The following is a 144,179-nucleotide window of genomic DNA, read 5'->3' as shown; positions in this document are numbered from 1 at the left end:
CCTCTTTGAAGCTTTGTTGACATTTCCAAGCTGTGGAAAGTACCAGCCTCCGGAGTCCCTCCCCACCTGCACATACCCTTCTTGTAAGACTTACCACTCTCCACCATAACCCATTGACTTGCCTGTTTCTCGTGCCATCTTACAGACTGGAATGTTGCTGAGGCATTCACCTCTGATTCCGCAGCATTTAAGAAATTGAAATATAGTTGATGTACAATATTATGTTAGTTTCAGGCGTGCTACGTGAAGATCTGACATTTACATGTGCTCGCTCATCCTTTAGCACATTGAAGCTGCTGATAGATTTGGTTTTGCCTTATTCCATTCTGGTCTCCCTATTGCATGTGAACTGGTTCTAGACTTGTTTCAGGCTTCAGTTTTTTTTTTTAGAACTAGCTTGGTTTTTCTCCTGAATCACATTGGCGGGCATACATTGGACTAATTCATCTGTAAGTTCCTCTCAGACTCTGATGTTATAATCACATCTAGTGGGACTAGAAACTAGGAACCCCAGAGTCCTGTCCCAGCTCTGCCACTAAGCAGCTCGGACACGTCAGTTAGCCTTGAGCTTTGATTGTCTCTTTTGTAAAATGGAAGAATATTCTTCTACATGTTTTTGAAGATTAACCGAGTACTGAAAGTCTCAAATGCAAGGCAACCTCTTTAGGGTGTTATGCCACAGATTTCTACATTTTATACCATCTTGAAATAAAGAGGGACACGTGTCGCATGGCTGCCTGGTCTTGCTATTTTGAACCAGGAGAGGCCGTATCAAAAATTGTGGGTGAAGTCGTGAGGAAGTAATGCAGAGTCCTTAAATAACCAGAGCATTCAGAACATACGAAAAGACTCTCTTGGAGAAGTGGTCTAAGAATCCCTCTTTTGAACCTGGACAAGCTGACACGGAATTTTCCGGGGTGGAGCTGTGATGACTGGGATGTGTCTGCCTCATTGGGTCTCTGTGAGCTCTGTGCTGGATGAGTTCAGGGTGTTGCCCTGGAATATTCTGCTGACGTCCTCTTCTGAGGCCATTGATGATCACAGATGAAGATGTCTCTGTTGTGATTTAGAAATCCTGGAAGCCCCCAAAGAATGCTCCAAACATAGAGGCCCAGAAGCTGTCTTGTGTAACAGCTACAGAAATGAACAGAGGGGGCAGGAGACAAGAGCAGGGACGGAGCCTGTATGTGGATAAACCAGTCTGTTTGCATACAGGTGGCCAAGAGGCACATGAGAAGCTGCTCAACATCACTAATTATTAGAGAAATATACATCAAAACTACAATGAGGTATCACCTCACACCAGTTAGAATGGGCATCATCAGAACATCTACAAACAACAAATGCTGGAGACGGTGTGGAGAAAAGGGAACCCTCTTGCACTGTTGGTGGGAATGTAAACTGATACAGCCACTATGGAGAACAGTATGGAGAACAGTATGGAGAACAGCCTTAAAAAACTAAAAATTGAACTACCATATGACCAGCAATCCCATTACTGGGCATATACCCTGAGAAAACCATAATTCAAAAAGACACGTGAACTCCAATGTTCACTGCAGCACTATTTACAATAGCCAAGTCATGGAAGCAATATAAATGCCCATTGATAGATGAATGGATAAAGAAGATGTGTTATATATATACAATGGAGTATTACTCAGCCATAAAAAGGAATAAAATTGGGTTATTTGTAGAGATGGGGATGGACCTAGAGACTGTCATACAGCGTGAAGTAAGTCAGAAAGAGAAAAACAAATATCGTATATTAACACATATGTGTGGAACCTAGAAAAATGGTACAGATGAACAGGTTTGCAGGGCAGAAATTGAGACACCGATGTAGAGAACAAACGTATGGATGCCAAGGGGGAAAAGCGGCGGGGGGCGGTGGTGGTGGTGGGATGAACTGGGCGATTGGGATTGACATGTACACACTGAAGTGTATAAAATAGATAACTAATAAAAAAAAAAGGGCAATAAAAAAAAAACTGTTTGAAAAGACTTACTGAGCAACTGTTAAGTGTCAGGCTCTCTGTCAAGTTCTGGGAATGCAAAGGTGCATGAGAAATGGCTTGTGCTTGTAGTGGAGGAGCTGGGAGAACCGGTTTGGCATCAGCAGGGTCTGTAGCAGGGGAATGCCCCGAGGCAATGTGGTCCTTTCCTTAGTAGATGAACACCACTGAGCACTGCAGAGATCAGGGACCAGGCTGCCTGGTGTAGGGTGTACAGGAAGCCCGGCCTGGTCCCCGCTCCATGCAGCCCCTTCCCCATAAGTGCGTGACTGACAGGACATCTATCTGTTCTCCTGTCTCTACACCGTGGTGGCCTAGCTGCATCCCAGAGGCTCAGAAGCAGAACCACTTGTGTGGTTTGAGCTTCAAGCCCCCGAGAGAATGGTTGCTCACACATGTGGTCCTCTTTGATCGACACCAAAGACCTTCCCACTTACTACAAATAACTTCCCCTGAAGCCCATATCATTTGACCTTTCACTATTATAGATTCATTCCTTTAGATGATCAATGGAGGATCATTTGAAAAGTGAATAATTCTGCAAATACTAATAATAGCTAACACCTACTGATATTTCCTCCTTGAGACTCTGGTTTAAGTGCTTTACAACTATTAACTCATGTAATTCTCACAACAACCTGATGAGGTAGGTGTTTCTATTTTCCCCATTTTACGTATGAGGAAACGGAAGCACAGAGCTACTCAGTAACTTGTCCAAAGCCGGTCCCACGACTAGAAAGTGGTAGATATGAGTTTTGAATCCAGGTAGACTGGCTCCAAATTCATGCTATTAATACTGTGCTCTTTTAGAAAGAGCAACATTGAGCCTTATTAGCAATTACTTCTTTAAATGACATTAGCTTATATTTAATAAGTATTTATGGTGTTGCAGACACCACACTAAGTGATTTTTATTATTTATTGTTAATAAAACCCAATAGTGTAGGTACCGTTATTATTACCATTTATAGGTGAGGAAAATAAAGATGTAACTTGAGGTCACATAAGCAGGAAATATGGAGCCAGGACTTGAAATCAGGTGGTTGAATTCCAAAGCCCATGTGTCCAACAGGACACTAGACTGTGACGTACAGTTGGGTGGGAGCATGACATGGAACGCCCAGGAGGAAAGTTTCCTCAGGGAGAGAGCGGGCTCTGCAGCATTTCCGGGGAGAAGGGGATGTGGGACAGGATGGAAAACACTGCTTTCCCTCCTCGGTTGTACCTGAGGCTGACTCTGCCCTCTGTTCAGCTGAGAATTTGTGGGAATAATTTTGTCTACTAGAACCTTACTTAATAGACCAAATATTCTATCACTAAACTTTAAAATCAGGAAGGTTAAAGGTCTTCTATCCCAACATCCCACCTAATGCCATACGTAAGTTCCCTGATAGATGCCAACTCTCCCTCTGCTTGTACATCCTCATTCACAGAAGCTCACTGCTCCTCCAGACAACCATTCCTTTATGAATGATGTGAGGAAATAATGAAGAGCCCTTAAACAACCCAGAGCACTCAGAACATTCCAGAAGACCCTCTCAGAGAAGTGGTCTAAGAATCCCTCTTTTGAAACCTACCTCTCGTTGCCAAATTAGTGGGCTGAAAATCTGCAGCTCTGTAACTTCTATTTCTACCCCTTGGAGCTAGACAAATTGAACTCCTCTGTTCCTGAGCCCATCTCCTCTTCGTTTCATAACAGGTCCCTTCACTCTGTGGGCTCTTGACACCAACTTTCTTTCAGGCAATCAGAAAGATCTCGCTCTCTGCTGCCGCAGGTCCTTTGCTCATGCAAAGGACCAGCCTTTCCTCTGTCTGGAAGGCTTTCACCTCTCTTCCGATTCATTTTGTTGATTTAGACTCTTCCTTTCCCTTCAGCTCAGTCATTTTCTCAGGGAAGCCCTCCCTAGTTCCTCTGACTTGGTCAAATCTCCCAGTCATAGACTTTCAGAATATCACTGTCTGAGATGAGGTTCTTCAAAAGCAGAGCCTGAGGCAGGGATGTGTGTACTCATGATTTACTGAGAGCGGGAAGGAAGGAAGGAAGGGAGGGAGGGAGGGAGGGAGGGAGGGAAGGAAGCAAGACAGGGATGGAGAAGTTGCTGCATGTACTGGCTTCAGCCAGACCTGGAGGGGAGCTCTGGAGGGTAGACTGAACTGTAGAGTCTGTCCTACCTTTGGGAAGATGCTGGGGGCTGCTATACTCCCTACGCGTGTACTGGTCATGGGCTGTAGGGGTGGGTTAACTTCCAAGCACTTCCTGCAGATGTTGTTGGGCAATCCTCGTGAGAAGGTTGCACGTTGAGGCTTTAGATGAAGACTTTGGGGATGGACTCAGCAGCCCAACAAGTAAAAGGCATCTCAGAGGGCTGGGTGGGGCACCAGCCAGAACCTCGTCTTCGTAGAATTTGCCCAAGTAAAACTTTTACATTTACATGTGTGATGGCTTGATCAAAATCTGTCTCTTCCTTTGGAGCGTAATCTCTTTTTAGAGATTGCATCTTTGTTTGTTCATAAGGTTTCCGTGTGCCAAGCTCAGGGCTTGTAGGTAGATAGTATTCAGTAGGTCCTAGGTGAGTAAATAAATCGACCAACAAAGGAATGGATGAAGCCTGCTTCCTCTCTTGGATGATAACCATCTCTTTTACTTCCTTTTCTATTTATCAGCTTTTGGATGCTTTCGATTCGATTCTGTCCTACGGACTATCTTCCTTTCTGGCTTCCTTGAATTACACTTTCCATCCTAAGAATCCTACATCCTGGTGGTTAACAAGCGAGGGTTTATGGAGACAGTTCCTCGATTGCTTGTTCTCAAGAGTGGGGACCAGCCTGCCTTTGTAACAATGTATAATTGTCAAGAGCCTCAAGGAAAGAGAAGAACACAGCAGATACCATTTAGATCAAGATTCTCTTAATGTTGCTTTCTGGGTATCAGGGGAAACAGTGGTGACATAGTCTTGTTTTTATTCTCTTGGGAAGTTCCATAGCCAACTTCCCATTGATCTTTTGCTATATCTCACTACCTTGCCTTATAGTACTATTTAGATGAATGAAGATTTTTATGAATTCTTGCTAATTTGTCCATGGGCTTATTTAATTAGCCAGATCCCCCTTGTTGCCATATAGCTTGTTGAAGGGTCAGGCCCAGAAGCAATGTGATGAGAGAAGGCTAAGCTTTGGTGGTGGAGAAACTGTTTGGAGCCTGAAAGCTTTTAGAAAGTTGAAGGCACTGATCACTGGGCAAAGGGGCTTCTATCAGATGATAGGAAGTTCAAAGGCACGAGGAGTCTGGCTTAAATCTAGAACTGACTCTGTCTGTTGGACGAGGCATTAGAGTTCTAATGAGTCCTCTGCTTTGCAGAAGTGTGTGTGTGCGTTTCGGTTAGTCAGAAATATTGGCTGGGGTCTACTATCATCGAAACATTGTTCTAGGCCCTGGGAATATAACAGTGAATGAGATGACAAAGTCCCTGCCCTCAAGGAGAATGCCGGTGTGTGTGTGTGTGTGTGTGTGTGTGTGCGCGCGTGTGTGTGTGTGCGCGCGCGCGTGCACATATCCAACCCTGAGATTTGCAGCTCTCTAAGTCTGCACCCGAAACACGCATGCTCATCTGACTTTCCACAACCTCTCCTTCCACATGTCAGAGCAGCATGGTGTCTGGGACACAGCACGAGGCCAGGCGTGAAAAGAGCTGGTATCCGTCCTTGGGTCTGTATGGCCCAGCTGGGTCACCTTGGGAACTATACTTCACCTCCCCGAGCCTCAGCTTCTTCATTTATGAACAGAAGGCTTGGAACAAATGGCCTGCAGCTGTAGAATTCTATGGATACATTTACTGTGGGTCTAACTACGTGTTGGGTACCTTTGTGGTATCATTGGAGTTCATTTTCTCATTGAATTCTCTGCGGAGCTGGAATCCATTCCTATGATTTATAGATGAGGAAACTGAAGCCAGAGAAGTTGAGTTACTTGCCCAAAGTCACTCAGCAAATTAGTGTTAGAGCCAGGATTAGACCCAACTCCACATTCAGTGGTATTTAACGTCGGCACGGCTGACCCTGCTCCATTGCTCAGCCCTCACCTCATCCTTACATCTGCTTCTCACCCAACTCGTGCCTGCTGTCATCAGGGACTGCAAGGTGGGTGGTTTTGGTGGGGAACCAGGAGACAGAAATCCCATCAGGACTGGCTCCGACACTCCCACTGTCATCCTGTTTTCCATGCCTGTCTCTGCGGCTTATTCCACGCTTGTACCAGCGGATCAGAGCATCAGCGGGGAAGGGAGAGCCCCAGGTAGGGACATTGAGCACATGGGAACAGGATTTAGTGTCGTAAGCGAATCTGACACATGCTCAGTGATGTACACAATAGTTATATTCTATAGTAATGAAGAATAAATAGTAAATCATAACATAAATCTGATTAGCGTTAAATTTTAAAGGTCAAGCTAAGCACTGGTCATTTTAGAAAAAGACTTGGCCACAACAGGAAAGTCTTCACATTCAACTTTCCCCCCAGATTACTCTTGTCCCAGCTCTCACCTTTCCTGATTGTGTGTCCTTGGGCAGTGGTTCATTCAGCTCACTGACCTGCAGTTTCATGACCTATCAAAGGGGCACAATAATACTATTTCCTAGGGTTTTGGTAAAGATTAGATAATGTCTGTGGAAGCACTTTGTAAACGGCAAAGTGCCAAACAAATGTTAGTTATTGTGGTGGACGTTGTGCCATCCTAGTGGCTGGGAATATAAGAAAGAAGGTACAGGCCTGGCCTGTGAAATGCTGTCTTCTGGAAGCCCTGTGCCTGCATCCAAGCTGCCTTTGACTTGAGTGTTCCCGTTGCCTCAGGTTACGTATTTTCCTGTTTCTGTCACTTCCCTTGGTTAATGGTACCCAAAGAGCAGATTGAGTTGATTTAAGGGAATACCTTTCCTCCCGCGCAAAACTTCTATCTCCTAATGTAGATTTTCCTAACAGCAGCATTCGTTTGTCAGCGACCAAGGGCACAGCACCGAAGCACAAGCAGAGTAGATGCTGGTGTGGGCTGCTGACAGGGAGGAGAAGCCCCCAGGGTGGCCTGGCCCAGGAGATTAGGAGCAAGGGACCTTGCCGACCTTTGTCCAGATGTAAGGGGTGAGTGTTGCAGAGACTGGCCACTGGCCACTCATAGCAACCTTCCTTCTTCCATTATGCAGACAGCGCTCAGTCTGAGCTGAGCACGTGACTGCCAAGCTCTGTTAGATGTGGCTTTGCGAATAAGTTCTGTGATGTGAGCAGAAGTGATGCTGTGTGCAACTTCTGGGCTGTGCCCTTAAAGGGATGCAGTCTTTTTTTTAATTTTTATTTTATTGGAGTATAGTTGATTTACAATGTTGTGTTAGTTTCAGGTGTACAGCAGTGATTCAGTTATACATATATTCATTCTTTTTCATATTCTTTTCTCATATACGTTATCACAGAATATTGAGTAGAGTTCCCTGTGCTCTCCAGTAGGTCCTTGTTGGTTATCGATCTATATAGTAGTGTGTGTATGTTAATCCCAAACTCCTGATTTATCTCCTCCCCCCCACAGACGTTTCCCCTTGGGTAACCATAAGTTTGTTTTTGATATCTGTAAGTCTGTTTCTGTTTTGTAAATAAGTTCTTTTATAGCAGTCCTACTCCTGGGCATATATCCAGATAAAACCATAATTCGAAAAGATACGTGTGCCCCAATGTTCATTGCAGCACTATTTGCAATAGCCAGGACATGGAAGCAACTTAAATGTCCATTGACAGAGGAATAGATAAAGAAGATGTGGTCCATATATACAGTGGAATATTACTCAGCCATAAAAAATGATATGATGCCACTTGCAGCAACATGGATGGACCTAGAGATTATCATACTAAGTCAGTCAGACAAAGACAAATATCATACGATATTACTCATGTGTGGAATCTAATTAAAAAAGGACACAAAGGGACGAGGTCTTTACTCAGTCTCCTCCCCTTTCTGTAGGCTGGAATGTTGGCATCATGGCTGGAGCTGTAACAGTGAACTTGGACTATACAATGGAAACTGCCTGCTGAGAATGGCAGAACAACAAGATCAAAAGAGCCAGTGTTGCCAACACCATAGAGACATCGTGACTAGTAATGGATTGCTTACACTTGGCCCATCACATGAGGGAGAAATATATCCTATTTTGTTTAAGCCTCTGTTATTTTAGCATTTGTTATAGCGACTGTCTCTTAGGCAGTCCAGTGAGAAAGGGTATTTTGTGCCCTGGTAAGGACAGACATCTCCATGCATCATGGGAACCATTGGATGAGGTCGTTGTCATTTAGCGGAATGAGCTTGGGTGTTGATACTGAAAGGCTATTTTGGTGTTGCCGCATAATAATTGTTGGGGGGCTTCCCTGGTGGTGCAGTGGTTGAGAGTCCGCCTGCCGATGCAGGGGACGCGGGTTCGTGCCCCGGTCCAGGAGGATCCCACATGCCGTGGAGCGGCTGGGCCCGTGAGCCATGGCTGCTGAGGCTGCGTGTCCGGAGGCTATGCTCTGCAACGGGAAAGGCCACAACAGTGAGAGGCCCGCGTACCACAAAAAAAAAAGAAAAAAACTGTTGGGGACGTTATTAACCTCTCTGTGTCTGTTTCCTCATCTGTAAAATAATAATAATAATAGACATAATGGTACCAGCTTCTCACATTTTATTGAGCACATAGCTTGGTTCAGGTGCCACACGTTGTTTGGCTTAAGTGAAATAAGAGAGTCTTAAGTAAACAGAATACAAATGTTAGTTATTTTAAACTTTGTTATATGTCTATAAGCATTATTATTTAATTTTTCCCATGCTGATTTCTTGTTTCAACGGCTTATGGGCATTGACCATTTCTGAGACTTTGAATCCCCCAAAAGACCTAGTTCAAAATTGAGCACATAATAGATACTTAGTGAATATGTGTTGAACGCATAGCTTTTTGTTTTAATTATTTTTTTTGCAGTATAGTTGCTTTATGATGTGTTAGTTTCTACTGTACAGCAAAGTGAATCAGCTGTATGTATACATATATCCCCCCTGTTTTTGGATTTCCTTCCCATTTAGGTCACCACAGAGCACTGAGTAGTGTTCCCTGAGCTATACAGTAGGTTCTCATTAGTTATCTATTTTATACATAGTATCAATAGTGTATATACGGCATAGCTTATTTTTAAGTGGGATACTTCTATTCACAGTGACATTTTATCTTGATTAAAAAAATTTAATTGTTATATACATAACATAAAATTTACTATTTTAATCATTTTTAAGTGTACAATTCAGTGGCATTAAGTACATTCACATTGTATAACCATTGCTGCTATCTATTTCCAGAATTTTTCCATCATTCTAAATAGAAACTTCGTACCCACTAAACAATAACTCCTCATTTCTCCCCTCCTCCAAGTCCCTGGTGAACTACTCTACTTTCTGTCGCTATGATATTGCCTATTCTAGGTACCCCATATAAGTGGGATCATACAGCATTTGTCCATTTGTGTCTGGTTTATTTCACTCAGCATAAGTTATCTCAAAGTTCATCCTGTTATAGCACATGTCAGAATTTCATTCCTTTTTAAAGCTGAGTAATATTCTATTGCCTGTATATGTCACATTTTGCTTATCCAATCTTACATTGACGGACACTTGGGTTGTTTCCACCATTTGGCTGTTGTGAATAATACTGCTGTGAACATGGGTATGCAAGTCTTAATTTGATGTTAAAGCAGCAACTTGGGCCTCACATCTGGAATGGACACCCGTGTTTCTGTGGGGCAGTGCAGCAGTGGGACGCAGCTCCAGTGTTTCTGTCGGAGGCGTGCTTGGGATATCGGAAGGGTCTTGTGTATGCCTAGTCACGACATCTAGTCCCTGGCACAGCTATGAGAATGTCCACAGTTTGTGGCCATCTCCTTACTTGGCACGGAAGGCCTCTAAGGGACAGGGAGAACACAGGGAGGGTGACATCGGCGTGGATGGGCACAACATGTGTTTGTGCAGGTGGATCTCTTCCTGTCCATTCCTGGATATGACGTGTCCAACCTGCTCTGGGCCGACTGGCTGAAGGTGTGCATCGATTTGCTGAAGAATCAGAGGTTGGTGTCTCGGAGCTAGAGGTCAGGCTTCCATATCCTGGGACTGTAAGTGCTGTATGTGTTTGGCTGATAAGCCTTTGGTTGTTGGCCGTCTGTTGTACAAGTAGAAGCTGATGCCTCTGAAGGCATGTTACGGCAGAAGAATGCGCGGGGAATGTGGCCATTACCCCCACTCCTGAGAAATGCAATCAGGAGGATTCTTACTTAGGTCATGTAGCTCCGAAGACACAGCTCCCCAGGCCTGCAGGTTTTATACCACCTGCCAATGAATTCTCCGATCTGTGTCAACAGAGAACGCACTGCACGGCCCTGAAGCCTCTCACATTGATCCTGCCGTCTGTGAGATCAGATTCCAGGATGATGGGCTTTTGAACGTCTTTGAGTCTCAAACGAAGTCAGATGAGGACAGTACAGGCAGGTGTTCTCATATGACCTTGGTTTTGGGATCTGTCCCTTTGGGTTTCAATCATTCGGTAAAAATTCAGATCCTTTCATGCGCTGTGGTTGTAAACGGTTTGTGTTTACTGCTTACTAGACGGTGTAAAAGACCTTCATCAGATGCACTAAGAAAAATAAGGATGTTGGGCTGTTAGGAAACAAAGGACTTAAATTTCATTTTTTGGTTAACTGTAGCAATAAAAGAGTTTATGGAACACTATAGCTCCAAACCCAGTGCCTGGGCTGCAGTGCCCTCATTTTTGTTGCTTGCTGGGTTTCTAAAAATTTAACTAGTTCCCTCTCTTTCTCTCTCTCCCTTTTAAAAATTAAACTATAGTTGATGTACATTATTATATAAGTTACAGGGGTACAATATGGTGATTCGCAAATTTTAAAGGTTCTACTCCATTTATAGTTATTATAAAATATTGGCTATATTCCCCACATTATACAATATATCCTTGTAGCTTTCTTTTTGTGGTACGCGGGCCTCTCACTGTTGTGGCCTCTCCCGTTGCGGAGCACAGGCTCCGGACGCGCAGGCTCAGCGGCCACGGCTCACGGGCCCAGCCGCTCCGCGGCATGTGGGATCCTCCCGGACTGGGGCACAAACCCGCATCCCCTGCATTGGCAGGCGGACTCTCAATGACTGTGCCAGCAGGGAAGCCCCTTGTAGCTTATTTTATACCTAACAGTTTGTGCCCCTTAATCCCTTACTCCTACGTTGCCCACCCCCCCGCCTCTCTCATGTTTCTCTCTCTCTTTTCTAATTGCAAAAGAAATATCTGCATATTGCCTTAGCCTAGGAAACAAGAGCTTGAATGAAAGTGCTATTGCATCACTGGGAGGTACAATGCCAAGGTGGCCAGAGTGAGGGAATTGGAATTGCAGAGGCTGGGAGGAATGGGAGGCAGATATGAGGTGGGGTGTTACTTCACGTAGACACAGAAGGTGGCTGCTGCTTCACGGATGCATCTAGCCAGTTTCTCAGCCCCATGTGTTGGCTCTGGACGAGATGTGCAGAAATGCCATACCCTGGAGCAGTGTCTCGGGGGGTGAGTGAGGAATAAATGTATTTGTTGGCTGCCTCCCATCTCCTGTGTTTCCATACGGTGAAGTTCACCTGCAGGACATTATTTCCCCCGCACTCCCAGGTTGCCCACCCCCCCCCCCGCCCGACCCCTTAGCGGCTGCAGAGAAGTCAGACCCCAGGGTGTGGTACTTCATCTGAAGCAGTGGGAGGAGCCAGAGATGCTGGCCATTTACTTCACCTGGTGGAACCAGTGTGTTACAAGGGCAGCAGGTGAGTGGGGCAAGCATCAGAGGTCTAGGAGAGAGCTGAAGCTAGAGAATCCAAGGCAGCCCCTAAGATGTGTCGATACAGACATGGCAAACATTGAAGCAATACTAAAGAGTGTTAATAAGTTTCCCTTCCATTGCAGACCTTCAAGTCACTGTCTGTAGTTTGCCACAATATCCCACGTGTACCAAACTCTCATGTATGTTGATAAGATTGTATTTTGATGCTCGTAGCAAACCCCCCACATATGTGGCTTAAACAAGATGGAGGTTTATTTATAAAAGTCAGAGGAAGCCGGGAAGGCAAGGGGAAGGCAGACCAATGGCAGCTTCCTGGTTATCATTCTGTTCCATTGTGTGTAGCATGGCTTCTATCCTCAAAGTTGCTTTATGTTTTCAAAATAGTTACTGGAGCTCCTCCAGCCAGTTCCAGGCCAAAAGGAAAAAGAAAGAACAAAAAGGTGTGCTCTCCTAGCTGAGTGAACCGCATTTAAGGAGCTTTCTCAGAGGCCTAGCCTAATAACGTCCACTTATGTCTCATTGGCCATCCCTAACTGCAAAGGAGCTGGGAAATAAGGCCTCTTGGCAGGTACCCTGCAGCCCGGAATAAAATCAGGGTTCATTTAGTAAGAATAAAGGAAAGAATGAGTACTGGGTAGACAGCTAACAGCTTCATTTTACACAAATCCAACACCTTGCTTGTAAACATTTAATGCATCTTGGGTATTGCTCCAAAGTAATGCATGTAAACTCACTTCATTAATTTGAATACCTGCATTGCATTCTGTTGTGTCGAAATACTCAAATTGACTTAACGTGTCCTCTGTGGGTAGATATTTAAATTATTTCCAATATTTTGGCTATTATAAACTGTGCTGCAGTTAACATCCTTCTACATATGTATTTACTCATTAGTTGAGTATATGTCTCCAGGATAAATTTACAAATGAGGAATGGCTGGGTTAAAAGGGTAACCGTATTTTACATTTTTCCATATATTGTCGAATAGCTTTCCAAGGTGTTGGCATTAATTTATATTCTACCCAACAGTATATGAGTGCCTATTGCCTTTCAGATAAGCACTGTGAAAATAATACAGATAACACTGTGTATTATTAACCTTTATGACTTCCTCCAACTTGACAGGTAAAAATGGTATCCCATCAATTTGAGTTTTACTCATTGTGACATTTACTTTTTAATTGATCTTGGATGTTGTCAATTTTACCTATTTCCTTGTCCTAAAGCAGTTTAGGTCGATGGGTATTCATGTTACTCTTAAGATTCAGAAGGAAAGATTAAAATGTTCAATTTGCAGTCCATTCTAGTGGATTAAAAATTTGTTATACATGTTAAAAAAATAACAGTTTTATTGATATATAATTCACATAGCATAAAATTCACCCTTTTAAAGTGTACAATTCAATGGTTTTTAGTATAGTCACAGAGTCGTGACTCTATTATCTAGTATCAGAATATTTTCTTCATCCCCAGAAGAAACCCTGGACCCATTAACAGTCAGCCCCATTCCTTACCTCTCACAGTCACTCATCTACTTTCTGTTTCTGTAGATTTGCCCATTTATCTATTCTGGACATTTCATGTAAGCGGAATCATACGGCAAGTGGGCTTTTGTGACTGGATACTTTCACCCGGCATAATGTTTTCAAAGTTCATCCATGATGGAGTACGGATCAGTGCTTCATGCTTTATTTTATTTTGGTAAAATATACATAACACAATATTTATCATTTTAATCACTTGTAAGTGTACAATTAAGTGGCATTAAATAATGCATAGTGTTGGTTACCCATCACCACTCTCTATACCCCAAACTTTTTCATCATCCTCAGGGTCAATTCTGTAACCATTAAACAGTAACTCCCCTTTCTACCTCCCCCAGTCACTGGTAACGTGTCTCTGTCTCTGTGAATGGCTTATTTTGGGTACCCCATACAAATGGAATCATGCAGTAGTTGTCCTTCTGTGTCTAGTTTATTTCACTAGACCATGATTTTTCAAGGTTCATCCATTTTGAGGCATATATCAAAATTCTGTTCCTTTCTGTGGCTGACTAATCCCTTGTGTGTATATAACATATTTTGTTTCTCCATGAATCTGTTGCTAGACAGATTGTTTCTACCTTTTGGCTATTGTGAATAATGCTGTTAAGGACGTTGGTTTATAGACGTCTCTTTGAGTTCCTGCTTTCAACCCTTTGGGATATAGACCTAGGAGTGGAGTTGCTAGGTCATAAGGTAGCTCTATGCTTTACTTTCTTAGAAACCACAAACTTTTGCACAGCGGCCACACCATTTTATATTCTCCTCAGCAATGCATGAAGTTTCTAACTTCTCACGTTCTCACCAACACTTGTTATTTTCCATTAAAAAAAAATTTATAGCCATCCTAGTAGGCGCAGGTGTGAAGTGAGGTGTGCATTTTCCTAATGAGTTAATGATGTTGAGTATTTTTTCATGTTCTTATTGATCGCTTGTATATCTTCTTTGGAGAAGTGTGTATTCGGATCTGTTGCACATTTTTAAATTGGGTTATTTGTCTTTTAATTGTTGAGTTGTAAGAGTTCTTTATCTTTCTGGATAGAAGTCACTTGCAAAATGTATACAAAAATGTATGATTTGCAAATATTTTCTCCCATCCTGTGGTTTTTTTCCACTTTCTTGATGGTGTCCTTGACGCACAAAAATTTTAAATTTTGATGAAGTCCATGTTATTTAGTTTTTCTTTTGTTGCTTGTGGTTTTGGTATCATATTTAAGAAACCATTGCTTAATCCAAGATCAGTAAAATTTATTCTCATGTTTTATTCTAAAAGATTAGAGTTTTAGCTCTTATATTAAATCTCTAATTCATTTTGAGTTAATTTTTATATATGATGTGAGGTTGGGGTGAAACATTTTAAAAATCATCTTTATAAAACAAGAAGTTCTTCATTACATTTAAATGGTGTACATCCTCCCTTAGCTTTAGCTCATTTTCCTTCAGTAGAGAGTTCTTCATTCATTCACGTAGTCAACTAATATTTATTGAGCAACTGCTTTGTGCCAGGCTCCAGTATAGAAGAATGCAAAGGGGAATAAGAACTAGTCTCTATTTTCAGTGAGCTAACAGTGGAAAAGGGACACAGACAAGGCAACCAACAATTATTGGATGCTGTGGCAATAGGAGGGGCACTTAATTCATCTTGAGAAGGTCGGGGGAATGTTTCTCTGGAGAAATTATGATTGACTTGAGCATTGAAGAATGAGGTCAAGCTTGTCAGAGGGAGAAGTGCAGGGGGAGAGAGATGACGTTCCAGGTAGAGTGAAAGCACATGTAAAGAAAGCCATGGAGCCCATGAGGAACTGTGGTACGTGTGTAGACAGGAACGTGAGGTTGTTATTATGTGAAGTACCATATGAGGGGTCTGTATTACAATTCTGGCAGCAAAACACAAAGGTGAGTAGACGTTGTTCCTGGAGGCCTTTGTTATTATCCAGATAAGAAGTTATGAGAGGCTCAACTCTCATGATAAGAGGCAGTGGAAATGAAGCAAGAGGTAGATTCAAGGAATATTTCAGAATATTGAACTGATGAGAGTTGATGATGGATGAGATATGCCAGTGAAAAGGAAGAGAGGCTGAGCATTATAGCTCTGGGAAACTGGGGAGACAGGGGTGCAGTTAATTCACTGAATTTAGTTAGGGACCTAAGTATGGATTGTAAACATCTGCCACATTTTAAGTAAACTTGGGCCAGGTCCAAAGCTTTCAGAAGGCTTCAAAGATGCTTAAGTGTTCTACTCTTCCTTCAAAGCCCAATTCACTTTCTTCAATTTGAGCTCTCGAATAAGGAGTTTCTTATACCATTGCTAACACGTTACTGGATCAGGCTCATGTTCCTTTCCCTCCCTCCCTCCCTCCCTCTTCCCCTAATTCCCTTCCTTTTCCAGTACTCTTTTGCAAGTTTGTATCGAGCTAGCCTATTGCAGGCAGGGGAAAGAAAGAACCCAGGACTTTCCAGCACTGCTTTTTTGCTCCCTCTGCATGTTGGGGAGCGCATCAGATCCCAGTGGGTACAAAGGAATTTGCTTTCCTGATGGTTCCCTTGGTAAGAGCACTGCATGGAACAAGCAGACGCCTCATAAGGAGGAAAAGCTGTTGTTGGAATAGGAAATGTGGATAATTGGCGTGCTTCCTTCATCTGCCAATGCTGCCCTGAAAACGAGCCTCCACGGAGCACAGCTTTTCCGCAGTGCAGCTGTGGCTCCCAGCACGCAGAGTCTGTTCTTTGGGAATTAGAAACACATTGATCGGAGCTGTAAAAGCTGATGGCTAAAAACAGTCCAATTGCATATGTCATCTGAGAGTTCAGTCGATGGGGCCGTCAGGGTGGTGAGCGAGCCAGCTTTTTGCTGCTGCTTTTGCTTTGCTCTGAACCCACTTTTCAATGGCAAGATTATGGGCACCTGCGCTTCATCCTCAGGCCTGAGAAACCCAGGGGAGCGGGAAGTCAGTGCAGGTTGGTCTCCTTTGCTAGGGTGCAAGCTGTTGGAAGTCAGGGGAGTGGAATTTAATTTTGTATTTCCCGTAGCACCTAGCAGTATTCTTCCAGGAGAAAAGGTAGGTCACGTCATTCCCCCAAGTGCCTTCTGGGAAGGCTGCAGCTTGGCTACATCCTTTGACCCTCTCTTTCCCGGCTCACCCTCAGGTGAGCTTGCGGGACTTGGAGCAGGCCTTTGGGCCACCACTTTTCCGGGATCTCTAGAGACAGCGGACAAAGGACTGCCTTCTCCCTGGTATCTGGGGAGGGCTGAGGGACTAGTTGAAGAGGGGAGAACCTGCTTCGCCTTGGGGTCTGGGACAGACACTGACATTTTATAGCTGCCCAGGAGTGTCAAGTTGGAGAACTCCTGCCTACAGGAGTTCTCTCACCTGGAGGTCCTGATGACCCCGTTGGGAACACCCCCTCCACGAGCCTCAGGTGAGTGGTACTGATTGGCCGGCTTGTTTACCGAAGGCCCACCTTCAGCCCTTACTTGGTTTGCTCGTGTACCAGAGCCCACAACGGCCTGACTCGTCTGCTTGCAGGGCTGGGGTCGGGGTGTGGGATGCAAAATCAGGAACAGGCCGAGAAAGAACCACAGCCACTGGATACAAAAGCCAAGGTGGCTCTGTCCAAAGCGAAGCTCTTTCCACAGACAAGGTAAGAAAGAACTTTAACCAAAAAGAATCATGAAAATTCTTAAGGAGATAAAATTAGACCTTTAAAAAGGCTTTCTGGAACTAAAGGACTCTGGTTTTTGAAGACATTTAATTCAATAGGTGTATTTCGAGCTCTTATTACTGTCTTACAAACCTTATGCCGAGTGCTACGAGGAATACCGTGATGACCGAGATTATCCCTTTGCTCAGGGAGTTTACAGTCTATTGAAGAAAAAGTTATATGTAAGTAGACATGGTGCAAAGGAGGGTGACGTGAGAGCTTATATGAAGTAGGAATGAAGTGTTTTTGCACATAGAAGGAGCCGTTAGTTCTAAATGTCAGATGAGAGAAGCTTCGCGGAGGAAGCACTTTTCCAGCTGGGCGGTGGGAGATGGAAGGGTCTCAGCCTGGGGGAAGGGCGGGCAGGCAGCTCAGTGAATGCAGGGCTCTGGGAGCACCGAGGCCGAGGGGTGTCATGGAGATGAGGTTGGAAGATGGTGAGGAGTCCCATCAGAGGGTCTTGGACGCCATATTAAGAAATTTGAGGGCCATGGTGGTGGACGAACCAAGCAAGACTTGGGCCACCCCTGAGGGGTTTCGCAGGGGTAGAAACAGCGTGAAGGACCCGGACTTGGGCTCAGGCCGCACTCAGGGTTCAAGGCCTGTTGTCGCCCTCTCAGCTGGTGGCCCTTCTGTCCTGGCATTGCTGATGTAAAAAGAGACATGTCCTGAGAACTAAGAATCGTATATATAAAGTGTGTTTGGTACATCGTGGCCTCTCGGTGTAGGTCTGCTGCCTTAATAAACAACCCAGGGAGAGGCTTGGGTAGGATAGAGCCAGGTTATAGTCGGCGTATTTGAGGCTGAAAGTAGCTTGTCTGAGTTGCCTGAGCCAGTCAGAATTCCAGTCCAGATCTGAGCCCAGAGCTCACATTCTGCCCCTTGAATAGCACTGCTCCGTGCAGACAGATGGCCGGCGCAGAGGGGTTTATAACCCGTGTGTGTTGCTGTCTTCGAGGAGTTTACCATCTGGCCTCTTTTAACACGGGAAGTTGGCCCTCGAAGCAGAAGCTGCCTCAGGGCTGTGGTGATGGGGGGGGGGGGGCTTTCCTGGAGGCAGCCGACCTCCCCGTGGACTTGGTCGAAGAGAGGGAGTTCCAGGGTGGTGGGGGCGCTGAGGTGCTGCCCGGAACCTGCTTTAGGAAGGAGGGACTTACTCCTTCAGCTGTTGCACGTGCTACAGGAAGATGGCCCTCAGCTGTCACCCTCTGGGGATTGCTTCAGCTGAAGAGAACTGCCTCACTCACTCAGGGTCCCATCTCCTTCCAGAGGAAGTCCCTGCGCAGTGACTGACCAAGGCCGGGTGATAGACCTGTCCTCTTCCCCAACCTGGGGCAACTTGGAAGGTTAGCTCAGCCCCCGAGCTCTCTGTAGGGTCACTTGGGGCTGACGTCCTCCTTGGGGCTGCATCACAGCTCAGCCTCTCCCTCTCCTGCTTCTCCTTTCCTGGTCCTTCCACAGGTGCTGACCCTAGAGCATCCCTAGCAGACATCTGCCTGCTAATCCTTGTCTCCGCTGGCTTCTTGGAGAACCCCATCTGTGACATCTGGGTTCAGATGATAACTTGTAGCTTTGGGCTGTAGCTGAGTCTACATGATTCAGACGTTCCCTGGGTGCTGTGTGGTGAGAGGGCAGAGATCAACGTAGAAGGTTGATGGGTCCCAAGAGCCCACCGGTGTGTGCTCTTCTAGGACCTGGGGCCTGTCCCTGACCCCCACCTTCTATCTACCCCCTTAAAGTTCTTGTCTGGGATGGACATATTCCTTAATGCCTGGTGGGACAGAGCTGAGTGTGTGTGGGTGGTAGACAGTGGCTGGTGGGGATGCTCAGGGGCATGGGAGGAGCGTCCAGTGGGGGAGGTACCATCTTCTAAATGCCTTTGCAGCTGCTCTGTCGCATGGAGAGAGGAGCAGAGCGTGGAGAGGATAGTTAGCAGGGACTGGCTGAGAATGGGGTTCCGTGTTGAGTGGGAGGGGAAATTCAAGCCTGGGGAGGACACCTAAGTGGTCTCAGTCTTTCTAACCTGTGCCCACTTTTTGATGGATGTAAAAAAATACCTGCTCGAAAAGATCACTAATATGCAGAATAGAGAACCCAACATCTGCAAATCTCCAACCAGGAGAGTTCCATTGGGATTGATTTTCTGTCGTTCGAATGATGAAAGAAGCTTTATGCATACAAAATTCTAAGTTGTAAAACTGAGACTCCGCCTCGGAAGCGCTGTCTTAGTAGAGCACAGCAGCCTGAGGTTGTGTCGATATGAAGCCGGAACGTCTGATGGGCTGGGGCCGTGGGTGCCCCATTGACGCTGAGCAGCTCCTGGAACTCAGGGACCCCAGGAACCCTCTTGCACACTAGTGACAGGAGGGCACATGCCTGACAAAATATCTCCAGGCTGCCTGTCTTGCCTGTGGCTGTACGTACACACACACACACACACACTTTCCAGTGAGTTTTCTGAGTGGCTCTCTGCTCCTTCTCTGGCCAAGTTCTCACGGCCAAGTGTTGGCCAGTTGGAAAGTCAAGACCCAGCAGGGGACTGGCTCCCATATACCATCCTCTGACAATTCTTCTTCAGATGCCAAGACCCTTGTATCGAAAGGGTCTGGCCTGGTTCCATGAATGCACAGGGGCTTGTTTCCCCGTCTCCTCTCATTTTCAGGGCAGTGAAGGAGCTGGTGTACATTCTCTAATAAGGAGGTCACAGGCTCAGAGCTAAGTTGGAGAAAGCTTTGGCTTTTGTACCTCTGGCGAGTCCTAGCAGCAGCGATAGAAAGGGCAGACTGGGGGCAGAGAGGCCGGTTCGGATGCTCTTGTCATCCATCCGACCGGCCAGTGGTCATGAAGAGCTGAGCTGGAAGGGTGGCAATGAGACTGGGAGAGAGGATCATTGAGACGAGCCGGGGGCAGAGTGGGGGGAGCTCACAGCAGCTCCAACAGAGAGAAGTCCGGTTTCAGCCCCGAGGGAATGGTGGCTGATAAAGCTGTGAAAAGAAACTAGGAAGTTAGTTCTCACAAACCCGATGAGACAGTCTTCAAACATAGATGTGGTTTCAAATTCTAGCTCTGTTACTACTAGCTGTGTGCAGACCATTGCATAGACAAGTCTGGTTTGTTGTCGGTTTTTAATTTGTAAAATCTAGGATGACAATGACCACTTCATAGAGTCTTTTGTTGCAAAGAATACATGGAGTGAGAAAATATCACGAAGGCTTTACAGTAGGCCAGCACACATCACACTCCGATGGTAGTGACTGGATAGAGTCTGATTAGCACAGCTTATGAGGCTGTAGCAGGGAGGTCATCCTGTAGAGGAGAGAGGACAGTTCTAGCTGAGCTGGTTGGGGAAGGGATAGACCCATGGAGGACTCGAGAATTTACACTGGTGTTTCTTGAGGCCTTTGATATTAAAGGGGTTCGACTTTCCCAAGCACAGAAATGAATTGATTTAGAAAACAGTCTCTTATTTTTCAGAGTAGATACAAATGACAAGCATGAATACTGTTGATTATCTCTTTCATACTTTCGTAAGGTTGAAATTATTTTCTTTTACTTTCATTATAAGAAAAGCTGAGATTTTTTTAAACATATTTATTGGAGTATAATTGCTTTACAGTGGTGTGTTAGTTTCTGCTTTATAACAAAGTGAATCCGTTATACGTATACATATGTCCCCATATTTCTTCCCTCTTGCATCTCCCTCCCTCCCACCCTCCCTATCCCACCCCTCTAGGTGGTCACAAAGCACCGAGCTGATCTCCGTGTGCCATGCGGCTGCTTCCCACTAGCTATCTATTTTACATTTGCTAGTGTATATATGTTCATGCCACTCTCTCGCTTTGTCCCAGCTTACCCTTCCCCCATCCCCGTGTCCTCTAGTTTTTCTAGTAGGTCTCTGTAAAGACAGAGACCTACTTGCCCCGTCTTGCCCCTAGATTCTTCATGACCATTTTCTTTTTTTTTTAGATTCCATATATATGTGTTAGCATACGGTATTTGTTTTTCTCGTTCTGACTTACTTCACTCTGTAAGACAGTCTCTAGGTCCATCCACCTCACTACAAATACCTCAGTTTCGTTCCTTTTTATGGCTGAGTAATATTCCATTGTATATATGTGCCACGTCTTCTTCATCCATTCATCTATTGATGGACACTTAGGTTGCTTCCACATCCTGGCTATTGTAAATAGAGCTGCAATGAACATTTTGGTACATGACTCTTTTTGAATTGCGGTTTTCTCAGGATATATGCCCAGTAGTGGGATTGCTGGGTCGTATAGTTCTATTTTTAGTTTTTTAAGGAACCTCCATACTGTTCTCCATAGTGGCTGTATCAATTTACATTCCTACCAACAGTGGAAGAGGGTTCCCTTTTCTCCACACCCTCTCCAGCATTTATTGTTTGTAGATTTTTTGATGATGGCCATTCTGACTGCTTTGAGATGATATCTCATTGTAGTTTTGCTTTGCATTTCTCTAATGATTAGTGATGTTGAGCATTCTTTCATGTGTCTGTTGGCAATCTGTATATCTTCTTTGGAGAAATGTCTAGGTCTTCTGCCCATTTTTGGATTGGGTTGTTTGTGTTTTTAATATTGAGCTGCATGAGCTGCTTGTAAATTTTGGGGATTAATCCTTTGTCAGTTGCTTCATTTGCAAATATTTTCTCCCATTCTGAGGGTTGTATTTTTGTCTTGTTTATGGTTTCCTTTGCTGTGCAAAAGCTTTTAAGTTTCATTAGGTCCCATTTGTTTAATTTTGTTTTTATTTCCATTTCTCTAGGAGGTGGGTCTAAAAGGATCTTGCTGTGATTTATGTCATAGAGTGTTCTGCCTATGTTTTCCTCTAAGAGTTTGATAGTGTCTGGCCTTACATTTAGGTCTTTGATCCATTTTGAGTATATTTTTGTGTATGGTGTTAGGGAGGGTTCTAATTTCATTCTTTTACATGTAGCTGTCCAGTTTTCCCAGCACCACTTATTGAAGAGGTTGTCTTTTCTCCATTGTATATTCCTGCCTCCTTTATCAGAGATAAGGTGGCCATATGTGCGTGGGTTTGTCTCTGGATTTTCTATCCTGTTCCATTGATCTATATTTCTTTTTGTATGCCAGTACCATACTGTCTTGATTACTGTAGCTTTGTAGTATAGTCTGAAGTCAGGGAGCCTGATTCCTCCGGCTCTGTTTTTCTTTCTCAAGATTGCTTTGGCTATTCGGGGTCTTTTGTGTTTCCATACAAATTGTGAAATTTTTGTTCTAGTTCTGTGAAAAATGCCAGTGGTAGTTTGATAGGGATTGCATTGAATCTGTAGATTGCTTTGGGTAGTAGAGTCATTTTCACAATGTTGATTCTTCCAATCCAAGAACATGGTATATCTCTCCATCTCTTTGTATCATCTTTAATTTCTTTCATCAGTGTCTTATAATGTTCTGCATACAGGTCTTTTGTCTCCTTAGGTAGATTTATTCCTAGATATTTTATTCTTTTTGTTGCAGTACATGGGAGTGTTTTCTTAATTTCACTTTCAGATTTTTTATCATTAGTATATAGGAATGCAAGAGATTTCTGTGCATTAATTTTGTATCCTGCTACTTTACCAAATTCATTGATTAGTTGTAGTAGTTTTCTGGTAGCACCTTTAGGATTCTCTATTTATAGTATCATGTCATCTGCAAACAGTGACAGCTTTACTTCTTCTTTTCCAATTTGGATTCCTTTTATTTCTTTTTCTTCTCTGATTGCTGTGGCTAAAACTTCCAAAACTATGTTGAATAATGGTGGTGAGAGTGGGCAACCTTGTCTTGTTCCTGATCTTAGTGGAAATGGTTTCAGTTTTTCACCATTGAGGACGATGTTGGCTGTGGGTTTATCATATATGGCCTTTATTAGGTTGAGGAAAGTTCCCTCTGTGCTTACTTTCTGGAGGGTTTTTATCATAAATGGGTGTTGAATTTTGTCGAAAGCTTTCTCTGCATCTATTGAGATGATCATATGGTTTTTCTCCTTCAGTTTGTTGATATGGTGTATCATGCTGATTGATTTGCATATATTGAAGAATCCTTGCATTCCTGGGATAGACCCCACTTGATCATAGTGTATGATCCTTTAATGTGTTGGATTCTGTTTGCTAGTATTTTGTTGAGGATTTTTGCATCTATGTTCATCAGTGATATTGGCCTGTAGTTTTCTTTCTTTGTGACATCTTTGTCTGGTTCTGGTATCAGGGTGATGGTGGCCTCGTAGAATGAGTTTGGGAGTGTTCCTCCCTCTGTTATATTTTGGAAGAGTTTGAGAAGGATAGGTGTTAGCTTTTCTCTAAATGTTTGATAGAATTCTCCTGTGAAGCCATCTGGTCCTGGGCTTTTGTTTGCTGGAAGATTTTTAATCACAGTTTCAATTTCAGTGCTTGTGATTGGTCTGTTCATATTTTCCATTTCTTCCTGGTTCAGTCTCAGAAGTTTTGCATTTCTAAGAATTTGCCCATTTCTTCCAGGTTGTCCATTTTATTGGCATATAGTTGCTTGTAGTAATCTCTCATGATCCTTTGTATTTCTGCAGTGTCAGTTGTTACTTCTCCTTTTCATTTCTAATTCTATTGATCTGAGTTTCTCCCTTTTTTTCTTGATAAGTCTGGCTATGGTTTATCAATTTTGTTTATCTTCTCAAAGAACCAGCTTTTAGTTTTATTGATCTTTGCTATCATTTCCTTCATTTCTTTTTCATTTATTTCTGATCTGATCTTTATTATTTCTTTCCTTCTAACTTCGGGGTCTTTTTGCAGCTGAGATTTTTATTTAGCTATTTATTGATTTATAATTGACGTATAACTTTAGTTTCAGGTGTACAGTATCATGATTTGATGTTTATATGTATTGTGAAATGATCACCACAATATGTCTAGTTAACATTCATCACCATTAATAGGTACAATTTTTGTTTTTCTTCTGAGAACTTTTAAGATTTGTTCTTTGCAACTTTCAAATGTACTATAAGATAGTATTCTTAACTATAGTCACCATGCTGGACATAATATTCCCCATGACTTATTTACGTTACAACTGGAAATTTGTGCTTTTTGACCCTGTTCATTCATTTTGTCCACCTCCACCCCCACCTCTGGTAACCAAGAATCTGGTCTGTTTCTATGAGGCTTTTGTTTTTGTCTTTAAGATTCCACATATAAGTGAGAGCATAAGGTATTTGTCTTTGTCTGGCTTATTTCACTGAGCATAATGCCCTCAAGGTCCATCCATGATGGTTGCAAATAGTGAGATTTCATTCTTTTTTTACGGCTGAATAATATTCCACTGTATATATACGTGTATGTATATAGATACCACATCTCTTTATCCATTCATCTGTTGGCAGACAGTTTATTTCCATGTCTTGGCTATCGTAAACAATGCTGCACTTAACATAGGGATGCATATATCTTTGAATTAGTGTTTTTGTTTTCTTTGAATAAATACCCAGATGTGGAATTGGTAGTTTTATTTTTAATTTTTTGAGAAACCTCCATATTTTTTTCCATAGTGGCTGCACCAATTTACATTCCCCACAATACTTCCCAAGGATTTCCTTTTCTCTACATCCTTGTCGACACTTGTTATTTCTTATCTTTTCGGTAATAGCCATTCTAACAAGTGTGAGGTGATATATCACTGTGGTTTTGATTTGCTTTTCCCTGGTGATTAGTGATATAGAGCATCTTTTCATATACCTGTTGACCATCTGTATGTCATCTTTGGAAAAATGTTGAGATCCTATGCCCATGTTTTAATCAGATTTTTTTTTTGCTATTGTGTTGAATTGATATATCTATATATTTTGCATATTAGCCCCTTATCAGATATATGATTTGCAAATATTTTTTCTTATCCAGTAGGTTGCCTTTCACTTTGTTGATGGTCTCTTTTGCTGTGCAGAAGCTTTTTAATTGTATGTAGTCCCACTTGTTTATTTTTGCTTTAGGTTTAATTTTTGCCTTTGCTTTTGGTGCCAAAATCAAAAGACCATTGCCAAGACTGATGTCAAGGAGATTACCACCTATGTTTTCTCCCAAGAGTTTTATGATTTCAGGTCTTACATTCAAGTCTTTAATCCATTTTGAGTTAATTTTTGTGGATGGTGTAAGATAGTGGTCCAGTTTCATGCATTTGCATGTGGCTGTCCAGTTTTCCAAACATCATTTATTGAAGAAACTGCTCTTTCCTCATTGTATATTCTTGGCTTCTTTGTCTCAAATTAATTGACCGTATATGCATGGGTTTATTTCTAGGCTCTCTATTCTGTTGCATTTATCTGTGTTGCTGATTTTATGCCATAAAATGCTATGTTGATTACTATAGCTTTATAATATACTTTGAAATCATGGGGTGTGATGCCTCCAGCTTTGTTTTTCTTTCTCAACATTGCTTTGGCTATTTGGGGTCTTTTGTGGTTCCATACAAATTTGGGGATTCTTTATTTCTGTGAAAAATGCCATAAGAATTTTGATAGAGATTGCATTGAACCTTTAGATCGCTTTGGATACTGTGGACATTTTAACATTAATTCTTCCAATCCATAAACACAGAATATCTTTCCATTTATTTGCATCTTCTTCAGTTTCTTTCATCAATGTCTTAGAGTTTTCAGTGTACAACTCTTTCACCTCCTTGCTTAAATTTATTCCTAGGAATTTTGTTCTTTTTCATGTAATTGTAAATGAGATTGTTTTCTTAATTTCTCTTTCTGAGAGTGTATAGAAGTGCAACCAATTTTTGTATATTGATTTTTGTACCTTGCAACTTTACTGAATTAATTTATTCTAACATTTTTTTGGTGGAATCTTTAGGGTTTTCCATATATAATATGTCATCTGCAAACAGTGATAATTTTACTTATTCCTTTCCAGTTTGGGTGCCTTTTATTCCTTTTCCTTGCCTAATTGCTATGGCTGGGACTTCCAATACTATGTTGATTAAAAGTGGCAAGAAGTGGGCATTCTTGCCTTGTTCCTGATCTTAGAGGAAAGGCTTTCAGCTTTTCACCATTGAGTATGATGTTAGCTGTGGGCCTCTCATATATAGCCTTGTATTATATTATGGTGAGGTACATTCTTGCTATGTCCACTTTGTTAAGAGTTTTACCAAAATGGATGTTGAATTTTGTCATAAGCTTTTTCTGTATCTATTGTGATGATCATATGATTTTTATCCTTTATTTTGTTAATGTGGTGTATCACAATGATTGATTTGTGGATGTTGAATCATCCTTGCATCCCTGGAATAAATCCCACTTGCTCATGGCATATGATCCTTTAAATGTATCATTGAATTCTGTTTGCTAATATTTTGTTGAGGATTTTTGTGCCTATGTTCATCAGAGATATTGGCCTATAAATTTCTTTTCTTCTGGTGTCCTTGTCTGGTTTTGGTATCAGGGTAATCCTGGCCTCTTAAAATGAATTTGGAAGTGTTCCCTCATCTCCTATTTTTTGGAAGACTTTGAGAAGGATTGGTATTAATGCTTCTTTGAATGTTTGATAGAATTCCCCTGTGAAGCTATCTGACCCTGGGCTTCTGTTTGTTGAAGTTTTTCATTACTGATTCAATCTTATTACTAATAATCAGTCTATTCAAGTTTTCTAATTTGACATGATTCAGCCTTGGTAGGTTGTATATTTCTAGGAATTTATCCATTTCTTCTAGGATGTCAAATTTGTTGGAGTGTAATTTTCATGGTTGGCATATAAATTTCATCTTTTATGATCCTTTGTATTTCTGTGGTATCAGTGGTTTCCTCCTTCACTTCTGATTTTGAGGCCTCTTTCTTGGTGAGTGTAGCTAAACCTTTGTCAACTTTATCTTTTCCTATATGTAAGGTTGAAATTATTTTTTGCTACCATTTTAATAGTAGCTGAGATTTTTTAATGGGGATTAAATGATAATAAAAATTTACTGTTTACTTAACAAGAAAAGTTCAACCGTGTTATTAAGGATCCAAGCTCTTTCCAGCTTTCTGCTCCCCTGTTCTTGTTGAGTTTTTGTTCTTATGCTTGTTCCCTCATGATCGCAATATGGTTGCCATAGCAAATAACATCACATCTACACCCAAGACAGAACAAAAGTGCATGTTGCAGCACCATTGAGTTCTCTGCTATGTATCTTTTTTTATCAGGAAAGCAAAAAGTTTTCCAGAAGATTCAGCAGAGTTTCACTGGCCAGAATTAGATCACATGGCCACCTCCAAGGATTAAAAAAGCCCAAGAAAGCAAAAATTTGGCAAGGAGGAACAAGATTGCCTGATAATCATTCCCTACCCTAGTGGGAGATTTTTTAATTTTTTATTTATTTTTTTTGTGTTACACGGGCCTCTCACTGTTGTGGCCTCTCCCGTTGCGGAGCACAGGCTCCGGACGCGCAGGCCCAGTGGCCATGGCTCATGGGCCCAGCCGCTCCGCGGCATGTGGGATCTTCCCGGACCGGGGCACGAACCCGTGTCCCCTGAATCGGCAGGCGGACTCTCAACCACTGCGCCACCAGGGAAGCCCGGGAGATTTTTTAAGCAGCTGAGTTTTTGGAATAAGGTTTTTGGCAACTTAGAATTCTGGTTTATCCAGTGATTTATTATTTAACTGTAGATCAGTAGATATGTTCATGGGTAAGTAGGTAGTCTCTCTGTTTTCTAGGGGATAAGAGAAATGAAAGACCATTTTAGAAGAAGAGATGTTTTTGCCTTTTTGGTATCCTAGGGCCTGCAGAAGCCTAATTCCTTTTCTTTTCATTCCTTTTTTTCTCTTTTTAAATTTCAGTAAATAAATAGTAGCGCTCTCTATAGAATGATTAAAAATGACTGGTGGACTTTAAATTTAAATTGCTTTTTGTTGTTGCTTTTTAAATTTATCTGTGAGTGCAGCAGTGGGCTCAATTGCTCAGGAAGCTGAAACAACAGGAAGGTGGACAAAGAAGCCAATTCCACCTCGTGCAGGAAGGGGCTTGTGCAGTAGTGATTAGCAGCTGCCCCTTTACTGCCCTTGGACTCGGTGGCAAAGCCTAGGCTCCTCCTTATAAAGAAAAACTGTCTTGACCCTTCATGGAAGATAGCTTAAGCATTCACAGATATTTATAGTAGTTTAGTCACCAAATTCCTTGTTATAGAATCGATTTAAAAATTGTGCATTTGATGTGATATTCAGGGACCTCAGACTCAGTGATAAAACAAGTTATTATGGTAACTTGAAACACCTTTGTATTAAACCTCAAATTAGTGAAATTAATGACAAAGTAGTTATTTTTTTGAAGGGAGGCAAATTTTAAATATCTCACTTAAAAAATCTTCTGAAGATGGATCGTGGCAATGGATGTACAATGATGTGAATATACATAATGGCACTAAATTGTATACTTAAAATGGTAAACTTATGTATATTTTGCCACAATAAAAGAAAATTCTGAACGTAGTCTTGTTGAGGAACCTACTCTAATGAATAGGTAGAATAATTTGTAAAGAGAAGAGCAAATAATTGCATATCAGTGGATGTTCTCCCTTTACGCTCAGTACGTATCTTGATCGCAAAGCGTTCTCTTGCACTGTGGACCTGTACACCCAATGGCGTTCTCTCCATTTGGCCTGTCTCACCAAACACCTCCGATCTCAAACTGAATTCAGTGTCTTCAGTTTACCTGTGCACACCTGTTCCTCCTCCCACCTTCCCTGTCTTAGTTAAGGGGCCTAAGAAGCACCCAACTGCTCCAGCCTGAAACCTGGGTGTCGTTCTTGAATCCACATTTTCCCTCAACCTCCACACCCAATCAGACACCACTTCGAGTTAATTCTGTCTCCTCAGTGTTGCTGTAATCTGTCCATTTCTTTTCACCTCCACAGTTGCCACTCTAAGGTAAATAAGGAATCAGGAACTCTTCTCTCCAGATGAGCTCCCAGCATCCATTCTGCCATCCGCTTATCTTAATGTCTGAAAAACGTTCAAGGTGTTAAGAAACACTTAAAAAAATCATTTTATTGTGGTAAGACCACTTAACATAAGATCTGCTCTCTTAATAGATTTTAAGTGTAAAATAGAGTATCATTATCTACAGATAGAATGTACAGCAGATCTCTAGAACGTCTTGCTTTACTGAAACTTCATACCTGTTGATTAGAAATCATTTTCTTAACCAATAGATGATCTGTTGGTTTTCTTGGAAACATCATCAAATTGCTTAGCAAACTTTACAAAGGCACTCAGCCATAGTTTTTGCCAAATGGAAATGAGTGACATCTAAACTTCTAAAACTATCTAAAACTTCTTACTCTTCCACAAAATATTCACCCTCCCCCCCCATTTAGCATAGTAATATTAACACTGTAAGACAAAAAAAAGGGGGGGAGTGATATCTTCAGGGCAAGTTGTGGAAGATGGCTCTCTTACACTAGTCTGTGAGTTGCCCAAGTGGGCAAGGTGATTTCAGTTTTACTAATTCACTTATCAGTCTTATTGGACATATATGTGTACCAGGCACTGTTGGGGCAGAGACATGGGACAAATTCCCCACCCATGAGGAGCGCACAGCCTAGTAGTCGAGACAGATTTGAAAACCAGATGATTTATGCAATGCAGTGCTAAGAGTCAAGCAAGGTGGTCTGGAATTATTGAGGAGGGACATTCCATGGAACCCGGGAAAGCTTCCTAGAGCTGGAAAGTAAAGAAGATCTGGACTTGAGATCCAGTGCTGCCTCCAAATCCAGCCCTTTTTCCATTTCAGCTAAGAATGTAATCGATGTGGCAGGCACGGGATTTAAAAAATCTCGTTATTTTCATTTGCATTTCCCTGGCTGTCCGTCAGGTTGAGCATCTTTTTATGTTTATTGACAGCGTATATTCTCCCTTCTGCGTATTGTCTATTTTTGCCATTTGTGGAAAATCCTAATGTTGAAAATAAACTCAGAGGCAGATAGGGGGCTTGTCTGACGCTGATTGTAGGACTGATTTCTTAAGTCCTACACACATCTCCTGACAAAAAATAAGGATCAGGATGTTTTCCTAACCACCCCCCCCACCCCCCGCTTCCTGCCAATATCTGTCTTCTCTCTGATAACTGAGCTTCCTCTTCTAGCCTGGTGGTCTCTGAGGAAGGTCGGCTGGACATGACGGAATCTGTAAGTGCAGACACTGTCATCATCTTTAACTGCGTAGTTTTATTCTTCTGTTAAGACGAGGGGAGAAAGTCTACACAGATGGACAGAGGGAGTTATGTGTAGGTTTGCAAATGTGAGCACTGTCTGATAAAACGGAAGTTTCTGAGCGTGCAAATCTTAGAGAATGAGGTCCAATTTCATATCTGGTTTGAGAGATATATCTATAGACAAACTACTACATGGATCTGAGAATGACTCTCATTCATGTAACAGAAAATGCCTGAGACATCAGTGTTTCATCCCAACTAATCCTGATGACTCAACCTCCAATGTTGTCTTGCCTGATGGCAGCCAGAAGGGCTCTCCACCTGCGCCCTGTGTTCTAATCTCTTGGTGGCCAGAGGAGAGAGCCGCTGAGATGTAGGGGAAGGGATATCCAGGACTTGGAGCCAGAGGCACCTGGCTGGGAGTCTTGGCTCTGCTCTCTATCAGCTGTGTTTTGTTAAACAATTCTCTCCACCCCTCTGGGCCTTGGTTTTCTCGTATGCAGAATGGGGAGAGCGCTTTGTAGTTCCCAGAGTTGTTTTAAGGATCAAATAACATGATTGCTATACGCACATTAGGTATGCATGTATTCTTTTTCACTCTTCTGTCTTCTCTTTGCCACAAGCCAAGGGCCTTGGCTGTAGTCGGTGCTTGACACATGTGTAGTGCTTGATTCCATACAGCAGTGGTTCTCAAAGTATGGTCCCCTGGCCAGCAGCATCTGCATCACTTGGGAACACGTTAGAAATGCAGAAACCTTGACCTACTCAATCAGAAACTGCTGTGGGACTCAGCAGCGTTTGACATCCAGGTGATTCTAATGCTCGTTCAAGTTTAAGAACCACTGCAAGTCTCCTTCCTGCTGTGGTAAATATAGAATGAGATTTGGTGAGAGGGGAAAAAAAGTGTTTAATGATATAAAAGCTATTTAAAGTCCCAGAAGGTGACTTTCATCTAATGTGAGGTTTTCCTTAAAATAGTGAATACAGTGTTTCAAGAAGGAGAACTGTTTCCTGCTACCCTTTGGAGAAAAGCAACCACCTTTAGCTTAATGCAGGGTTTGAGATAAGCTATCTGGACGTGGCTATCCACCGGCTTAGAGCAGATACCTTCTTACCCTCTTTTCTGTTCTTTTTCTATAAATATTAATGACAGAACTTATAAACTAATGGATGCTACACTAACTACTGAGCTCTGGGAGATCTGACATGATGCTGTTTTTGCCATGCTATTATTTCTGATTAAATATATTTTAATTTAAAGGCACAGCCACTTGCCTATGTTCATAACCAGAGATTAAACGTAATAGCGGGGCCCATTAACACACTTCTGGGTATCAGTGAAAATCTTGACGCTCTACATGGATCAGGAAGCTAGCTCCTACAGCTAAGAGTGTCATCACTCCGGCAAGCCTTTGTCAAGCTTGTTTCTAGTACGCCTTAACTGTATCTTTTATTATAAAGTTTCTGTGATTAATAGACACTAATGAATAGTTGTACCTAGTGTATATAACGAGTGTTCCGTATTATTAAATATTCCTAAGCTTCTTAGGAGAAACGCATCAATACTCACCAGTAAACCTTCTGATGATCATTATAAGCTTTGATTTTTAACTGTCTGCCCTTTGCTTTTCATAAGGAACTCATTTAAATGATTTAAAGTACAACTGATTCTCTATGCAGATACATTCCTTTGGGCAGGACCTGATACTTAATAGCCAAAGAATTTCATTTCAGTGAATGTAAACAAACATGAATTGAGTAATCATGAACAATAAAGAAAATAATTTAGGTGATACACACAAACTTTATTTTACACTTGATGAAGCATAGTTTTCTTTTGGAGAATTGCAAAATGGGGGAGAAGGTAGGAAGCTTTTATTGGATAAAGAATAAAGAACAAGGAAAAGAGAAATTGAACATATCTAATTGGCTGGAGCCGCAGAGTCAACTTTGGGGTGAGAAGGTCTAGGTTGGCTTGGTGTTTGGGGGTTGATTGGCTGACTGTATATATTGAGTTTCTGGTTAGGCGGAGCAGGGACTAGAAAGTTATCTACGTTTTGGTTTGCTGAACGGGTACCCTTGGCAAGAAAAGAGTCCATCTTGGGCCTAGGAGTTTATTAATGAAGGAAGAAGTAAACATTGCTAAGAAAGGTGAAAGTGTTAAGTGTAATCGTACCTGCTATATGTTGAGAGTCTACCAGGTGCCTCTCCTAACCTCCTAACCTCTTCTAACCTCTCCTGACTGAAGTTACCTATTTTGATTCTTACAAAAACACTATGAGGCAGATATTATTGTTCCCATTTTACAGACACCAAAACTATCCTTAGAGGGTCCCAAAATGGACATGAGATGTTTGGTGTTGGCATATCCTATGAATATGGGGATGACTCAAAACGAAGTGTCGCTGGTTTCATAAAACTGCATCTGAGAAAGTGATGTGCCTGCTTTTGAGGCCTTCTTGTGCTTCTCTGTTTGAATTAACATCCTCAGTTAAGTTGACCTGCTTGTCAAACTGCACTGGTGCGTTGTGTGTGTCTAAGCTTGCCCCTGGTGTGGGGAGCCTGATAAGGAGCCAGGCTACGATTAGGTGAGATGGAGAGCTGGGGACTCCCGGGGCACAGGGCATTGGGCAATGTACTGAACACACAGGTAGCGTGAAAACTCCTGAGGGCCTGAAGCAGGGCAGCAAATAGGTTTCGAGTACTTCCTTTACAATTTACTCAGGTAGTCTTTGGAAGTCAACACAAATACAGGTAAATTTATAGAGTAAACCAGTAAAAACTTAAACATATAGTCTTCTAGGATCTATTCTGGTTAGTAATACTCTTTTGTGAAGGAAGAAATGGACATGATTATTAGAAAAAAATGGAAAGGTAATTCAATGCACAAAAATTCTAATAAAAGAAAGCCAAATTGCAAAGTAAGGAAATATTCTTAGTGCACAAGAGAAATTAAAAAAAAGTTAAGAATTCCTCACATTACTTGTTGTATCCTGACAAAACCAGCTGGATGTAGTTAACACCAAACTTTTATTTGAAGCACAAATATGTTTCATTCTTTAGTGCTTTCTCGTGTTGAGATTATTTCCCAAATTCTTGCTTGGTTTCAGTGGATTGATGAGTAACGACAGACTTAAGTGATACTTGTTTATCCTTTTGAATGTTGTATGGATTTGTAGGTTTCTAACCTCTCCTAACTTTTATTTGGCTCAATTATCCAATTTAAAACTGCTTTTCAAATGCCACGTCTAGTTCTTAGGTGATGGGGTCCACCACCCCTTAGCTCCACAATGATGCTACATTTGAGCATCTTCTTGGCCTTTATCACCTTCAGAAACAGCTACCTGATTTCTAGGTATTTGCTCTAGCGGTCAGAGCGATTGTTAAAACATGCCTAGAACATGAGAAGATTAGATGACTTTGTGGCTTCTCACTTTTGCCTCCACTTTTACTGAATTAGGGACGTGATACTTAATCAGATTCTTTTCTTTCAAATATGTGCAGTAAGTGGCAGGAATGTGATACATATAGTCTTAAACTAAAGCCCTCTTCCACTGCTTTCCCTGAAGCAAATATCGTCATGAATTCCACTGAATGTTCAGTATTGTTCTTGATAATTTCCTGAATGAGTTTGCTTGGGACAAGGATGCAGACAAGGAAAGACTTGTACCTCAACGTTGTAGTCATCTTCCACTGATTTTGTCTCTGCCTCCACACCCTCTCTCCAAAATTCTTTTCAAAGATGGATAATGCTCTTCACCACAGTAAGCAAACAGCCTTATCAATCACTAGCTGACCAAATCTCTGGCCCTCCCTTTCTGTGGTAATTCTACTAATAGTTTACCTAAATGAGACTTGGGATTGAGAGAATACCAAGGCAATTCTATGGAACACTAAGGTAAAGTATTCAAAAGAACATCATGATATACATCTAAATCTTTTAGGCCTTCTATGTGCGGTTTCTGGGTTAATCCTAGAGATCAGGTTCAAACACAACCCATACCAAGTTCATTTGTAAAATGCCTCTTACTCCAAAATACCAAGCAAGATAGCACTTAAGAACTAAACGTTTATTAATAATATTTAGTATTTTTTAAGGTTCAAAAATCAACATCTTATTGAAATACCGAACTAAAAGTTATGAAACTTAAATATACTTAACACTTAGGATTTTAAGTACCTTATTCAGAACTTTTGATAGTCTCTGTTATAGTTACATCAACTGAGTAGCATTCAGGAACTTACGGAAATGGGCTCATTCAACCCACACTGTTACCTTGTATTTCATCGTATTTTCTGCCTTTTCATGGCTGATCAGTATGACAGTCTGGAATAATGCTGGTCAATATATGAAATGAAAAAGCACAGCATTTAGAGTCATAGCTGGGACTCTGATACAAATATTCGTAGCTTTTTGGCTACATGACCTTGGGCAAGTCATTTACCTGCAGGAAATCGTTCACAGGGACCTTGTAAGACTCTAATGAGACGAGAAAGTTCTTTGTGTAAAGCAAATGTCTCGTATCCTACTATATTAAAAATCACATTTTAGTGTAGAGACGGAGCTCTGTAAGTGTGGCCTTCGATTTTCCCAGTGAGAGAGACTCAATGACTACCACTAAAGAACATCATATGACCTATGGCATAATTAACCTTTATAAAGAGGCCTTTAGTGGGATCTTACTATATATTTTTTAATGTGTTTGAGACACAGGAATTAAAATTTCCCCTAGTTCTTCCAGTTAGTAAAGGCTAACATGTACGAAGCAGTTCCTATGTGCCAGGTACTGTACTAAGCACTTCAGGTAAATAAGCTCATCTCCTTCTCCGATGAGGTCAGCGCTGTGGTTCTACCCATTTTACAGATGAGGAAACCAGGGACACAGATTAGAGAAGAATTCCTCCATCAATCATGACCACAGCCAAAACTTCACCCATATTCACTGCATTCTATATACGCTGATATTTTCTCCTACTCCCATATGTCAGGCCCCTGTAGAGGCTATGACAGAATCCTAAGTCCTTTCTGGTACTTTGGGGGTAAAAAGGACATGCTGGACATAGATAATTGACACACCTGGGATCATCGAACACGGCCTGATGGATCCTTACACTGTCCTGGCAGAATACGCCACGTCCACAGCTGCCTATGAAGTTGGAGAGAAGAGCCTACACCGCTTTGCAGAGCCTGGGGGGGGGGGGGGGGGGCTGCGAGTGCACAGATTGAGCCCAGGGAGCTGCTCACCACGACTCTTGGAATAGCTGTTGTACGAAAAGGGCACGCAGAATATTTTCCAGATCTCCCAACCACACGGTCTTCACCCTAGCTTTGGCTTCAGCCACTGAAACACGTGGTTTGGACACAAATCTGGAGTCAATAATCTTTCTAGCACCCTGTGCTTCTCCCGCCTGCTCCGAAGTAGTCTGTCCTGTGTTCTGTTCCCTTAGGATTTGCTAGGAGATGAATCACGTGAGTTGATAAATCCGTTAACACCTAGAGGCGATAACTGGGCATTGCTTACGTGGGGGTCTTCGATACCTCAGCCCTCAACAGGAGTGGCTCACTTGGGAATTTAAAAGCGCTGTGGCAGCTCCGTGGGAAGCTGTTCTGGAGAAGGTCCGTTTATTGTACTTCACAGGCTGCCTGCTGATGCGTGGAGCCAGCCGAGGCCAGCACCGAGGATGGCTTCAAAGGCTGCAGGTTCTAGTGGCAGCAAGTTTATTCAGCTGCACTTTGGACCTAAGCAGCAGAGGCCAGAGCAACATAGTAATTTCTTTGGGTCACAATGGTCAGAAAACTGTAACTGAAAAGTGCCCACGCAGGAGAGACTTACTTCATCTTTAAGTTTTCCTTAAAAACAGGAGCAGACTCAAAACCCGGGATAAGGCACTAATACAATTAACGAAGGCAGTAAAGCAGAGCGATGAATCTTACTCTGCAAAATGATTCCAAAGGCCTAAGATGAAAGAGACGAAGAGAAAACTTAATGGTGCAGCGTAAGACCTTCTGCCAGGTGGGTTCTTTGAGCACTGCGCCCCCCCCCCCCATTTCTATTATTAATTTCTCAGCAGATCTTTCTTTCACCACCATCACCAGCCAAAAATTCCACATAACTCAAGACAGTAATTTACTCATAAAGGAAACACACCTGCAACTTTATTAATAACCAACGTTTTTTTTTATTAGAGCAGATACAGTTGTGAAAACTGTACATTATACATTTTGGTTTCAAGGATTATAAATAACGGAACTCGCAGGTAGGGAGTTCTTTTTCACAGCAAGAAACTTTAAATAAACAAAGTCATGTTTTATTAAGTACATTGGCAGACTTCATGTGCTGTCCAAAATGTAGAGTAGAGTACAGTATAACAACCCATTAGAAAGAGCCTTTCATGTAAAATACAGCTGTGCACATTTTAGAAAAATACCAACAATTTGAGCTTTGTTTTTAAAAAAGCTTATAAATCATACATACATTTATAAATGGAACCAACATGCTCACTTTATAAACATATCCTTTATTATCTGTTACCCATTATTTTCCAAAGCATTACACATTTGAAATAAACACTTAAGATTAAATATTTTATTTAATTTTTTTAAAAAATCAGCTTTCCCAGCATCAAGAGGGATGGGGTGAGGAAGGAGCAGTGAGAATATTGAGACTGACACAGGAACTGAAACGTTTCTTGGGGAAAAACGTATACTTCCTAAATTTAAAAGTCAAAGCAAAATGTAAAAAATAAATAAATATACAAGTTGTAATTTTCATTTGCTCTCTTTCTGCTTTCTTCTTTATTCCATATTGGTCACACCCAGGATTCTCAACATATTGTACTTCTGCAAAAAACACCACTGCGTTACTGCCCTGCAGGTGACAAAGCATTCAGTCCACACCTGTGCTAATACGGGAATTGTCTCTTCTGCGTCGGAACAGTAGCAGATAAGGTAAAAAGAATCTGATTAAACCATGCAGATGGTGAAAATGTTTAGGAAGAGCTCCCTCTCCTCAGTAACGTCTTACCAAGATTGGACAGATAACTTACCTCCCCTGATTTTCTTTTTAAATAAGTATTTTTATAAAGACCACGTAGTTTCTCTAAATAAGCATGCTTCTGAGTAATAAAGAATAAATTATAAAACAGCAAAAAAATCAGATTATGTCAGAATAACAAAGGACTGCAAAAGACAGATACTTAAAAATTGTCTAAGCCTTTAAAATGTGAAATACAATTACAAAAGGACTTTGAAAAACATGAAAGGCGTAAAATTGAGAAGCACTGATTTTAACAAAGCTTTATGCTCTACCTGAACGTATTCAACAAAAATTTAAGTTTGGGGAGAAAAAAAAAAAAGAGCAGTTATTAATAGCATCTTGCTTAACTTTCATGGGAATTAACATAGCTACTGACAAGATTTTATTTGGTTGGCAAAGTACGTCAGCAATGAAACTGAATCCTTTAAACACCGATTACTGCAATCCATGCAACATTTTGACTCTACTTCTTAGAATTCTCTCGTGTTTCAGCTTTTAAAATTTAGCACCTCCTAAGTGCGTAAATAATTCATCTCAGTAGTGTTAAAAATGTTTAAAGTTAAATTATTTTTAGGTAGGTGTAATGCCTTTCAAATTGCTAACTTTTAAATAGCCTTTTACAGGTTTAGGAAGACTAAACGACACGAAGAATGATGTATTGCTATCAAAATAAACACATTTTCTCTAGCATTCTGTTGTTTCTTTTCCTTGAGATGCGACACATGTGCGCTTCAGCCAGCCGGGACCGCATGTTGAAGATGACTATACATCGGATTTAAATAAACAGCAGAAATGAACATAATCGTGCACAAGCCAACGAAACCTTCTCTCCCGGGACGTTCCAGGAGATGAGAAAGCAGCAGGTCATGGCATAAGACTGGTGAGTGATGCGGCTACCTACTTCTTCTAATGAGACAGGAGTGAATGCTGGAACCACGGCCACAGCAACACAATCCTCCGACCGCATTCCTCGGGCAGTCGTTTGTTTCCCCAGCTCCCTACTAGAATCGTCAGATGGTAAAATAGTAAGGCAGCTGTTGACTTCCATCAAAAAAAAAAAAAAAAATGCAGCTCCATACATTTCCAGTTTAGTCACACTCTGCTAGGACAGATGGAGTAGCCAATGCCAGGAACTTCGCCGGATGGGGCTGCTTCAGCAGATTTTAAAAAAGAATGATTATTAAGTTTTGCTCTCCAACATGGCTGCTTGCTTCAGCTCCCAGAGGACCCCAAAGCATTCCCAGGGGGACCGAACGGGTCCCCCGGCTGAATTTCCCCAGTTTCATCTCTCTCTCTCTCTCTCTGGTGATCCCATCCTAATTCCAAGCCTCCTTCCCTGTGTCTGAGTCTGACTGCGGTGTGCCATTTAAAGGGCTGATGACACCACCGCAGAGAACTGTGGGCTAACACCACTAGTTGTCATGACTTCACTGAAGGGTCAAAACAGTTACATCATTGAGTAACTATGTTGAATCGCATTCAGGCACAGCCACAATTAAAGTGAAGGACAATACGTAGTTGTTAAAAAAAAAAAAATTTGAATATGGGGAAAAAATGTTATATATTGTGATTTTATAGAGAAATGAAGGCTGTTCTTACCTTTTCCTAATTCCAATCAAGTTAGAAAGTGGACAAAAAGAATGGCCAACCCGATATTCAACAGCATGACGAGGACAATCATGATTGAATTAGGGCCCTGGAGACGAAATAGAACAAAACAAGTGTCACTTTTCCATGTTAACGGCAGTAGATAAATTAGCTCACAAAACCAATTACCAAAAATATTTAAAAAGACCCAACACAGTTGCAGTAAATAAGGTATGAAGAATGACAGCAGTTCCAAAAGGTATAAACTAAAAATAGCTAGGCTGTATTTAAATGGAGCCGTCTCTCAACTTTCACTTAAAGATGAATCCAGTCTTGATTAAAGCTAAAAAACGACTTAAAAAGTAATCGACTTCACCTCGAAACACTGGGCAACAGTCTGGGTGAGACACAGCTCACCGTAAAGGGTTTAAAAACTGATGGGAATTAGATACGCATTTTTGTTAAGGTGTATGTAAGTCGTCGGATAAAGAAGAATCATTTCCTCATAAAGGCAGTCAGAAGGGGAGAGTGAAATCCGCAGACAATGAGGCTGCTCTGGAAACGTTTAGGAAAAACTCAAAATGAGGTTCTTTGACTCTTGCTTTTCCTGGGTTTCTTTTTGGATACTATCCCTTCCTTAAGGTAAAAGCTGCAAGTGGGAAATTGAGCCCTCTCAGAAGTTACTGTGCAGCTCTAATTTTTAATTCCTCTGCTTAAAGCCACAACGTTTCAGAAATCAGGTTGCATTTTAACAAATCAGAGTCCTATTTTGCCAAATACTGCTATAAATAAATACCACATAGCCCAAGGTACCCAAAATTTACTTTTTTTTTTAAAAAAAAAAACAAAGAAACCTTATATGACCCATCTTTTTAGATTTGCCTGTGCTTGGCCATCTTTATTACAAAGATGCGATCTTGGTATTTACTATTAAAATAGTGTCTAATTCTTAAGTAGCATTAAAAGTGTTCTAAAAAGTGTTCTAAAACTTGCCATATAAGAGAGGTTGGGTAGGTAGTTTTATTCTCATTCTACAGATGAGGAAACAGTTGTACTATATTTGACTATCCAATGAGACTACAGTGAAACTGGGTCAGAGTCCTCAAATGTCGTATTGATGTGATTTTTTTTGTGGGGAGGGGTGGGTAAGTGAGCGTGGGAGACCGGAACTGCCACTGGTCCAGTGCTTATCTCGCAGGACCTAGGGCTTGAGTCTCATATCCTTCAAGGACATCTCCTTTCTGGATGAGGTCACAGCCTCCTTGGTAGAGGTCAGAGTACCCTGTTCTTTACCCTAACGCTTCACACTTTACTGTCGTTTCTTGTTAACTGTCATCTTTCCCCCTAGACTGAGTTCCACAGGGGCACTGCCTTGTTTACCACTCTATGCCCACACATAAGGGCTGCCCAGTTCATCCAGGCAACCAATATTTAATGAAAACCAATCTTTTGGTACTTTTCCAAGTGCTGTGGAGGTGGTGGTTGAACTGATATATTCACTGTATTAAATGAGGAACAGGGTGATTAATAAAATCAGGGTGAGAGAGAGGAGGAATAAAAATGGGTGCCCTTGATGTAGGGACTGTTAGGAAGAAGAAAAAGCCTAGTTCCTAAACCCCAAGTAAATGGGAGGAAAACAAACACTTAATTCTTCACGGTGACTATTAGTTCCATTTTACAAAGCTCCGAGAGGGTAAATGTCTTGCCCAAGGTTACTCAGGCCAGTCTGAACAAATTAGAACTGGGATTAAACTTTAGTCTGTTCACTTCAGAGCTACACGTTCTTTTTATCTATTAAACCCACAGGCCTTAGTTTAAAAATAATTTCCCATCAACTTCTCTAAAATGGCATTTTCATCTACATCCTATGATACTGTAGTATCAGAAAAACATCAAATCTTGATAATGACCAATGGTTCTTTTAGTAGAGTTGTGTTCTCAACCTATGTAACTCCTCAATCATGGTTAACTTAGAACATATCAATAATGTAGGAAACTCTTATAACTCAGAAAATAATTGAGATGATCGTTCAACATCATTACTCAGCATGGAGATTAAAGAAATGCTGTTACTACACAAACTGATTAGATCTTGCCATGAATGTGTTAAGAATTTTGGGATCGTCTCAACTCTTTTGGGTTAGTGGATTTCTTTTCATAATTCCTAAAGACAGTGATATGAAAGAAGATGAGGAAAAGTAACAGGGTCAGAGCAATACAATGTGGAGTTCAGTGACTTACACGGACGCTAGGAAAGCGGAATAATAGAGTACCTTCAGTAAAGCTACTTTCAAAGACTTAAGGTGTGCCTGGACCTTTAACTCCCATTTCATAAATCCTTATAAGGGTCTATGAATTTCTAACCTTTTTGAATTGGTTAGTATTTTGGGCTTGTGTGTGTATATATATTTATATACCTAACACTATTGAACATGTATTTCTCGTATATGTTCTAATATACAAATATATGTATATTTCTCCTACTAGTATAGCTCCATTATATAAAGCTATTTTTAAAGATGACTCAGTGAAGATGAGGGTAAACCAGCAATAAAAGACTCAAACAGCAACCAGGTAAAAAATAAGTTCTGGGATGCTATGTTTAATAGGCAGATACCAAGACGTCAGTGACCTCTGTGCTCTTCAGATACCTGGGCTGGGTACAGGGTGGAAAGCTTTAAGGTGAAGTCTCATAAATATGACTGTGGTGGCCAGTTGTAGCTTAAAATAGCAAAATGAAAAAAAAAAATCAGTCTTGATTTTCAAGACGGACTGGGACAGGTGTAATAAAAGAAGCTGTGGCAGGGCAAAGTGCGAGTCTTGTTTGGAAGAAACTTTCAGGCAGTTAGAAAATAAAGTGCAGGAAGTCAAAATATGGAAAGACGTTCTAACTCAAAATTTTTTTCTTCAAGATACTATCGCTCATTTAAAATTGTGAAGAATTTTCTGAAGAGTTAGTATAGTTTATGTTAAACCTCAAACTTCTCCAAAAACATGGAAAAAGCCAAGTTTAGTTATATGTATTTATGGAATGTGTGTGTGTGTTTCAAACCTGATCTAACAGGGATAGGGATGCCTTAGGTTTTACGACAATTCAGAAGAAAGGTCGGGTAAATCTCAGACTCTGAGGCTGATCGGTGTAATTGCTAAGAGAAAAGTGCAGGTAGTTTTCAGGAGTTGAGATTCCTAAAGAGAAGACTCCTCACTAGTCTATTTGACGATAAGGTTCTAAAGATACCTCTACTGCCTCCTAGCCAAGCTGCCACACTGCAAAAATCCTACAAAAAATTCTGGCATCCCATAGCATTGAGTCCATAGGAGTCACAGACTGAAGGGACGGTGCAGAGTGAGCCTTGCCAGGGCTTCCCTTCCCCTAAGTGTCAGCCTGTGTCCCAGAAGAGTCTCTGGATTTCTAGGAGATCAATATCTAGGGTGATCCAGAGGGTGGGTCAAAACCTACTGGAATATTTATGAACTATTTATGCTCCAACTAGTGTTAAGGCGAACTCAGTAACAGTCAACGCTCTTTGAATACTTACTTTGTGCTAGGCACTGTGCTGAGAACTTTATAAAGTATCAACTCATTTAATCTTTACCACAACCCTTGATACAGGTACAGATGAAAAAATCAAGTCACGGAGCAGTCAAGAAACTTGCCTAAGGTCATCGAGCTGGTAAGTAACACAGCTAGGATGTGAACCTGTGAAGTCTGGCGCCAGAGGCCCTACCGCTAGCCACTAGCCTACCCTGTCTCAGTAAGCTGGCTAAAATTGTGCAGATGGTTTGGTCAGCCACCCTACACGTGGCGATGCTGACTCAAGGTGGATCTCTCACAAAGATGGATTCAGTCTGCTTCCCCTCAGATGTCTGCTTTAGTGTGAACTCTGCCATGAATTTCCACGTTGTTATTTGTAAACTTCTAACTTACACAGTGTCTTTTTACCTCGAAATTGTATGCAGTGCTCTTTTGTTTTAAAGGCCATTCACGGCCTAACTTTAGGATGATTTTGTCACTTCCTAACTCTCTGTGAAGAAAACAGTTATAAGGGGTGCGAGAGGCAGCTTTATGTTATTAAGGAAGAGAAGGTTAATTGTGAAAGTCTCCGCACGAAGGTGCCAACTCAGTCCTGCCTTCCAGCTCCCGGCAGAGGTGCAGAGCTGCTGGCCTCCCTTCTCTCTTGGGGTGTTTAGGGGAACCCTAGAGACCGGCCTGCAGAGCTGCACGATGCTTGGCCAACTCCCAGAATCTGACTGTTTTGCACATTCGTTAAGACAGATGCTGTTTCTAAACAAGAAGGCTGTGAATTTACCAAATATACCTATTAGTAACGTTTTACAGAAAGACTACTAGGTAACTCATCTAATATGAGGAACACTGGGGCACACGCTTCCCCTTGGGGAGTTCTGGAAATCAACTGAACCCCACTACTGGGTACCCGAAGGTATAAACGATAATAGCCTTGCATTGCCTGAATCTCCCCTTTGTAAATCAGGCAAACCAATACTAATACGTAGGTGAGGCCTTACTAACCTATGGCTATAAATGCTGAAAGCCAAATAAGAAGTGAGTTATCACATTTAACAAATTCAGTAGTGATGATATTAGCACAGACAGTTATAATATCAGGATACTGACATACCAGTGTTAAAATATTTTAAAAGATGAATGCTCACTGAACAGTCTCAAAGTTATTGTTTTGAAAACCATTTATCTATATGGAGGTTGACTCTCAGAAAGTTAACCTGATTTATTCATATTTAGATAATTAAAATGGTGAGAATTTTAAAAAGGTGGGAACCTGTGTTGATAGATATTAGCAAAATAAACCTAAGAAATTTCAAATATAAGTTAATTAAAAAATGAATTTCAATGTCTAACCCTATGAGTAGATAGAACAGTAAGAATTTTTTCTTAAAGGTAAGAAACTGATGGATGTATTGTTGGCCAAAATATTAATCCACACCTTTATGCAAATGTTTCTGAAATTACTAGTAAATACTGGGTCAGCTATGGCTTCCTCCCTAAATTACAATCTTTTCCAAAGGCATATGACTAGGTCAACAGATCAGTCAGCTTTTTATCAAAAATTACTTAGCTTCAGATTTTATAAATGCTACAGAATTTGATAAAATACTAATTCCTTTTATCATTAACAAATCTCATGGAATGAGGATGAAATAACAAAAACCTTAAATGCTCCAGACTCATAATAAAACTAGCATCTACCAGAAAACTGAAATTTTAGGAGAACTGACACTCGGAGGAGTTAGAAGACCAAAGTGATTTTCTTAAACAGTTGAAAAATTTCACTTCTCATATGGGAAAGAAAAAGTTCTAGCTGCAAAGCCTGGCCATTCAATAAAATCCACACTATTTATGAGAATAATTCATAATAGCTAGAAAAGATGTTCTTTTGTCTAAAGATGCTGACCATTGTGGGTGCAGAGTCAAAAGGCAGGTTAAGGACTTAGCAAATGGCAGTGGAGCCCTCCTCCTGGTTAGAGCACAGGCGCAGGGGGCAGGTGGGCCGTGATTCCTTCCCAGCCCTCAGAATTAGCTATTGTTATGGACTGCATATTTGGATCTATCCCCTGCCCCCAAATTCATCCACTGAAGCCCTAACCCCCAATGTGATGGTATTTGGAGGTGGAACCTTTGGGAGAGAATCAGCTCATGAGGGTGGAGCCCTCAGGACGGGATTAGTGCCCTTCCAAGAAGAGACGCCAGAGAGCTTGTTTCCTCTCAGTCCCGTGAGGACACAGGGAGAAAGACGGCCTGTGTTCTATCGACCAGGAAGTAAGTAAGTGGCTTCTCACCAGACACTGAATCTGCTGGTGCCTTGATCTTGGGACTCCTGAGCCTTCAGAACTGTGAGAAATAAATGTTTGCTGTTTAGACCACCCAGTCTAGGGTAGTTTTGTTATAGCAGCCAGAGCTAGTAAGACAGCTACCATGTAGTCCTTTTTTTTTTTGGTGGTGCCTCACAGCTTGTGGGATCTTAGTTCCCTGACCAGGGATCGAACCCTGGCCCTCAGCAATGAAAGTGAAACAGGACAGAAGGGGGCAGGGCACAACCTTTAAAAAAATGATATAGCCATAGTACATGACAAAGACTGGTTAGAACCAACTAGGTCCAAGATGGCAGAAGATCTGACTTCCAGAAGACCTTAAGCCTCATTGCATGCTCATTGTAATGTATCACCTTATGCTAAATGACACATCCACCAGCGCCACGTTCCGACAGTTCCGAGGCCAACCATAAAAGGTCAAAAAGTGGGCGGTGACCCAATTCCTGGAAATCCCCGGCCCTTCCCCCAAAGTTGGAATAATCCACTCATTAGCCTATGAAATTACCAGCCCATAAAAATGAACCACCCCATATTTCGAAGCCTCTTGCCTTCCAAGATGGCCCACACTCTGTCTGTGGAGTGTGTTTTTCTCTAAATAAATCTACCACTTTGTCTCCGAATTCTTTCACAACGAAGAAAGAACCTTAAATCCACCGGGAACAAAAGTGCAGAGTCCTAACCACTGGACCGCCAGGGAATTCAACAGCTACCATGAAGCTCACCAAGAAGTGCTGGTAAAGGCTTGTAAAAGTGGAGCTGCAACAAGCTAGTCACGTCAGCCTACCTGCATGAAGCCTGAGGGTTGGCCGAGTGAGCACAGAGGAATTTCTGCCCGAGAGCCCACTGTGGCTCAAGCTACCAGTGCTAGGCTCTACTCTACACAGCCCGGTGCTCCCAGGGACTTTTGCTAAGCGTAGGTGCAAATCGTCATCATCAAGGCGCAGATGCCCCACGCTGCCACCCGAAAGAACCAAAAGGAGCAGAAGTGAGAGAAAAACACGTCTCGCACGACTTACCGAATTGGCTTCTTTTTCCAAAGCAGGGCACGAATCGTTGCTTGCTGGGTTCTTTGGTATAGCAAGTTCAGACTTCTTAGCTTTTGGCTCAGCTTTGCTTTCTTTGGCAACTGGTTTTGTCACAGATTTAGGGGGACTCCACCTGTTGGGCGATGGCTTGTGCACCAGCGCCGAGGAAGACTGGCTTGGCCCTTCCTCTTCTTCCACGTCCTCCGGGGGGTACTGGGGGGCGTTCAGTTTCACGTAGTAGCCGTGATACTGAGAGTGCAGCTCCCCGTTACTGGGGTTAGGGACGTGGTGACGGCCAGAGTACCTGGAGTGGGGCACAGCCGCTCCCACCTCCTTCGTGGGAGCCTTGGAGGTCAAGGGCTTATTGACGGTGGCCGTCACCTGCTCCTCGGCTGCACTCCTTTTGTCTTGGTTGAGTCTGGCCCCTGAGCTGGGATTCTGCTTCTTCACGGGCTTTGGGGAGGGAGAGCCGCCTTGTTTGGGACTTGCCTCGGGAGACGCTGGGGGTGTCGTGCCTTTGCGATAAAAGTGAGGAGATTCCTTTGGTGTAGGTGGCTTTTCCGGGACCTTTTCTTCTGGATTTTCTTTAGCATCTACACCTTCCTGAAATCTCTGTTTGACATAATCTGGACCTGGGGAGAAAGGGGACAACACGAGGGAAGGTGATAAAAAATAATAAGGCATAAAGGCTTGTTCCTCATGGCTACTCATATAGTATTTTGCTAAATCAGCTTAGCCTTTTCTCTTTTCGTTTTAAACATATTTATGAGGCTTTGACTAAGCATAAGGACGTTTCATTCCCTGGGAGAAAAGATTATTTACTGATTAAAAGTTTTTAAGTTAATATATACCATTATGTACACTATTGTGATAGCCACAAAAGTTAAACAGTCCTGCTTTTTGCTGCTGGTAGAATACAGAGGCAGAATTCATATGGATAGAGCACTCGAGACAGCACCATAATTAATCTGAACGTTCCAATTTACATGGTGTAACTAAAATACAGAGTATACACTCATATACAGAAATAAACTGACTCGTATGTTTAATATGTAATATATTAGAACACTTAAATATATTAGTGTTTAATAAAGTATCTACACTGTCGGTGGAGAACATGCAGATAACATAGTTTTAATGACCCTTCATCAAAGGAGCATTTAAACTGCCTAGTTAGGAACAACTTCTGAGCTTTAGGTTACACTTTATAAGATGACTTACTCGGAGTCCCTTCACAGCCTGGGTTTGCATCAGCAGCGTTTCTGCAGGCATCAAAGTCAAGACAAGGCAGTTGTCTTTGGCTCTGTAGTCTCAGGATTTTTTTTTTCTTTTTCTGAGTACTTTAGAATTGTGTAACAATCATATGTTATTTTCATAAATAGAAGAAAATTTCACTTAAAAAAAGGGACCCTGGTGCCATTGTTATTTTATGGGTAGATTTTGGGGGGAGTGGGGATGTAAGGAGAATGTGCATCACAAGATGGTACTGGCAGTGAGCGCTTATTTAAGGAGGCCAGTGGTCCAGAGAAGGGCCTTTCTGGGGCCCTCAGAGACATGCTCCAAGGCAGTGCCCTTCTTTCTAGGCACTTTGCCCCTCAGCCCCTCCCCAGTAACCGGGTCCTGTGCATCCTTTGGCCACCACTTCACCCATCAGCCATTTTTCATCACAGCAAGTCAAGGTCACACAGTCCAGCTGGCCCTCTTCTCTGCAAAGGGGCAGGAGCTGACAATGTCATCTCTGGAGTACCCAAGGAAGAAATCACCCACCAACTTGCTTACAGGAGCTGACCAGCTCTTGTCAACTCCAGAGCACTGCATCTGTTCGCTTCCCTTCCTGTCTCTACTCCCACCTCTCAGCCCAGAGGGGCTGAAGAACAATTATCCTTAAAATTGTTAAAAGTACATACTGCCTCCACCAACAGATGAATGGATAAAGAAGAGGTTTTATATACACACACGCGGAATACTACTCAGACATAAAAGAGAACGCAAGTTTCCCATGTGCAGCAACGTGGACGGACTTGGAGGGCATTATGCTAAGTGAAATAAGTCAGAGAAAAACAAATACTGTATGGTGTCACTTATGGAATCTAAAAGATAAAACCAACTAGGAAATATAACAGAAAAGCAGCAGACTCACAGATATACAGAGAACAAACTAGTGGGTACCAGTGGGGAGGGAGGGAGGGGCACTATAAGGTGGGGGAATAGAAGAACTACTGGGTGTAGGATAGGCTCAAGGATGTATTGTACAACAAGGAGGGTATAGCCAATATCTTGTAATAACTGTAAATAGAAAATAACCTTTAAAAATTGTGTAAAAATAGGGCTTCCCTGGTGGCACAGTGGTTGAGAGTCCGCCTGCCGATGCAGGGGACGCGGGTTCGTGCCCCAGTCTGGAAAGATCCCATGTGCCGCGAAGCGGCTGGGCCCGTGAGCCATGGCCGCTGAGCCTGCGCGTCCGGAGCCTGTGCTCCGCCACGGGAGAGGCCACAGCAGTGAGAGGCTCGCGTACCGCAAAAAAAAAAAAAAAAAAAAAGAAAATTGTGTGAAAATAAAAAATTTCAAAAAGGTAAATAAAAAAATTACATACTACCGACTTGTAATTGCTCCTCCTAATTGCTCCTCCCATGTTGTGAGACTGCCGTTTATTATACAAGGCACTTTCCAAAATGTAAAGCCTCACCGAAATCTTAGGAAGCAGGCGATATTCCGATTTTACTGATATGGAAACAGCTGTAGCAGCTGAAAAACTCAAAGTCACACAGCTCCTGTGTATCCTTAGAATATAATGCAACATGGAATACACTAAGCCCAGAAATGAGAATCCCCAAGGACCCACATTTATAGCTTGTACTCAGGGCCAAAAGCATAAGAGCATTATCTCATATTCCACCCTCCAGAAGACAAAGCCAAACAGGGTTCAAATTTCCCAAACAGGTCAACACCGCCAACAACTGAGATTTCCTTTTCTAAACTTGGTTAAGTACCCCCTTTAAAAAAATCGGCAATTTTCTTTTACATCCTCCATTAAAAACGGCAGTATGATTTCTTGGCAGAGATGTATCTCACTTGAGTGAAGAAAAAGAGGCAACTGCAATTATTCAAAAGGTGCTGTCTTTGTTTCTGGATTCTTCCTTGGTGTTGTGACTGGGACATACCACCAAGAGGAAGAAGCATCGGCAGCACCAGAAAGCGACATTCTTCATCGACAGGCTTGCCCCTACTTTCAAAAACCCATGAAGAACATTTATACTGGCCTTTCATGGAGAAGCCCCTCCTCTGCACCTCTGCAGTGTACTGTTTACATTTTTTCCTCCCACCCCTCTACCCCAGATTTCATCAGAACTTGGTTTCATTTGTGCTTCTCTGTTATCCAATTGTAGAGCATTACTGAAATACCCATCTAGGCATGGTAGGAAGTGTTCCGTGCAAAGGTAATTAACAGTCAAGGCTCTTGGAGCCAATCATTTTTCATTTAAGCCGCCTAACTCTGAAACACAAATTACGAAGTACTTTTAATGTCTTCAGTCTAAGGGGTCAGTGCAAAAGTTAATTTTGCAAATCCTTCTCTCTTGAGATTAAGTCATATTAAAAGCTAATGTTTAAATACACACAACAGAAAAGAACGGGAAAAAATAATCTCTGGCAAACATGACTAGTTATGCACTCTTGATGTTGGAAGGAGACAGTCACTGAACCACGAGAAATAAAGCTGTCACAAAGCCTATGTGCTCCATTTTGAAAAGGTGAGACCCTAACAGTGACGCTTACAAGTTCAGGATTTATCTGGGTAACCACTGGTCTCACCTGCGTTTACTGCAGAAAGCAGACGAGAAGCTGAAATGGGAGCTGCTCTGACAGATCCCAGCAAGCACCAGCTGCCAGCAAGGGATGAGACTCTGCTGAAACGCTAACAGCGGCAAGAGATCGTTTATTTGGGAGGAAACTCAGGCAATTCAGTAAGAGCGGGTCCAAGAAAAATAATTTTTTAAAAAGTGATATGCTTTAGTTATCTGGAAAAAGAACAAAGACTTACAAATACCTGAAGACAAAGCACAGTTTCAAACGCTCTTTGTAAAGAGTAAGTAGAACTCTGCCTACCTCTTAATTTATGCTATCATTAATAGGCCAAGCAGAGAATGATTTGGCCACTGGAGGATTTTGTAGTAACCGACTTACGAAGCTTTATTTTGGATTCCATTGAATGTATTTATTATGTTTATGAACTCTCAAATACCGGTCTAACCACTCCTTTAGATCTTTAGAAATCTCATGCATTGCTCCTTTGCACAGTTTTCCTGTCTTAAATGTCTTAGGAAAGGCATTTCTTGTGCCCTATCTCCTAAGACATGGTTTTCAGGCGTATTCAATTCAGTTTTATTTACAGGGCTTCTGATGATATTCAAAACCTGTTGAGCTCAAAGAATTTACCAGCACCACCTTTCAGATGAAAAAATCCCCCCCAGCTTTATTATGCGTTAAAAATTGGCTGGATAAGGGAATAAAGGCACTCCAAAGCAGTCAGTCCACATTTGCTGCCCATCAGAGGTACCTGGGGTGCGATTCCCAGAGAATTTAATAAGTATGAATCGAAGCCTAGAAATCTTGATGTTTAACAAATGCTCCAGGTAACTCTCATGTACCCAGTATTGGCATTTAAAAGCATGGCAAATTTGGGATTGACATGTAAACACTGCTATATTTAAAACAGAAAACCAGGGACTTCCCTGGTGGCACAGTGGTCAAGAATCCACCTGCCAATGCAGGGGACATGGGTTCAATCCCTGGTCCAGGAAGATCCCACATGATGCAGAGCAACTAAGCCCGTGCGCTCTACTACTGAGCCTTCGCTCTAGAGCCCACACGCCACAACTACTGAAGCCCGTGTGCTCCAGGACCCGAGTGCTGCAACTACTGAGCTCGCGTGCTGCAACTACTGAAGCCTGCATGCCTAGAGCCTGTGCTCCGCAACAAGAGAAGCCACTGCAATGAGATGCCTGTGCACCGCAACAAAGAGTAGCCCCCGCTCACCACAACGAGAGAAAGCCTGCGCACAGCAACGAAGACCCAACGCAGCCAAAGATAAATAATAAAAAAAAAAAAAATTAAAATAAATAAAATAGATAACCAACAAGAACCTACTGTATAGCACAAGGAACTCCCCTCAGTATTCTGTAATAACCTAAATGGGTAAAGAATCTGAAAAAGAATAGATCCGTGTATATGTATAACTGAATCACTCTGCTGTACACCTGAAACTAACATTGTTAATCAACTATACTCCAATATAAAATAAAAATTTAAATAAATGAAAAAAAAGCACCTGGGCGAGACCTTGAAATAAAGACTTCTGACTCAAAAAAAAAATTAATTAAAAAAAAAAATTAAAGTGTGGCAAAAAGTATGTTGACTAGAGGTAGACCCAACTCCAGCCTCCCTTACCTGCATCCAGCTGGAAGTGGTTCCAGCATGGCGTAGTCAGCTGGGGACTGGCCAGCTACCTGAGGATACACACTTAGATTTTACAGAGTAAGATTAAGTGCTTTTAAAACAAGATATTTAGTATAACGCAGAGGGCAAAAGTTTTTCCTGGACAAGTTTCTTGGAAGGCACACGGTGTGACTACTACTTGTCTGTGTAGTAACGTGCGTCAGTGTTGCAATGCCAAGCAGCATAAAGTTGATGAGATGCAGCAGTTCATTAAAAAGACTAGTCAGAATATCACCAAGGAGGGAAATTATGAGAAGTGTTGATAGCTGTCGCAGTCAGCATTTTTGTCTGTTTTTACAGACAGTATTTCTAAATCCTAAGGGATTTTTTTTCTCCCCTGGGGATTTAGTATTGGGACGATGTCAGAGACGGGTCACCTGCTCACTGACATGCCGCACAACACGAAACAACAACACTGAGCACGTGTCATGCCCACACACAGAAAGGTTACACGTCACAGCTGGCATGAACGGCGGATGGAAACAGCAGGGCGTTCAGCTAGTTCTTCATAGGTGAGCCTCAGGGAAACGGCTGTGGGCAGAGGAAGCACCACGGAGACTCCTCCAAACAAATGTCTACCAGGGCAGTGCTGATGCCAAATGCTTTGTAGCAACATCAGAAGTCATTAAATAGATAGCAGGATTTTTCTGCGGAGACTGCCAATCAGTAAAAGAAGACCAGACTGAAAGATTTTTTAAAAAATTGTATAACCGATAGCAGGATCCCTTTTATATTCCATGTGGAAAGAATGCTACATTCCCACAGGACTTTAGAGTCCCATCGGTAACAATACCACAACTTCTGAGAACACAGCCACAGCCCTGTTGTCCGCAAGCCGTGGGACACCCAGCCCAGGGCCCCTTGCACATGGTGGGCTTTCAATACACACGTGTGTGGAAGGGGATACACTGGAATGCCTAAGTGGTAAGAATAACCAGCAAACCCATGAATTATTAATTTCACGTCAACTAGTGGATTATTCAGTTTTCCTTTTTCTATGAAAAAAATTTATTCAGAATTTTGGGTCTGGAAAGTGAGTTTAGAAGGCATCTATTCCAGGATGCTTCTTTCTTCTTAACCAAAAGTATTACATATTAATGATAGGCACGGACAATTCTTAAGACTTCCAATCCATACCAGAGCTTAGTTATCACTGTCTCAAAATAATCTAGACTAAAAGACTTCACTTTAAGTAATCAACACGCTGTGTGTGTGTGTGTGTGTGTGTGTGTTACACCCTGTTTGTCTCCCTGCCCCTCACAAATTCATATGTTGAAGCCCTAACCCCCAATGTGATGTTATTGGAGGTGTGGCCTTTGGGAGATAGCTTAGATTAGTTCACGAGGGTGAGACTCTCACGATGGGCTTAATGCTCTTATGAAAAGAGGAAGAGACACCAGAGTTCTCTCTCTCCAGGTGCATGCACTGGGGAAAGGCCATCTGTGAGCCAGGAAGGTGGGCATCACCAGGACCCAGCCATGCTGGCACCCTGATCTTGGACTTCCAGCCTCCAGAACCACGAAAAATAAATGTCTATTGTGTAAGCCACCCCGTCCATGGTACTTTGTTTTAGCAGCCCAAGCTGACTAATACACACACTTAAACACAGAAAGACAAAGCTCGTTGAGGGTGCTGCCTAGGCCACCTGGCAAGAGGGCCCTACGTAATACATTTGCCACATTCTCTTTTTTAACCCATGACCAGTGACCCCCACAACGGACAAACATCACTGGAAATTAAAAACAAAATGAGCATCTTGATGGAAAGGAAATTGAAACAGTGGGGAAATGAGCCATACATAGAGTTTCCCAATCATTCTCCACCATGTCCAACTCCCCACTACCTGCTCAGTGATCCTCCAAAGTCTCACCTCAGCTTTCCGGGCTTAAAAACCTGATTTCATCCGCACTTTGAAGTAGAGCCATCCCTTGGGGCAGACTCACATCACCAAAGCTCACAAGACTGATGGTTGACACCAGAAGACCAATTCATCAGTTCACAATGAGCAAGGTAAATGTCACGGAGGCCTGAGACCTGCACTGATTACCACCAGTGCGTGCTCTCCCTGTTGGCAGACCTCCACGAGAAGCTCAACGAAAATCAGAAGGTTAGTGGTGGATGTGGAATCAAGACGGAGGCATGAGATGAATCAAGTAGCTAATGGCATCATGCTGAGCTAACCTGATGCACCCATTTCTTCACTCGGATGATCTCGCCAGGAAGGCCACACACAGCTGGCAACGGCTCCCCGCATCCCTCCCTATCGCAGAAACGTCCTTGCCAATGCAACTGCGGTACTCCAAGGTTTTGGGCCATGGGTTTGCTCTCCTCTAGACAGCATCTGGATGGGCACTGCCTAGTTTCGCCTCTGTGACTCTTTCTTCTATGCTACTTTGGGGGGTGACCGAGTCTTTAGAGGTTTCAATACACTCAATCAGGTTACAAGGAAATCTTGCTATGCTACAGCCGTGCTGTCACTTACGATCACTTTATACACTTCTGTGCAGTCTCATGGGCTCACTTTAACTCCCGGAGGGCAACCTCATTTCTAAGTTCCTGGGGGACAACTCACTGTGTCACTCATACTCATGGCAATTTAGGTTTCTGGGTACTATGCGATCATGTACATACACATTCATACACATCCATTGGTACGCTTTGTCTTATGTTACGACTTGGCCCTTTGAGTGATAAAGCCATTCTACATGGCTATGTTTTTTCTGTAGTTTTAAACTAAACTATAGAATAATACAGTTTTGAACTAAAAGTAGAAGACTGAACTAAGATGGGAAATATCTGAAAATACCGCCAGCTCCTGAAAAGAGGTAACTTACTATGAAAGTGTTCGAAATATAAGCTATGACAGACATCCTTCTTTCCCCAGGGTTAACAACTTCTATATAAGACACATCCATTCCAAACAAAGGGAACATTTGTATCTGTGATATGTAAATGAAACAAGCAGCCTGACTCAGAGAAAGTACTTGAAAGCCCTTTCAGAAATGTCTATCTGATCTGATCACCCTGTAAATGCAGAGTGGAAAGCATGAGTTATGCTCCCGTGAGAAGATCAATAATACTCAGTACAGAAAAGGCTTTCTATACAGTTGTCGAAGGAAGTGTTGGCTGCGGGTCAAAGGGGATTGCAGCCGCTGCCCTTAGCTCCTGTCTCAAACAGACCCCTTGTCATCTCGTGCCGCTGTGATATATTCATTACTGACAGCTTGCTTATATGAAGCTGTTTTAGCTAAGAAAGGGTGGAATTACATTTTCCCACAATATGTTTTCCCCCCTCAAATGCTTTCACATCATAAAAAGCTTTTAAAACCATTTAGCCTGGAAAACTGAGATGACCTCCCGTATCATTTACCTCTTGTTAACACCTAATAGCAAGCTACAGCGACCCTATTCCCCAACAGAATTAACAACAGAATCAAGAAATGACCATCTGCAGACAACAGCAAGTTTGTTTGCTTCCAAAGCAGCTCGAGCCCAGGGCTGCTATGTGAACCTGCACCGTCTCCTGACTGCTGAGCTGCTCCCAAAAGCTTCACTGCTGGGAAGGAAAAAGATGATCCCTCCGGGTGGCTGAATCGCCTCCCCAGCTCTCACACCCTAGGACACGTAGCTGCTAACGTGTGTGAGTTTCCAGAAGAGTGTTTATTCCTACTGCAAAAAATGGAAAATTTCCTTTTCCTAATAAAATACACATACGTATTCAATGATTTAAATCCCACCCAGAGGTTTAGAAAGGATGCACACAAAAGAAGAGGCCCATTATCACTGGTCCCCTCCCTTGGAGCTGAACTAGTACAGAAGTCGCTCTGTGGTAACTCAATCAACTCAGCAACCGGACTGGGCCCCTCCCTAAGCTCTCCTCCTAAAAACTGAGTCTTGTTAATGGCCTTTTACTGTCTTCATTCTTTGCAGAAAAAAAAAAAAAAAAAAAAATCCTGTCATTTCCTTTTCATTCTCCCATCCTTTATTATAGCCCCGTTCCTAGCTTTTAGAATACATGGACACTTGGTCTTCTATTCACTGTGACTTACCTTGTTCATGTAGTCACACTAATGCCCTGTGGGTTCCAATATTATGTCACCTTCACTGGAACCAAACAGGTATTGGACACGTGTGTTGTGCAGGGTGCTACTTATCCAGCTTGATTAACAGAAACCAATGTGAAAAAACTTTACCAAGACAATATAAATTTTGAAACTTAGAACATTTCTTTTAGTCTCTCTTGCCCAGAAATCTATTGATCCTACAAATCAACAGGAAGATGCTGTTTCTAAAACAATGGAGAAACATATATAAAAAGGTGGCGACTGCCATTTTGTTAACACCAGTATATTAAAGGGATGGAAGCAGTCTACTAGGAGACCACTAAGAAGTGAGGTAACTATTGAAACCCACTGTAAATATTTGTTTACTGCTATTCTATAACATCTGAGCCAGATGATCTGGAACGATTTTCTCCTCTTAATCTGTGCAGATTCATCTGTCTTTAAGTGGTATATTTCTTTACGTCCTAACCAAATTCCTTTGAGGTGTATTAAAAAAAAAAAAAGTCGCAGTACTTACTGGCTCTTCTCTTATTGCTAACGTGATGGTTCCCCGTGCTTCTGATTTTGAGGTACCTGTTTTAGCACCTGAGATGGTCCCCAACACACTAACACAATTTCTTAACCACTTCTCTTTTAGATTCCTATCTTGTTTACTGCTATCAGCTCAAAGTCTGTTGCTGGAGGGTGGGCAGAGGCACCGGGGAAGAAGCCAGATCTCCAGCGCTAACACTCGGGCTCCAGGCACGTGTTACTCTAAGCTCCCACTTGTTTTGTAGTATTGCTGAAATTCATGGGGCACAGACCTTTGGATTAAAAGGAAAAGAAGGGAAAAAGGAAACCAGAGGCAATGCTCCTACCCCTCCCATCACAGGTCACCTGTCCTACCTGGCTGGTAGAAGTCAGGTGACAGCTCTCTGGCCACAGCTCTCGCGATGTCACACTCCTGGCGGGCGGCCAGAGCAGCCTGGTCGGCGGCGTCAGCTTTGGCTCTTGCGTGCGCGGTCCTACAGGAGCACAAAGGGCGCGTCAGCAGGGGCGGCACCTAGTTAATTACACAGGACGGGCAAACGGTCTACGGGGCAGGCAGGGCCTGGAAAGAAATGCTAACCGTGATCCTCGCCCCACATCTGCAACAGAAAGTTGTGAGACATCATACTGTTGTGAGACATCAATGAAAATCAAGCGGATGAAATCACCTGTGAATTGCCTCCATCTTTCTTTCAAGGTTAATGGAAGTATAACCAGTTGTATGAAAGTATAACAAGTTCTGCGCAGCTTAAGGCATAAGCCTGGTGTTCAAGACTTAGAGGATGAAATCCCCCGTTGACTTTGGTTGGCGTTCCCCCTCCCCGCCCCCCGACCATGGAGAGTAGAATTAGAGCATGTGAATTAATACAGGGCTCATGGATTTAATGTCTATGGTAGAATCGATACAAGGATTTGATTAAGAAAGATCTGCCCAGTGGTGTGCTGGCAAAGTAGCTCTCTGGGGGAAAAAACAGTAAAACTGATTTGTAGCACTGACTGATTTCCATGGTGTCCACGCTCCCAACGTGGCCAAGTCACACTAGCAGCGCAACTCTGCTGAACGTGTAGTTGGGAACAGACGCACACCACGGGCTCCCCGCAGCCTGCAGGAGCAGGCCCAGTGGTCTGCGGGAAGAATGTGCTCAGGAGGCTTCCAAGGAGTCCATTTAGTTGTTCTTTAAGCATGTCTCTTGTGTGAAACCGAAAGCAGGCGGAGAGGTGGAGCGGGAAAGAGGAAAGGGATCTCTTTCTGTCTTCCACCTTCTCCCCGGCCCGTCCTCACCCACTGAAACCGCTTATCTTTCTAGAGGACAAGGGCTAGGGAGAGGGCAGCAGGGATAAGAATGGGGCTCCTTATGGCAAGGCAGGGGGACTGATGTCTGCCTGCCCAGGAAGAGGACATTTGGAGGCTGAGACTTTGGGTCATCCTCTTCCAAAGGAGGAGATCTTATCCAAGCTAGTATTTAGACAATTTTCATGGGCACCTGCTTCTTATAATTTTGTGAACTATTTTCTTTTATTAGCGCTAGGCAGGGCTATAGATAACTAGTGGTAAAAGCTTAAGGGGAGTCTAAAAGAGGTGTGCCTGCAGGCCTTTCAGAGACAGCAGGAGAGGAAGTTGGGAAATGGCATCATGCCCTAGCTGGTCTTAGGAGAGAAAACCCAGGTGGCACCTGGAGGAGGCCAGCAGACGGGATTCCTGGAACTAGACTGCAGGCAGAAAAGACGGGGAAAAAGGGGTCTGACCTGAGACTGTGGGGCTAACTGGGGGAGATCCTATTTCACTCCTACTTAGGACCCAGCTGAGCCTGGAGGACTGATGTACTAGAATATAAGTGTAAGGGAGATTTTTTATTTTGGGCATTTTTAAATTTTTAATTCTCTACTATACTCCCAAGGCACAGAACAATGCCTGGCACATAGTATTTACTGAGGGCCCACTTTATAAATAAAGGAATGTCCTTCGGAACCTTAAAAATAAATGGATTGACAAAACCACAGAGACAGTAAAAAGACCAGTGATTGCCAAGGGTTCAAGGTGAAAGTGGGTGAGGGCTGAACAGGTAGATCTAAAGGGATATTTAGGGGAGTGAAACTATGCTGAATAATCCTCTACTGGGGGATACATGACATCATGCTTTTGTCAAAACCCACTGAACTGTACAACACAAAGAGTGAACCCTACTGTCAAGTATGGACTTTATAGTTAATACTAACGTTCCACGTTGGTTCATCAGTTGTACCAAATGTACCCACTAATGCAAGATGTTAATAACAAGGATTAATGGGTGTGGGCAAAGGATGTATATGGAAACTGTACCTTCTCCTCAATCTTTCTGTAAACTTAAAACCGTTCTAAAAAAATAAAGTCTATTAATTAAAAATGAATGAATCAAATTCTGATCATCAAAATGGTCACTTCCGAATCTTGGAGGATGTTGAGGATGTTTTAGATGATCTCTGTCTACAGGGTGGGGAGTACAGAGGCAAAATCAAGGGGATAAGGGCTTCCCTGGTGGCGCAGTGGTTGAGAGTCCGCCTGCCGATGCAGGGGACACGGGTTCGTGCCCCGGTCCGGGAGGATCCCACATGCCGCGGAGCGGCTGGGCCCGTGAGCCATGGCCGCTGAGCCTGCGCGTCTGGAGCCTGTGCTCCGCAGCGGGAGACGCCACAGCAGTGAGAGGCCCGCGTACCGCAAAAAAAAAAAAAAAAAACAAAAAAAAAATCAAGGGGATAAGAACATATTCCTAAAAAACCCGGCTGTGGTAACCCCTGCAAGGGAGCCATCACTGATGACGCTTTAGTCCCACGTGTTGTGCTGAGACTCGGAGGATGCCCTCTCTTATGTCCTTTCAGTTTCTCAGAATCTCAGCTCTTTTTTTTCCCAGAATTATTTTCCATTTTATCTGCTATTCTTAGCTAGAGCCTAATTATGTCTAGGTACCATAATTAATGAAGCCACAAGAGTACAGTTATCCTACCCTATAATAAAACCTGATAGCCCTTCGATGATAAACTTACAAAACTCAAGCACCATTTATTCCGAAACAATCACAACCCACCACCACGGAGTGGAATAAAATGGTGGTAGTATTTCCACCACTTTGACAATGCGCTAAACTGGAGAACAGACAAATGTAGATGAACCTTTCTGCAAATATATTTTGGAAGCACAGCATCAGTGAAGCCTTAACCCTTTACTTTTTTACTTGTTCTTTCCTGTAAGACCAGACGAGGAGGGGGGACTTTTCCATCTAGCACCCCTCCCCATGTCAGTGCTCCCGCATGGCTGGCACGATGGTCAAAACCACATTCAAGCCTGAAACTAGGTATCTGCTCAGGAGATTTTGGTAGCCCTGGACCTGATAACAAGAAATAGAAGAGAACAGGAAGCCATCTGAGTTTACTGTCATCAAAAGTGTTGTGCGGGGCTTCCCTGGTGGCGCAGTGGTTGGGAGTGCGCCTGCCGATGCAGGGGACACGGGTTTGTGCCCCGGTCCGGGAAGATCCCACATGCTGCGGAACGGCTGGGCCCGTGAGCCGTGGCCGCTGAGCCTGTGTGTCCGGAGCCTGTGCTCCGCAACGGGAGAGGCCACAACAGTGAGAGGCCCGCGTACAGCAAAAATAAATAAATAAATAAATAAAAGTGTTGTGCGGCCAGCCCATTAAAACTTGCCCAGGGAAAAATCTGGGCTTGACCCAGGTCCACGTTATTCATGTGCTCCAATCCCAGGCTCAGTTCTGGAGCAACACACGACCCCGTTACTCACCCAACGGGTAAGACGTGCCATTGTTCATGGCTTAGGGGGAGGGAAGTTTGGGCTAGTCATTCTGGGGAGACCGGTGGAAAAAACTCCAAGTGGATGCCTGGCTGCTACATGTAGCTGGTCACATGGAAAACATACGCGCCAACAAGGAGCATGCCTGCGTGCCCAAGAAGGCTTTCATTTGTTCCAAAGACTGCTGACATCCATAAATCTTCAGACCCTCAGGAATCTCCAAATACCATTATCATTTCTATACTTTCTCACATAAAAGGCAGCAAAAAGTAAGTGAAAAGCAACATCTTTCAGTTAGGCATCAGTGGTAGACTTTCTTTTAGGGTCCTATTACAAATAAACCAAAATTTTGTAGAGAGTTACTATTTTGGGGTAAAGAGATACAGAGAGGCCTGGGCAACTGGCTAAGCTGGTACAGCAGGTAGGTGACCCCCTCCTGGACATCAGCCCTGCAAAGGTCACTCGGCAACAGCTGAAACAGTAAATGTGGAATTTCTTTTTTTTTTTTAATTAATTAATTAATTTATTTTTGGCTGCGTTGGGTCTTCGTTGCTGTGCGTGGGCTTTCTCTAGTTGCAGCAAGCGGGGGCTACTCTTTGTTGAGGTGCGTGGGCAGTGACTTCTCTTATTGCAGAGCACGGGCTCTAGGTGCGTGGGCTTCAGTAGTTGTGGCACGCGGGTTCAGTAGTTATGGCTCGTGGGCTCTAGAGCACGGGCTCTGTACTTGTGGCACACGGGCTTAGTTGCTCCGCGGCATGTGGGATCTTCCCAGACCAGGGCTCGAACCCGTGTCCCCTGCATTGGCAGGCAGATTCTTAACCACTGCACCACCAGGGAAGCCCAATGTGGAATTTCTGAATGGCAGGCATCACCTGTACTTAAGAACTTAACTACAACTTGTTTCTTTCCAATCAGTAATTTGATGAGAATCTGAGTTTCTTTTTTCTTTAGTGACTAAAATGGTGTTTCACGAACTCTCAAGTCGCCTTACTCAGAACAAAATGGTCTGGCTTTCCCAGTTTTTCTTAAACATAACAGTGCTTTTAAAAAAAAGAAGCATATAAACAATACACTGCACACGCCCAGCACATAGGCCTACTACTAATAAGGTAGATGCAAGTCCCTTAGACGTCTGTCCCAACTTCTTTCAATCTTTTATATACCTGTTCACTGACGTAGCTGATAAGGATTTTCATCTAGAATGGACAAGGATTTTGCCAAAGGTAAAACTGTATACAACACTTATACTTTTCTATTTCTACTTCTTACATATTTTCTTCCCAACAAAAAACTGCTTCAAAAAATACGCTGATTTTTGATGTCTTCTAAAATGTGTTACTTACTAAGTCAAAGTTAAGCTTCCTGACCTGACTCTGAAAATTTGATGGCAGAGGCTGTCATCTAGTTGGTTCAGGAGCTGTACATGTGATTTGCTTGGATACCCATATATGTAAAGAAAATTCTTAGCAACATTTAAAAACGAGCAATTGGACTTCCCGGGTGGTGCAGTGGTTAAGAATCCGCCTGCCAATGCAGGGGACATGGGTTTGAGCCCTGGTCCGGGAAGATCCCACATGCCGTGGAGCAACTAAGCCCATGTGCCACAACTATTGAGCCTGCGCTCTAGAACCCACGAGTCAAAACTACTGAGCCCGAGAACCACAACTACTGAGCCCGAGAACCACAACTACTGAGCCCGAGAACCACAACTACTGAGCCCGCGAGCCACAATTACAGAGCCTGCGTGCCACAACTACTGAAGCCCACGCACCTAGAGCCTGTGCTCCGCAACAAGAGAAGCCACAGAAATGAGAAGCCCGCGCACCACAACAAAGAGTAGCCCCCGCTCGCCGCAACTAGAGGAAGCCTGCACGCAGCAATGAAGACCCAATGCAGGCAAAAAAAAAAAAAAAGAGAGCAATTGTACGTAAGACTCCAAACATCAGTGAACGGCAACCCCATTCGTCCAGTTGCTCAAGCCCAGATCCTGTGAGTCATCCTGGTTGCCTCCCTTGCTCTCACACACCACATCCACGGTCAGCAAGGCAGCCGGCAGGACCTTCAAAATACACACCCGACCCCGCGTGTCTCCTTCTCATCACCGCTCCTGCCCAGGTCACATCTCACCGGGTTCCTGCAAAGGCTGAACTGATCTCCCTGCTTCTGTCCTTGCAGCCTGCCATTCTATTTCCGTTCTGGTTTTCTTGAAATTGCCTGACACTAACCAAAATCCTTTCCTGGGTTACGGCATCATGTGCAAGAAAATGCCCCAAAATGACCTTAGTTAGCCTTCCTTTTGGACTGTGACATTATTCACTTATGAGAGACCTAGACTGGCAAAAACCAATCATCTTGTGTATACAGTGGGAGCCCTTTTAAAGAAGAAATCAGTCTGTTAAGCAAGGAATACTCTCGACATGAACAAGAACTAGGTGTCTCCACAGCTCTCAGCTAAAAAGCAAAGGCATAATGTCTGAGTTCCTGTACCGGAAAGAAACTGGTCTCTCAGTATCGATCTGCTTGCTTCTCTGGTCAGACCAACCCCACGAGACTCAGCATACACTCCTCCTGCTAAGGCACAAACGGCCCCCTTAGCTGCTTCTCCGGACTTCTAACTGTCCATCTCTCACACACATACCTATTCATTGGCACAGCTGAAGATGATTTTAATCTGCAATGGACAGTGATTCAGCTAAAGCTCAGTAAATGTGGTTTAGGAAGACTACTTCTTGTGGGTCCAATCTTTACGTTTATTAGTTCTTGAATGTTAATTTTCTTCCTACGTTGCTTTTTTGTTTTGTAAAAGACAGGACCTGGAATAATAACTTCAAGACTGTGTTCTTAGGTCCTGGTTAAAAACAAGTTACAGCTTCAGCAAATGGTTGTCTTTTTTTGCCAGGGTGGTCCATTGCTTCCTTTTCTAAAAGCATTATCAAGTTATTTAGATATAAAATGTAAATTTAGGGGCATGGTATCCCCACTGAAATCTGGTATTTGACCTTTCAAGGGCCCAAACTCTTGCAGAGGTATGGCGACACAGGCTTTGAAAGTGTGGGTAGCCAGAGACCAGGCTGAGGCCAGTCTAGTCACAGATGATTCTTGTCTATGAGATCAGAAGTTAAACCACATTACTTTAACAATCTTAGAGATGCCTTCTTAGAATCATAATTCATACCATGCCCTTGGCCTTTTTTCAAGGGGAGATAGGAGGATGAACCATGATATCCAAGATAGGATATGAACCAAGATTCATGTGAAGAATGTGAAATGCTGTCCATTATGTGTATCACTGTCATGTTCATAAAGATCTGGGCAATACATTCCTCAAAGTTTAGTGTCAGGAAAAATCTGGTCTATGATGATATACTGGCGTGCTTCCTTGCACAATGAGAACTACAATGAGAACTACGTTATCTATTGTTTCTCTTTTTGTTACAGCTACCGGGATACCTGGAGTATAATTATCCTCAATCGTATGTGCATGGTTATCTTCTCTAAAGACATGGCTTTAACATTCCCTGGTCAGAGATGCTACTATGTATGTGACTTATAATGCCCTGAAAATCCTTTTTGGAAACTGGCAGGATATTGAAAAAAATTACTTGTTATACTAAGTTTTCTGAACTTCAGCCCTCATAGTGTGTGAACGCTTAGGGACATACGTGATAACTTGGGGACATCAGAGCCTACTATGCAGCTTCCTTTACAGAATTTTTTTCTATATTCAGAACATTTTCAAGCTTGGAAAATAAGTCCTCATTCTTAAGTACTTTACAGCCTTTATTCCCTAACATTTTATCAAACTTAATAAGCTTAAAGGCTATATTCTCTGGATAGGCCGGGTCAAAGGCACATTTCTAATCCTCGGCTGGAATATGCCAAATAATTGGCTATCTTCTACTTTATCCTGAGTTTTATAAAACTTATCTAAAATTTACCTTGCCATATAATTTACGTATTTAGAAAAACCTGATGTAAAAACAAATTTAAGGGATGTTTTATTCTTGAAATAATTTTTAGAGAAAAGTCCTTTTAATGAGGGTTATTCTACAGGTCAAAAACATTACCACTAAATAAGACTAAAATTTCATTTTATGGGAGAAAATATTTGCTGATCATATATCTGATAATGGGTTAGTATTCAGATTATATAAAGAACTCTTACAACTTAATAAGAAGAACAACAACAATTAAAAAATAGGCAAAGGGGGCTTCCCGGGTGGCGCAGTGGTTGAGAGTCCGCCTGCTGATGCTGGGGACACGGGTTCGTGCCTGGGTCCAGGAAGATCCCACATGCCGTGGAGTGGCTGGGCCCGTAAGCCATGGCCGCTGGGCCTGCGCGTCCAGAGCCTGTGCTCCACAACGGGAGAGGCCACAACAGTGAGAGGCCCGTGTACCGCAAAAAAAAAAAAAAAAGGCAAAGAACCTGAATAGACATTTCTACAAAGGAGATATAAATGGCCAATAAGCACATGAAAAGGTGTTCAACATCACTAACCATAAGGGAAATACAAATCAAAACCATAATGAGATGCTACCTCACACCCACTAGGATGGCTACCATGAAAAAAAGCACCCAGAGAAGCAGCCGCATAGCACAGGGAGATCAGCTCAGCGCTTTGTGACCACCTAGAAGGGTGGGATAGGGAGGGTGGGAGGGAGACGCAAGAGGGAGGAGATATGGGGATATATGTATAGCTGATTCACTTTGTTGTACAGCAGAAGCTAACACACCATTGTAAAGAAATTATGCTCAAATAAAGATGTTAGAAAAAAAAGAAACCACCCAGAAAGTAATAAGTGTTGGCAAGGATGTGGACAACTTGTAAACCTTGTGCACTGCTGGTGGGGATGCAAAATGGTACAGCTGCTGTAGGAAACAGTATGGTGATCCCCGCAAAATTAAAAACAGAATTACCATATGATCCACCAATTCAACCCCTAGGTATATACCCCCTAAAATTGAAAGCAGGGTCTCAGAGAGATATCTGTACCATCATGTTCATAGTGGCATTATTCACAATAGCCCCAAAGCAGAAACAACCCAAGCATCCATCAATGAAAGAATGGATAAACAAAATGTGGCATAAACATACATGGAATGTTATTGAGCCTTGAAAAGGAAGGAAATTCTGATGCGTGCTACATCATAGACGAACCTTATGCTAAGTGAAGTAAGCCTGTCACAAAAGGACAAACATTGTATGATTCCATTCATAGGAGGAACCTAGAACAGTCAAATTCCTAGAGTCAGAAAGTAGAAGGGTGGTTGTCAGAGGCTGGGAGGAGGGAGAACAGAGAGTTGTTATTTAATGGATATAGAGTTTTAGTTCTGCAAGATGAAAAAGTTCTGGAGACTGGCTGCACAACTATGTGAATGCACTTAACACGATGGAACTGTACACTTAAAAATGGTTTAGGATGGCAAATTTTGTTATGTCTATTTTACAATTAAAAATTAAAAAAAAAATCACCCATGAACAAGTATTTCTAGAACATTCTGTGTGTCCAGAGGAAGTGAGGAGAAAAGACCAAAGGTTGGGCTCTCAGACGAGAAATTGCTTCACTAATCCCAGCCAGGGTAAGCTAAGTCTAGTGAGGGGAATGGCGGTAAGAAAAGGAAGAGCCGAAGGACACGTTAAGGAAAAAAGTGTCAGAACTTTGAAACACGAGGGCAGCCTCCACATCTGTTTTTCCAGCTCTTAACATAAAGCCTGGCCCAGAGGCTGTCCTCAACAAATATTGGTGGAATAAATACATAGGTAAGAAGGAGAGAAACATAAAAGCTAACCCCAAGGTTGCTAACTTGGTGTCCAGGTGAATGGCTTTACTACAGAGAGAAATTGTACAGGTGGGAAGGAGAGACAGTTTGAAGGTGATGACAAGCTCAGTTTTAGACAAGTAGGATTTTACACGACACAAGCATTGCGATTTGGAAATACAGGGCTGCAGTGCGAAGTTAAGGGTCAAGGTTAGCAACAGGAATGTGGGCACCGTGATCACAGACGATGAGCTCACAGAAGATCGATGAGCCCATCAAATACATAAGTTCTTGGATACATTGTTCTTGGATAAATCCTGTGCTCCTCTTAGGAGTTAAGTGGGCCAGATCTGAATTTGTCTCTTCTCTAGGGGAGCTGCACTGATCGGCTGATTTTGGGGCAGTTAGAATTAACAAGTGCAGTTAAGAGTCTGAGAGAGGGATCGTTTGTCAATCCTGTGATGTGCTGGAGAAAGTGAGGGCTGAGAAGAGGCTGCTGAATTTGATGAGAACCTCCGGGAGGGCAGTTCTAACAAGAAGGCCACTGTAGAAGCCAGACTGAAGGGGGTCAGTGAGGAAGGAACAGAGGAAATACAGGAAGCAGGTGTGGGCCACATGCTGGTGATTTCTGACCCAGAAAGGAAGGAGGAAATTTGGACAGTAACTGGGAGGATTAGCTGGGCCAAGGGAAAAAGACACTTTACTTGTATCGGTGAGAGCTGATCCTGTTGGAAGGTGGGAAGAAAGATGCTCAGAGAACAGAAGAAAATGAAGGAGCTTTGAGAAGGGAACCACCATTGGAGTCGGGTCCTAGATGAAGCAAAAGAAAGGAAACAGGAAAAAAACATAAGGACAGTGATGGGTTGATCCAATGTTTTAAAATTATTTAAAGGATTCTAAGCTTGAAAGAGACAGAGAGTACTTTGGGCTTTGGAAACCAGACAGACCTGGGTTTACACCCCAGTTTATCACATCCTGGCTGGGTCACTTTTGCCTCAGTTTCCTTACCTGTAAAATGGGGATGGTATTACCTTGTATAGATGCTCTGGATCAGAAGTGATTTATATGAAGTACTGAGTACTAATGAGAGAGTATTTAGTTGACAAATGGCCATTATTAGTCCTTGGCTGAAATTTAGGGCTGGTAGGGAAAATCTGGATGCTTAAAGAGGTGAGGATTTGGAATCAGCACTGCACAAAAGTTCTGAGGGATGGAAGAAAGGGAAACTGGAATTGCTGAACAGCACTGGGAAGACCTGATCTCAGGCCAACATGATTCAGCATCTTCCTCTGGCAGGGGTCTCTTTTCTGAGAGAAGCAAAGAAGGAAGAAGGGGCCATTGATGCAGGGTAGAGATCTGAGCAAGGAGGATGGAAATGTACCCATCACAGAGCTTTGGGTAGGAGGAAGGGCACATAGCCAGTGATAGACGCTGGACCAGATGAAATACAAAGGGTTAAGTTAGGATCCAGTGAACAATGTGAAGTGAATCTGATGACTGTAAAGTCATATAAACGCAGACTATCATTACAGTTATTACAGTTTTAGGTGCTTTTTAATTGCTTGAAATATGGCTTCTTTCCTATGGCAAATTTCACAGAAATGGCCTATTCTGACTAAATCTGGCTTACTACTAAAGGGTGTATCTTTAGTTCAAGTTATCAGCCAGCAGCCTTTTGGTAACAAAAGGCAGGTCAAATTATTTCAAAATGGATGCATATACGATAAAACGAAATGAGATGTAATCATGGCTACATTTCTTTTTAGTGCTGTAACAGAAACATCTGGATGTGCCTAAAAAGAACTTTACAACCTTCGGGATCTGGGTTGTGACGAGAATTGACGAGAATTGTCAGGTCAAGGCTGTTTTTATTTCCATGTCAGTGCTGTTATGCTTTCTGTCCTTTACCAATGGTCACTGTGGTGAAAGATTAAAGTATGACTAAGAGCAATATAAGACTACCTCGTGGTCGAAACACATGATGGCAACCAGCAGTGATCAGCTGAGGGACTGATGGACTCCAGTGACTGGGTCACGGACAGACCTAACTTCCGCCTTACTGCAGCAAATGCCCAGTGGATGTGCACTTGGTGGTGCTCAAACAATCCCATTTCATAAATGCTTAAACATTAAAACAAAGAAGCAGACATCCTTCATGCCTTTAAAATGACATAAACCACGGAGAACTCCTAGTTGAAACAGTCTCTTAGGCAGTAAAATATCCATTTTGTAAATTACCTAAAATGGCTCTCCTAAGATCCCAAATCCACCAGTTACCACTTCGCTTTCATCTGTCTAGACCTGCCAAGACAGTGAACAACAAAGGCATCCATTCCTCTCCTGGGCATGCGATGCTGAATGGTATGAACGTGAACTTGCTTGGGACTGGCTTCCGCAAAGCCATTCTGCATCTGAAGCTTTATCATATTCAACATACGTTGAGTTGTTGGGTTTATAACAGGACTGCTTTGCGAGGAAAACCAAGATAGTAGGGGTACAGTTATTCTCTCAGCAAACCAGTTTTATTCACTTCATGTTTCCTTGTAGGAACTGTAATTCAGTGACTCCACTCATTTCACACCTGGTCCGTGACAATGACTCGTTCCATAGTTCAATTAAGAAGTCCTTGACTGCTTTCACTTTAAATCTTTAGTCTTTTGCTGCAACAGATATTGGGGACACCGATATAACGAGCACAAAGGATTTGCTCTGATTTACGTTAACCTTCTGGATTTGAGGAAGGGACTCTTGAAAGTTCTGCTTTACCAGACAAATTAAAAAGCACAATTAGAGCTAGACAAGCCTCAGAGAGTCTACGAGGCCCCTCCCCTGGGGTCAGAGAAGTACTATCCCTTCTGTAGGGATTTAAGACTCAGAGAAACCAAGGAACATATTCAGTCACACAGCAATTCAGTGGGATGAACGGGCAGAAGCCAGGTCTCCTAACCTTTAGGGCAAAGCTGGCTAACGATGCTGTCTACCGTCTGCAGATTTTGTTTTAGCAAATGTTCTGTGATTTATTTCATCTTCTAGTTATAAACTTTTCTTTCTGCTATAAATATTCCTTCATAACCATAGTTCTGTCTTCTTATATTCATGCTTTCACCTTATTGAGTCTGCTGCCCTCCTTATTTCTCTATTCAGTTATCTTTAATATTAATAGACTTTTAACTTCCACTGAAAAATGCAAATGTTGGGCTTTCTTTTCCTACATATTTTTAAAACCAGTTTTGGCTGACTTTCAAATGAAATACAGCTTAGAAAACATCTTACTAAAGACTATAGGGAAGATGTGGTTTTCATCAAGGTTATTCTTTCGCGGGAACATTTTAGGTGGTGTTAAAAATACTGCAGATTCATCTAAATCATAGTTGCCTTCCCCAAATCACCAAATTAGTAATTAACGCCTCCAAGTTTAAAAGGAAATATCAGAAGATCATCCAGTTCTTCCTGAATTCTTAAAAAGTTGTCTTCTTCTTCCTCATGAGAATCTTAAAAAATGTCTTGTGATTTTTATCTGTTTTTAAGCATTTGCTGTGTTAAACTGAGAACAGAAAATGTTCACCCCATACTCAATGTGTAAGATAATAGCTTACCCAAGGACGCTGAGAAAAATGGAGGCTGAGACAAATATATAAGCCAGGATGACTGGTTTTCTGTTTAGTACGTTTAAATAACACTTGGTACAATTTGGGGGGGGGTAAAGGCAGTTTTGAAGATGAACACACGTATGTTGAGATAAAAATGTGTGCTTCTCCTTCGTTAGAGATGGTGCTGGAAATGCAAGGCAGAATTCAAATAAAATAAGTAAAAGAATCATGTTAAATTCCTGCTCAAATAATAGGAGTCTTCTCTTTCAGTTCTGATAGACTGCCAATGACCTGCTTCAATACTATTATACATCCTTATGGCACCTATAATATTCCAATACTTGGAATATTCTTGACCAGGAGTCTGTTGCTGGCTTGAGTTTCTATTCTAGAAACACTCTGATGAACTTTTAACCTTTATTTTTTTTCAGAGTGGAATTAATTGCCTCGGGGGCCTGGGATGCAATGCCACGCCCGTCGCTGGGATGGATAAACTCCTGCTGCAGCCACTGGGGAATGTGGGGTGTGCCTTCCTGGACTCCATTCCTTAGTGACAAATGCATTGACCCAAATGGAACTACCCCTTACCAGTCTGAGATTCAGACCAACTCCAAAGAATGTCAAGAAGAATTCCAGGCACAGAGGGAATGCTGCACATCCCAAGAACAAGGCAGAAATTCAGGCTCTGATTGGCGCTTAGGAAGGGGTTTCCTTTGAGGCCCAAGAATTCAAAATCTATTGACTACCATCTTGTAATGGGGAAAGCAGACTGAACTCTGGAGGGACAGGAAGAGTTACCTGCCGAACCCCAAAGTCTGCCCACCGCCTGGTTGAAAGTTGCCCAGTGTTAGCATTAAGGGCCAGGGCCTTCCCTGCTGCTTTGCTGGTCTCTGACAGCTGCTCTAAAGGTCTCCAGGTTTACCTTGCAGCATGGGCTATACTTCCCAAGTTAGATTACCTGCATGTGCTAAGTTTCAGGCAATGGCAGGAGTACTGGAGGTAGTTCTTTTTTCCCTTTCAATAGAATCACAGTATCTACTGGAATGACAACAGACTTGATAACAAAAGGATGTGCCCTTGTCGTATGGCGGCTTGGGAGTAGCAATGTTAAAAATCCACTTGTACTGAAGGCAGAGAACCTCAGAGCCATGAGAAGCTCTGGAGGATTCTGGTGGAAACGTGTAACATATATTTATAATTGGACCAATTATATACATAATTATAGATATATAATTGCACTATTATAATTGCAGTCCCAAAGGGACTGCAATGGACACAGTGGAGGATGATACTTCCCATTCTTCACTCTGCTCTGGAATGAATGAGATGGGGCACAGAAAGCCCTCTTTATAGCTTCATATAGAGTCCCTTTGGGTTGACCAGTTACCCTGAAAACGTACAGGCCATCAAAGAGAGGAGAAGCCTATGAGAGCCAATCATCAAGTCCAGAACAAGCCCATTCTGAAGAGGCCTCCATTCCTTTTGGAGGATGTGGGAACCCCTCCGCCCTGCAGACAGGGCTTCTCCCAAGGAAGAACTGGAATGCCCTGGAAAATGGCATTTGTTCCACAGAGTGGGAGGTTAAGGAGCCTCTTTCCACGCAAGACAAGGAAGTTGGAAGCTGGTGTGTGGCTTGCTGCTCCACATCTCTGCTGTTAGGAGCTTTTACTGATATTATTAACGTCCTGCTGTCCCTTGTCTTTCTACTGACATGTCCCTGCGGGTTTCAGATCACTTGTGAATTTGTGTTCTCTAAAATAACCACCCCTGGCCTGTCTCCTTTCACTGCTGTCCAAATTGTCATTTCATGATCAACTCCTAATGTCTGCTACCTCAAAAAAAACCTCAATGTACTTAGTGATTGACAAACGTCCAGAAATGCTTTCAAATTATTTGCTACTCCGGGCAGCACACATAAGTCTACTTAATTCTAAGTCCCATGGTCATTTTTCTTCCCCTACTTACTATATTTATATTGCCCACATCACCATCCTGCTCTGACCTCTCTGTAATTCTGGGGGTGAAATTCAAGCTTTTTTTCCCTTAAATTTCTCTCTGGCAGATGATCACTGTTGGCATCAGTTAATTGTAAATACGGAACTTCTCCGCAATGTTTTTCTGAGACATCACAGCCACAGCCACTCAAATGACTAAGCCTGCATGGAAAAGTGAAATTAAAAAGGTTCTCACGCTGGTCTGAGAGAGGCCTCTGTCACACCCTGAGCTCTGAGACACTATAGTAAATCACTGTAAGTAACACATTTTAATATGATAAATAACTTCTTGCAATTTAATTGTTAAACTACCTTTTCCAGGAATCCACATCAGAAAAGAAGAAGTAAAACTGTCACTGTTTGCAGATGACATGATACTATACATAGAGAATCCTAACGATGCTACCAGGAAACAACTAGAGCTAATCAATGAATTTGGTAAAGTAGCAGGATACAAAATTAATGCACAGAAATCTCTTGCATCCCCATACATTAATGATAAAAATTCTGCAAGAGAAATTAAGGAAACACTCCAATTTACCATTGCAACAAAAAGAATAAAATATCTAGGAATAAACCTACCTAAGGAGACAAAAGACCTGTATGTAGAAAACTATAAGACACTGAGGAAAGAAATTAAAGATGATACAAAGAGATGGAGAGATATATCATGTTCTTGGATTGGAAGAATCAACATTGTGAAAATGACTCTACTACCCAAAGCAATCTACAGACGTAATGCAATCCCTATCAAACTACCAATGGCATTTTTCACAGAACTAGAACAAAAAACTGCACAATTTGTATGGAAACACAAAAGACCCTGAATAGCTAAAGCAATCTTGAGAAAGAAAAACAGAGCCGGAGGAATCAGGCTCCCTGACTTCAGACTACACTACAAAGCTACAGTAATCAAGACAATATGGTACTGGCATACAAAAAGAAATTTGGCTCAATGGAACAGGACAGAAAGCCCAGCAATAAAACCACGCACATATGGTCACCTTAGCTTTGATAAAGGAGGCAAGAACATACAATGGAGAAAAGACAGTCTCTTCAATAAGTGGTGCTGGGAAAACTGGACAGCTACATGTAAAAGAATGAAATTAGAACACTTACTAATACCATACACAAAAATATACTCAAAATGGATTAAAGACCTAAATGTAAGGCCAGACACTATCAAACTCTTAAAGGAAAACGCAGGCAGAACACTCTTTGACATAAATCACAGCAAGATCCTTTTTGACCCACCTCCTACAGAAATGGAAATAAAAACAAAAATAAACAAATGGGACCTAATGAAACTTAAAAGCTTTTGCACAGCAAAGGAAACCATAAACAAGACAAAGAGACAACCCTCAGAATGGGAGAAAATATTTGCAAACGAATCAACGGACAAAGGATTAATCTCCAAAATATACAAGCAGCTCATGCAGCTCAATATCCAAAAAAACCCCAGACAACCCAATCCAAAAATGGGCAGAAGACCTAAACAGACATTTCTTTAAAGAAGATATACAGATTGCCAACAAACACATGAAAGGATGCTCAACACCACTAATCATTAGAGAAATGCAAATCAAAACTGCAATGAGGTATCACCTCACACCGGTCAGAATAGCCATCATCAAAAAATCTAGAATGAATAAATGCTGGAGAGGGTATGGAGAAAAGGGAACCCTTTTGCACTGTTGGTGGGAATGTAAATTGATACAACCACTATGGAGAACAGTATGGAGGTTCATTAAAAGACTAAAAATAGAACTACCATACAACTCAGCAATATATATCCTGAGAAAACCATAATTCAAAAAGAGACATGTACCACAATGTTTATTACAGCACTATTTACAATAACCAGGACATGGGAGCAACCTAAGTGTCCATCAGCAGATGAATGGGTAAAGAAGATGTGGTACATACATACAATGGAATATTAGTCAGCCATAAAAAGAAATGAAATTGAGTTATTTGTAGTGAGATGGATGGACCTAGAGTCTGTCATACAGAGTGAAGTAAGTCAGAAAGAAAAAAACAAATATTGTATGCTAACACATATATATGGAATCTAAAAAAAAAGGTTCTGATGAACATAGGGGTAGGACAGGATAAAGATGCAGACGTAGAGAATGGACTTGAGGACACGGGGAGGGGGAAGGGTAAGCTGGAACAAAGTGAGAGAGTGGCATGGACATATATACACTACCAAATGTAAAATAGATAGCTAGTGGAAAGCAGCCGCATAGCACAGGGAGATCAGCTGGACGCTTTGTGACCACCTAGAGGGGTGGGATAGGGAGGGTGGGAGGGAGACGCAAGAGGGAGGAGATATGGGGGTATATGTATACGTATAGCTGACTCACTTTGTTATACAGCAGGTACTAACACACCATTGTAAAGCAATTATACTCCAACAAAGATGTTAAAAAAATAAATAAAATAAAATACCTTTTCCATGGCGCCAGCATGATTTCAGAAACCAGCTCATAGACCTTGGTTCTCAAAGTCTGAAATTTAAATGCTATCAGATGACGAATCCCTCACATCATTAAAATTTTCCAAAGCAGCACTAAATGTCTGCTTGGTAGGTTTAATATGACAGTGAATTTTGGGGAAGAATACATTAATATACATAAATACATAATATACACACATTTTAGTATGTGTATATTACATGTGATTTGAAATATATATCTGCACCAACAAACGTTAACCACTGTTGAGTGTGTTTTTTTTGCTTGTTCTCATTTGGGGCCAATACTTAACTATCCTATAATAAAATTTTTTTTTTGGCTTTGTTGAATCCCAGGGAACATGACAGCTGGAATCAAGAAAATCTAAAAATCAACGAACCAAGCAAAAAATTTCAGGAATGAATACTTTAACTGAAATGGTAGCTAAAACTCTTGTACCGACTACTGTCACTGTTCTGGCAACTAGTAAAGTCAGGGCTGTTCATATTTTTAAATGATAATTTCATCATGTGCAGCGCCAGGCTCAAATAAGGCTTTGTTATAGGGTTATTATGTAATTCAATTCATGGGTTCAAAATGTCTCCTATGCCTGGAAAGCCTAATTGCAATGGTACTGTCCTTGACTTCTGACGAGAAATCACTGAAGGGGAATTCAGGGACCAGATTTAATTTTAAAATAATAATAATATAGCACATTTGAAGTAGCCTTCTAAGTGGCTGAGCGTTTTAACCCGTCTTCTCTTTTGCACTCTGGGCATTTACGCTGACCTGAAATTTAAGTTATGAAGTAGGATCCCAGGGTGTCCTATCCGCCGTTGTTATCTGAGCCTGTACAGTCCATCTCAAAAGCCCGTTTTCCCATCCCTTAGCCATCTCTTGGCAAACAGCCCTGCTCCCTGCCATTTGCCACTTGTGCTGGGCTATTTTAATTCTGGACAAGCTGCGGTAGTAGGCTATATTTAAATTGGCCTGCTCTGTGAAGAAACACGGCAAATTCACATGGCATCTCTTCCCTTTTTGACATAATCCAATTGTGCTTTGGCTTTGCACAAGCTGCGTGAGCTTCTGTGTCATACATGCTGGCTTAGCTCCCATTCCCGGCCTCCCGGGTGTTTACCACCCAAAAGGTGCAGTGGGGGAGGGCTTCTGGCAGGGAGGAGACATGGCAGGGACCCAGGGAGCAGTCACCAAAAACTCTAACTGAGACACACGAACAACAATGAAAGGAAAAGGAAAGATGCCCCCAGCTCCTCTGGCTGCGTGTGACTGGAATATCTGCAGAGTAATTTCTCAAAGGCCGATCTGCAGATATGAATTTTTGTAAAACAAAATGCATCTACTGAGACAGCGTTAAGAGAAACGGCACGCCCATAAAAAGCCAGCTTTCTCAGGTTTCTGAGCTTTTAGATAAAGTGGACATTCTTAGAAACACCTGGATTCTAACCGGTCCCTCTGACTGGCCTCACCTCCGTCCCCTGCCATTGGTTTATACCCTTCTGTGCCAGACAGAAGGCGTACGTCCTTACTGGAGTCATGCTCGTGCTTCAGAGAAGACGAATAGGCCGGAAATATCCCCTTAAAATCATTAAAAGTTAAATAAAATGTAAAATACGGTTTTCTAGAGAACTGCACCTGAAGTCTTGTAAACTTTCAGAGTTCAAAGCTAGCCGAAAGCCAAAATCTATTATGAAGAATCTGAAGACAGTTAACTTTCAAGGGAATATTTTACAAGTCCAAGACTTTTGCCTTGAGACCTTAACGTACCAATGCTGTACGGACATACTCCTTTTGCTGGCAGTGGAGTTAAAATCCAGACTAATTATAAGATCCTCTTCATCTAGCCGATCCAGGGAGCTGAAGTACAGAAACCAGGATTTCTGCCTGTTTACTTTTGTGATATTTTCTTTGACTACTTGGGCCATTAGACTTCACCTGCGGTCAGCCAGGATTCTGCTTGATTTTTTGCTGAATAAACTTGACTACCCAAGCAGGTGGTAAATAACAGACTTCTGTTTTCTGGAGTGAGCAAGAAACCGTCTGAGAAATGTCATGTTAAAAAAGCATTCACCCACATAGACTTATGAATTAATACAAAACCATTTTTAAATGTCCCTAACAAAGGAGGGGCCCTAGTAGACTATTTGGTTACACGTAGTCAGGGCTACAAGCTTTCAAATTTATCTACATAGTAGCAAAACAGAGATGAAGAAAATGGATCAAAACAGAGACGCCTGTTTTTACTAGAAGGCACACAAGTGTTACTATCATTGTGCTCTGAATATCATGGAAACACAACTCAAAATAAATCCCATATTACCCTTACTGCTCTAAGCTTTAGGAGAGCTAATTCCCAATTTCGACAGATAGAATGCCATTTTCTTTCCCAAAGGCATTCCCCCAGGCTCCCTGGTATTCTTTCAGGTAATAAAATAAACTAAGGTCTTCTTAGTGTTTTTTTCTTTTCCTAAAATATTGTCCAAGCTCATTCTTAAAGGCAACATGACAATGAAAAAAAATGTGAGGGACTCTTCCACCACAACTACACACAACTATTTAGAATAAATCATGCAGTTATGAGACTGGATCAAGGACCTGCTATGGAAACGCTGCCAACGGGAGTATAATTTTGGCTACATCACAACAGAGAACGGGAGTATAATGTCCCTAAAGGACCCTCGAATCCTTTAAGGTCGCTGCTCCAACAGTCATTAGGACTTTCCTCCCATAACCAGCATCCCCTGCCCTGAGAACAGAGGGAAGGAAAGGTCTTGATAAGACATCTTCTTAGGTCAGGATCAAGGTAGGAGAGACCAATTCTGGCCTTAAAAAATTAGTTTACATGATTATTAGCACTTTTGAAGACCTATTTTTAATAACTTCCTAATTATTAGTTCAACTTTTATTATATTATGTGCTTCTCTGTGATAATTACCAACTAAAAGACACACATATAGATCACACATACTCCAAGATTACAATACCAGTACATTATTTCTAGGAACGACAGAGTAGAGGGGAAGTTAAAGGAAATTCTATCACATTTCTTAAGGAACCTGGGAGAGGAACGACCATTAAGCAGACAAATAAAACCACAGGTGGTAGGAGCTGAAAATAAAGGGGCACAGGCCAACGTCTGGGTTTCGGAGGACAAGGACGGGTGAATAAATGGGACAGGTCCCAGAAGTTTATACCGGCAGTGGGCATGCTTCACACAGCGTGAACAACAGGCTAAAAAACTGAGGCTGGGAAGGTGTGAGCAGGGTGGTGACCTGTGAACTCTGCCCTCTGTGGCCTGGAGGTCAGCCCCTGCCTTTGGTCATTACACAATATGACAGGACAACAAAGGAGAGGTGCAGGTTCCTCTTAGTCAATTCAATGACTTGTAATCCACAGAGTGTCACCACTGGGAAAATCCAAATATCTGGGATATATTTATTGCATTAAGCCAGCAAGTACTGATGATGATGATAATTACTGTTGACATTTACTGAGTGATTTTTTTATACGCCAGGTTCAACTTGCATTATCTGTTCTAAAAACTTTATGTGCAATAGGTCCTGCAACCTACCCTGGGTTACCAGCTGGTGAATGGTGGGAGCTAATCTGAACTGAAGGCAAGAACTGTGCACACACCCCTCGTCCCAATCCTAGCCAGGCTGTAGACTTTCCGTATGGTGGTCTTTTCATTCTCTCCATGAACACCTGGTTTTTCTCATCATCTGAATTACTAAAAGATGAACATTCTCTTCCAGATATGACTAAATTAACATATACATTTCTCTTTTGCATGAGTTGATCGTTGTATATAATAATCTTTTAGCGATAAACAATTCTCGGTTTAAACAAAAGTATAATCAACACTGTCAAGCAACAAGTTGCTTATGAGCTGCACTAGCTTTCTCTGTGATTTTGCTCCAAGATAAGGGATTTTTTTTCCTATCAACATCTCCCTCAGACCTTGGTAAGACGCTGAGGTGTTGCTGTCTTTCACTGGGGTTTCAGTGGGTGACACACCCCAAACCCTCGTGGTGGTGGCATATGAAGCCCTCTGCCTGCTGGGCCACCCTGAGGCCACCATGCCATCCATCCTGGTCTCTGTTGTCTCCCTTCATCTGGAGGCTCTGACTGTTCCTTCCCTACTACTGCCCTTGATGTGTCCTTAGGTGTCACAGCATTTTTGACTTTTGTTGGCCTTGAAAGCCCGATACCTCAATCCACGGCATATTGTTACAACTACAGCATAAAAGTAATCCTTGGATTAGATTAGCATAATGGAAACTGCACGGTCTCCCTGGACTTGCTCTATAAATGTAGACACATTATTTAGGATTCACAGACTTCGAAAGTGCCAAACTAAAAATATCTCTTACATCATACTGGAACGCACTCAAAGTTGAGTTTCTTGCTGTTTGTCTAATCCCTTCCTATAGTGGTTACAAGCATGAGGTTTAGAATCAGACTGCGTGGATGTGAATTAGCTCTTAGCACTCGCCGGCCTGTAACTCAGGGCAAGTGACCTAGCCTTGTGACACCTTTGTTTCTTCATATGTTAATTGGGAATCGTGGTAGAACCAACCTTGCAGAGCTATTATGAGGATTACAGATGATACATGTAAAGCCCTAAAAACAGATGATACAGATACAGCTGGGCATAGAATACTCAACATCATTATAGACACTATCTATCCATTTAGTTAACTGAATAACTTAAACAGATATTAGGTTTCTAAATAAGCAACATCTTCAAATGGTTCAATAAAATATAAAAAACAGCAAGGAAAGTCTCCCTCTTCCCTTGTTCCTTACTCACTCTGGTACTAACCCAGCACAGCTAGGAAAGTCTCCCTCTTCCCTTGTTCCTTACTCACTCTGGTACTAACCCAGCACAGCTAACCAGTGTTGCCGCTTTTTATAAAGATTTTTTCAGGGTTTCTTTAAGGAATACAAGTTCCTGTTTTCTCCACAACAGGAAGCAATATATACGACATTTCTGTACCTTCATGAAATGCAGCCAGAAAACCACGACCAAACCAAGCATTAGGTATCATACTGTGCCAAGTTACTGCACCCCTGACCTTCGAGAGGGACGACAGTGAGTGTAGCTACCCAGGGGAAGCAGGGGTGCTGGGGGGTTCCAGTCAGAAGACCTGTATCTGTGTCCTGGTCCCAGCATTTGCAAGCGGTGCAGACCTGCGCAGCTAGTATACTTAAAAGTCCTGGAGGCACAGAATTGGTTGTCAACGCGTGTGCTGTGGGACTATGAGATATGAAAACTTGAAGACTCACACAGACACACACACACAGCATTACCACCAGTTAGAAGCTACCGAAGCCCATAAGGCCACTCTTTCCACTCTAGAAACACCAGCGGGTGAACGTGGAGAATGTGACATCTCTACTCCTGACCCGGTAACCTGGCTGGCCAGGTGATGTTCCTTGTCTAGGGTCACAAAGGTCTACATTTCCTTGAGGAACAAAGAGCTGGCATGGCCTGCGCTCTGTGCCTTAGATCTGCCTTGTCCAACTTTTTCAGTGTGGATCCGGTTTCTGTGAGAGCTGTTCTAAAATTGCGTCAACAATAGTTTTTACCTGACACTAGGCTTAAGGTCTGGAGATGAACGAGAGGTAAACTGAGAAGGAGAAGAGATGACCCCGAAGACGCTAGTGGTTTTCACGTCCTTAGAAGCAGCTAAACGTGTTCGGTCCTCTGAAAGCATGGCTGACGGGCCCAAGCCCTGAGATCCGGGTTCTATGCTGATTCCTTGCTACTTATGACCAGAGGCCTCTCACCTCCCTGTGATATTTTAGCTTCCTCATCAATAAAACGAAGGGGTTAGAATGAGAATTCTAATTCATTCTCATAACAAAATGTTACATATTTTCCCCACCCATATGAAATCAGATAAGTGTGCCTATGATCTGGTTTGCAACGGCCCATTTCCACCTCCTCGGCTTCCCCCTGCTTCCTACGGACAGCCCTTCCATAAAACCTGAGAACTCCAAGGTCTGAAGCTACAGCCTGAAGACCCCGGGGAAAGTAAGAGTTCTAAAGTTCCTTTCAACTTGAATATTCAATAACTGTGGTAGCTACACGTTTATTTCTAGGGAAATTTGCTTATTATATATAAGTAAAATCTAGGCCTCTCTTTATTGGTTTTTAAATTTTTTTTTAGAGTGATAATAGTCTTCCTACTAAATTATTTTTCTTTGGTAAATAAAGTTAGAGGTATCAGATTAAATAAGACTGGCGAATGTACCTTCTAACTAAAACTTTCCTATGATAATGTGCCCTAAACAATGGCCTGCATACAGCAATCATGTGGACAGTGAGAAATGAAGTTGTATGTCTTTGACAACAACGCAGATCCGAAACCCTAGCAACAGATGTTTATACCTATGATCATAAAGCCTAAACGTCCTCAAGGATTCATGGCTGATTATTTTTGTAAGTGAACCTCTAATGCTAGCCACAGTCTTCAAACATCCTGTAATCTTCTAACTAAACCTGGAATTATTAATCGTGATATCAACATACGTTGCAAAATCTGGAAACTAAGAAAGACCTCAGAGATCATTCAGTTCTAACTAATTTGTGCAGACCGGGCAGCTCAGGCCTAGAGCAGTTAAGCTGACATCACACTCACATGCACGCACGCGCACACGCACACACGCGCACACACACACACACACACACTCTCTCTCAGGTCCACAACAGAGATGTCTGCGTTATATGACCCCAGCCTCCCCAGGGCCAGCACCCATGGTGACAGCATGGCAGGAGGCATGAGAACAGCACCATACAGGAAGCAAAGTACTAATATTCCTAATGAGCTGGGCAGAAGGTATCACTCCACCGGCCATTAGCTGCAGAAACTTGGGGGACGTGCCATCGTCCTGGGACTCAGGACGCATTGTGGGCCGGGACGGCTCTTTTAAATGCGATTGCCAAGAACTGGGCTACTCTTCAGCAAAGCAGAATGTTAGATGCTGCCTAAATATTTTTTTTTTAGTTAATTATACTATTACTGCATTCACTTTTCTTACTAGTGATGAAATGGATGGGAGGAAGGAGAGGGAGGGAAGCAACAGCCCAGAGAAAGGCGGGCGGACAGGGAAAGCGAGGAGAGGAAGAGAGAGATGGCGGTGCCCTGACTGCTGTGGGTTCAACACAGCAAAGGGCGACGAAGCAGCAAATATTCCAGAGTTATGCTTTACGCTGACAAACTACCTCAAGTCCCCGAGAGAAACAAGAAAATTAAAATTTTAATATTTATAGACTACCATATTGTGTGGGTTGATGCATACACACAACACACAAATAATGATAATAAACGTACAGTACTGCCCTGCAACCACTAAACATCCATATTCCAGGAACTTTAGGAAACACTTTATGAACAAAATGATTGTGCTGGACTCTCCCTACAATCCTTCACGGTTACTATTCTATTATGTACAAGGAATCGTGCTCCGATAGGTGGTGGTCTATTCAAAGTAGACAGAAAACAGCAGAATCAGAACTGAACCCAGGTATGTTTAATGAAAAAGCCCGTCTTCTTTCCTCGAGAAAATAATTAAAATGTTGTGTGTGGGGGGGGGGGGAAATGCCAGTGTGTGATAACTGTTTGCTTATTATACTGGTTTTTGTATTTAAGTCACACATAATCCTGATAAAATGAACTTTCAGTAAGTTGATCATTCAGATAAAGATTCTTGTCAATTCTGCGAGCTACAGACAAAACTAAAACGGGAAATTAAACAGCATCCCTAAACCAACTCTCCTTCCCATTGTCCTCCCAGGATCAGAATGTTACCAGTGGTCACTTGGGCGTGTAAGGCTTGCCTTAATATAGTAGGAGCAGAACCCCTACTGATCCTTCAGTGAGCCAATCTGGTCAAGAGAGCCGAAAATACTAAGTGGACAGATGTGTTTATCCAATTATTTCAGGCGAACAGACCCAGCCTTAGTACCCAACACGCTGACATAGCCCCATTCTTCTTTGGAAGCAAGTGTTCACGGACGAACATTCTGTTTTTATGAGACTTTGTAGAAGGTGCTCAGTGTTCTTCTGATTACCGGAATGCAAGTGTCTAGGCCCGGCTCCCCACACCAGATCCACTCCTATGTGTCCTGCGTGGTTAGTAGGACCTACCCCAACTCTGACCTAACTCAGCCCACAATTATCCCCTCATATTCCTACTTCGATGCTCTTAGGCCATGGGAAGTCTTCCTAAACACTGTTGGATTTCGCGCTCCTACACCCTGTCCTTTTCTTTTTTTTTTTTGTGGTACGGGGCCTCTCACTGTTGTGGCCTCTCCCGTTGCGGAGCACAGGCTCCGGACGCGCAGGCTCAGCGGCCATGGCTCACGGGCCCAGCCGCTCCGCGGCATGTGGGATCTTCCCGGACCGGGGCACGAACCCGCGTCCCCTGCATCGGCAGGCGGACTCTCAACCACTGTGCCACCAGGGAAGCCCTGTCCTTTTCTTATAACCCCTGATGCTGCCACTGCCAGCCTCAGCCTTCCCAGGGGTGCCCGGCAATAGCCATCTTTGACCTCGTGACGGACTGGAAGACGGGGAGAGGCGACACAGAGATGACCAAGCTAGCTCTTAGAAACCCTCCGAAACACGCCTGTGAAGCTGTCTAACCCGAGCGGAGGTGAGGACACTTTCCCGAAGTTCCACAATTACCCCTTACGGAAGGCTCACTATGCGTCAGGTGTTAACACAAGATCCATCTCACACGTTAGCTCATTTAATCCTTTTGATGTCCCTCTGGGAGAGCTCCACAATGAATCCTATTTCTACTGATGAAGAAACCAGGGCTGAGAGAAGTTAACTAACTCGCCCAAGGCGGAGTCAAGACTTTGCCTGGTTCCAAAGCACGTGTTCTTCCCACATTGCAGGACCTTATATTACAGCGTGGATAAGACCGGTCCTTCTTACTAGGCTGGAATCTTCCTCCAAGTTTTGCCTGTCAAAGACCCAAACTATTATTAGGGAGGATGTGTGAATATTTTAGTCTAAAACAGAAGACCCAGAGGCTGTCTGCCCGGCCACGCAAGGCATTCCACTCTCTATCAGGAAGTTTTAATTTTTTCTGTGTCATTAGGCCAGAGATGCCAAGAATATTCATGCTGTGGTGGGTACCAGCAGTACTCTAAACTGTAGCAAAAGATTTTAAATGAAAACCTTCAGAATGGATACATGTGAATTTAAACAGGTAGCACAATATTTTACTGGAGACACATTACTGAACTGTATCTTGGTTTTTTAAAAAGATAGTTGAACGCAGTGTCGATTATAGCACTGCTAGTGATATGGGGCGTTTGAGGCAACCTAAGAGTCCACCACTAAGCGAATGGTCAGTGAACCGCGGTACATGCACACTTTGGAATACCGTGCAGCTGAGAACCCACAGCCCAGGTGTCCATATGGCCACAAGGATAAATCTTAACACGCTGTCTTGAGGGGCAAAAAATATAAACAAAACTAAAAAATTTATACAGGAATGTTATTAATCTATTAATAATTATAAAGAAAAGGAGCTGTGTGACTTGGTGCCATTCATATAAACTACAAAAATATAGAAAATGACACTCTTCCCTTTATACAGAATCAATGACACATAATAAACATCTATTACTGAGTGCTTCTAGAGTGGAAGGGGACAGGCCTGGGTAAACAGACAAAGGGGACGAGGGGGGCCTTGCATACAGAAGGCCAGGACCTGAGGAATGGGACTACTTCAACCTTCTACACTAAGGGGTTCAGCAAAGGTGAGGGGGGGGACAGGGAGGGGTGGGAGGAGGGGAAGGTAGGAGAGGCAAGAGGGAAGACAGAGAAGGAGACAGTCAGAGGGTGGACCCAAGTTATGAACCCAGCTCAGAGCTTTGCTTCCACAGGGTCGTTGTAATCTCGTAGCTCTATTTCGTGGTGGTCTAATACTCCGTCCTCAGTTCTGGGAACGTTCCCCGCGCTCACGTGCACTCGGTCACCGCCCCCACCCCAACCCCACCCCTGTACAACCAAGCCTGGCCTGGACCCAGTCTGCAGGCTGGGATACTAACGTAAACTGAAAATGGCAATTGTTGGCATGAGAACTGAACCCTTGGACCGATGCCTATAAAAAACGCTCCGTTTTCTTTTTATAAATACACAGACTGGCAGAGTATAAACACCGCAATGCGCAGAGAGCCAGGAAGTGAAGAGAGGGGTGGGCTCACAACTGGATGTGATTGAAAGTTCCCTTCCCTGCCCTCCCCCTGCACGCACTGAATCCAGCCGTGGCCGTGACCACACCTCTCCTTCCCTGGGACCCCAGCCTTGGAGAGTCCGCCTGTCTCTTAACCTCAGGCCGGGTGGGGAGGCGCTGGGGGTGGTGGTGGGGAAAAGCCGTCAGGAGCCAGGAATGGTGAATGAACTCCTAAACAAACTCTCCACTGACACATCACTAAAAATAAGTATGCTTACATGCGTGACACATTTTTGGAACGGTACACTGAACTCTCTCTTTTCTCCTCTCTAGGGACTTAACGTTTCATACTCATCTTTATAGGAAGTAAAACGCAGGTACAAGAACTCTGAGCGTGGTAGGTAGGAGCTGCTGATGTCTGTGATCAATGCACAATTGCCAGAGCTGCAGGGAACGGCTGGGCACGTGTATCAGCTGCTAGCCTGCATCCCGGTCAAACGCTGATAAGGCTCACTTGGGCATTGCCTTATTTAGTCAGGCTTCTGTGCCCAAACACTGGTGCACAGTGACAAGTGCACATGCTATTACCAGTCTTTCTCCTCTTGGTCACTGGTGCTGACACACCAATTACAAAAAGTGTCTCCATTACTTAGACAGCCTCTTGCCTTTCCCAGCAGGTAACGGTATCACAAATAAGCCTGAACACGTCTACCGGGCAAAGAATTCCCATAAGCAACACCGAAAATTAAACTCTAATTCTTAAGGCTTTCCACCCCCTTTACCCCAACACTGAACAAATTATAATGTTATACATTAATACTCTATTGGCTAAACTGCTTATTTTTTGTAGTGTTGTAATATGATTACTCTATTTGGCTAAACTGCCTTTTTTCATAAACTAGTATTATTACTATTTCTGACTATATTATTTTTAAAAAGAAGCATAGTGTTGTAAACAGCCTAATATTAGAAGTCAATAATTTGACCTAGACCTTATTGTGCTCTTAACTGCACCAATATATATGAATCTTGTATGTCTATGTACACATATATGTGTATGTACATAAACCACTATATGTATTTAAATTATCTTCTGCAAGAAATCTAGCATATGAGCAGTTTTAATTACTTAGAGAATGAGGAAGCTCTTTATGTATTGATAAGGAATGAATTCCAATACGTGCTGTTAATTTAAAAAAGCACAGAGTACAAAATAGTGTGGATTCTAGTTATAATCCTATATATACAATTCCAAGACCTAAAAACCTTTAAAAACCGTAATTTTCTTTTTGTAAGTTTAGTGCCAAAACTTATTTGACAGTAACACCTGAATGCACCTGACATGAGTTGCATTTATGGTTCTTACGGCTATTTACGGTTCTTATTTATCCCACCTGGTATGAATATTCAGTTTCCCTGGAGAATTCATTTCTTTTATTATTCAGCGCTGCTCAGACCCCCTGGGGGGGTGTTACGTAATTTATGCTATATGCACCATATTGCTTTTCTAAAATCCAATAAACTGAATTCTAAAATGAATCTGCACCCAAAAGGCTTTGGAGAGCAGTTATGGACTTGGGGTATGTAACCATCTGCGTCAAAGGGAATAAAGTGTGTATCTGGATGTACGAATATCAGAAAAATTTTATGAAGTCCTAATAACACTGGTTGTCTTTCGGGAGAGAGATTTACTACTCAGCCTATTCCACTTTGTAACTTTAGAAGTTTGAACCATGAGCGTGTATCACGCATTCACAAAATAAAGAAAAATTTAAAAAATTGTAAACCACAAACGATAAGCATACCACGAGAGCCCGATCTACTTAAAATCCATCCTGTTAACAAGTCTGACAGGCAACGCTTCACACCCACTGTCAGTGGGTCCCTTTGACGAAACTCCCTCAGTCACCGTGAAGTCTGGTTTCTTTCGACTCTCGTCTTGAGCACATCCAGGTCTTTCCAATGCATTCCCCTCTTCCTCTAAATACTGTTTGCCTTTTGCTTCTTAAATGAAACCTTTGTCTCCCTAACCCGCCTGTGGTTACTTCAATTATGTTTGTAACTCTCTAAAACTCATGTAGTTGGCCAGATATATGCTTACTTATTGGTCCTATTTTTTCTATTACACTGGAATCTCATGACAGTAGGGATAAAATGTCTGGCTTTAAAAACTCTACTTGCGGGGCTTCCCTGGTGGTGCAGTGGTTAAGAATCTGCCTGCCAATGCAGGGGACACGGGTTCGAGCCATGGTCCAGGAAGATTCCACATGCTGCGGAGCAACTAAGCCCGTGTGCCACAACTACTGAGCTCACGTGCTGCAACTACTGAAGCCCGCGCACCTAGAGCCCGTGCTCTGCAGCAAGAGAAGCCACCGCAATGAGAAGCCCGCGCACCACAACGAAGAGTAGCCCCCGCTCGCCGCAAATAGAGAAAACCTGCAAAGACCCAAAACAGGCAAAAATAAATAAATGAATCAATCTAAAAAAAACGAAAAACAAAAAAACTTTACTTGGCACAGTTTTTCTTACATGGATGGTCAATTATACTGTGTGTATATCTGGTCTTCCTAATGAGCCTCCTAGGGCCTGCTCATATAGTGATAAATATTAGCTAAACTGAATTAAGCCTAGAAAAGAAAAATTACTTCCCAGGAAAGCTTTAAAATGAAAATAAAATGGAAAAAACAATCAAGGCAGGCTTTAAGACTCAAATACCACTTGTAATGACAATTAGAGGTAGAACCCTGGGCTGACAGGGAACCATTCTGAATTTACAATTTCCAAATGCTGACACATGCCCTGAGGGTGGAGAAAACTCAGTTACGTTTTGGTGCTCTTGCATACAGAAGAAATGATCTAACAAGAAATGCTCTGAGTTAAAGAAGCAAGTTATCTACTAATCGTGATGAGTCCTGAAGACCTAAACTAAGAGTCAGAATCTTTAAAAATCATTGACTTCTAAATTTAGAAAAAACCCAAATCCTTATCTTAGAATCCCTGAAATCACTTCAAAATCATTTTTGAAAAGGTCACTAAATTGCATTAGTACACATATTCACTTTAACAATTAGTCCAGTTTCTCCTTTTTTAAGACTTAGCAGAGACTTTTGAAGAAGAGTAAAATTCCATCTAGTGAAGTGAAACTTGCCTCTATACAGTTCATCCAAGTCTAGTGCTTTGGCACTGGTAACAAACCTTTGCATTCAAAACCATTCGAGGGACTTCCCTGGTGACGCAGTGGTTAAGAATCCGCCTGCCAACGCAGGGGACACGGGTTCGAGCCCTGGTCCGGGAGGATCCCACATGCCACAGAGCAACTAAGCCCGTGCTCCACAGCTACTGAGACTGAGCTCTAGAGCCCGCGAGCCAAAACTACTGAGCCCATGTGCCACAACTACTGAAGCCCGCGTGCCTAGAGCCTGTGCTCCACAACAAGAGAAGCCACCACAATGAGAAGCCCGTGCACTGCAACGAAGAGTAGCCCCCGCTCGCCGCAACTAGAGAAAACCTGTGCACAGCAACGAAGACCCAACGCAGCCAAAAATAAATAAATAAATTTATTTAAAAAAAAAAAAAACATTTGAAACCCCCACTCCAAATAGAAACCATATTTTCTCTCCTTTTTATTCTCGTAAATTATTCCTACTACAGAAATTCACTTTTTTTTTTGGCCATGCCCCACGGCTTATGGGATCATAGTTCCCTGACCAGGGATTGAACCTGGGCCCGTGGCAGTGAAGGCTCCGAGTCCTAAGCACTGGACTGCCAGGGAATTCCCAAGAAATTCACTTTTAAACCATGTCTGTGTAATCACAAAATAAAGACAGAATGCCTAAACAGTTCTCAATACAAATGTGGACTTGTTGTGACTAATAATCACTGAACTTTTTTCTTTAAGCCAGAAAAAACTTGGTCAGAATTCTAAGTCACCATTCTCACTTTACAGATGAAAAAACCAAGTCCAGAGAAGTCCCAGTTTATTGGATGTGTTCGATCTGCTGTGCACTCTGAGCTATGCAATTATCAAGAAGAACTGGCTGGACATTTTTAAAGAAACAAGTACGTACCTATAGCCTGTTAAGTACTGAAACAGAGGTCTGCACCCAATGCCAAGGGCGGAGAGAGGAAGATGGAGGGAGCTAAAGAAGGCAGGCCCGGGGGGCATGGGGGGGGAGGGGAGGCACTTCCGCAGGGACAGGTTTCATCGTCCCCCCTCCTCCGTGGGTCCGCTAAGCCTCCTGCCACCCTCCCTGGCAGAATTTCAGCTGCACCAGCACTTCTGCCCGCTAATCGGCTGTTTACTTGTCTGGCTTGCCCAGAGGGCAAGGGCCGCCTCTGAAAACCCGTTTCTTGACCATACGTAAGGTCAGCACGGAGTAGGCTCTTGGTCAGCATCTATCAAATGAACTGGATCTACACATGACCTTGCGGTAAAAATGGGCCAATCCAGAAGGACGGTGGATGCTGACTTTGAGTGGAGAAGCAGGAAAAGTGGGAAACAGGAGAAGGCAGATGTGAACAGAAGGCAAGGAAAAGCAAGAGCTAGAAGGCCAGAGATAGTTAAAGGAACATGTGAGCGCTCAAGGAAATGCTTTATGAGGAAGGCAAGACAAAAAGAAAGTTAAGCCCGTGGACGATTTCTCAACAGAGATGAATGTGTGCTTCATTCTTAGTTAACACTAAATAAACAGGTCAGGAAACGAGACACTCCTTCGGTTATTTGAACAATCTTTTCCCCCCACATTTCCGATAAGACCTAGTAAATATTTCAGCTGTGCAGAGCTGACCTGGCCTTAAAAAATGACTTTCAAACTATGCACTTCTTTTGTGCACGGAGTGAAAATGTTACCTAAGAGTTTGCTGCTTGGCAAACACAGACTCACTCAGTGAAGGGAGTGTTATGAGACACCGGAAAGGAGGCTGCTGTGTAAACTGTGAAAGACACCAACCAACCAACCCAAAGAAATCCATCTATTCTAAAACCACAGGATCCATTAAACCCAGCTACCTTCAATAAGGAGGAAGTAGATTTTCTATAGAAACCTTATTAGAGAAGATGGTGTATTTGTTTAGTTAGATCCGACTGTCATGTCTTTCCAGGTTTAAAATGATAAATGACCACCAGGGCCTAACATAACTGGAGTCATGGCAATGGGCGTGTGTATCTATCACAAGTATGCCACTAGCTAGAGCACGGTCCTCTTTAAAGCAAGATGCTAACACACAGTTGCTTAGCAAGAATAAGATGGTCTAGCAGATTTATAATGGTAATTAAAGCTTTGATTTTTAAAAGAGGTGATAACCCCAAAGGTATTTCATTGAAAAGTGCACAGTAATCACAAACCTTCAGTAGCACACCAGGAATCAGGTACATTACAAGATGTTCCCCATTGGGCTACTGTTGCCCTCACACCTGCTTTTGTGCCCTTTTCTCATGCTCTTTGCTCTGCTTAGAACACATTCCCCCCCGCCACCAGCCATTTCTGCTGCCCAAATCCTTCTAGTAGTTGAAGACCAAACTCTAACCCTCTCCCCATAAAGCCTTTCCTGATGCTCAAAAAGGATGAATCACTTTGCTCTTTTAAACTTTACCCAGAACTGAAGATTCTGAAAACCTGATTCTATCCGGGCACTTACTCTTCACCTTGGATCACGGTGACCTGTCACGTTCCACCACGAGGCTCTAAGCAGCTGGAGATCCAGCATTATCTCGGGCTCACTTGCAAACTCCTAGCAGCGCTCCCTCACAGAAGCACCAACAGTATTCACTGAGATAAAGAGGGGGGGAAAGAGGGGGGGGTCTGGGTCTTCCACGAATTTTCACAATACGAGTGGCATGTGGGTCTGTACTAACTTCTCCCTATTTTTTACTTTATTCTTCTGATGTCATTTTGCAAATGGCAAATTTACCCAACTTCATATGGAGAGAAGCGTGGTTTCAGTTGTTTCCCTAAAGCCTAAGCAGACACGCTTAGAGAATGTAGTGAAGACGTTTTAATAATCTTACAATAGACATTGCACACTCTTTTCTTTGATTAAATGGAGAAGTAGTACAGGAGAATTTTCTATCCAACTTTAATGTCATTTTCTCATACTTTCAAGTCTGGCTGTTTCTTCTAAACAAGTGGATTGAAGCAATATGAGGTGGGAATACAGAAATGCAGGGAAGTAGGTGGGCCACTGTGTTGAAAAGAGAAGTCCCATCAAATCCTGTTTATTAGCAAGGCTCTGAGACCAGGACAAAGACACAGGTGTTTCGCTTAAGGCTGTTTAAACTTCCATGGCAGACAAAACACAATGGTGAATCGGGCTGGTCTCAAAACAGAAACCTGCATCACAAAAATCTGTCTTTATGGCCACAGTTTGCACATACCCTGGGGCAGCCTTCAGGCACCTCACCCAGAGGCCTGGCCCTGTACACAACAGGCTGGGGTCTTTCTTCACATTTGTGTGTGATGTATTAGGAGAAAATCATTCGTCCTATTCTAGAATTGAGTGAGAATCTCCACAGCCCTCCTTCTCAGAGACCTATGACTGCCAACGCACTCCTACTCACCCAGTAACTGAACGCGTCTATAATACTTGAACTTCTTCAAAACCCTGGATAGTGCCTCAAAAGGCATCATATCCTCGTTGGATATGCCCGACGAGGCAGCAAGAGAACAACTTTACCAAAAACCTCTCTCTGCGCCCCATGATAAGAGCCCACACCTGCACAGCACTTGCTGGTGCCAGACACTGTTCCAAACGCTTAATACATAACAACTCATGGGAGTACTCACTCCAACCCCATGAGGAGGCATCATTAATCATCACACCCACTTCACAGATGAGGAAACTAAGGCCTGGAGAGGTGAAATTGTTCGCTTGAGGCCACTCAGCTGAAAAGTGACAAAGCCAAACTTGTAGTTGCTCTGGGCTCTTCACTGCTATACCAGGTTACAGAAAGATTTCAAAAGAATTCCCTAAACTTCTCTGGGCAAAAATCAGGCTGTCATGTCAAAGATTTATGTGAACTGCTTCCCCCTTTCTCCTGTCTGAAGTTCTCTGCGACACAGCCAGATCACATTCACCTCTTCCTCCATCTTCCGACAATGATAATTAAGAGTTGACCCACGAGCCTCTCTTCCCAGGACCAGACTGACCAAAAAGAGGGGACGGCATTTTCTCAGAGCTCAAACTATGGTTCAGAGCCGGGCACACACGACCATCCCCGACATATTTCTGCCAGAAATAGGATAGTTGGGACCCAACCGTTGGAAGACAGTGGGCGGTGGGGTGTGGCAGTAGACGCCCGCCCCCCAGCAGTGGCTGGCAGCCCCTGGGAGACACGGGGACTCTCTTGCAGAGCACAGAAGGGTGGTCCCCCACTGCAGGCAGGGGTTGCGCTCGCCTCTCTGCTTTTTCAAATCAGGCTTCCCAGGCACAATGCAGGCCTCACTCTGGTCTGTCCTCGGGGAGGGATGGGGACGGCAACCTGCCGATCTGAGGGAGCTTCTCTGACTGTGGAAGTTGGTGGAGCCACCGGAACCAACAGCAACGAACCAGGCGCAGCCGAATGGCTGGAAGGGGAATCTGGGGACGGGCTCCAGAGCCCAGGGCCTCACTCGTGAGATGACCTCTTAGCACTGGAGAGAAAGTCCTCAGCACTGGCTCTTTCTGTACCTCTCTCAGGCCGATCATAGAAGCCTACCTTACTCACCTCTCCAGCTTCAGTTCTAAGGGAAGCATCTGAACGCCGTCCAGGTAGACAGGAGAAGAGCCAAGGTGAAGTCGGCCACAGGGAATGAAACAGGGCCGGGAGCGGGCCTGGGTGGACCTGCCCTGATTTGCACACCACCGAGCCCAAGTAAGCCAAAGTGAACAGCAGGCAAAGACTCTACACCAACCTCCCTTTTCCCAAGAATTCCTCCTCTTCCTTGGAACAAACCTCCTACCTGGTGATGCTCCCACACATTGCCTCAACCTCCACGTAGCTCTTATTTAATTTCCAGCCGCCTTGCTAGTTGCTTACATGCCCATCTCTCTGTCACTTGGTTATAAATTTCCGGGAGGATGGGCCCCTATCGTTCTCATTTTGATTTCTCCCAGGGCACCAACCTTCCTCCCTTGCTCTACACAGAGCATACATTCGGAAGAGGGTGGAAATGATTACAAAATTGACTCTAGGCACTTCCCTGGTGGTGCAGTGGTTAAAAATCCACCTGCCAATGCAGGGGACGCGGGTTCGAGCCCTGGTCTGGGAAGATTCCACATGCCGTGGAGCAACTAAGCCCGTGTGCCACAACTACTGAGCCTGTGCACCACAACTACTGAGCCCACGTGCCACAACTACTGGGCCCGCGTGCCACAACTACTGAAGACCTCGCGCCTAGAGCCCATGCTCCGCAACGAGAAGCCACCGCAATGAGAAGCCCGCGCACCGCAACGAAGAGTAGCCCCTGCTTGCCGCAACTAGAGAAAGCCCGCGTGCAGCAACGAAGACCCGACGCAGCCAAAATAAATTAATTAATTAAAAAAAGTTGACTCTACCATGAGAAAGTTATCATCCACTTTCCACTTCAATTGATTACCTTGTTTAACCCTCATGACAATCTCCTGAGGAGCTATCACATTCCCGACGTGCAGCTGAAGTGGCATGAGGCCTGGACAGCTCGAACCACTTGCTTAGGACACATCATTGGCAGCTCCAGGACCTGAATCCAGACTGGGGCTGCAGTGTCTCTTCTTAGCCACTAACAGTTTAGAAGGCCTCTCTGTGCCCTGGAACCACGTGGATATAAATGACAATAGAGGTTTTTTGCAGGGAAGAAACAAAAGAGAGCTCTTCAGCCTCCACGCTTTCGCCCTTGTGGTTCCCTCTGCTTGGAAAGCCCTTCTTCCCCTTTCTCTTCCTGGAAAAGCCAACTTGTCTTCTCAAGAGCTGTCCGTCGAAGTCCCTTGTGGTTCCCCCGGGTGTTTAAAGACCCTCTGTTGGGCTCTTACGCATACTGTCCTTTGCTATATCGCACCAGGTAATACTTGCTGGTTTTCTCCTCAACCTCCTGCCCTAGTATATGAGCTCTCTGAGGGCAAGGGCTGTCTTTTCACAACACTCCACGTTGAAGTATTCAACAACTATTGGCTGTATCAGTTTATGTAGCTGAGCCCTAGGAAATCAGCCTCATGAACCATAAAGACCTTTTAGTAATGAATGATCATTTCTATTAAACTGAACAATTTTTATGCAGTAATCTCAGTACAGAGATTTTAAAGATACATATATGTAGTACTGAGCTGATACAGGAGCTGTCAGAAACCTGATTAGATTTTAGCCTTGTACTGTGGATTCTAAATCTCTAAGGAGGAATACCAACCTAAAGACGACAAATCAATCAAAACCAAGTATTCAGAGCGCCAACATCATCTTGACTGACACCTGTGCTTGGTTCCATGCAAGGTAGAAAAACTGAACTGTTCTTATTGGCTATACAGTATATATTAATGAGCATCAAAGAGGCCTCTGAAGTCTAAAAAAGACCTACTCATGATGATCATTTTCTTTCCAGGTGTGCAGTATAAGTAAACATTTCATTTGTGCTGAATTATTAGGAAAAACTTTCAGTAATTCTGTATGGCTTTAGAGCTCATGAGTTCAGTGTTTATTAATTCAGACTTCTAAAGCTTATTTAGAATTTAAGTGAGCAGAATTTCATACTAATCAGAGATGGAATGGATGGGCGAAAGGAGGAAAAGAAAAACTAGGAGAAAAAACCCTGAAAATGTCATGAGAGAATCCAGTTCTAGCACAGACTCTCTTCAGTTCCTAAAGGTCCTTACACCTATTTAGTGCAGGACCTGTAAATATACCAATTTGCCTAAAAACTTCATTTTTTTTTTTTTCTGCAAAGATATCCCTTCTTAATCTCCATGACTTGAAAGCTTAAACTTTTACATCTCTGGCTAATTCACAGTCCTCATAGAGACAAAAATTATAAAGCATGATTCAACGTAATCCATGGTGTTGAAAGAGCAACTTACATGTGAAGAGTTAATGATATAAACAGCTTTACATTTTGATTCACTTAAGAAGCAGTCATCATGCAGTTAAAAATATTTTTTCTTTTCATATTTTCCTGTTTTAAAGGCAAGAAAAACCTTGACAGACTAGAAGCAGTAACCAGGTTTTTCTTTTTTTTTTTTTTTTGCGGTACGCGGGCCTCTCACTGTTGTGGCCTCTCCCGTTGAGGAGCACAGGCTCCGACGCGCAGGCTCAGCGGCCATGGCTCATGGGCCCAGCCGCTCCGTGGCATGTGGGATCCTCCCGGACCGGGGCACGAACCTGTGTCCCCTGCATCAGCAGGCGGACTCTCAACCACTGCGCCACCAGGGAAGCCCCCAGCTTCTTCTTAATGGAAAAATCAGACTGCTCGACAGAGACCCCTGCACCTGATCAAGCACTCCCACACCTGCCCGTTTTCCAGCAGGAGTGGTGTTTTCTCAGGTGGTTGGTCAGATCCTGCTAAGAAGGCCCTTAGCCAGCGACGTAGATGGTATCACGGAACATCATAAGCACAGAATAGACCCCTAGCACCCCCATTGGTTTTGATCCTAAGCTGAACCCAAGTGTTCTTCCTGGGACTCCTAACTCACTCACTGTCCTACCTACTCCATGTAGGGAAAATGTCTACTAATGTCCTTCTAGAGGTACACAGTGGATGATACGGTTTGGGGCCTGCAATCAGCCACTACAGAGTTTTCACACTCTTTAACTAGTAAGGCATGTTATCTTCATGCAAGTCATGTCCTTATTCCCTTCATTTTGTACACATTTTTTCTGTAATGCAGGTCACATTTTAATATAGTTTTAGAAACACTTCCGAATATGACTATCACTTTAATCAGGAAAAATACCTGAAACATGTATGTTAATTAGCCATTAGTACATTGTTTAAAAGAATTTTTTTTTGAATCCGTGGTTTACTTCATTGGGTTTATAAAGGTATAAACCTACTGATTTTTCCATTTGAGTATTTTGTACTAAATGTAGTTTTCCCAGTAAACCTGTTGACAAAAATCATGTTTTAAATAGGGGAAAAATGAAAGGTACCTTTTCTAAGCATCTTAGGCGAAGAAAGTCATGGATGTTAATTTCATTCTCTTATGTGGACTTAGCTGAAGACACTAGGCAGCATGAAGAGTTAATGAAAGCTATGACTAGAGTATGGCTAATAAACTAGATAGGGGGATGGCTTGTCTCTTAATAGAGTAAAAAAAACGGATTTGCTAATTTGATTTCAGACAGTGGAATTATGCAAATAGAGATGTTAGCTATAACCACAACCAAACCTTGTTCAGCATCTTGTCTTAGTTTATCTTACCTTAGTATAGAATAATTCCCTGCTTCTTTCCACATACAGGCCACTATCTCTAACTCTCCTTTATCAATTTCTCTACCCCAGCCCTCTCTACTCATTTTCCTAACAACTCCTTATTATAATTGACAATGCATATCTTTCTTTGATGTTTTCATTTCCTTTGGAAGCTCTTAAATGCACAAGGCTTCAAAGTACCATTCTTACAGGAATCTCATCTCTCTGCTTTTCTTCCTCCTTGAGGGGCCATAAACTGAAAGCTCCTCCCCAAAGCGTCTCCATCATCATTCACGGTCTGCTTGTGCTCTTAGCTACCTATGCTCAGACCCTCAGAGCCTGAACTCCCTTGTACACAACTACCTGTACACGAGATGAGTTCCCCTTTATAGTTCAAGAATCCAGTCCTTTATGCCTGGATTGACTTATTCACGTCCTGACGGTGCTGTCCTAACTTCTGCTGCTTGAAATCCACCTTGCGCACAGGGCAGCTAAAATCATTCTCCTCACGTGTTGTTTTGCTCATGTCACTCACTTCCTCAGAACTCTGAAACAGCTTCCACTTGTGTGTTGCGTAACACCTGATTAGTGCTTTTAGGATCCTTTACTAGTCAGCACCCCTTATCTAATTGTCCTCCTCTCCCGACATGACTCAGCTGTGCTCTACACCACTGCAAGGCACAACATTGCGAAGCTTAGATTACACACGCCAGTGGGTGGCGCAAAATCCAGAAGGGGTTTGAGTACACTTTTGTACACACATTTGTAAGATTCCTCAAAAGGGGATGGAGCTCCGGAGCCTGAATCTGACAGCAGGGGGTCTGTCCAGCGTCTCCAGCCTCCTACTTTCCTAGTAGTTTTATTCTTTTCTACAAACCAACAGCATTAATTTTCAGGGATTTCAGAGCAGCTCCACGACTGCCCTCCCCAGATTTACCAGCTTTCTGGGTCATTGTTCCTGGCGGTAGGATGAGGGTGAGAGGGAAGCGCTTGCCCATGAAAGAGCCTTGTTTTCAGGTTTTACTAGCAATGGGAGTCATTAGGCAACATCAACACAGAACATCAGATGATTAACAAGGCTATGAAACTAAAAGAAAGATCTACTCCAGCAAGCCACAAGGACAATATTGTCCACAGATAATGAGCACTGGCGAGACTCACTGCCTTTAAGCGGTTTTTCTTTCTCTTCAGGCTGTGAGTCATCAGATATGCTATTCTTCCCCCCACCTAGCAAAATCTCCGTTTGCCTCTGTGACAAATCATGCCTTTGCTTCCCTTTAAAATGTTGCCGAAGACTCAGATTCCTTACGAAATCACTCCAGACCAATTCCACCTGGCATCAGACACGCCCGTTACACCAAGAACCCCTCTTTATTCACGCCCTCTAATTTTCCTCCCTTTTCTCATTCCTGGGCATTTCTTTAGGGCCAGTATTGCTATACATACATGTTCACGCAGACACCATTTATGGGAGGGATGGTTGGGACTTGTTTTGTTTTCTTTCTTTTGTTGGCTTATGCCTTCTACTTCCCTTTATCTTTAAGGGCTTATTACTGGGCACCGAACAAGTGTAACGATTACAAATATAGCAACCGTAATTTAAAGAAAACTTTTAAACAATAAAGTTTAGTGACTGAACTTTAACGCCGCACCGTTAATGCATTACTGAAGACTCCAAAGCAAAAAAAAGGGACAAACCTTTCAATAAGCTCTTCTTCCCCTTGTTTTCATTTATGGAATTATTGACTGCTCACTTTAGTACCATATTTTAATCATTCCAACAACGAGTGGAAAGTTATTCTGATTTAGTGAGGAGTAAGAAGAATAGCATAATTTTGAAAAGAGCTTTCACTGTCAAGTTTATCCACTAACATTTAAAAAAAAAAAAAACAAAACCCAAAATATTACTACGATATGTGGCCAAGTAAAAAGTCTTTGGATCTGTTTTATGAACAATTTATTTCTTTTTAATACCTATAAGACTGACCATTTAGACATTTTAATCTTCTTCAAAACTTGTATGGAACGGGGGCAGAGGACTAACAGTTGACTGAATGTATTACTCTGTGCTATTATTTAACCACTTCTATGAGTACAAGTTACCTCCCACCAGCTCAAAGCTTGTGTGTCCGTGGGCAGAGGGGCACGGGGTCAGGCTCACGCTTCCTCTCCCCCTTCAGGGCTAGTGCAGGTCTAAGTATGTGAGCATCTAACAATGCCTCTGACTTGATCAACACTGACTGGTCTGTCAGGGGTCATTCAAAACCGTTTTGATTTTGGTTCGATGTTCCTTGCTACAAGCCTGCTTCTAACAGTTTACACGGTAGGTCATTTCCCCTTTCAGCCCACCATCTTCTGATTGCAGACAAGTCTAGAGTTGGAAGAGTAAAACGTCAGTGGTGTTTCACTGAGTGATTTACTCACGGAGTAGTTTCTGTACGAGGCATCGTTGGTAGAGCTACGTGAAGTCAAGGTTCAAAAACAGGCAAAGGAGGTGAATTCACAGGATGGCAGAGACCCAGACCGGGGCTTTCTGTGACTGCCTGGTCCAGTTTTTCCCACTTCCTCACTCCCATTGCATCGGTAAGAAAGAGAGACCTGGAACGATTACTTGTTCAATATGTCAGAAATAAATCACCCATATTCTGGGAATGAACGAAACGTTTTGCTAACCTGATTTAGGGGCATTAGAATATCAGACACACAATGTCCTAGATCTGCCTCTGCTCCTTACCTTACCCACCACTTCCAATCCATCAATTTCTGCTCGTTTTATCCCTTGCTTCTCTACCACCCCAGCCTTCGACTGGGTCTCTGTCATCTCCACAGACCAGGCCTCCAGTCTTGGCCCCATTTAAATCCATCTCAAAGGCAGATGGTTTCCTGATCAAATTCCTTCAAAGACTCCCCAAGGCCAGCAGTGGAAAACCCAGCTCCCAAACCTTCACCACCTCGTTTCCCATCGTACCTCAATGTAGCAAACTTCAGCGCGCCTGAGAGTAACCTGGGAAGTTTGCGAAATGCAGACCTCCGGGCCTCAGCCAAAGAAAAGTTAATTCAGCCCCAGGTGGAGGACCAGGAAATTTTCAGCAGGCCGCCCGGGATCTGCCCTCGGGGTGGATGGGGCACGCCTGGGGAGTGCTGCCCTCCAGTCCCGCTGCTTGCAGGAACTCAGCCCATGCACGTTCACTCCACTCTGGCCTCCCAGGATGTTCCTTTGGTCTGGAGCATGCTTGCCACCGTCTGCTTGCCGCCTAACCTCCACAGCACAGGCTCAGCCCCACTCCCGTAAGCCCCACGTGCATCTGGTGTTCCTCTTCCTCTAGGCACGCTCACAGCTTTACCTCAGCATTTACGATACTATATGGACAGTATCGGTTTATGTTTGTCTCCTGCACAAGGTTTGTGGCTGTTGAATGAATAATGTCTGTTAAAGGAAACAGTGGCAAATGAAGTATATGAGTAAATAATTCTGCTTCCAGACAGATCTTCCTTTAGGAACCGAGACAGGATACGGGTCAAAGAAAAAAAAAAATCCTACCCCAATTCTCAAAATCCTGTGGAGGTTAAAGCCTTGGGCTCCAATGGTTATGCTGTCTGGGATCCTCCCTTGATAGGTCATCTACTTGTTTTGTGACCTTTCTATACCTCAGTTTCCTACCTACTCACAGAGTTGCCATGGGGATTAGGTGAGATGACAGATGACAAGCTCACAGCACAGGTCCAGGCACCAGGTAACCACTCAAGACATGTCTGTCTGCACGTGGCTAAAAGGCAGTGCCCCAATTGCTCTCCTCAGAGCAAAAGGGGAAGGGCGCTTGCACTGATGCATGCTATACACGGGGGAACCGTTTAGAGTGTCTACACTGCTTCCATATCTGGAAACACTGCCAAAAAATTCACTACCTGCTAAACAGCTTCCTTTGGCGTTTCTGTATCCAAAGGCTGCTAGTGAGATTCCTGCTACCGTCAAAAATCATCTTACAGACTCTATGCAGAAATCTTAATTTAAATTAAAAAATGTGATTTAAATGAAAATAATTTAAGTATTTTAACAGGTTAATATTTTTTAAAGAGAGCACAGTTATCTTCCCTTCCCCATTATAAAATTCTTCTGTACTTTACATTCTTCCGTTACTTTACATTCCTATTGTTAGGGGTGACATTACATATCTGAAGAGACATTTTATTAAGTTTTCTTAATTTAGTCCGGGCCCGCTGTGCATCTTGAGAGTGGTCACAAGAGACTAACGGGTTAGGCAAAGGAAAGGGGCCTGGCAGGGAGGGCCATTCCAGGCAGAGGGAGCTGCCTGTGCAAAGAGCACGGGAAGCGGTCTGCAACAAACCACCCAGGCTGGGTTACGTGCTTCCAGGTGGGCCCCTCCAGCCTGCAGCCCTGCCTCGCTCCCAGCTCCTGTCCTGCTGCACAGGAACCCGCCAGCCTATCTGGTCTTACCAACACGTTTTGTTTCTTATTCATCTCTGTATTCCTAGGGCCTAGTGCCATGTTTGGACACAGCTGGCACTAAATAAACGTTTGCCAAATGATGTTTCTTTAGCATAATAATTTCTGATAGTGATATTTTGTTCCCGTGCGTTGCCAAGAAAGAAACAGGCCAACAGATCTATCTTGCTCGCTGGGTATGTCCCTTGAGCACAAATCTTAGAAAGTATAATTTCACAAATTCAAGAAGGGACGTTCTGATACCTGAATTGCATTGTCATAAGGCAACAGATTCCCAAGCACTTGACGTGAGAACTGCTTTATTGGTAACTCTTAAAAAACAGCTGTGTCTAGTATCATGTACAGGAATTCCTCTTTCGTGGCAGGGCTCCTAAATGCCACTGTTCCTCAGGGTTACTGTCTGAGCTCTTTACATAAAGTACACATCTTTCTGAGTTCCAGGCCCACGGCCCCTTTTGTCTTTTGGGCATCTCAAAATTTAAGAAGTCAAAAATCCGGGCTCCCCTGGTGGCGCAGTGGTTGAGAGTCCGCCTGCCGATGCAGGGGACACGGGTTCGTGCCCCGGTCTGGGAAGATCCCACATGCCACGGAGCGGCTGGGCCCGTGAGCCATGGCCGCTGAGCCTGCGCTCCGCAGCAGGAGAGGCCACAACAGTGAGAGGCCCGCGTACCGCAAAAAAACAAAACAAACAAACAAAAATCCAAACTCATCTTCCTCTTTAAACCTGTACCTTCCTCCCTGGTCCCTTGTTTCAATAAACAGGACCAGCATCCTTCTAGCTGTCCAGGCCAGAAACCCGAGTCACTGACTCTTCTGGTTCACCACACCATCAACTAAGTCCTACTGAGTCTGCCTGGGAGGCTCTCGCCCATACATTCACTTCTTTCCCACCTCCACTGCCACTACTTAGCTCACTCCATGGGCTCTTACCTAGATTACTGGTCAGCCGATTACTACTTAACCTGTCTCCAGTTTTATTGCCTGCCCCCTTCCACTTGCCAATCTCTATACCACCTGCAAACAGAGTGATCTTTCTAATACTTGATCATGTAATTCTGCTGCCTGAAACTATCAACAGGTCTCCTCTGTCTTCGGGATAACGCCTGAATTCCCTATAGGTCCGTGAGCCCCCTGCTTACTTCTCCACTTCATCTCTCAACAACCGCCACCTAGCGCCCTCTTTTCCAGCCAAATACACGAGTGCCACTGTCCTCTGCACCATCCTCCACCTTCTTCTGGAAAACATCCACCCATCCTTTGGTTCCCAGCTTGCTACCACTTGCGGAATCTCGCCTCCAGCCCCGGCCTATGATTAAGCTCCTCCTGTGTGCTACCTAAACTCACAGCAAGGTGCCTATCATCCAATAGGTAACTGCTTTTTCAATCTGTACCAACCAGATGCTGTGACAGAAAGGACTAGGTCCTAATCATAATTTTACATTTACATAGTATGTAATCGGTGAGTGACTGGAATTAATATTTCACTGAGATAAGAAGCAAACCTTATAAAATGGGCTGTCTTTTCTGGGAATCCAGGCCAGACTGTTAACTAACTTGTTAACAGACGACAGATAAGGGCTAAAGGTACCGCACTGTCAGGGCATTTGCATCTTTGCAAGGGAGCCTGTCAGTCCATAGCTCAACTGATTCTGAAATCACTGGGATGAGCCGGAGGGGGTGTGAACAAGTGACTAGGGCTGGTGGAGGGTGGGTGGAGCCCCATCACCTGACACCCCACCATCCTCGCTCTTGAACCCTAAACTTTAACTTCTCAACAAGTTTTGACGAAGAGGCTCCCCCTATGAATCTCAGACCTTTCCCCAATAGGTGGAAGTATACGTATGAAATCTTGAAATCCTACTTCCAAAAAGCTCCCTCACCAATGTAAAAAAAAAAAAAAAAAAAAAAAGAAACTGAGATGGACACTTGGACCAAGCAAAACTGAGAGGGACACTTGGACCAAGCAACTGAGCTCAAAATTTCATTGACTTGATAACTGTAAAATTTAGCAAAACATTTTACCTCATTTAAAAGTTTTTAGACGCTAACGAAAAAATATCACAAAATGATTTGTTAATCTCTGGCACAACGGATCATTTTTAAAATACTAGAAAGTGAATTAAAAATTAATTGTATTGTACTTGGCTTGAATAAGTTTCTTTGGGCGCACAGGGAAATCCTAAGAAGATTTGACTTCAAAGAGCTGTACTATTTTCGAGGCAATCTTGATTCCTTACACATTAATTAAATTTCTGATAAAGCAGCTTATTCTGAATTGAGCATATTATACAAATACATGTGAAACACCCACTGAAACAGAAGGGCAAAATGATTAAAAGCTGATTTGGTTGTACTCCCAAGAGGCCATTGGACTAAGGCTGAGTGACTTACATAAATACCTTTGGCATTTGTTGGATCCTGTTCCTAAACACAATGTTCATATTTCATCTATAATAAGAAAAGCATCTCAAAGATTTGCAAGGCACTAGTCTTGCAAGCGTCCAGTTTGGTGTCTTGAGTAAAGTGAGATTGGTAGAGTCAGCTTAATCCATGATGGAAAGTTGTAAGCAGGGTGCCTGACAGCTGCTGCTCGCAGGCGCCTCCCCGCTAGGTTAGCATGCGCACGGAACCCTGCCACTGGCCCCAAGGCAGAGCTTCTCCAGGGCAAAGCCAGCGTTCCTATGGAGCACACGGGATGGGGCCTGAACCCAATCACACCTCCGCCTTTCCGGAAAACAGTTTTAGCAGGGTGGTTTCCACTACATCGAAGCTGTAGTGAAAAGTAGCTGCTGCCTTAATGCCCCACATTGACTACATCAGGAAGGTGTCATATTTCACAGCTAAATGAGATGGAATCTGCCGAAATTTGGACTGTCTGGAGCAAACTCAGATTTCTGCAGTTAAAACCCGGGCCAACGTGTGTCCCCCAAGCCTAGGTTATCATCGCCCTGGACTGTTTTTTTCCCTCCAGTCTTCACAGCCGGTTTCCACCAAGCAGGTCTCTGCAGAATTGACTACGACCTCACGTGCCACTCGTGCCACTCCTACCACGTACGGCATATTCTCCTCGCCCTCCCTGTTCCAAGCGGAGAGCCACATTTACACGGTTCAGGGTTTAAAAAGGAATGCGTCTAATGGCCCTAGAGCCTGGATAACTGTGTGGTTCTCCCATATCATGGTGGCCCAAGACTGAGTTTCATTAAATCTGTATTGCTTGGACCTATCTGTTAATCACTAAAACTCAGGCTCACCTCAATGCCTCAGGGTTTCTGAATGGGCCTGGCCCTGGGAGGGCTGGCTGAAGAATTTTTTTAAAGAAATATATTTAGAAACGAGATGGCCTAAGAATGTTTTATAAGGTGCTCGTGATACAATGTGTTCCCATTTCATGTGTTAATGACCTGTTAAGCCACCAGGTGATATAACATCAGAGCTGAAGGAGAAGGAAGAGCAGAGCAAGGGCTTTCTCCGTCTTCCCAGTTCGGCCTCTGGACGAGCATTGTAGCCAAGCTCTGCCCCCTGCTTAGGGGCAGGACAGGGCTGACGCCTAGGTTATCTTTGTGGTTTCAGCTGTTCTCTCCACACACCCACAGAATTCTCAGTGACTGCTCGGCCCCTTAAGAAGTCCTGGGCCCTGGGATAGGAAGAAGCATGTCTTTCTTTCAACAGCCTGGAGAAGAAGGTGAGGAAATTAGAGCGGGTGCCTCACTTGCTCCCATGGAAAATGGGCAATCTTTGGTAAAAACGACAAACATGTACTTCAAACTTTGATGTGCAATACAGAAACCACAACACACGTAAAGGGTAATGGTGACCGACACTAATATATCCAAACAATATGAAGATGAAGTCTTTGTTATCCTCCACTGTCTTCAGGATCAGGACCCCAGCCTAGCTTGACAGAAACACACGGGGCCATTTCCTTACTCATTTTCTCTTCAGTCTTAAAAAATGTCATTGCCTGTTGACAATATACTGACTCCACACCGACTGCGGCTGGGAAAGGGGTGAGTCTGGATACGCACGTCTGCACACAGGTGGTCAAGTCTGGTGGACTCAACTCCGTTCCTTTGGCTTAGCCCTATTTCCGCTTCCCAAGCCTTCCTTCCCTTCCTGCTTCCATCTTTACCTCCATCTCAGGCTGGCTTCTTGGTCTTCTATCAACCTCCACTTTTGGGAATGGTACTTGTAGGATCGACACGTTTTCTAAAACATTAACTAGATGTAGGGATTTACAGGTTAAAGTCCCACGACACTCACTCTTTCATTCAACCCTTAAAACAACCCTCCTGTGAAGAAAAAGGCAAACGTCAGCCCCCACACACAGAAGCTTTTCCGCACCTCAAGGCCTGAGCGCTTTAACCAAGACTCTGGAATCTGCTCATGGGCTGGTGAGAGCAGGTGGAAAAGGGCGACAGGCAGCAAAGGCAGATATGGAAGAACACGGGAGACGCAACTGAAAAAAAATAACTGATGCTCTTCTCAGCCATACATTCCCACATTTTAGGTGATGTGCCCCTCAAATTTCTTTACTTATTTAACAGTCTCTTCATTAAAGTGACTTATGAGGCATTACAAGGAGTCCGCCTTCCTATGAAAAATCACTTCCGCTAATAGTTGAAAATTAACCAGAGCCCCAGTAGAAGAAACAAAAACATTCATGGAAAAGGTAACCTAAAATTGTTTTTAAAGATGTGATACAGCCTCTGATATTACAGAAAAGAAATAAAGATAAAATATAAACTATAATAATATCGATTTTCAAAAGAGAAAGAGAAACCTTTTATCCAACAGAATTTAAGGACCTCAAATTCCCTGCCCTTTACAATAACTCGGCAGATTGAGCTTTACCTAAAATTGGTGGTAATAAGTTTAATTTGGATCGATAAAGTGCACTGGCTCATGGCTGACTTTGGGCTTTAATAGGTGTGAACGTAGTCAAGTAATCTTGTGAGGGACTGTTCCACTGAATGTTATTATTTGAGCTAAAGAAAAATGACCAAAAAAAAAAAATGGCTGGACAAGAAAACCTTTCAAAAGGAAACAGACAGCTGAATATTCAGCAAACAGATTTTTAAAAAGACAATAAGCTCTTATGTTCTGCCTTATCACAAATTTTGGTGATGTCAACTAAGTAGGATAGGCCAATGTTATTGTAGTTAGTAAAAGATGACTTCCTGGAAATTTCTTCTCGGACACTCACAGGTATCACTGGACCAGCTCATGACGAATGGAATTAACATTTTGGCTTAACTAGAAGCTGTTATTCCCTGGCTATGCTTTAGTTCTGACACTTTAATGATGTTGACCTAATTAGGGAAAAGGGCACGTCTAACACATACTTTTGCATTTTCTGCACTTCCTTGACTACTGCCAGGTTACAGGGTGATGAACTGTGAGAGCTAGGTTTCCTGTCCGAGAACTGCGGTTTAAAAATGTCTGGCAAAATGGAATTAGAAACACTGGCAGTGTACGTACCCAAAGTAGTGAGGATGTGATTCACTCATTCATCAAATATTTACTAGAGCTCTTACAAAAGTGCCCTGATCTCAACTAGCTGCTGGTAATACAAAAGTGAGCCCAGCTGCCTTCGGGGCCTGGCTCTCCAATCTAAGCTGGAGAAAGAGATATTACACACACATACTGAAATACAATGACGATTTAGACCAACGGGGGGATTTGGACTGAGGGGGTGGGGTGGGAGGGGCAGGGGTGGGGAAACCCTCTGTGAAGAAGAGGCTCTATGTCTAAAGCAGAGTGGGGAGCAGCCCGAGGGGCTGGCCAGGGGAGCCGGGCCTGGGTACCAGCCAGAGGGAGGGATGAGCAAAGACTCCCCTGAAGGAAAGCTGTAGTGGCTGCGTCATTCTGGGCATGGAGGAAAGGGGAGGAGTGGCATGAAATTGTAATGTACCTTTTTAAAAGAGAAGTATGGGAAATATATTTTTCCTGTAGGGTTAAAAAAAAAACCCTGTCATTTTAATATGTGAGTCCCAAACTGGCAAACAGGGAATCCAGTCTCTGGTTCTGCAAACGGACAGAGCAAGCTCACCAGACCCCTTGATGCTGAAGTTCTCCACGTGCTATCTGGCTGCTTCCATCCCCCAAGCACAGCAGGGCTGGGCAGGGGACAGCACATTCCCTGTCTAGTGCTGCCGTTACCACCTGAAGTGGCACTAATGGTGGGGGAGAGGTTGGGAGCAGACAGCTCCACCCCACTCGTCAGCCTGACCCACCACTGGCACTTCACAGTGGTCCTGGGGGATTCCCAGCCCATCACCCGACTAGCTGCAGTGAGGCTGGCCAGAGTTAGTGAGTAAGGGTCACTATCCCACTCCGCTCTATCCTCCCTTCTTAGTGTTCTTTCTTCTAATCTGATAACAACGAAGCAAGTATAAACAAATACCTGTGGTTCTCAGATGCTTTAGGCCAGAGCTCTCCCATCCTTTTCAACACACCTCTTCCACCCTTTAGCATAACTACTCCTTCTAAGGCCCAGATTCTACAAAGCCCTTCCCTCTGTCTACACCCCTCCCTAAATTATCTATTCGTTTCCATGGAAGCGTGGTTCTCAAAGGGTCACTTAAATGCCTCAACCAAATGCCTCACCTTAAAATCCCTCCTTAAAATATTTTTCTCAAGGAACAGTCATTTGAACATCTGTCTTAAGGAATTATTGGAGACAAGAGTTAGCGGAGTAAAAAATGACCAAATGAGAAAAATGACTGAAATGACAGGGACAGTGGGGTGACCTTGGGCAGAGCCTCGGTCTCTGCCTCTGAAAATGAGGAGCTTGAAATGTTCAGAGCTGCTCCCCTTTCTCTTGCACATTTCTTAAAAAACAAGGTGGAGACATTTTCTCAATCCCATGTGATGACTTTTACTCTCTGGGCCAAGATAAGAGGAGAACAAAACATTTTTAAAAAATCTTATTAACATAAAATCATATAAATGTTTGGAATTAGAACAGACACCTAAAGAAAGGTTATAGGAGTTGGCAAATCATTAGCATCCCTTAAAGTTTTAACTCTTTTTTTAAAATTTTTATAAAGTTTTAACTCTTTGAGTGCTAGCCAAACTAGCTAGGAAACTTTCAGTAACTACTGATTCTACTGCATTATTTCTACCATCTACTACCTCTTCTCTGTCATCCTCATATTCCCTGATCTATAAGAATTAAGTCCATAATAAGCCTTCAGAAATAAGCCTCCTGTGTTTACTGGGAAGATACACCACTCCGTCTGCAAGGAAGTAAAGGAAAGATCCACAGATCTATCATGTTTTCCTGAATCTTTGGGCCGAAGATGGCTGGTTCCATGTCTCCTGATTTCCTTGAGGAGCCATTTTCACAGAAGGTAATTATTTTCCCTCAAAGCTAGGCTTTGTTTCCAGATAAAATAAGGTGATGGTACAAAAGCGGATCCAGGGCTTCCCTGGTGGTGCAGTGGTTGGGAGTCCGCCTGCCGATGCAAGGGACATGGGTTCGTGCCCCGGTCCGGGAGGATCCCACATGCCGCGGAGCGGCTGGGCCCGTGAGCCATGGCCGCTGAGCCTGCGCGTCCGGAGCCTGTGCTCTGCAATGGCACAGGCCACAGCAGTGAGAGGCTCGCGTACCGCAAAAAAAAAAAAAAAAAAAAGCGGATCCATTTCCCTGGGATTTCAGAAACAAACAAAGATCTCTGTAGCATAAAAAATAACAGTGCTACAATAATAACACTATCAGGGAGGCAATCTGAAGTGGTCAATAACCATTAACAGATCATCTCCCTTTGTTGCTAATGTTGAACTAGTGATTTCAACAGTGGCCGCTGCCAGGAGTCTTACTTTCTAGTTCTTATTCTGCCATCACTGGGGCAAGGGAGGGGGAAGAGTGTCTTTATTTCTTAAACTTTTGATATTTTTAAAAGCAAAAACCATTAATAACAACTGCTAGAAGGGTCAGGAAGGACTGAGCAAGTTGCAAAACTCTGTATCTGAAGTAGTCATTAAAGCAAGGAATCTGGAAAGACACTAAACCAGTGAAAGTGAAATATAAAAGGTTAATCGGGCGTTAAAAATTTTTTTGCCTATCATGTCATCAAAACAGTGTTTTTTTCCTTGTGGTAAGAACACTTAACATGAGATCTACCCTGTTAAAACGTTAAGCACACACTACAGTATCGTTAACTACAGGCACAATGTTGTAGAGAGCTCTAGAACGATTCAACTTGTTTAACTGCAGCTTTATACCTTGGAACAGCAACTTCCAATTTCTCCCTCCTTTCAGCCCCTGGCAACCACCATTTTACTGTTTCTATGCGTTTGACCATTACAGATCTCGCCTATAAGTGCAATCATGCAATATATTTGTCCTCTGACTGGCTTACATCACTAAGCATAATGAACTGAGCATTCTGTAAACAGCTAAGTGAAATCTTTATGAAGGCGTTAACTAGCTAGAAGTACAAGCTCTTAAGCTAAATGTCTGTTAATTATAAACTATTATAACACACTACTCCCAAACTACATAATACCACCCCAAAAGACTTTCGACAGAGAGACTGTGCCTAGAACTTGGATAAGAGTTTTACGATACCGGTAAAATCAGAGATATCTGCATCACAGCTTTTTGTTATGTAGCTTCGTCCAATTTAATCATAAAAGTCAATAATTAAAGCAAGCATAAGAAAGGTATTTGCTAGAATGTCCCGCACAGGTTTATCTTCCACCTGCCAAGACTGAATTACCTCTAGTATTATCACTAGGTGAAAACAAAAGGGAAGAATCCAAGAGCACATTTCAAATTAGAGACTAGGGCCTAACGAAAAGTATATCAATTCGCTCTAAAAGTTATCAGAGGGCCATGGAAGCTGGCAAGGTTAGATGTGCCAAGTATCCTATCTACAAGCAAAGTAAAAAGCAAGTAGATGCGATGCCTGGTGATCAGAGAAAACCATGATCTACAATAAAAGATGCTCAGCAGATAGGAGAGACCGTTCTTGAAAGTTTGCGCCAATTAACGAGCAATATTAACTTTAAAATTGGGTTTGGGATAAACACGGAAATCTTGAACACTTTAATATCATATATATCTAAAAATAATACAAAAACCAAGACCGCCTCCACTTTCCAATTAGCGTTTCAGACACTCAGAAGTAAACAGCAGCCATAAAATAGGGGCATTTAAAAAAAAAAGAATTTCAGGGCTTCCCTGGTGGCGCAGTGGTTGGGAACCTGCCTGCCAATCAGGGGACACAGGTTCGAGCCCTGGTCTGGGAAGATCCCACATGCCGCGGAGCAACTAGGCCCGTGAGCCACAACTACTGTGCCTGCGCGTCTGGAGCCTGTGCTCCGCAACAAGAGAGGCCGCGATAGTGAGGGGCCCGCGCACCGCGATGAAGAGTGGCCCCCGCTTGCCACAACTGGAGAAAGCCCTCGCACAGAAACGAAGACCCAGCACAGCCATAAATAAATAAATAAATTAAAAAAAAAAAGAATTTCAGAAGTCTAGAAGTATTAAGTTGAACAATATGAAATCGCCATTTTTTGTACATCGAAAAGTTTGAACATCAAAATTTTCACATGGTTCCACCAAAGAAAAGGGAGGGCTCATTAATTTAATGGTAAGAATAAAAACCTGAAGACATGCTAAGAGTTCGTGGTTTCACAAGGAGGTTTACTTCAATGCGAGGATAGTACTGAAGCAGGACAAGGGTTTTTAATATTCTACGATAAACGTTATGTCTCAAATCACACGAAACTAGGGCCAGTCAGTACCTGCTCAAATGAGCCTAAGAATAAAATTTTCCACGTAAAACCGTCCCACTTTCTTTTTTGACTAACATATGACATCCAACTCTAGTAAAATTCTATTCCCAGTCGGTTTCTCCTGGTTGGATGCCTGAACCTGGCTATCATGGGTAGAACTTCAGGGGCGTGCCCACATACACCTCACTTCTCAATCTACTATTCACCACTGTGTCCTACTCACTCCAGCCCTCCTCTGCCGCTCTTTCTTTTAACCTTGGCACACTGACAGTCCCATCTGTCTTTGTCAGGCTCTCCCCACCCCCTTCCTTTCAATATACCAGTGATCTAGGCTTTCTTGCATAGAATGGGGGGATTCTGCCGAGCCTCGGTCACTCTGCCTTTCCCATGTAGGTAAGCTTTGCTGTTCAAAGAATGTCTGCTGGATTCTGTCATGTAGCTTTACATTTCTGCCTTATCTGAATCCTGGTGAGTTTCCCAAAACCAATCTCACCTATAAGGCATCAATAAACAGAATTTGAATATTATAAATTAGGATAATTTTCTAAGGCAGAGTTGTACACACCTCCAACTTTAATATTAGAATAAAGGGACTCACCTACACTAGGTGGGTTTCCAGGTGGATGGTATTTTCTTTCCAGCACACAAAAGCACTGTGCACTCTCTGGAAGTATTTCAGGGGTACTTTTCTTTCTTAAAAAAAGTAACTTTCTGGACTCTGGGAAATGTACACAGGCTCTGAGTCAACTCCATCACGTTCAGTATTAGGGAAGTAATTTATATGAGGAAGGGAACCGCAATGTGCCTTCGACATTTTTTGAGGGCGGAAACTTTCAGAAGAGTGCAGGTACGTTTCTGACTCATTCTATTGGGCTTAATCATTTTCCACCTTTGATTCCGGCAGTTGTAGAACCTATTTGGTGATGTCACCAAAGGACTGACAAACATATTATTTGATATTCCACTGTTGTGAAGGACCCGGGCAGAACCACCCATCCTGTGCGTACATACCTTGAATTTGCTATTTCCACTTTGGTTCTCGCCATGGCGGCTGCCCTTTGCGCGCCTTCGATCGCTCTGTCCACCTTCTCCCTAGTTTTTGTATTTCTTATTGGTATAAGCTGCTTCCTTATTCCACGGACCAGAATATTATTTTTGTATTTTCCCTCTTCCTTAGAGCCGTCGGGAAACACGGTGCAGCCATACCCGTGCCTCTTGTTATTTGCCCACTCGCCTTCATACTTCATGCCGTTGGAGCGCTCGCTGATGCCGAAGCCGGTGCGCTTGTCATTCTTCCACTCGCCCATGTAGGTTTCCGTGGTGGTGGCGTCCACGTGGTCTTCCACCGGGCAGAAATCACAATCTACGTCGCCGAAGCTGATGGTGGAGTTGGCGTCGCTGGAGCTGATTCGGCTCATGGCCGCGTCGCTGCGGACCGAGCTGCGCTTGCTGGAGATGGAGGACTTGGATTCGGACTTGCGCAGTTTCATGCTTCCCAAGAGGGAGCCGCGGCGGAAGAGGCCGCCCTTCTTCTTGCCCGCGAGCTCGGCGTCTGCATGGAAGTTGAGCACGAAGCCCCCGCGGCTGCCGGCCGGGCTGTCGGCGGCTGCCGCGGCGTCGTGGAGCACGCTGCCGTTGCTCTGCTCGCTGCGCAGCGAGGCCAGCGACGTGCGCAGCGGCGAGCGGATCACCGTGGCCATGCCGTAGGGCACGCTCTGGCGCACGCCGTAGCCGTGTCGCATGCCGCCGGCCCACTGGCCCTGGTAGGTACCTTCGAGAGACCGCAAGAGAGCACAGCGTAAGTCTGGGGCCGAGGGGGCGCTGGCGCCTGCGAGCGCGGGGCGCGCACGGCTAGAGCCCTGCGCGCAGGCCCGGCGGCCCAAGGTTTAATCCCGCACATTGCCAAGTCAACTCTTAGGGATGCTTTTAAAATTCCATTTGTGAATCCCGTCCCTGAGATGTTGTGCCTAGACCTTTTCTGTAATTGTATGTAGGCTTTTTGTATACAGCTGTGGTGGCTAAAAAGCGCGCACTGTTTACCTTTGGGAAAACTGAGATAAGGCCAGAGGAAAACTTCCACACTTAGCATTACGGAATTCATCTCAGGGCAAAGGCGTGCTTGACAGTGTCCACTAAAACCTTGTTGACACCAGATCACTTTTTCAATGAATATTATGCCTTCTCAGGAAAAGAATAATCTCTAATCGAAAGCATTTGTTTTCAGTAAGTTTTTCTATTAAATAAATTAGCATAGACGTTTAAAAATTAATCTGGAGCAGCTTTTTAAATAACCTTAGGAGGAACTGAATGTTAAGATTAGGGAACTTAGAATTTTCTCTTCTACATCAAGTTCATTTCCTTTTAATTAAAGGAAAATTTTAAATTAAAATATCCCCCAAAAGAAGCTATGTAGAAATTTTAAGATGTAATTACTTCTTTATTATTCCTAACTCACAATATCACAGAACACCAATCATGATAAGTCTGTCTTGACTTCTTTCAGTTTGATTATACCGAGCTACCTTGCCATTTTATATTGCCGTGAAAAGATTTCTATTGCATGGCATACAGTTATTTTTAAAATACCGAGAAGTGCTGCTTATAGTTTTATATCATTGTGTTAACAAGGGCTGATTACTGCACTTAAAAGTTAAAGCCATAATGGCTCCAAAGTCAAAAGTTTTGACTAATTTCAAGACTACCGTCGCTTTCTGTTCATTCTGATATATTTTTGGTATATAAGTAGACAGTAGCAGGGAGACAATGAAATATGAAGTGGGTCTGGTACTGTGAATGTCATATTCTGGGTAGGTCTTAACATCTTAACCTGACACCTAAGAACTTCTGAGGAGGTGGGCATAAACCCCAAAGGATAAGATAGTCAAATAGAACATTTCAGATCAAGAAGCTTTCTACTGAATATTAGCCATCTCCAAACAGGGAAGGAAACTGAATTATTTCCTTAATAATTATTTCTTTAACAGGGAAGGAAACTGAATTATTAGGAAATTGCAACTTACTTTCCCTTTTCCTGATAGATAAAATTTTAAGTTCTAAGATAAAAGTTATACAACCTGACTTACACGCACTAAAACTACCTTATTTTTAAATACTTTGTTTAAATAAGCAAGGAATGCTATAATTGTATCCTTCTACATAATGACAAGTTAATTTTGCTAGAACAACTTCCAACATACTGTTTGATATCAAGAAGTATTTACACTTTTAAAATGCAACCATACTGTCTTAGGAATTCCTAACACTGAAGGGAAATTAACAGCTAGTTTCCTTAAACTGCTATCTCCAAAAAGTATTTAGAATTTCCAACGACGTATTGCTTGAAAACTCTAAGTGGTTTAAGGCAACAGCAATAATTAGAAAGTTTAGGGTGTTGCTTAACTGTCCAGTTGAGAAGCAGAACAATGGCATTGGCTATATTCCCGTCCTATTCTGTTGAGGAACAGTATATGGAAGAATTCCTCCACAGAATTGCTAGAAACCAATTTACAGTCAAAGTGTTAGTGGCTCATCTGAAATTTAAAACAGGTTTAGTTTAGTCAATGAACCTAGCAAAAAAAGGGCCTCTAGTTCTTTATGAAGCAGGTGGTTTCCACCTGCTCCCTGCTGCTCAAATAAAGTTCTAATTAGTTCCTCGCAATCCCTTAAATATAGATGCATAGTTCACAAGTTTAAAAATTATTTTCATGGGTTTGAAGTTATGTGCTATGATTCTGTGTCTGGGAGCTGATTTTCTAGATATGGCCATTTTCACTAAATAAGCTTGTAGTGGAAGGCATCCAGTTCAGAAAGAATACCAGTCAAATTTAGACTTTATTATGCCAAACTTAAATCTACATGCTGTGAATGGGTATGTGCATGTGCAAGTATGCATATAATTAACAAAACAATGTGTCTTCCTAGATATTTTCAATAGCTTCATGACAGGTGAAAAAAGGAACCACAGCAGGATCAGAATTTGCACCAAATATTCTGGGCACCTAGACTTGGATTTCATGAGCATGGTACTAATTTATTCTTAATATTCAGGGGCTTTCTATTTCAGTAACACTTCACACACAAATCACTAATAAAATAAACCGAGTGATACTTGTCAATGGAATTATGGCTTCCTTCCTCTAGTTTAATGCCACCACAAAATACATGGAATCAGATTTTCCCTAGGTCTGAAAGGGTAGCTAGGGGTGGACTTGTGGTGCAGAGGCAAAAAGTAAAAATAGGGGAAGTGATATGTCCTGTTTTGGCCAAAATCTTTGCATGAAATAAGTTGTAGCAATACACTTCAATTTAGACCCCCATTTTATGATTCAGGACTTTCTAATTAACTGATTGGCATCCGAAAGAAAAACACAGAGTAGGAATTCAATAGTGATTTTTAAGAGTTTTTTCTCCCCTTCCTAATTGGTAGCATATTAGATTTGTTTTTGGTAGAAAAAGAGAACCACAGTCCTACAGTGATGCCAAATTTTGAGGTTTTTAAAAAATTCTTTTAAAAGTTAGTTTTAAAACAAGATGCTGATTATCTACCCTCATCCTAGACACTTATTTGAGCTTCCACAACACATACACAGAGGACCTTTACTGTGCTACATATATATATATATATATTGATTGCTAGGTATAGTGAATACTCTAAACCAAGAGATTTTGTTTAATGAGTAGTAACTTTGAAAGAAGACATTTATTTTTAGCCTTCCAAATACTGTGGTAAAAGAACTATCCATGGCCTTCTTGAAAGGTTATAAAATAATGCACACATTTGAAAGATAAGTTTTGTATTCCAACTTTCGAGCATGGAATTTAGTTATATTGTAGACCCGGGGCCTCCAATAAAATCCAATCACAAGCTAACATGTTTGTAAGGCTGTGAACCTAAGGCACTCTATGCCCATTCAGAACATTTAAGGGCCCTAATTACTGTGGAACTTGAAACTCATGCAGCCCATATACAAGTATTTAAGTCCCCCCCCTTTAATCCATGAGAACCATATCCTTCATTTATACTGTAGGATGAAAAGATGTCCTTTTTAGCAAATCCTACCATTCTGCCGTTTTGCATTTGAAACACGGCCCAACTGTTCTGAGTAAGTGAAGTGTACAAATTGTATAAGCTTTTATATAAGCAGTGGCCTGACTGGGGTTGCCGTGGGCTGGAGAAACTTTTAACTGGATCCCTTTAATATCCTCCAACTCTGAGCTGCAGAATTCTGACCTTGCTTCCTACAACCCTCTTCAACTAACTGATTATGTTTAGTATATGAAAATGTATTTTACCAAAGCATAAGACATGCATGCTTCTCAGTTTATTACAAAAGGAAATTCATCAGATTTTGATACCTGTTTCAATAATGTTTCCTGGCTGGAAAAAAAAAAGGGAACTCTGCCCTCTTATATACAAAATTTCTTTTGCAAATATTGTTTAAATATTAAAACAAGGTGAATTTTGCTCACAGCCAGCATACCATTTCGGTCATACACCTTAGTGCAAACCGGCGATTTCGTACTGCCATTCTCAGGAGGAAAGTAGCTGTTAACTTAGCAACTATACCTTTCAATTGTATTTTTTAAAACGTAGACTCCATTGTTCATTTCTAAAGTGTTTTCCTCATAATTTGTCCAGCTATCTGCAGCTCAACAATGAGTACCTTCTTTTGATGGAAAACCAATACTTCAAGAAACCGAATGAAAAACAGAAAGAAAACCCCACATCCTCCGAATCCCACCTGCATCCGGTGGCCTCTCCACTCCCATAACTAGGATCTTTCCAAAAGCACCTCAGATAAGGAACAATTCCCCAACATCCTAGTTAATGGGGTTCTGGCTTCTATCTTTAGGCTACTAGAGGACCAGAAGCGAAATACGACTCCACGTGAAACCAATCCCAGGAGCGGTCCGCAGCGACCGCCAGCCTCACAAGCCCACGGCGTTCGCTCTAACTCCATGGGAGTGGTGATTTCAAACCCGCCCGGGAGAGGGAGGGATCAGGAACGTAATGTGACGGGCTCAAGTGACAGCGTCCCCTCTCCAGCCCAACCCTCCCGGGCGCGCTCCCTCCCGGTGGCAGCGCGGCGCCGGCCAGGTATATTCACGCCTTGCTCCCCAGGGTGTGCACACACCGCCCGCTCCAAGAACCGGGTCAGATCCAACCCTTGCGCACCAGTCGCGTCCCACTGCACCCTCCCGGGAAGAGCGGGCGCGGGAAGAGGGTGGGAGGCTTCCCCAGGTGTTTTGGCGGGTTTCCGGACACGTGCGCCTCGCGTCCTCCCCGCTTCCCCGCAGTCTGGGCAAAGCCCACCGCACTAGCTCGCGGAGCAGCCGAGCCGCCAGCGACGCCGCTCACCTCCGTCCCCGTAGGTCTCCACGCCGTACCCGTCCTGCAGCCCGTTACTCCAGGTACCCTCGTAGCGAGCGGGGGTGCACAGGCTCTGCCGAACCCCGTAGCGCCCCTTGAAGCCATGTGACCACTCCCCCCGGTACATCCACTTGCCCTTCGTCTCCACCCCCAGCCCGTGCCGCTTGCCCTGCGCCCAGTAGCCCTGGTAGGTGTTGCCGCTGGGCCAGGTGTAGCCTCCGACCACCTCGAAGCCGTGCGACCAGGAGCCCGAGTACTCGCCCTGGCCCTTGGGCCCCGTGCAGATGCCATGCCCGTGCGCCTTGCCCTCCTCCCAGCCGCCGCAGTAGGTGCCGCCATCGTCGAAGTCGAACCTTCCGCCCGTCATTCGGGGGGCAGCCCCGGCGCGCTCCCCGCGGGGGCACGGACGCGGGCAGAGCTGGGCACGGCAGGGTGTAGCTCGGGGGTGGAGGCCCGGCGGGCGAGCTCACGACAGCGCCCCGGGCAGCTCGCGCCGCCGCTCGGCTCCAGTCCGACGCCGCCCCCGTCCTCCCCTCTTCTCTCGCCGCTGCCGCCGCCGCCACAGCCGCTTTCCTCCTCCTCCTCCTCCTTCGCCGCCGCCGCCGCCGCCCTGGCCAGCGCCGCGCGCGAGAGGACAGCCCGGGCTCCGGAGCGGACCTTCAGCTGCTCCCACCCGCCCACGTGAGCCGGGCGCCGCCCCGCGCCCGCCCCTCTTCCCCTCCCCGGGCGCCGAGGCCCGGCCCCGCGGCGCTCCCGCACCGCCCCCCCCCCCGGGCCCTGCCCCCAGCCTCGGGAGCCGCCGCTTCCCCGGCGGGCGGGCTGGCTCGGGACCGGCCGGCGCACTTGTGTTCTCGCAGCGGGATGCGGGTGGGAGGGCGATTGTGCCCAGGGCCGCGCGCGAGTCCCCGCCTGCCTGGAGGAGGAGGCGAGGCCGCGTGTGTGGAGGCAGCTCGCGGGCGGCGGAGGCCCAGGTGTTTGTGTTTGGGGTTTATCAATGTGGTGACGCGCCCATAAGTGCGGCCACGTGTGTGTTGAGGGAAAACTCATATGCGTGTTTGTCTGCATGGGGTTCGTAGTTGCATTTTTTCGGCCTTCCAATTTGTGTACTGTTGCGTTTGTCATGCTCAGCTGTCACCGTGAATTAACATCCCCCAGATACATGTATGCATGTGAGATAAGTCTGCCACAGCCTAGATCTAATTGTGCAGAATGTTCTTTTACACCTACCCATTTCAAAGCACATGTGTTTGCATTTATTTAATGAATATACAGGGGGAGAGCAATGCAGTTTGAAAAAGCACAGAATAAACTGGTGAGTTTTTTTGTTTGTAATAATGAAGAGGGTGTTTTTAACCTGTCTTTGCAGGGATATAGGGTATTTGCTTCTACCTCAGAGCCTGCTCCCTCTAATGCCTCATTTATTCTTCTAACAACCCTAGAAATTCTTCAGCCCGGAGCTGTGTACCCAAAGGGCAGACGGCTCAGTCTGTGTATGTTGTATAAGTGTCTGGAATGCACACCTGGTACCTCTCCACTGGCATCCACAGTTTAAGAAAGTAAATAGAAGCTTTCAAGGAGGAATATGGTAAGTAAAACACTGCTCTAAACTTACAAAGAGTCCCTGACCTACAAAACTGGAGACAGGTGTCAGCTGATCTACTTTCCAGCTGCAACACTGCTTTGTTGAATTCACTTTAGACAACTCTTTTAAACTTTTAAACCTCTATTTCACCATCTTCCAAATGGGAATGACAAGATTTACCTTTCACTTTCAATGTTAGATAATAACTGAATATACTGTGGGTGCAGTGTAAAGCCAAACATCAGAGATTTGTTAATAGGCAAGTTGCTAAGTCAGTATTGCCTCTGGGGAAAGCAGGCACTGGTTTCAACCTTACCCTTAAAATACCCATGGGAGACACTTCTCTGTGGTTCATAGCCAGGGGTCTTGGGTTAGCCTCTCAAGGACACTGCTTTGCAGAGCATTCCTGGTATTCCTTAGGCTGAGAGGCTTTTGGATGACACAGTAAGCACCAGAGGCTGCCAAAAGTTCTCTCACTAGGTTTTGATAATCAGATAAAAATATAAGGACAGGTGTCAGGGAAGGCAGCGGGGAAAACGGAGACTAAACTGCACAGAAAAGGAACTGAAACTGACCTTGATTGTCTCCAGCTCAGGACTGGAGCTGGCCTTTCCTGCTTATCTGGCTGAAATACTGAAAGAAAAATCTCAGTTTACACAGAACCAAATCACCAAAGAGAATTAGAAACCCTTATCCATGGCGCTGCCTGCGGAGCTGCCAGGAATAGTGCTTACCCTAGTGGCCTGAAATAATTATGCACCTTGCTCAGCATCTTGTCCTGGGCTGGGGATTGATTTAGGCCACTGGGAAAACGAAGGCCCAGGATTTTGCAGCTGAGCCATAATTCCATTTTTCTGGATCAGGAGCTAGTGTAGACGGTCCCATTTCCATCTGTTTTGGGGTTCTTTTTGATACGCGAAACTGTGGGATCGCTCAGGCCAACATATTTTTTTCTCATTTTGAACTGGATTTCTTCATAGAGTAACTTTTGTTTTTTTGCCTTTTTATTTTCGACCCACCCATGTGTGTTAGGATCTACATATATGAACATTTAAGGGCTAAACTTGTGTTTGCAGGCATGGTGGAAACATTTAACGCTTTTTTACTTTTCCTAATTAGCTGTCAGGCAAATGATGGACTTTCTGAAATACACAGCACAGAGTAAGTAAGTTTCTGGATCTATAATGGATGTGTAGTCCATCCATGGTAGATGGACAAAGGGCGTTGGTGCAAACACATCTGGGAAGAATATGGAGATCTGGGGACAGTAAAAGATATGCTCATTTATCCCTTAATCTTTTACTCTTGCTATCCCTCATAGATGTCTTCCTTGGAAGGACCCTTCATTAAAAGAAAGAATTCACCACCAGGTGTCTGCTATTACATTTCAACTCATCAGTCCTAACTCGACTCTGCCACTGACTCTCTTCACAGGGGAAAATTAGTATTGAATTTTTGGTAGTTCACTGAGAGATTTTTGGCAAAAAATCATACATACAGAGCATACGACCCATGCTTCCATTTACCTGCTGTCATCCCGGTGCAGTGTTTCCCCAGTCTGACTGATATGTTCATTAACGTCAGTGTTCAGGTTCAATGGCAACGGTTGGAGAAGACAAGGGAACGAGAACCAGGAAGAGGAAGAGGTGCTGAGGACGGTGGCACAGCACGTAGGAGGTAGTGGAATAACGCTGCAGTTTACTAGTTGGGGTTAGTAATGTCCTCATTGAGTTGAATTTAGTTTTAAGAGGAGATTAGTAAGAAGAGAATATGAATGTTGGTTTGACAGGTGGGGTGCGGGAGGCCATTAAAGCCCAGGGGCCAGCAGCCACGCTAGCGCTTGGTTTTTCTCCACTGTTTAAAATGCGGCCTTGTAGATTTCCATTCTAGAAAATTTTGTAACAAAAAGTAAGCCATTTGAGTGTGAATGTCTAGTAACAACATGTTGGTGAGGATGTTTTGCTTAGAATTTTATCTTTTTTTAATAGAAGATGTGTTTAAAATTTTATTGGTGATTTCATTTATTTACATATTAGAATTAGTTACTGAGAATTTTTAATAAAACTACAAATGACAGAAAGCTAATCTGGAGGTGTATGTTGTCCGAAGTGTGCTTATTGATTCAAAGTGTGTACAAAAGCAAGTAGAATTTAAATTACTTGATTTATTATATAAGTCAAAATGAGTTTTACTACTATTATATATAGGACGGATAAACAACAAAGTCCTACTGTATAGCACAGGGAACTATATCAATATCCCATGATAAACCATAATGGAAAAGAATATGAAAAAGAATATATATGTATAACTGAATCACTTTGCTGTACAGCAGAAATTGACACAAATTGTAAATCAACTATACTTCAGTAAAATTTCAAAAAGAGTATTATTAGCATATCTGTGATAAAAGATTCATAAAAATTTTAAAAACTTGCCCACAATAAATAAAAAGTTAAGAAATATGGCCATAAGCTTTGCAGATACCATGAAGTCAGAAGAGGAAGCGACTTACGAAATTAATGAGCTTCACAACTTTGAAGGAAATTACGGTATGCCAGATATGTGTCAAGTTCTTTACATGCATTAATTCATTCAGATCTCATGATAACCCATGCTAGTAGTACTAGTGTTATAACCATTTTACAGAAGAAGAAAATAAGCTTTAAAACAGTTAAGTGTCCAAGATCATTCGAGGTAGAAATGGTTGAGCTGGAATTTAAACCAAGTCTGTCTGATTCTCTTAATTACCACTCTTTATTAGAGTGAGGGTGAGAACTTCCAAATGGAGGAAGGAAGCAGGCTGGGTGGAGAGCAAGAAGGGGTGGTGAAGATGACTTTTATTTATTTTTTAGAATAGCTGTCCAGGTGACGGTGATGCTACTGGCTAGAATTAAAGAAATGGAGGAAGAAGAGTAAATTATAGAGGTTGGGAAGATAGGTTCATATAGGAAAAGATGATCAGAAATATATCTCAGAGATGTTCAATAGGCAGTTGGGGGCTTCCCTGGTGGCGCAGTGGTGGAAAGTCCGCCTGCCGATGCCGGGACACGGGTTCATGCCCCGGTCCGGGAGGATCCCACGTGCCGCGGAGCGGCTGGGCCCGTGAGCCATGGCCGCTGAGCCTGCGTGTCCGGAGCCTGTGCTCCGCAACGGGAGAGGCCACAGCAGTGAGAGGCCCGCGTACCACAAAAAAAAAAAAAAAAAAAAAAAAAAAAGGCAGTTGGTAATGCAGGTCAAGGACTAAAAATAAATTAGTTGATAAGTAAATATAGTTGTCCTCAGTATCTGTGGAAGATTGGTTCCAGGACTGCCCCTCCCAATACCAAAACCCACGATGTTCAAGTCCCTTACAGAAAATGGCACGGTATTTGTACATAACGTATGTACATCCTCCCATATTCTTGCAATCCTATCTAGATTCACCTAGAATAACTAATACAATGCAAATGCTATGTAAACAGTTGCCAGCACGTGGCAAGTTCAAGCTTTGCTTTTTGAAACTTTCTGGAATTCTTTTTTTTTTCAAACATTTTCAATCTGCGGTTGGTTGAATCTGTGGATATTGAATCTGATGCAGCATAAGGAAGGCCAACTGTAATCCCTGAGTTTCTCTTCTGACAGGTCTCTTTCGGTAGCCCTTCCCTTTGAGACTTGTACCATTCATGCTGGCCCACTCTGTAGGAAGCCAGCAACTGGCTCCGTGCTGTATTTTTCAGACAATCCATCTTCTCTAGGTCACTCCCCTTGTTTATCTAGGACCAAAGGCTTAGCTGCTCTCCCCCACCTGCTGTTGCCTGCCATTGTCCCCAGCAGCCTCATCCTGGCCTCACCATCCGTCGTGTTTCTCAGCATCATGGCCTTTATCTTAAAGTCCTCAGACATAGCGTGGCCCTTACTTTGACCCATACGTAGGCCAACACTGAAAACTAGAACTTGACAATCTCCCTCTTTGACAACACTCGCTGGTCTTTCCCATTCACTGAACAAGCCATGGACTCTTAGCCAAGTCTCCACTCCTTTGATGCCCTTCATGTCCTCCTGGCCCTTCCCTATCCTGCCTGAAGGCCCTAATGCATCCTTTCCTCAGCATTGTCCTTTCTATAGTGACCTCCTAGTTCATCTGCCTGCCCAGCCCCCAAGCCTAAGCCACAGTTTCTCATCCCCTGCTCCTAGGAAGCCCCTTCTGGAGAGAATCACATTTACCAGTTGTCATTGCAAATCATGGGTGTCAAGCCTCAGGCAACCCCTCCAACACTGCGTGGCCTATCTCTTCCCAGGCAACTTCCAGAAGCCCATCACCATCCCTGAGCCCCTCTTTCTTTCCTACTTGTCTTCTCTCTCATGGAGGAAAAGAGCTAACCCCTGGGAACACCTTCCTTCTCTTCAGATTGGTTCTCATTTTCTTCCTTTCTTCACGACCTCATCCCAGAGGAAAAGATGTCCCTTTTCCTCTCCACGTTCTGGGTCAATTCCTTCTCTCTTGGATATACTTTAATTTCTTTTCTTCCCTCCAACAGAGGTGCTCGTGTGTCCTCTATGTTAAAACAGCCCTCATTTCCTGGTCCCGCTTTCACCTCAAGTCTCCTGTCTGTTCTGGAAACTGCAAACTTCCCTGAATGAGTAGGTTACGTTCACGTTTTTCCTCCCCACCTCTCATTCTCATGCCACTCGATTTGGGTTCTATCCTCACCAGTCCAGTGAAGCTTGTTTAGCCATTAGGGACCTCCTAGTTGACAGATACAATGGCATCTCTTCAATTCCTATCCTGCTAGGAGTGGCAGCTGCCAGTCTGATATTTGTGAACACTTAACCTCCCTCAGCTTCTGTAAAACCCATCTCTCTCAGCTTATCTCTCCTCTCCCTCTTCCTCTCCTACCGCTTTAGCTGTCTCATTCCCTGTGTATTTTTCCTCTTATCCCTTTCTAATCTCCTTAGGCTATCTTTTGTTTCCAAAACATTAGCTTCATCGTAGCCAAATTTCCTGTAATTACTGGATACTTGTTGGCTTATTTTATACAACTAGGCAATCCTGCCCTAGGGCCCAAGAGTCTAATTTAGAAATAGTCTAATTCTGATATAAAAACACCAGCTGAGCCTTATTTAAGTCTCAAGGGCAGGTCTTTGGTTTCTTCCCATGACTTGTCCCTTGTGGCTCTCTGCCTGCTCTTTTTAATGAGCAGTGGTCCCCTAGACTTAGCATATGTGTCCAATGATGAGGCTCACGGGGGCTTTCAGAAAAGTTCTAACAATGAAAAAGGTGAATGACAGGTTAAAGGGAGACTTAAAAGAGATAGTAAGCTTGAAGACACAGAGTAGACTGTTTCAGGTACTAGGTCTGTGCATTGAAGACCTACTACCTGAAGCAAACCGTAAGATGTATTTCTATGTGTGTGTATATGTGTGTGTGTACGTATATCTATGCACTTGTATATATGATGACTCGGTTAGGTTTGGAGACAGAGAAGTAGCTCAGACCTTGCTCTTAAGGGTATAAAACATACCTAAAGAGGCAGGAGATAAAAATGAAAAATAATAAAAGTGCAAGGGAGACAACTATAACTAGTAAACAAGCACCAAGTGTGATAAGGGTTCAGAGGATAGAGTAGTTTTGCGGGCTGCTATAGTTGAAACGATTCTCAGGAATCATGGGCGTACTGTTTAGCTTTGTGGATAATGTAGAAGGTGCATCCTTCCAGATATCTCTAAAGGGATGGTCTTCTTAAGAGACACTGTACAGAGGGAAGGAATGAGGGGAATTCATGACTGTGATTGGGAGAATAGAGGAGACCTCCTGGAAAAGAGGTCCCTGGAATTGAAGGAGAAAAGAGGATGAGTTCATCTCTCTCATGCAACAGTGAAAATCATAATGCTTTATTCTGAAAATATGGATGAAAGGCAACTCAGATTTTGAAATAACACAAATTGGGGGTGGGGGCAAGGGACTATAAAAACATACTTGGGAGTGTTGCTATTAAGATGGTAAAAGTTGTGAAAATTGATGGGATAACCATTTCCTAAAAAGGTTGAATAGAGGAGGGCAGTACATCAACATCCATTCATGATAAAGACTCGACTCTTTCCAAAGTGGGTATAGAGGGAACGTATCTCAACGTAATAAAAGCTATTTATAACAAACCCACAGCCAACATAATACTCAATGGTGAAAAGTTAAAAACCTTCCCACTAAAATCTGGAACAAGATAAGGATGCCCACTCTCACCACCTCTATTCGACATAGTATTAAAAGTCCTAGCCGCAGCAATCAGATGATAAAAAGAAATTAAGTGTACCTGAATTGGAAGGGAAGGAGTAAAATTGTCATATGCAGAATACATGACACTATACATAGAAAACCCTGAAGACTCCACACAAAAACTACTAGAAGTAATAAATGAATTCAGCAAGGTAGCAGGATACAAGATAAACATACAGAAATTGGTTGCATTTCTTTACACTAACAATGAAATATCAGGAAGGGAAAGTAAAAAAAAAAAATCTCTTTTAGAATTGCATCAAAAAAATAAAATACTCAGCAATAAACCTGACCAAGGAGGTGACAGACATATATGCTGAGAACTAGAAAACATTGATAAAGGAAATTGAAGATGATTTAAAGAAATGGAAGGAGATCGCATGCTCTTGGATTGGAAGAATTAGTATTGTTAAAATGGCCTTACTACCCAAAGCAATCTACAGATTTAATGTGATCCCAATCAAATTACCCATGACATTTCTCACAGAACTAGAACAAATAATCCTAAAATTTATATGGAATCACAAAAGACCCAGCCAAATTGCCAAAGCGGTCCTGAGGAAAAAGTACAAAGCTGGAGGCATTACACTCTGAGACATCAGACAATAATACCACAAAGCTACAGTAATCAAAACAGCATGGTATTGGCACAAAAACAGACATATGGATCAATGGACCAGAATAGAGAGCCCAGAAATAAACCCCCACACCTAAGGTCAATTAATCTTCGACAAAGGAAGCAAGAATATACAATGGAGAAAAGACAGTCTCTTCAGCAACTGGTACTAGGAAAACTGGAGAGCTACATGTAAATCAATGAAGTTAAAACACTCCCTCACACCATGCACAAAAATAAACTCAAAATGGCTTAAAGACTTAAATATAAGACAAGGACACTATAAAACTTCTAGAAGAGAACATAGGCAAAAGATTCTCTGACATAAGTTGTAGCAATGTTTTCTTAGGTCAGTTTCCTGAGACAGCACCAGGAATAAAAGAAAAATAAACAAATGGGACCTAATCAAACTTAAAAGCTTTTGCACAGCAAAGGAAACCATAAAGTGAAGAGACAACCTATGGACTGGGAGAAAGTCTTTGCAAATGATACGACCAACAAGGGCTTAGTTTCCAAAATATACAAATAGTTCATATAACTCAATAACAAAAACCCAAACAGCCCAATCAAAATATGGGCAGAAGATCTAAATAGACATTTCTTGAAAGAGGGCACACAGATGGCCGACAGACACATGAAAAGATGCTTCACATCGCTAATTATTAGAGAAATGCAAATCAAAAACACAATGAGGTATCACCTCACACTGGTCAGAATGGCCGTCATTAAAAAAGTCCACAAATGATAAAAATGCTGGAGAGGGCGTAGAGAAAAAGGAACCCTCCTACACTGTTGGTGGGAATGTAAATTGGTGCAGCCACGATGGAGAACAGTATGGAGGTTCCTTAAAAAACTAAACATGGAGTTACCATGTGATCCAGCAATCCGACTCCTGGGCATATATCCAGACAAAACTAAAATTCAAAAAGATACATGCACCCCAATGTTCATAGCAGCACTATTTACAATAGACAAGACATGGAAGCAACCTAAATGTCCATCAGCAGGTGAATGGATAAGGAAGATGTGGCACATATATACAATGGAATATTACTCAGCCATAAAAAAGAATGAAATAATGCCATTTGCAGCAACATGGATGGACCTAGGGATTATCATACTCAATGAAGTAAGTCAGACAGAGAAAGACAAATATCATATATCACTTATATGTGGAATCTAAAATATGATGCAAATGGACTTACTTACAAAACGGAAACACAGACATAGAAACAAACTTCCCTAAGGGGAAAAGGGGGGAGGGGTAAATTAGGAGATTGGATTAAAATATACACACTACTATATATAAAATAAACAAGAAGGTCCTACTGCAAAGCACAGGAAAATATATTCAATATCTTGAAATAACATAATTAAAAAGAATATGAAAAAGAATACACATATATGTATAACGGAATCACTTTGCTGTACACCGGAATCTAGCACAACATTGTAAATCAACTATAGCTCAATAAAAAATGTTTTTTTAACCAAGAAGGGAGGTGCACAATATTGCTGAAAGCACAACTAAGGAGTTGCCAAGTGACTGACAGCTGAAGGAGAGAAAAAAACAAATCCATTATTAGGCAGTAAAGAAACGCAAATTATAATTGGGGAATGAATGGTACCGAGAGATCTGGAATGGGATTAGAAACAATGGCCAATAATAGGAAAGGCTTCCCTCTAACTAAGCGACATTGGGGACTGTTGTATCCTTGCCAAGCGCTGCAGTCCCAGTCCACATATCACCTCAGCACACACACCTTAGAGCCCTGGGGGATTCTTCAGATACTGACTGCATTCCAAATACAGCTTAAATTCCTCTTCCTTTCCTTAAACACACTCTAGAATGTTTGTTATCGCTTGCATCTCATTTACTACTTTCACATAGCAAGCGCTTTTTAAAGCTTACTGAGAAGGAGAAACACCCCATGGGGAGGCTGCAGGGGTGCACTGCTGAGATCTCCCTCCAAGAGAACCTGCGGCAGGCGAGGAGGGTACTTGGTGGATAGCCTCCAGCTGCGGCGACTTCAGATCTGTGGTGGTGTTTGCAGTCAAGGCCATGCTCTACCCTGGGACATCCCCTCCAAAGTAAAAGGCAAATCGCTGCATCTCGTGGCCTCTGATATACAACAACAACAACAAAAAGCAGAGGACCCAGTAGGCCTCTTGGATTCTGGAAGCAACACCACACTTAGAAACTGCTCCAGCCTCTATGCTGAGCGACATGGATGGAAGGCTGGCAGATTTGAGAGGGCTCAGAGCTGGAAAGAGTTTTGCAGGAGGCCCAGGCAAGCAGCCCTGCCTCTTGGGCCATATGATCAGGCAGATCTTTTGGTGCTGGCGTCTGGTGTCAGTGGTGAGAAAAGATATGATAGGAAGATTGTGGCAGGCCCCAGTGGAAGAATCACAGTGCAGGTCTGTGGAGATCTGAAGCAAGGCCATAGCGTCTGCAGAAGAGAATATAGAGCTTCTGAGGATCAGTTCCTTGACTTTGGCAAAAAAAAAAAACAAAACACACGACTGCTTGACCATGGGACCCCAAATGACTGTTACTTTAGAATTTCCTATGATGAGCTGGGTCCTGTAGAACCCGCCAAAACAAAGTTGTACAGACCCAGAAGCAGTCTATTGTAAGATGAACGTGGTATATCCAGGGTCAAGCCGAGCAGAACCAGAGGACACAAGTAAGCTGCAAGAACAGGTGGTCCAGAGCCCCATGTCCCCTAGAATTGCACTAGCACCCCTTCCCCAGCTCTTACCTATGGGAAGATTACCAGCTAAAGAGGAAGAAAAGCCTGCACTTGGTTTATGGATGGACAGCCTATTATGTGGATGAAGCTGAAAATGAGTGGAGGCTGCATTACAGCCACACTCAGGAGTGGTCCTGAAAGTATGCAGAGAGGGAAAATCTTTCCAAGGGGCAGAGCTGTGAGTGGTGAACCTGGTCATCTATTTTATGTGAAAGGTGGGAAAATATGTAGATTTCTGGGCAATGGCCAACAGCCTGGCCATCTGGTCAGAGGCCTGGAAGGGAAAGGACTGGAAGATGGGAGACATGGAAGTTCAGAGTAGACGCATGTGCATGAACCTATGGGAACGTGTAAAGGGTTTTGTGCTACATGTCAATGACCTCCATGGAAGGGTCACCGAAAACCCAGGACTCTACCTAGACTGTCTCCAGCCAACAGCTGAGCACAGTGGGATTGCTAGAGCTGATTCATGCCTTCTCAACACAGGCCTCCTCTGACAGGTTATGTTTTCTGTGCTCCCCATTGACCTGGCTGGAACTTTCTTAGAGCTATTCTGCAGTCTGTGTTTCCTCTACCCAACCCTCCTTCCTTCCCTCCTTCCTTTCACAGGTTTCAGACCTGCATTGTGACCCAAAGGCCACTGCGATGAAAAGCCCGCGCACGGCAACGAGGAGTGGCCCTCGCTCGCTGCAACTAGAGAAAGCCCACACACAGCAATGAAGACCCAGTGCAGCCGAAAAAGAAAAAAAAAAAGAAAAAAATACATTAGGATCTCTGGGGAACGTATGTGATGGGGCCTCTCTCAGAGATTTTGCCAGACGAGGGTTAAACCTGGACAAGCACCTTTTGAAAATGCTCGACAAGGGATTCTTACCTGCACTCTGATGAAGTATTTGTACTAAAGGAATATTTAGTATGGATCTGAGGTGTGGAAACGAGGCATAATTTAGCCTAGGCTGTAACATGCAGGAAGGAAATTGGTGGTGCGTCAAACATGGCGGGACTGACAACAGTATATAGCTGGCAGTTTCTAAACGTCCACTCTGTCACACTCAGGTAGAGAGGCTGTGAATTATTCAATCAGTTGGTGAGTTAGAAATCACTCAGGCCATCTAGATCACCCAGACTGTCTTTTTCCAACTGCGAGACTAAGTTTTAGGGGGTCCTTAAGTTTATCAGGTCCACTCACTGCTGTACATAAGTTACCAGGGAAGTGCCCCTAATATATTTCTGATGAAGAATCATTTCTGTAGGGTGACTTCCAAAAATCCCCTGATGACAAACACTAGGGGCACTTGTTATATATATGCATGCCCAGGTTACTCCCATGGTGAATTCTGATTCAGTGGGTTTGAGTTGGGGCTCAGGGATCTGTGATTTTAATAAATACTCTGGGTCTTCAGGGAAACATTACTGTAGGGTTGTGTAGCCTCATGTAGGCTAACTTAGATTCCATAAACTGATAAAATAATTTCAAAGTTGCCTGATACTAGTGATCCTAATATTTCTTTCTCACATGAATTCTCTCTCAAAGTGCTTTAATAATTACAAACTGTAGCCTTCTCATCATTTAAAAGTCAAAATTCAGGGCTTCCCTGGTGGCACAGTGGTTGAGAGTCCGCCTGCCGATGCAGGGGACACGGGTTCGTGCCCCGGTCTGGGAGGATCCCACATGCCGCGGAGCGGCTGGGCCCGTGAGCCATGGCCGCTGAGCCTGCGCGTCCGGAGCCTGTGCTCCACAACGGGAGAGGCCACAACAGTGAGAGGCCCGCAAAAAAAAAAAAAAAGTCAAAATTCAAAAGTGAAAGGCCACAGCAGTGAGAGGCCACCGCAAAAAAAAAAAAAAAGTCAAAATTCAAAAGTGCTGTGTAAGAGCATGCTTGCTAAGGATAAGTGTACAATAGATAGTGAATACTTATGCAATAAAAGAAGCTGTTAATGAGGTGACCTTGAAATCCAGAACTTAATAGAAATCTGATAACTCTAGACCAAATCAGTTGGTTGACTTGCTAAGTCTCCATTCCTTCCTCAGTGTCTCTGGAGTGTGAACTCAGGGAGTTGTGCTGTCTTTAGAGATCACTGGCCTTGAGAGGTCTATCTCTTTCACCCATCTTGGATAAGTGACAGGGCATAGGGCCTGAGTTTAGGGTTACCACACAGCAAAGTACCACTAGCCCCAGCTCCTGAGGTTTTCAGTAGTTTAGAATTGTAGCCTTGATCCTGCTGGCAAATTAGTCCAGTGCCCTGGACTAGCTGGGCACTATGGCGGCCAGGCATACAGGCCTGCCCCCTGCTCCCGATTAGGGGCACCTGGATTAGCTGCTTTTCTTGTCCATCACTCCTGGGGGTTTAGAGCAGTATTGAGATAGGAGGGGCTTAGAGTTGAATACATAGCAGGAGAATGTATCCATGATCCTGGGACGACTACTTCTAGATTTTTAAAAATAATGTCAGATAAATGACATTAACGCTCTACTATTCTGAGTAAATGCTTGTTGACTGCTGAATTATATACATCTTAAGAGCTATTCCGTCCAAGAAGTAACTAAAATAATCTGTAGCCTTTAGAGTCACTTTCATATTGATAATGGCATATGTCTTGTCTTTGATTGGTGTCTGAGGAAACTATATGCAAGTGCTTTTTCAGTTTGTGATTCTCTTTCATCTCAAAGGCCACATTATTTTTCCTAAAATTTATCATTTCTTTGGAATGCACCAGGTGAATGTAATCCAATAATTAAAAGACTTTAAAATGTTAGGAAAGGTCTATTCTCCCTCTTTATAGCTATTTTAGTGATAAGAATGTGGTCTTCAGGATTTCCTTTTGTCCATTGACTCAACATATATATAGCGAGTGTCTTCTAAATGGAATGCCCTATAATGAGTATGAAGTCATTAATGACCTGCCCTCATGGAATTTACAGATTACTACAGGGGATAGATAATAAATCAATATATCATTGCAAATTGCTGTGCTATAGAAGAAAAATTAGTGCTATAAAAAAGGATGTCAAGGGACACTTTTGTTTAGATTGCAAGGTCAGGAAAGGCCTCCACATCCATCCAGCCAACTACCCATGCATCCATCCATTTATCCATCCATCCATCCATCCATCATTCTAAGAGTTATGTCTTTCTCTGTCTGACTTATTTCACTAAGAATAATACTCTCTAGGTCCATCCATGTTGTGCAAATGGCAGAATTTCATTCTTTTGATTTGCATTTCCTTGATGATTAGCGACGTTGAGCATCTTTTCACGTGCCTGTTAACCATCTGCATTTCCTCTTTGGAAAAATGTCTATTCAGTTCTTCTCCCCATGTTTTAACTGGGTTGTTTGATTTTTTGATGTTGAGTTGTATGGGCTGTTTATATATATTTGATAGTAATCCCTTATTGGTCATATTATTTGCAAACATTTTCTCCTATTCAGTAGATTGTCTTTTTGTTTTGTCAATGATTTTCTTTGCTGTGCAAAAGCTTTTAAGCAAATTAGGCCCCATTTGTTTACTTTTGCTTTTATTTCCTTTACTTGAGGAGATAGATCCCTCCAAAATATTGCTGTGATTTACATCAAAGAGTGTTCTGCCTATGTTTTCCTCAGGGAGTTTTATAGTGTTCGGTCTTATATTCACGTCTTTAATCCATTTTGAGTTTATTTTTGTATATAGTGTTAGAGAATGTTCTAATTGCATTCTTTTACATGTAGCTGTCCAGTTTTCTCCACACCACTTATTTAAGAGAGTGAGTGTCTTTTCTACATTGTATACTCTTGCCTCCTTTGTCATAGAATAATTGACCATAGGTGTGTGGGTTTATTTCTGGGCTCTCTATTCTGTTGCATTGACCTATGTGTCTGTTTTTGTGCCAGTACCATGCTGTTTTGATTATTGTAGCTTTGTAGTATAGTCTGAAGTCAGGGAGTGTGATACCTCAAGCTCTGTTCTTTTTTCTAAAGATTGCTTTGGCAATTCGGGGTCTTTTGTGGTTCTATATGAACTTTAGGATTATTTACAATAAAGTGACAGGTAAGCTAAGCTCTGAAGGATGAGTAGGAGATGGCCTGGAAAGTAAGGAGGAGATCAGCTGGAGAAGAGGAAACAACTCTGAGGTAGAAACAGCTTGGCACATAGAAGTAACTGAAAACAGGACAGCGTGTTTGGATTTATTGAGCAAGGGAGAGGATCTTGGTAAGAGGTGATGGTGGGGAGGGAGGCAGGCACCAGGATGTGGTTGTGATCTTATTCTAAGAGCTCATAAGAAATGATGACTGTCTAGGCACTTCCCCCATAGCTGGGGGTAGGGCAGAGAAATGAAATGAGGAAGAAGTGTAGTATTGGAAAGAAAATATAAAAAGGGTGTTAAATACCAGCCCCTCCTGATTGATTCTGATACACACCCTGAAGCAAGATATGACCCCCTCTGCTACAGAATAGTGTTTTTCAAACTTGAAAAATGCACAGATAGCTTTTGAAGAAAAACAAACATTTATCCAGACTTCTTGCCCATGGTGGGTTCAATCATTTTATAAATATTTAAGTATACATTCTTTGTATATATGCACTTAAATATATAAACCATCAGATAAGGTATATCTCTGTATGCTTATAATTTATTTACAACATAAAACAACATAAATTGAAAACCGGTAATTTTGAAATTAACGACCTGAATTTCATGTGACATGATGTTTTGATGAAATAAAATTGCTGCTTGCATTTAAAAAAGTTACGGCACTGCCTATGGAGGTACAGCTTCTCCTGATTCAGCAAATGCATCCTGCTGGATGCCACTGAGGACTCCTCTATAGGATTTCTTAGGAAGTCTTTCTTTGTACAGAGTGCTGGTATAACATTTGGCTATTGCTTGGTGGATATACATCATTTACATATTAGCTCTGCCTCTCTTCTCATTAGTCAGAAACAATTAAAGTAGAAAGACTCAATGGCAAAGTCTGCTTGAACATAAACACAAGATTAGCCACCAAAATCAAGTGACACTCCACAGAGATGAAAAATCTAGAGAAAATTACCAGACCCCTTAGAATACATAGGTGAACTCCCGTAAGTGTGTGGACTTTTGTTTGGAAAATAGTTCTAAATATGAGAGCAGATTATTCCCAGAGACTTCCTAGAGGAGAAAAAAGGGCACTATTCCTTCTCCCATAGAGCCATGGAGACAGGATAAATTGTTCCTTCTAACATTCTAAAAAGGGATCACTGGAATCTAAGGTTTGGTAGGGTCAGGAGGGATCATTAAGATTTGAGTGAAAGGAGAGACCAGCTTGGGTGTGGTCACAAGTCCCTGTGGTTCCTGCTATGGTACTCAGGACAGACAAGATTAGAAAGAGATGACTGAGGTGCCTCTGCCTCCCAGATGTTTCTGGTCAATTGGCTGAAAAAGGCTTATAGCACTAGCCTCCCAAGTCAGGTGCACAAACCTATGGGGTGTGGGAAGAAAATATTAAGAGCCCTGAGCCCTGACCTCAGGCATATAAAGGGCAGCTCTCAAAGAAGTGTGAGTGGGGGCTCTGTAAAAGTGAGCGCTCTCAACAGTTTGTATAATTTACCAAACACGAAGAGCAGCCAGGAAAAGAAGTGTGCATTTTCTGATAAGGTAGACTATCATGTCGTCTATCATTGTAAGTTGATCAGGTTAATCTATATGAAATGTCAACTAAAGTTAAGTTTTACTGTTCCAAGGTGTCACTAGTCTTCCATCCATCAATAATATCCATTACTCCAGGGAGAGGGGTGGGCAAGGTACAGAGGACTAAACTGGAAACTTCCAGCTCGAAAACAAATTTTACGTAAGAAAAGGTATACGAGATGCCAAGGCAAATATTTGTAAGATTCAGGCTTTGCAAAGAAAAAGAAATGATTTGTCGGGTTCCCCAAAGCCATCAGTTGGAGACTTAACACAGGGTTTTTACGGTGGAACATGGATTAGAGAGGATGTAGGCTATGACATCAGAGCAGTTTAGAGGGGTCTGGGAGAGGATGAGTGGGAATAAAAATTCCCAGACATATTCCCAGATACACAGAGAATCTGAGGGCGGAAGGACTGCATATTCTACTTCCCTCTTGGACATCTGGGGAGAAGGGTGGCAACACCTCATCAAACAGTTGGAAGCAACACAAGACAGCCACGTTAGGATAGAGGGGATGGAGTGGATATTTGGGCAGGCGGCCTGAGATGGCCGTGCAGTGGACATTGACGTGCTGCCCAGATACCCCTCCTGGGTCAGGTACTCGTTCCCCGGCTGCTGTGAGTCCTGGCGGCCGACGCCTTGCAGCTGAGTCCATCTCCAAGCATCGCCCTTCGCCAAAGAAGCCCTCCTAGCCCAAGGTCAAAAGAACTCCCTAAGGCAGCATATATCCAATGACTGGTCCATTGTTGGGGATAGAAAGGTCTAGACCCCTTGCCTCTATTGGAACAACTCTGAAATGCCCTCCCACTTCCAGAGCTCCCAGTACTATCAGCTTCTTTGCAAATGCATGGCAGTAGTAACTTCTCTCTTTGCTCACCAGCTTCCGTCATTCCCTTACAAGTGTTGTTCTGGAGAACATTTGCCAATAAACCTTTTATAGGCGCATCTCAAAGGCGGTTTCCTGGGGAACATTAGCTACAACAGGCCTCCTAGGTCTCACTAGCTCTGGGGCTTGGGGGTTGAAATACGGAGGAAGCGAGAGATGAGTTCTCCTGACTTGATATTGTTGAGGATTTTGAGCAGGTGGACTGCTCGTGGGTTTCCTTGGTGTGGTGAGAGGTAAGGCTTTGGATGGGTGTTACAAAGGCAGGGACTGGTTGGGAAGGTGTGGTTGAATTTCAGAGGATCAGTCAGAGCAAAGACAGAGTCAGCATAGCGGGGGAGGGTTGGATGGCCACATGCTGCCCATGCCTGATGCTGGAAGGACTGGCCAGCTCTGAAACCTTCAGCACATGCAGAAAGGCCAGGGGTCAAGTTTCGAAGATCCAGCTGAACAAGACATCTCAGGGGAGACTATTGAGGACCAGGGGATTGTTTTCAAACCCCCTCTCTTGAGGTCAGGTGAATTGTAAACCACCAGAAAATTAGATCCATTCCCCACCCTCCCTACCACCACCAGAGGGAAAGAGAAGAGTGACTGAATATATACCCCAAAGAGATCTGTATTCTATTAGAGTGGCTGAGTTACCCTGAAAGGGACGAAATTAAGAGTTTTTTCCACTATCAGTGGAAAAGAGTCTCTAGAGCTGTTAATTTTGGTCCTAGAGAAATAAAACAGTTCCATTGTTACACATCTGAGGTGTGATGGTACAGAAATATGCAACCGAAAAGAGGGAAGAAAGACCAAAACCATACCAGGGCAAAAAAGCCATCGTTGTGATATGTACTTATATATATCACTTTCTTAACAGGAAGAACTAGGCCTTGTTGTAAGGCCCTTTACTGAAATACTTCTATAGTTTACGGACATTTCAGGTGAAAATCAGCTGAGCTGCCAGCTGAGAGTGCACTTTAAATATCCCCCTGGATGCTGGAAACGTATTTCCCAGGCAGACAGCCAGAAACCTCTGAGTCTGCAGCACAATTGCCTGTAGTGATTTTGAGAGTGAACAGTTTGAAGACCAACTACAGTTGAGGCAAAGGAAGCATGCTGGAGGGAGGTTAAACGTCCCTGCTCGAAGATGACAGCAAGCCTCCTGTTCTCAACCTTTTCGTTTCTCTAACTGTGTTTACATATATTGTTTCCCCAGTTAATTCTCACAATACCCTGGGAGGAGGTTCCTGTTATCGTCCTAATTTTGCAGAGGAAAGGGAGGCTTATAGAAGTCCCACAGCTGGCTAGCCGGGACAAACACCGGCAGTGGGCTCCGGAGCCCATGCGCCCACCTCTGCAACCCACTGCCTCCTCTAGAATGTTCTGCTGCCTTGTACGTTACAGAGTGGAATTGCAGCAGGGCTCATGGAATCTGAAGTCACTTTTGCAGAGCTAGAGACATACTGCTGCCAAGCGCAGACGATCCGCCAGGTGAGCGCGAACGCGGAGTGATTACAAGTTACGGCGAAGATCTGACCACTCGGTAACGCACAGGGGTCCGTGGTAGAGTCAGAATCCCTCTCACGTGGTGCAGCGTGTAACGCATGTGGTAATTAGTTATTTATGTATCTAAGTTCTTCATTTAGAAAGTCTGTATACAGTTACTTTCTAGGAGCCGTGTCACCTGTGCCCTGCACCATTGTATCCTTAATAGGAGTTTCTGTGGCTTGTCATTTAGTCCCTTTCGCGTCACAAAAGAGGAGTGTCTAGTAAGGAAGAGTATGAAGCAAGAGAAAAGCTTCAAGTGTTCTGGTAACATTTGGACACTCCCAACACTCAACAGTGGAAAACTCAACATTTGCCAAATTTCCAAGCCGTGTTTATCAGCCAGATTGTCACCGCCGCCCTGCCCCCCGCCCGTCCATGTTTTCTTTCCTTAGCAAAGATACCACCAGTAGCAGTTTATGATAATAGTGGGGTGCTAACAGTACACATTTAAAATACAGGACCACAGAACGTATAGCTTTTCAAGCCATAAGCGAATAGATTTGGGAATACTGCAGAACTTCTCGTTTTAACTTTCCTCCTGATAGAATCTATTTGTATCACTGGTTTTAGCCTTGCAGACTTGGAGGGCGTGGTGAAAGATGAACGGGCAGTGCTCAGCCACAAGGGGAGAAAAACGTCACCCAGCCCCCAGAATAGCAACAGCAATAAATATGGTCATGTCGCTCTTCTGCTGAGGACGAAACGACAGACAGGATCACATTTGCGGCACCCAACGCCTGCTGGCTAGGGGAGGCTGGCTCAGGGGTTTGGAGGAAACCTGCACAAAAGTTGATGCTGACGGAGCGGCTTCATTTTGGAGCTGTGACTTAGCACGCAAAGAAGGGGGGGCACAAATCCCACCGCAGGGCGAAGGCACCCTTCTGGCCACATGGGGGTCCATTCTAAATCGGCTTTCCTGACAGCTGGCTCAGGGCTCTGCAGAGCTGAGCCCAGAACTTCCCTGCATGTCTGCCTGAGAACTTGCTGTTATCTGCAGCTGCCACAGACAGCCATCAAGGCACATGCGTAAGGAGGAAGGTGAAAAAGAGGGCTCTCGTTGGTCATCAGTTTAAAGCGGGGCTCACAGGATTTCAGCCCCTTCATTGTACAGAATCAGCACCTCTGCTCCGGGAGGTCTTGGAGGAAGTGGCATCTCCCTCCCTTCAAACCTCCTCAAGTCTCCCTTTGCAGACGAGCCCCCCTGGGCTCTCACCATTTCTGTGATTCCGAGTGCTTCATCTTCCTGTGTCCCTTTTCAGACACATTTCAATTTCATATAATTTATGGCCATGTCTCTGGGTGGTTGTGGATTTACCATCTTTACATTCTTTTGCCACGTGGAATTGGCCAAATTGGGCTTTTACATTTTCATACCTTGCATACAGCAGTCGTCTTTTAGGCTGAAATCAGTTTAAGCTCATATATGTGTACCTGATTTTTTTCCGTGTTTCGAAAACCAAAGCATCACCTGAATTTGACCGGTTTTCCTTTTTCTGCTAAAGTTCCCTGCTCTAAAAGGATATAATTTCTTATAAAGCCCAGCTTCTTCTCTCTAGGTCTCTGTGGTTCACTTGGTCTCTCCAGCCAGTTCCCAATGTCACACAGGGGGTCACTGGAAACAGGTTCACGTGTCACCTGTCTTCCTCATGTAGCTTTAACAGGCACAGATTCGATTCCACGCTTTCAGTTACATGCTTAGGATTTAAATGAATCTTTTCTCCATGGATCACAGTATTGTTTTCCTTCGGAAAATACAGCACATAAAAAATGAAAGGAAATGTTGCTTTGGACTTTCGTATCTGAATATAAACTTCAGCACTGTGTTTTATTGTCACTATTATGCTTCTTTAGGATCTTATTAAGACCAACAAGATAAATGAAGTAGTTTTTATAGCACTAGCTCTCATGTTTGTTCTCTCGACATCCCTGGTGGCGTTGGGTGGTTAAGAAGAAAAATCATGCCAGAGTGTTGAAGCTGGTGCCAAAGGAACAGAGATGACTGTTTGGTGCCTGGTATCTGCTGCTGCCCAGAACCTTATCTTGTCCTATTTATACATTCACAAAGCAAAATCTGACAGAACAATCCTTGAAACATTAGCATTTTCTTTCTTTAAAGCTTATGATTCTGAGTTTTAATGCCATTTTTCTCATGTGGCCAGGGACAATGCAGGCATAAATTAACTTCTCTGCTTATTATTTAGTGACTAAAAGAACACAAAAGCAAGGACATTGGAAGAAGAAATTCCAATGCATTATTAAATATTCTAATTTGAATTACCAGGCTAAATGCCAAATGATCTTAAATCCCTGGAAAGATTCCTTTAAACATAAAAAGAAAGTGATAAAAGAAGGTGTCCTGGAAAACTACTTGGATCATTTATTGGGAAACAGGAGGAAAAAGGTATCCTCCACCGAGAGAATGGCAATTCTGTGGTTATGATGAAAGGGTGATTGGTACCTAAGCATACTGTAAATTAGTAGGAAAACATTAACTTTAGGAGAATAACTAATCAAAAGCTGCAGTTTCAGACATAAGCAATAAGTATTCTCTGTGGAATACACTTTTTTCACATCTAAATATCCTAGAGGCTTTCATCAAACATTTATGAATAGATCTCTTTATTATTGTAACATGAATGAAAGAAATGTTAGGCTATTATTCATATACCAGTAGAGCATACTGAGAAGCGACTCCTTTTTTTCCTCCTTAATTTCTTTTGTCCCCATAAGTGATATTCGCATAATATTAATGTAATCACCAAAGTATTCTTTTAGTGATGTACTCCAGCGAGCACAGCCTGAAGTCCAGAAATGAACATGTGCGGCTAAGCCCCCGTTTTGACACTTACTTATTAGTGTGAGTTTGGGAAATTTCCTGACCTCTCTGTGCCTCAATATCTCATCTATAAGACAGGGATGATATATCTCCCTGCCTTAAGGGATTTTGCAAGTGTTAAAACAGAATCCACATATCAAGTCTTCAAAAATAGTTCCTGGTATACAGTAAACACTTCAAAAAATATTAGCAACCGTGTAGTGCAAAGGCATCTTTGTTTTAACTGTATACTGGTCCATATTCATGAATTTATTCTGAAATGTCCACCATTCATGTATTTATTCTGAAATGTACACCAGTCGAGATGGGTAAGAGTGGGTGGACAGATATGTCAAATCCTTTCCACCAGAAATACGGCTCAAAGTGAATTCTCTACTAAAAAATAAAGAGTTTAGTGCACCGTCAACATTAGTAGTGATTCTTCGAGAAACTAGGAAATTAATAAAATTACTGTAAGTTTACAGTAACCTCACAGTGAGAGCCTCCTGAATTAGTAAGTTGCACTTGGTATTAAGTATGACTCTTTGCTCTGGGATGCATTTTGGAGTTTCAGAAGCAAGTCTGGGCCATTCTAAGGTTATTGAGGCTTTTGCCTAGAAGCCTGCAGAGAGTAATCTACATTTTCGGAGGGGAAAGCGAAGGAGTCTTGGCATCTTGCGCCTGTAAACTCTAACTGGTGGCTTGGCACCATGGGGTTTTACCCGGCTATTTTGTGGAAGTGGTTCCAAATTATTTAACCTTTTCTTCCAGATACCATAGTCAGCCTTTGGCTTTCATGCACTATTCTGCTCTACCAATTTTACAGATGTGGCAAACTCGGGACTGAGAGTTGAGATGGTTCATCAGGTATACACTAAATTGATAGCTCTCAGACTTAACGTGCATCAGAAAGACCTGGAGGGCTTTTAAAAACACCACGGCTGGGCTCCACCTTCAGAGTAGAATGTGCATTTCTAACAAGTTCCCAGGTGATATTGATCTGCTTGTCAGGGGACCACACTTTGAGAAACACAGTGATAAGTATAGAAGGCAAGTTGATTAGAGCCCTGGTAAACTAGTTGAAACCATCGCAATTGTTTTAAACAAATCAGTGTATTGATATTTGAGGAGCTATGTTTTGTCTTATTCAATTGGATAATTAGTTTTGTAGATGCTTGAGAATATCAGATCACAGGAATTGTTCACACTGGAGGTAAAAATTCTCAAAAGTAATTTCTAAATAAGGACCTCTCCCCTTTTTTCTTATGTATATACCAGTTACAAATCGTATGCAATTCACATGGGTCAGATAACCGGCCTGCATCGGGCAGAGCAGGTCAAATAGCTTCTGGGTGCTTGGTGTTAATGTTGCTGTTATCAGGAGAAGTGGAGATATTCTGTGTCGTTTTGTTTTGTTTTACATATGTATAAGATGTTTTTCCCTAATTTTCAAAAATTTGGTTTTGAACTAGATAGCTTAATTAGTTAAATATATTCTCTGGAGACTATCACCATTTCTATTTTCTAATTTGTCAAGGGAAAAAAAAAAAGGCAGGGGATTGTTTATTCTTAAAAAGATAGAGACCTCTTGTGGTCATTCATAAAAGTACTTAAAAAAACCAGAAACCTAGAGTATTTCAATTTGTCAAAAGGTTTCAAGATCTCTGGCTTAGCTGACATGCATTAAAAAAATACAAAAAAATATGAATTACCAAATACCTGTCAAAATAGATAATATAAGTAATAGGACTTTATGTAATGATAACTCATAAACATATACATCATTCAGCTATAACAGATCTATATGATAAATTAAAAGTTGACAGAAGCATAAGACATAAAGGAAAGTGCACAAATCATAATTGTTTAGCTTGGAGAATTTTCCCAAACTAGCTCTATCTGTGTATCCACCATATCTGACTCAGGCTCAGAGAGCGTATGTGATCTGTTATTTCACAATATCAATCAAATCCATTTTAACTTCATTCACTCAGAAACACTTAAATGAATAAAGAATTTCAATAAAAATGAACATAAAAAACAGTCAATTTAATGAGCCATGATCCACAGTCCAGGTTTGTAAGTATCACATTTTGTCAAATAAAATTACCTTTACACATAGAATTTCTAGAGCAGTGGGCTAAATAGGCTATAATTTATTATTACTATTGTTGTTGTTGTCATTGTTTGCTGTTGCTCTTGTTGTTGGTGGTGTTTATCTACTCTTTTTCTCAATTAATAAGCAGTTTTGGAACATCTTTTATGTACCAAGCACTTTTTTTTTAACATCTTTATTGGAGTATAAGTGCTTTACAATGGTGTGTTAGTTTCCGCTTTATAACAAAATGAATCAGTTATATATATACATATGTTCCCATATCTCTTCCCACTTGCGTCTCCCTCCCTCCCACCCTCCCTATCCCACCCCTCTAGGTGGTCACAGAGCACCGAGCTGATCTCCCTGCGCTATGCGGCTGCTTCCCACTAGCTATCTGTTTTACGTTTGGTAGTGTATATATGTCCATGCCTCTCTCTCACTTTGCCAAGCACTGTTTTGGATTCTTGGGGATACTAAAATGAATAATATGGGGTCTTTGACCTCAAGAGGCTCAGAGTCTAATACACAAGAAAGACATATAAGCAGTAGTTTGATATGGTAGTTTGTGTTCCAATAGAAGTATCTATGTGGACTACTTTTTAAGAAAGTGGCTATATTTTCCCTAGGCTGTGTAAAGCTTGAAAGTCCACAACTTTGTCTCTTTGGTGTAAAGCTAGCAGTGTTGTAGAAAGTAATACTTGACTAGTAGTCAGAAAAGTCATATTTGGGGCTTTCCTGGTGGCGCAGTGGTTGGGAGTCCGCCTGCCGATGAAGGGGACACGGGTTCGCACCCCGGTCCGGGAAGATCCCACATGCCGCGGAGCGGCTGGGCCCGTGAGCCATGGCCGCTGAGCCTGCGCGTCCAGAGCCTGTGCTCCGCAACTGGAGAGAGGCCACAACAGTGAGAGGCCCGCGTACCGCAGGAAAAAAAAAAAAAAGTCATGTTTGAATGTAGCTCTTTCACTTACTAGCTCTAGGATTTTGGACCAGTCACTCAGTCATGATGGACGGTAGTTACCTCACAGGCTATCATGAGGATCAGATGAGACCGTAAGAAAGTCGTCACTGAGTTTTAGATGTGGAAATTCTACATTATGCCTTTTGCTTATACGGTACTATTAATATTAAACACTAATGCAATAATCGATTCATTCAGTGTTTACTGGCTCATGGTTCTGCTGCTGGGAGGATGTGCTAGAGAAAATGCTCAGTGTTTAACAGTGGGCAGGTGCACATTTCTTTTCTTCCTAAAAAGAGTGAAGAGACTGAAAAGGAAATAAGGATAGTGGGGTCTGAGAAATGGGGAAGGAAAGAGAACTGAAGCTGGTTGGGACAGGAAAAGGTACCAAAAGGAGATGAACATACAAACTTAAGCACGAATTTACCCCCAGTTCTCCTGATCATCGTCACCGTCAAGACAATTTTTTGAATACTAAATAACATACATACATTCAATGGTGTGCTGGTAAATATTTAACAACCAACTCTCCAGAAAAAACCCAAAACACACGGTAGCACTGGTCAATTTCCATAGTGTAAACACTCCTGCCACAGCCAATTTTAAGCTACTAACATGATATCACTGAACAGGGAGATAGGAAGAGATGCACCCACCCCTATATATGATTTCCATCCTACAAATGTAATAGACATAAATAAACTCAAGAGTATAGATAATGGTAAACATAGCAAAATAATTTGAAAGTGATGTTTTGAGTATTTGCTAGCTTTATTTTAAAAATAACTTCTTAAATGCAATTTAATTTTATTTAATTTTTAATAATGGCTGTGTTGAATATCCAGCTTGCAAAATTTCTGCAAATTTAACCATCAGCACTCTCGAGGCAGTGTGAGCCAGTGGCAGCAGTGGGTAGATTGGTAATTGCTCTAGTACGGTACCAGTTAGGGTTATGATCATCACCTCTTCTGGGAAGCCTATCTATGTTAGGTGCCTTTCTCTATAATCCCGTCATAATCTCTTACATATCAAAGCAATTACCACACTGTGTTGAAATCTCATTTTTCTACCTCCACACTTGAGTTCCCAGTGACTGTGACTTTTAACTCCCTATGTTCTTCAGCTAGGACTGTTCCTGGGACAGGTAGAGCTCAACAAAAGCATACTGAAGAAATAAATTGACCTGGCTCTGGTTCCTGTTGTCCCGGAGTCTGCAATCTAATGTGATTGATGTACAAAGACACATCACTACAGAATACACACAAAATTTAGTAGAAGCTCTGAATAAACATGTGAATGAATAATAAGGCTTTTATATCACATAAGAGTGGCTTTTATGAGGGTGGAAAATAACAGAGATTACGGATCAATCGAAGTAGATATAGCAGTTCTATTTTTATCCCTATCGTGATTTCAAAACAAAACAAAACACCAACGTGTTTCCTTATCCCATCTATTTAATAACATTCTAATGTTCAAATATTTAAGAAGTAAAAGTGGCACATATTCATTATAGAAAAATTACAGAATACAGAAGCACAAAGAAATAAAGGCCACCTATATTTTACAAGGTTGATGTATTAGGGAGGATAGGTTAAGATAATAGCACCCGAAAAGCACCAAATAACAGTGGCTTAAACAAGATGCTTTATCTCTTTTTCAGGTAAAGTTTGCAGGTTTGCAGACTGAGGTTCATGTGGTGGTTCTTCTTCCCAATGTCCCAAGGACAGCTCAGGGCTCGCCATCCCTGGGGTGTGGCCCCATTCGTCAAAATGCAAGTCAGCATCCAGCCTCCTGGTAGCAGGATGGAGGATGGGATGAAGAAGAGGCACAAGGCCAACTGTCTCCTCCTTCAGGAAGATTCCCAGGATTTGCCCTTTGGCGTGTCCATTACATCCCATTTGTTAGAAAATAGTCACATGCCACATTTATCTACAACGGAGCCTGGGAAATGCAGCTTTTCTTCTCAGCAGCCATGTGCTTGGCTAGAATTTCTATCACCACTGAAGAAGGGGAAAATAGATATTTAGGACCAGAATTTGCTGCAGTTATTTCCTTAGTTAAATTGCAAAGAAAGGAGTTAATAGAAGTTGTGCCCACTTTCAAGGTTATTGATGCATATTGATAATTTTCCTTTCAGAAGCTCTGTATGCATTTGTACTTCCAAGGACATATATGAATACTTAATGTTAAACACCAATTCAGTAATCAGTCAATTCATTGATTCCTATATGGCTTGGCTGCTGGGAATATGTGATGGAGAAAGTGCTCACTGTTTGATAGACCCGGGCTTTATTGTCAGGACTCTTTCAGCTGCAAGTGACAGAGGACCTAACAAGAATATTGGATTTATTCAGATATTGAGGTGATCGATCACATTAAGGAAAGGGAATGGATAGTATACATTGGAATCTGAAGTTAGAGAATTAAAAATGAAGTTCTTGTGAAGAGGAATGGGAGAGGAGGATTATACAGTAGTTGTAAACATTCTGAGGCCTAAAGAGAGAGCAGCAAGTGTGATATGATGCCCTGTTAAAGTCACGGAGGGGCTTTTCCACATGTACTTTCATCAACTGCTGTTTTTCAGGCAATGTGCTAAGCGCCTTATACACAGTCCCTCACCGAATGCCCATGTCAATCATATATTTTTATATGCCTATATGTTGCACATGATGAAGTGAAGGCTCAGGAGAGGTCAGGTTAAGGGTGGAGCTAGAATTTAAACCCCACTCTGATTGATGTCACAATTTTGCTTTTTCCTCTTCTATTCGGAAGAGTGAACTGATAGAAAACAAATTTGGTAAGGATCACTTCTGCTGTAGCATTTGAATTAACTTAAGGGTATAAAGAGATGCTATAAAAAATCTTTAAAAATTATACAAGAATTAGAGAGAGCAACAAATAAAGTGTTGTAAAAGGCAGGAAGGACCTCGTGAGAATTTTGTCTCTTCTAGGGGGCCTTTTTTGACCTGAGTTGGATGCCTACCTCTCTTTTCTCTTAGTACCTGTGTTTACTCTAAGACTGAGAGTTCTCATCTCCACTGTGGTTGTCTGTTTATTTTGTTGTCTCTGCCACCAGACATATCTTGGGTGCCAGGTATCAGGTCTTATACAACTTTGTATTACCAGGGCCCAGTACAATGCTTGGAACACAGTAGGTACTCAATAAGCATTTGCTGGATGAATTATACAAGCATTCATTTCATGGTCATATTAATACATATTGACTGAAAGAGAAATTTTGCTAATTTACTATTACGTTAAATTTTGAGAGGTGAATAGTAACAACTAGATTAGCATAAAATTATGATTTTGGCCATGATTATAAAGAGAATGTTTATAAGGCAACTGAACTTGTACATAATATGGAGTGTCTACAACATGCTAGGCTGTTTTGAGTGCTTAACATTGTATTT

The 144,179-nt window shown here is 42.9% G+C and overlaps 1 protein-coding gene and 1 long non-coding RNA gene across 4 annotated transcripts; one reads left to right on the top strand and one right to left on the bottom strand.

Annotated features, from left to right (window-relative positions):
• Nucleotides 1–32,100: 32,100 nt before the first annotated feature.
• JPH1 (junctophilin 1) lies at nt 32,101–116,219 on the bottom strand. Of its 3 annotated transcripts, none has more exons than XM_067712030.1 (6): nt 115,602–116,219; nt 110,255–111,014; nt 56,243–56,361; nt 45,792–46,432; nt 38,938–39,034; nt 32,101–36,258 (listed from the first exon to the last, which is right to left on the bottom strand). In XM_067712030.1, the coding sequence occupies exons 1-5, from the start codon at nt 115,978–115,980 to the stop codon at nt 38,954–38,956; spliced, it is 1,980 nt and encodes a 659-aa protein (XP_067568131.1). In that variant the 5' UTR covers nt 115,981–116,219; the 3' UTR covers nt 32,101–36,258; nt 38,938–38,953. The 3 variants fall into 3 exon arrangements, with proteins under 3 accessions (XP_067568131.1, XP_067568130.1, XP_067568129.1); XM_067712029.1 differs by lacking the exon at nt 32,101–36,258 and adding an exon at nt 36,458–38,489; XM_067712028.1 differs by lacking the exon at nt 32,101–36,258 and adding an exon at nt 36,458–38,486.
• On the top strand, nt 42,552–71,690 carry LOC137210323 (uncharacterized). The gene is made up of 3 exons (XR_010936460.1): nt 42,552–42,599; nt 69,447–70,639; nt 71,078–71,690. It is a non-coding gene; the product is annotated as an uncharacterized lncRNA (long non-coding RNA).
• Nucleotides 116,220–144,179: the final 27,960 nt, after the last annotated feature.

Source organism: Pseudorca crassidens, chromosome 17 (assembly GCF_039906515.1).
Source record: "Pseudorca crassidens isolate mPseCra1 chromosome 17, mPseCra1.hap1, whole genome shotgun sequence".
NCBI lineage: Eukaryota > Metazoa > Chordata > Mammalia > Artiodactyla > Delphinidae > Pseudorca > Pseudorca crassidens.
This window is presented reverse-complemented; position numbering and strand designations above follow the sequence as displayed.

Coding starts and splice junctions, on each gene's coding strand:
- JPH1 (XM_067712030.1), bottom strand. CDS start 115,980: ATGACGGGCGGAAGGTTCGACTTCGACGATGGCGGCACCTACTGCGGC. Junction 111,015..115,601: donor GGAGACCTACGGGGACGGAG/GTGAGCGGCGTC, acceptor GGTCTCTCGAAG/GTACCTACCAGGGCCAGTGG. Junction 46,433..56,242: donor ACCTGACTTCTACCAGCCAG/GTAGGACAGGTG, acceptor CTTTCTCCCCAG/GTCCAGATTATGTCAAACAG.